The sequence below is a fragment of the Loxodonta africana genome, chromosome 24 (assembly GCF_030014295.1).
Source record: "Loxodonta africana isolate mLoxAfr1 chromosome 24, mLoxAfr1.hap2, whole genome shotgun sequence".
Taxonomy (NCBI): Eukaryota; Metazoa; Chordata; class Mammalia; order Proboscidea; family Elephantidae; genus Loxodonta; species Loxodonta africana.
The window spans coordinates 25,724,515-25,868,693 of record NC_087365.1 but is presented as its reverse complement, the minus strand read 5'-3'; the positions used below and the strand labels follow the sequence as shown (position 1 = coordinate 25,868,693).

Sequence of the window (144,179 nt, the reverse complement as noted above, 5' to 3'; positions counted from 1 at the left end):
CATCAGTTCCTGGAGCCTTGTTTTTCGCCAGTGACTTCAGTGCAGCTTGGACTTCTTCCTTCAATGCCATTGGTTCTTGATCATATGCTGCCTCCTGAAATGGATGGACATTGCCCAATTGTTTTTGGTATAGTGACTGTGTATTCCTTCCATCTTCTTTTGATGCTTCCTGCTTAGTTTGATAGCACAGCAACGCGCAAGCCCCCACAGTATGACAAACTGACAGACACATGGGGGAATGAGCATTTAGATACTAAAAATTAAATAAATGGATTTTATTTCCCACTTCCCTTCAGACTGACTTTCTTTTAAAAAATTGATTGATACTGTTATGACTCCCAAAACAAACTTGCTCATCGAGAAGTGGTGCTATTGTTATACCAGTTTTGCATGCATCTCTGAATATGAGAGTCGGACAATTCCACAAAGAAGTAAAATGTACATTTTATAAATTTCGTATACAATAACAATTACATTTTCCTTTTCATTTCAGACTGATCAGGTATAAGCTCACAGTCAGTTCTCACCCACCACATAAGAACGTCCCAGCAGCACTATACTCATGTGACTCACGAAGTATCTGGTCCTGTCCTGCAAAGTCCACCAAGACAGTGTCTGCAGATTGAGCATACCCTTGTATTTGTATCACGATCTTTGCGATCACTTTCGCCCCCATCGGGTGTCAGCAGTATTCCAATGAACTGTGAAGACACGGCATCAAGGCGCTGAAAGTGAACGTGAAAGTTTTTAAGAATTATTTCAAAATGAAAACCACTAATGGAGATCTGCGAAGGGCCTGCCAACAAACATCGTATGACAAATGAATTAAATTATTTCCAACTGTCTTGTAAATATGATTTCTTTTGACTCGTTTTCAAATATAAATTTTTGTGTTAACATCAAATTTGAACGTAAATTTTATTTTATAAATTTTACTTGTTTTATGAATTTTATTTATTTTCAATTATTCAAATTCATTTGCTACAGTAGAATCAAATTGAAAAAGCGACATCGTTTTATATCTAGGTAAAATGAAATGGCAACAACTAAGTGGAGCACAAAAATGAAAGCTTGCAGAAGATAAAAAGAAAAGGATTTGTGAATCCCTAAGGGCAACAACAAAATTAACTTTCTTTTTCAAACATAACCCATCAGAAGAGACTTCTTCAGCTGAATGCTCAAGTTTAATGGTTACGAATTGTTGTACTAGCACCACTAGTGCTGAAATTACTAACAAACCCACACCAAACCAAACTAGTTGCCACCGAGTCAGTTCTAACTCATAGCGGCCCTGTAGGACAGAGTAGAACTGGCCCACAGGGTTTCCTACAGCGGCTGGTGGATTCAAACTGCCAACCTTTTGGTTAATAGCCTAGCTCTTAACCATCGTGCCACCCAGGCTCAAAAACTACCCATAGCAATATGAATATAAAAGGATTTGTAACAAATTCTGCATCCATTCCTTGCTGTAGTAAAAGAATTAATAATGGTGTAGAAGGTAAACTATTTTAAAATCTGAAATTGTCACATCTGCAGACCCACAAATAACAGAGTTACAGATCCTGTTCTGTGGAATAATTTGTCTTCTAATGATGTAAATTATTGGATCAAAAGAGGGCCAAGTGATTGTCAACATCACAGTGGACCATTTGAAAATTCATGTTGAAAATTCCTGGATGGTAAACAAGGTTCTGTAGCCAGAATATATTTCTAGGGTGCAAAGCTAATGGTGAAAATTACAAGAGAGAGTAGCTACTGTATTCTCCCTCAGTTGGCTCCATATATTGTTTCGTTTGTTGACTATTCAGTTAGTCAGTCCTAAAACGTTTAATTCTTGATTTGCTATGGATGGGTTCAGCGATTGTTGCAACTCGAATGTGATTGGTAAGCTTGAAAACAATTCAATTCACAGAGATTGTACATTGTCATATTTACACCGAAGACATTGTTTGGGTTTAACTCATGAACTGGAAACAAATTGAAGAACCTCAGTATTGGAAAGCCGTTTTGCAGTGCGTCGTTGCTCTCGTAAGGGAAATTGCCGAACGTGGACTATCTTTTCAAGGAAGAAATGAAGTGTTTGGGCACTCACAAAATGGAAATTTTGGGGTTTACTCGAACTTGTCTCTCAGTTTGATCCATTTTTAACAGGTCACATCTAAAAATATGGTTACACGGGAAAGGGCAACCCATTGTATATGTCTAAGACAACAAGTGAAGAATTAATAAACTCATTAAGTGATAAAGTTTGATCTACTGTTTTCAGTGAAATGAGCATAGCTCGATATTTCAGTTTGTCCGCAGATTCCACTCCTGAGCTTTGTCATCCCGATCAGCTGAGCGTTGTTTTATTGTATGTATCTCCAACAGATGGAAAACCTGTCAAGCGATTTTTCACATTATTAGATTAAAACGTTATACTGGTGAAGGAATTATAAATCAAGTACTTCACTATGTGAAGTTTGCAAAATTGATTTTTCCAAATGCAGAAGCCAGTCCTAGGACAATGCTGGCAGTATGGCAGGGTGTTATAAAGGCATGCGACAGAAAAGTTTGCAACTTCATGCATATACCGTTTTTATATCATGTGCTACACAGTCACTTAGTCTATAGGAAGTAGTGCTGCAGATTGTTGTCCAGAAGCAGTTGATTTTTTTTCTACTTATTCAGTTACTCTACCCCTTTTTTTTGCCCCCTCTACTTACCAGTGAGCAGTTCTCAAAATGTATTTAAGCAATGATTGAGTATTAAAATGTCTTTCTAATACTCATTGCTGTAGCAACGAATACAATCCTGGAATCATATACTCAGATCCTAGATGTCTTAGAGACCATCACTGGAGACCAGACACAAAAAGAAGGTACTAGAAGAGAAGCTAAAAACATCGCCAACAAAATGCAAACACTTATATTTATATTGGTTATGTGGAAAAACATATTGCAGCATTTTCATTGGACGAGTCAAGCTCTCCAAGATTCAAAAGTAAATATAAACACATGCATAGATCTCTGCTGTCATTAACAGCATATTTACATAATTTAAGAGAAGATTTTGAAAAATTTGAAAACACAACAAAACAAATATTGCCAAGTATTGATTAGCAAGCAGTTCTCTACTGCTGAAGCATTAGGAAGAAACAAGTAAATGACGGAAATGCTCCAGAAGTATCATTGAGTGCCAGAAACTAATTTCCTGTAACCACATACTACACCGTCATTGACAGACTTGAATCTTGTATGAAAAGAAGGGCAAAAGTGAATGAAACTCTTTCAAAAAGGTTTTCCTTCTTAAGCAATCTGGATGTACCTGACGAGGAATGAATGAAGGCCTCTAAGAAATTAGCGCAGGCTTATCTGAATGACTTAAATATAAACCTTTATGGAGAAGTGTGACAATTTCATTCTTCCATAAGAACTAAGTTTACAGATTCAGAAAAGACAAATTTTACTCATGTAGGCACGTATGAGTCCATAAAAGAAGACAAAACACAATGCATATTTCCCGATGTTGAAGTTGCTTTATGCGTATTCTTAAGTTTAATTATCACGGACTGCACAACAGAACACTCATTTTCGTCCCTAAAGAGACTCAACAATGATTTAAGAAAGACTCAACTCACTATCCTTATTGTGTAGGGAAGTAGATATTGTTTGGCAGCTTAAGTGTGATAAAATCATCGAAGGTTCGTAGAAGCAAAGAATAGAAAGAAATGTTTTAAATTATAACATGTTAGAGATGAAAGATTTATCTAAAAATAGAATTTAGTAATTTGCTGTAATATTTGGTTTCTTATCATTAAGTTTCTTTTATAACATCTTTTCCTTTGTTCATTTGTAATTATAGCATTTATTATGAAACAAGCATCAAAATTGAAGTACGAGCCGTTGAAAGCAAAATTGGTAACAGTCAACTTTTTTGTTGTGGGGGATCGACAGAATTTTACATTGATTGTTGAAACACCTAAGTTCATGACTCATTTTCGTTGTTGTGGAATATGTGGACTATTCTTTCGGTAGAAAATATGGTACATACTAAAAATCTTAGTACACAGCACCCACTAAAAATTTTATAATCTAGTTCGTCTCATTCAGCTACAATGGCATACGCCACTTTTGAGTTCAATCACTAATATTACAGTCACATTTAAAAAGAAGTACATCATGGATAGCTAATACGCACAAACACACACACATATACGTATATATGTATAACCTATTGCTGTCCAGTCAATTCTGACTCACAGTGACCCTATAGGACAGAGTAGGACTGCCCCATAGGGTTTCTAAGGAGCAGCTGGTGGTTTTGAACTGTGGACCATTTTGGTTAGCAGCTGAGCTCCTAACCACTGTGCCAACAGGGCTCTGTAAATATGTATATACATGTATACATACAACTCACATATCCTGTCTGAAGGCGTGAGTAAGCAGAGGACGGGGCACCACAGATTATCAGTGTTTAGGGCCCTCATGTGCCTTAATCCAGCCCTGACTGGCAGGGACAAAGAGAGAAGTAGCTGTCTTTCTCGGCAGTGAAGGGGCTGGAGTAAAGTTGGATACCATGCCAAGCATACCACATACACTCACATCTTTGCTTGGATGCCTCACGGGCATCTGAAATTAAACACGTTCTGAATTAAACTCAGTCTCTGACGCTCAAATCTTCAACTTGATTTATTTAATTTTTCTGGAAATGAAACCACCATCCAAATAGTTGCTGAAGCTAGAAACCTAAACTCCACCCTCTGCTTTACTCCCCACCCCAAATCTACCAGTTGCCAAGTTGTGTTGATTATTTTTGCCTACTTGACTTTGTGAATCCATCTTCTCCTCCCCATAGTCTCTACCTGACTCCAATACTTCCTCCTCCCAGTCTGTTGCCATGTGGACCTTCCTAGATGTGTGCATCTGATCATTTCGCTCTTTTAAAAGTATTTCTTTGCTGGCTCACAAATGCTTTAAGTTCATGACACATGTGGTCTTGTGGGGCTGGACTCTTTCTTATTTTTTTTTTTTTTTTTGTGTGGAAGGGTTGGTGATCTCAGTAATTTGCTTAGGAGGTGATCCCAGGATGCATGACGAGGTGGTGTTTCTTTAAAAGGGATGTTGCTTTGTGTCTGAGTGACATGGGACCCTGAGATTTATTTGGGCTATAAATTAATGAAAGTGAGTCGGAAGTCTTTTGTACCTGAATCTTAGACATGAATAGAGCCCTGTCCAGAGTGTCATCCTCTCCCCAAATGGTTAGAACTTTCCCTAGCTGAGTCTCAGGGTCTAGGAACTCAGACCCTCCGACACATTCCTACTGCATTTCAACATAAAGTCTGGCCCCCTCTAATCATACTTAAGGGATTCCTGGAGGAAATGGATTTCAGGGAGAGTTTAAATGCCTTTTGGATCAAGAAATACCTTCCATTCTTTTTCTTGACCTGGCCTGTGGAAGTGGGGCCATCCTTCCCTATAGAAATCTTAACAGGCTTTCTGAAACTGCCATGTGTGTGACCCATCAATGCTTTCAGCTGAAGAATACTATTGGGTTTATCCCTTTAGTCAAAATATTTGTCACAGATAGTAGAAGTAGAATCGGTGGCGCCTGTGGTGGCCTCACTCATGATACGATGTGAACTTTTTCCTCCATTCCATCAACCATCCACGGGAACTGTCCCCATTGGAGCCAAGCCCCTGAATGGCACAGTGTGACTTCTAAAGACAGAGCCTTTTCTAGGGCAGCAGGGACGTCATCAGCAATTGAAGAAGGAGCACCTTACCTTGAATCGAATGCCTGGGTTCAGGTTCTACACTTCCTCACTGTGTGATTTTTGTCAAATCTCTGGACCTCAGTGTTCTCCTTTATAAAACGGGGTAAAGGAGATTGGGTTATATCAGAGAGTTTCAAATTTCTTCTTCTTCTTCTTCTTTTTAAGCAAAGGAACTCATTGTTCAAATGAAATCTTCCCCAGTAGCCCAATATATAAAAGCAAGTGTTAGTGGAGATGCTCTGGCTGGACCAGTATCAAAATCTTGAATCCAACCCTCTGGGCCTCCCTCTCTTGCTGGATTCTGGTCCCTGAGGTACCCCGGTGGCATTGTGGGCTCCATAAGCCTGGTGGTCAAATTTCTAGACCAGTGAGACCTGGAGACTTCTGCTGGCCCTTGGGTTCTTTGTTATCCAGTGAGATGGCTTCCAGCTTCAGATGGAAGACAAAGCTCCTTCTCCTTCTAATGAGACCCCTTTAGAGTCGTGGCAAGGAAATAAGAAATGTGCACTCCACAACTTAGAAGTTAATTCCTAGGCTGACAAACCCTGGACTCTGGATCCTAAAGCTGAGCCTTGGAAGGACACTGGAGAAGGTCATGAGGGGATTGAGGAGGCCTGGACCCATACCTCTCTTGTGAGGATGGTGCATTGTGGTTGGCATGGTCAGAGTCAGCGTGCTGGATAGGAGAGAGTGATGATGGAGAAGGCATTCCTGACAGTCACCCTATTTGTACGGACCAAGTGATCATCTCCTGGTCCTCTTCCACCCACCAAGCCTGGTAAACTTTTATCCATTCTTTCAACAGATGTTAACTGAGCACCAGCTAGCTCTATGCCTGGAACTGTTCTGGCCACTGGGGATATAATATTGAATAAAGCAAAGACCTGCCATTTTGGGATTCACATTCAAATGGCAGAAATTGGTACCAAGCGTTAGGAGGAGAACTTGGCTATTTCCTTGGATGAAAGTTTTCTCTGGATTTGATATGTGGAAGACCAGATGTTGTTAAGACCAGATGTTGCCTTTTAAGATGGCTATTTTCAGTGAAATCTTCAAAGAAAAACTAAATCCAAAGGAGCTCTTTTCCAATAACTTTCTGTCCTAGAGTAGCAGTGGAGAGTTGAGTATGGAAACTGAAAGGGTGAAAATTCAGGCTTACCGTTGGAAGACTTGGCTAAAGCTGCCACTTCCTGGGATCAGTCCCTATGAAGGAACATGGAAATAAATTCTGTGCTTCAGCCTCAAACTGATCTCCAGCTCTGGTCACTGCCTGATCTTTAACTTTGCCATGGCCTGACCATAACCCTGGCTACAACCTAACCCGTAAGTCTGAATGACCCACAGCCTAAGCCTGCCTGACCCCCTAATTGTGCCATTGTTCCTTGGATACATACTGTGGTCAGCAAGGACACTGGATGAAGAGGTGAGGACTCAGTACTACCCTCCCCCACCATCAGAACAGCAGAGCTTGATGCTCAAGGCTAGTCACCCCTCAGCAGCCAGGGGTTAGGGAATATTTGGGTGAAGGATGTTATCTCTGCAGGAAGGAGATACTGAGATACCCAGCCCCATCCCTATATCGCCGGAAGCTTCAGAGGACTTGAGGCCTGTTATGATTTATCTATGCTGATAAAAAAAACAGAGGACTTGAGGCCTGTTATGATTTATCTATGCTGATACTTACCTAAAATTAATGGAGTTGGAAAATAGCGGCTGTGTCTCCCATCATAGTGGAAGTGGTAGAATCCAAGGAGAGGCAGTGGAATGATGTTCCTATTCAGAGCCTGGCAAACAGCCCACTGCTCTAGGGACTCTTGGGAGTGGCTGTTTGCCTCATACCCTTGCAGCTGTATTTGCTTCTGGAATCTTTGAGACTTATTCTTTTGTTTCTTTTTTATTTATTTTTTGGAAGAGGAAATAAGCTGGGAAGCACAATATTGGACAAAGTTGGAAGACCAACTAGGGTGGAAAACTCTCAGAATGGTGCAGAGATTAGTCAGGGTGGCTAAAAGCTATAATGAACAACTCTCAAATTTCAGTGATTTAACACAATAAAATTTTATTTCTTGTTTATTCAAAGTCCAATGTGAGTGCACCTAGTTGGGCAGCTCTCCTGGGTAGATCTCCCCCATGGGGCAACTCAGGGATCCAAGCTCCTTCCCATGTGCGGCTCCACTGTTCCCTAGAGCTTTGGAATCTTCCAGGGTCCCAGAAAGTCTTCTGGATTCTTGACATCTAGTTGCCCAAAGAACAAAGGGAGTGTGTGGAGAATTACATGAATATTTTAGAAGTCAAACGCAATACCTGTGTCCAAGCCCATTAGTCTCCTGGCCCCACTTAAATGCAAGGGGGTTGGGAAATATGGCCTAGCCAAGTGCCCAGGAAGAGAGAATGGGTTTGATGACCATACAGCTTATCTCTGTTGCAAGATATCAAGAGTCCCAGGAAGACTTGATTTAGATATTAGCCAGGCAATGACTGATGGATGGTCAAAATAGCAAATAGATTGGCTGCTCTGAACTCCCAGCTAATGCTACCCAGGCCCAGTGGATGTTTTTGTGATCTTTCATCTGGCTATTCCTTTAAGATCTGGCCCAATATGTGTATTTCTAGCACAGCTTGCTAAGAAAAGATTAGGGTTGGGAATGATATTTGGGAGTGTGCTGGTGGCAGTGACAATTCCCACTCACTCAGCTCTGGAAATGCAAAGGGAGAATTAGAATGGGAAGCGGAGACTCAGTGTTGCTTTAGTCTTCATGGAGAATAAGCAATTCCTCTTTAGTAGAACTCATTTAGTGCCAATGGGAATCTCTTACCTTCCTTTATCAATGCCTCAAATTCTACCTTATAACCTGGATGTTATGGCTTGAATTGTGGCCCTCCAAAAGGTGTATCAACTAGACCAATAAACAACATCATGGAAAAAGGAGAAAAAATTGAAGTTGTCAAGGATTTCATTTTGCTTGTATCCACAATTGTAACCTGATGAAGTGGGTCCTGCCTGGTGAGACCCCTGAAGTCAACTGAGAGACACTAGGCCTTTGAGAAGGAGGAAGTAGACTTTATTACAAGCGAGCCAAGCAAGGAGTTTGGAGACTAAGTCTCAAATCAAGCTCCTCTAGGTTGAGGATTCTAGGGTAGTTATAAGATTTTAGATAGAGAAGTTATGCATAATTTATGAAGTTTCTGGAAATAGGCGGGCAACATGTATAGGGGTGCAGTGGCGGGTGTAATATGGCCACTAGGGGATGTGTTTTTTTTTTGGGGGGGTATGATGCATGAAATTCATCTAAGGACAATTTTGTGACTTATTGCCCTTGCCCAAATCGAGGTGGGGTGGTTAGTGAAGCAGCCTTGAGCAGGGGAGCAATAATGTGGCATTGGGCTGCTACACAGAATGCCTTATCAGGAACTTACAGACCCTGAGTGGATGGGAGATGGGGGCATAGTTTAACCCTATTGGTTACATTCCAGGAGGAGGAACAGTTTAACCCTGTTAGTTAAACAGTCAATGCCCATGGAATCAGCAGTCAAGAAATCAGACGATGGATTGTATGGGGCAAATCTGCTGCAAGAGATCCCTTTAAAGTGTTGAAAAGCAAAGATGTCATTTAAGGACTAAGGTGTGCCTGACTCAAGGCATGGTATTTTCAATCTCCTCATATGCATGTAAAAACTAGACAGTGAAAGAATTGATGCCTTTGAATTATGGTGTTGGCAAAGAATAGTGAATGTACGTACCATGGACTGCCAGAAGAACAGACAATTCTGTCTTAGAAGAAGTATAGCCGGAGTATCCCTTAGAAGCAAGGATGGTGGGACTTCGTCTCACATATTTGGATAGTTATTAGGAGGGACCAGTCCCTGGAGGGCATCATGCTTGGCAAAATAGAGGGTCAGTGAAAAAGAGGAAGACCTTCTGAGATGGATTGACACACTGGCTTCAATAAGGGCTCAAACAAAGCAATGATTGTGAGGATGGCACAGGGCCGGCAGTGGTTCGTTGTGTTGTACATAGCGTTGCTGTGAGTCAGAATAGACTCAACAGCACCTAACGATGACAACAACTTGTCTAGGCCAAGATTCCCAGTATTGTGTGATTGTCCACCATTTTGTCATCTGATGTGATTTTCCTATGTGTTGTAAATCCTGCCTGTATGATGCTAATGAGGCAAGATTAGAGGCAGTTATGTTAATGAGTCAGGACTCAATCCATGAGATTAGGTAGTGTCTTAAATCAACCTCTTTTGAGATATAAAAGAGGGAAATGAGCAGAGATACAGGGGAACCTCTTACTGCCAAGAAACAAAAGCCAGGAGAATAGCGAGTCCTTTGGATCTAGGATCCCTGCGCTGGGAAGCTCCTCGATCAGGGAAGATTGATGACAAGGACCTTTCCCTAGAGCTGACAGAGAGAGAAAGGCTTCCCCTGGAGCTAGCACCCTGAATTCAGATTTCTAGCCCCCTAGACGGTGAGAGAATAAATTTCTGTTTGTTAAAGCCATCCACTTGTGGTATTTCTGTTATAGCAGCCCTAGATAACTAAGACACTGGGTCTTCTAACTCTAAGAATCAGTGTGTTTTTCTTATATCACAGATTTCTCGCACCTCCTAGCAGAGGTGACAGACAAGGTTACTATCTCTTCCAGCCCCTGAGATCTGATGACCCATTGTGGGATGGGGAACTGGAAGAAGTAGAAACAATGTTCCATGGAGGATATTCTGTGATGATGAAAAGAAAGGTGGGAAGGTTCCAGGGATAAACTTTGTCAACTTGACAAATTTGCTGACCCCAAAATGGAGTGGCAAATGCTAATGAGGGAGGTTTCCTAACACAGAACTAAAATCATCCAGTCCACTCAGAGGAAGTGGCCTATAGTCAACTTGAGAGGCGAGGCAGGGTTGTGTGATTCCAATCCCAATTACGGAGGCTGAGACAACTCTTGCGGAGATGTTCTTAACCTCCCAGTTCACAAATAAAATGGCCTAAAGCCATTTTCCATTTCCTTTTTCCTGGGCCAGGATTCAATCTCTAAAGTCAGTGAACAAAAGAGGACTGACTTCCTTTGGTAACGATTCCCTGGAGAAATGGAGGAATGGAGGAAGCAAAATTCCCAACTGGCTCAGGAAAAAAATTAGGAAGTGAAGTTGGCCTTCCCCACTTCGGTGTTCTCCTTGTCATATCACTTGGGCTCCTTTCAATTCTCCCTTCCTCTCTCCTATCTGCATGTCATTAGTCAGAGTCTCTCTGATCCCCCATTTCCCTGTTTGTAAAATGATGATCAAAACCCTGCCCAATGTGAAAATTAAGTATCTGCAAAAATCCTATTTACCTCCTCCTCTGTGTCCCCATTGTCTTTGATTTATTTCTCTGTAGTGTTTTGTAATTTGTTTACCTGTCATACCTGGACACAATGAACTTTTTGGGATTCAGTGATTGTGATAGATGTGTCTTTTTGTGCACAGCAGCCCGTGCGGTGCTGGCCTTTCGCTTGTTAGCAGTGGATGAAAGTGTAAGTCTACAAATGAATAAGCGAATGAATGAACGAAAGCATGAAGAACTGTGCACTTCTGAGTGTCACTCAGGATGAGAGTACATGTCTCTGTCCCAGGAGCTAGCTCTTCTGTGAATGACTGGGGAGAATTTTCATACATTCCAGGGAGCCTGGCCTGTTCAGGGCAGGAGTGAGCACCTTTCTCCTAAGAGGAGTACTTCTGAGAGACACTAATAAGGAGTTGCACCACAGTGGTACATGCCCCTGCTTCCATTGAGGGAGCAGAAGGCCCCACAGTCAGGATGTACCCAACATGTCTTTGTAGCTCCTTGGCTTGGGCTGTTCCTCTGGGGCTTCAGGCTTTGCATAGAAAGTGGCCATTGGAACCTCGTGACTCGGTGAGTGCTCTGATCCTGAGCAGGAGACAGCTGTGGGTCTGCACATACACACAAGAGGAGAAATTGATGACTCATGAACTCACTCCCTCCCCTTTGCTCTCTCTTCCTTCGTTCCTTCCTTTCCTTTCTTTTTAACCGTTAGAATTGGCATAGAGAGATTTACAAGTATTTTTTTAACATGCAGAACGTGCACAGATCATACATGTACAGCTTAATGAATCATCGCCAACTGAACCCATCCATATAGCCACCACCTATCTCAAGAAATAGAATTAGTACTTCAGAAGCCCTTCTTGTGCCCCCTCTCAATCATTACACCATCATTCCTCCCAGAGGTAATTAAATCTTTACTTCTAATACTATAGTTTTGCCTGTTTCTGAACTTTATTTAAATAGAATCATCCAGCATGTTTTCTTTCATTTCTTCCTTATTTCATTCAACTTTATGTTTGTGAGATTCATAGATTCTGTGTGCCCCATGTAACAGTGGTTTATTATCATTGTTGTATAGTTTGTTTTTTCAAAGTGCCTGTTTTTTGTTTATTTTTTAAGAGTATTTTTACTGAGTATAGAATTTTAGGCTGACACTTTTTTCCGCCAGCTAGTTGAAGCTGTTATTTCATCTGGCTTCCATTGTATCTGGTGAGAAGTCCCTGCCAGTCTTACTGTTGTTCCTTTTAAGGTAATACGTCTTTTTTTTTCTTGTAGATTTTGAGGTTTTTCTGTCTTTTGTTTTCATCAGTTTGACTATGATGTGCCTAGGTATGGTTTTTCCCTTGCGTTCTTTTTCTTTGTATTTAGGGTTTGTAATGCTTCTTAAACATGCAGCTTGATGTTGCTTTTCAGTTTTGGAAATTTCTTGACTGTTTATCTCTCAGTATGCTGCTCTATATCATTCTATTCTTTTGGATTCATCTTCTCTGTGTTAGACCTTTTCATCATGTTTCATATGTTCTTTTAAGTGTTTCTCATCTTTTTATATCCCCTCTATGCTTCAGACTGGCTATTTTCTGATTCATCATGACCCCATGTGTGTCAGAGTAGGACTGTGTTGTACAGGGTTTTCAATGGCTGATTTTTCAGAAGTAGATCACTAGGCCTTTCTTTTGAGGTGCCTCTGAATGGACTTGAACCACCTACCTTTTGGTTAGTAGACGTGTACTAACTGTTTGCCCTATCCATGTGTCTTCTTTGGTGAAATATCAGTTCAGCTCTTTTCTCATTTTTAAAAAATTGGGTTGTTGGTTTTGTTACTATTGAGTTTTGAGGTTCTTTATATATTCTGGATACAAGTCCTTTATCAAATACATAATTTACAAATATTTCTTCCAGTCTGTGGCTTGTCTCTTCATTCTCTTAACAAAGTCTTTTGAAGAGCAGAAGTTTTTAATTGTGAAGAAGTTCAAATGATCAGTTTTTCTTTCTTGAATCATACATTTGGATTGTACCTAATAAATCTTTGTCTAACCCAAGTTCACAAAGATTTCCTCCTATGTTTTTTTCATTTAACATCTGTGTCAGTTTTGGATCAATGTTGGTTGATTGATTTTTCTTCTCATTATAGGCCATATTTTCCTACTTCTTTAATTGGATGCCAGACACTGTGGATTTTACTTTTTGGGTAACAGAAATTTTTTTTGTGTAATTATACATGTTTCTGAGCTTTGTTTTGGGATACAGTTAAGTTAGTTGGGAACAGTTTAATCCCTTTAGGTCTTATGTTTATATTTTGTTAGTTGGGACCAGAACAACAAAGTACGTCTTTCCCTATTAAATTTGCAGAGGAGGTATCACAGAGCAGGAAGGGGTGAGCAGGCTCAAGGATTACAGTTACAGGTTGAGAGGGAGGGAAAATGTGTGGGCTATTTGAAAGATTTACCACCTGTGTGGTATGTTTATTCCAAAGAAGAGGTTGGGCCAAAGGTGGCAGGGTTTATTGTAGAAAGAGTAGTACCTGCATCTACCAGGAATTTGATGAGGCGGACCATCCATCTTTATAGTTAACTTACCGTGGGTGTTTGAGTGTAAGGCAGGATATTGGACACTTTTTTCTTCCTTGGAGCACCCCAATTGATCTGAATTGAGGAACTTTTGTCTTGAGTTTTTCTTTTGTAAATGAACAACCTCTTCCCGGTGTGACTTTTGTTTACAATGTCTACAAATGTCCCTGTTATGAGATAGTCAGTTGGAAAATGTGCCTTCTAGCTGTTTAATCTGCAGGGCCATAAGTTAATTTTGTCCTAAAGCCCTTTAAAAATGTTCTGCTAGGTGTTAAATTTCACATAAAGGGGCTATTTCCCATCCTAATTCCTGTTTTGGAATACTTCTCCAGTTTCAGGTTCAACTCTATTGACAAAATGAGATGAAAGGGCCGCTGTTACATTAGCACCTTCTTTTAATACCTGAGTGTTGTTGGAAGGTATTTTCTAGTCTATCCGAAAAAATCTCTTGTTGTTAACGGGAGGTTGGAGTCAATAGATATGTGGAAGGAGAGAGATGGGAAGGATGAGAGAATTGTAGAGTATATAATTTGTTTGCAAGATTTAATTGTGGGCCAATAGATTTTTACTGAAAATGTTTCAGGTATGGCTTGTAGAAGATTTTGCCTTACTTACTGGGACTGCTTTTGACCTTTAGGTTTATTGTGGGAAGAAGGATTCGAATCAGTCCAATAGTCTTTGTCATGCAGAATTTAGCACCTGAGGTTCTGTTCTGACCAACATGTGTAAAATTGATGTAGGTCTGGTAACCCCGAGTCATATGCATCCAAAAGAATTCTAAATTCTTTTATGAATGGTTACTGGTCTTGTCTGAATTTAGAGAAATACTTAGTTATAGTTCTTTTTTTTTTTTAATTAACTTTTATTAAGCTTCAAGTGAACATTTACAATTCCAATCAGACTGTCACATGTAAGTTTACATACATCTTACTCCCTTCTCCCACTTGCTCTCCCCCTATTGAGTCAGCCCTTTCAGTCTCTCGTTTCGTGCCAATTTTTCCAGCTTCCCTCTCTCTCTATCTTCCCATCCCCCCTCCAGACAAGAGTTGCCAACACACTCTCAAGTGTCTGCCTGATACAAGTAGCTCACTCTTCATCAGCATCTCTCTCCCACCCACTGACCAGTTCCTTCCATGTCTGATGAGTAGTCTTCGGGAATGGTTCCTGTCCTGTGCCAACAGAAGGTCTGGGGAGCATTTCCGCCGAGATTCCTCTAGTCTCAGTCAGACCATTAAGTATGGTCTTTTTATGAGAATTTGGGGTCTGCATCCCACTGATCTCCTGCTCCCTCGGGAGTTCTCTGTTGTGCTCCCTGACAGGGCAGTCATCGATTGTGGCCGGGCACCAACTAGTTCTTCTGGTCTCAGGATGATGTAGGTCTCTGGTTCATGTGGCCCTTTCTGTCTCTTGGGCTCTTAGTTGTCGTGTGACCTTGGTGTTCTTCATTCTCCTTTGCTCCAGGTGGGTTGAGACCAATTGATGCATCTTAGATGGCCGCTTGTTAGCATTTAAGACCCCAGACGCCACATTTCAAAGTGGGATGCAGAATGTTTTCATAATAGAATTATTTTGCCAATTGACTTAGAAGTCCCCTCAAACCATGTTCCCCAGACCCCCGCCCCTGCTCCGCTGACCTTTGAAGCATTCATTTTATCCCGGAAACTTCTTTGCTTTTAGTCCAGTCCAATTGAGCTGACCTTCCATGTATTGAGTGTTGTCTTTCCCTTCACCCAAAGCAGTTCTTATCTACTGATTAATCAATAAAAAACCCTCTTCCTCCCTCCCTCCCTCCCCGCTTCGTAACCACAAAAGTATGTGTTCTTCTCAGTTTTTACTATTTCTCAAGATCTTATAATAGTGGTCTTATACAATATTTGTCCTTTTGCCTCTGACTCATTTCACTCAGCATATGCCTTCCAGGTTCCTCCATGTTATGAAATGTTTCACAGATTTGTCACTGTTCTTTATCGATGCGTAGTATTCCATTGTGTGAATATACCACAATTTATTTACCCATTCATCCGTTGACGGACACCTTGGTTGCTTCCAGCTTTTTGCTATTGTAAACAGAGCTGCAATAAACATGGGTGTGCATATATCTGTTTGTGTGAAGGCTCTTGTATCTCTACGGTATATTCCGAGGAGTGGGATTTCTGGGTTGTATGGTAGTTCTATTTCTAACTGTTTAAGATAACGCCAGATAGATTTCCAAAGTGGTTGTACCATTTTACATTCCCACCAGCAGTGTATAAGAGTTCCAATCTCTCTGCAGCCTCTCCAACATTTATTATTTTGTGTTTTTTGGATTAATACCAGTCTGGTTGGTGTGAGATGGAATCTCATCGTAGTTTTAATTTGCATTTCTCTAGTGGCTAATGATCGGGAGCATTTTCTCATGTATCTGTTGGCTGCCTGAATATCTTCTTTAGTGAAATGTGTGTTCATATCCTTTGCCCACTTCTTGATTGGGTTGTTTGTCTTTTTGTGGTTGAGTTTTGACAGAATCATGTAAATTTTAGAGATCAGGCACTGGTCTGAGATGTCATAGCTGAAAATTCTTTCCCAGTCTGTAGGTGGTCTTTATACTCTTTTGGTGAAGTCTTTAGATGAGCATAGGTGTTTGATTTTTAGGAGCTCCCAGTTATCTGGTTTCTCGTCATCATTTTTGGTAATGTTTTGTATTCTGTTTATGCCTTGTATTAGGGCTCCTAGGGTTGTCCCTATTTTTTCTTCCATGATCTTTATCGTTTTAGTCTTTATGTTTAGGTCTTTGATCCACTTGGAGTTAGTTTTCGTGCATGGCGTGAGGTATGGGTCTTGTTTCATTTTTTTGCAAATGGATATCCAGTTATGCCAGCACCATTTGTTAAAAAGACTATCTTTTCCCCAATTAACTGACACTGGTCCTTTGTCAAATATCAGCTGCTCATACGTGGATGGATTTATATCTGGGTTCTCAATTCTATTCCATTGGTCAATGTGCCTGTTGTTGTACCAGTACCAGGCTCTTTTGACTACTGTGGCTGTATAATAGGTTCTGAAATCAGGTAGAGTGAGGCCTCCCACTTTGTTCTTCTTTTTCAGTAATGCTTTGCTTATCCGGGGCTTCTTTCCCTTCCATATGAAATTGGTGATTTGTTTCTCTATCCCCTTAAAATATGACATTGGAATTTGGATCGGAAGTGCGTTATATGTATAGATGGCTTTTGGTAGAATAGACATTTTTACTATGTTAAGTCTTCCTATCCATGAGCAGGGTATGTTTTTCCACTTAAGTATGTCCTTTTGAATTTCTTGTAGTAGAGCTTTGTAGTTTTCTTTGTCTAGGTCTTTTACATCCTTGGTAAGATTTATTCCTAAGTATTTTATCTTCTTGGGGGCTACTGTGAATGGTATTGATTTGGTGATTTCCTCTTCGGTGTTCTTTTTGTTGATGTAGAGGAATCCAAGTGATTTTTGTATGTTTATTTTATAACCTGAGACTCTGCCAAACTCTTCTATTAGTTTCAGTAGTTTTCTGGAGGATTCCATAGGGTTTTCTGTGTATAAGATCATGTCATCTGCAAATAGTGATAGCTTTACTTCCTCCTTGCCAATCCGGATACCCTTTATTTCTTCGTCTAGCCTAATTGCCCTGGCTAGGACTTCAAGTACGATGTTGAATAAGAGCGGTGATAAAGGGCATCCTTGTCTGGTTCCCGTTCTCAAGGGAAATGCTTTCAGGTTCTCTCCATTTAGAGTGATATTGGCTGTTGGCTTTGCATAGATGCCCTTTATTATGTTGAGGAATTTTCCTTCAATTCCTATTTTGGTAAGAGTTTTTATCATAAATGGGTGTTGAACTTTGTCAAATGCCTTTTCTGCATCAATTGATAAGATCATGTGGTTTTTATCTTTTGTTTTATTTATGTGATGGATTACATTAATGGTTTTTCTGATATTACACCAGCCTTGCATACCTGGTATAAATCCCACTTGATCAGGGTGAATTATTTTTTTGATGTGTTGTTAGATTCTATTGGCTAGAATTTTGTTGAGGACTTTTGCATCTATGTTCATGAGGGATATATGTCTATAATTTTCTTTTTTTGTAATGTCTTTACCTGGTTTTGGTATCAGGGAGATGGTAGCTTCATAGAATGAGTTGGGTAGTATTCTGTCATCTTCTATGCTTTGAAATACCTTCAGTAGTAGTGGTGTTAACTCTTCTCTGAAAGTTTGGTAGAACTCTGCAGTGAAGCCGTCTGGGCCAGGGCTTTTTTTTGTTGGAAGTTTTTTGATTACCGTTTCAATCTCTTTTTTTGTTATGGGTCTATTTAGTTGTTCTACTTCTGAATGTGTTAGTTTAGGTAGGTAGTGTTTTTCCAAGAATTCATCCATTTCTTCTAGGTTTTAAAATTTGTTAGAATACAATTTTTCGTAGTAATCTGAAATGATTCTTTTAATTTCATTTGGTTCTGTTGTGATGTGGTCCTTCTCATTTCTTGTTCGGGTTATTTGTTTCCTTTCCTGTATTTCTTTAGTCAGTCTAGCCAATGGTTTATCAATTTTGTTAATTTTTTCAAAGAACCAGCTTTTGGCTTTGTTAATTCTTTCAATTGTTTTTCTGTTCTCTAATTCATTTAGCTCAGCTCTAATTTTTATTATTTGTTTTCTTCTGGTGCCTGATGGGTTCTTCTGTTGCTCACTTTCTATTTGTTCAAGTTGTTGGCACAGTTCTCTGATTTTGGCTCTTTCTTCTTTTTGTATGTGTGCATTTATCGATATAAATTGGCCTCTGAGCACTGCTTTTTCTGTGTCCCAGAGGTTTTGATAGGAAGTATTTTCATTCTCATTGCATTCTATGAATTTCCTTATTCCCTCTTTGATGTTTTCTATAACCCAGCCTTTTTTCAGGAGGGTATTGTTCATTTTCCAAGTATTTGATTTCTTTTCCCTAGTTTTTCTGTTATTGATTTCTAGTTTCATTGCCTTGTGGTCTGAGAAGATGGTTTGTAATATTTCGATGTTTTGGATTCTGCAAAGGTTTGTTTTATGACCTAATATGTGATCTATTCTAGAGAATGTTCCATGTGCACTAGAGAAAAAAGTATATTTTGCAGCAGTTGGGTGGAGAGTTCTGTATAAGTCGATGAGGTCAAGTTGGTTGATTGTTGTAAGTAGGCCTTCCGTGTCTCTATTGAGCTTCTTACTGGATGTCCTGTCCTTCTCCGAAAGTGGTGTGTTGAAGTCTCCTACTATAATTGTGGAGGTGTCTATCTCACTTTTCAATTCTGTTAAAATTTGATTTATGTATCTTGCAGCCCTGTCATTGGGTGCATAAATATTTAATATGGTTATGTCTTCCTGATCAATTGTCCCTTTTATCATTATATAGTGTCCTTCTTTATCCTTTGTGGTGGATTTAAGTCTAAAGTCTATTTTGTCAGAAATTAATATTGCTACTCCTCTTCTTTTTTGCTTATTGTTTGCTTGATATATTTTTTTCCATCCTTTGAGTTTTAGTTTGTTTGTGTCTCTAAGTCTAAGGTGTGTCTCTTGTAGGCAGCATATAGATGGATCGTGTTTCTTTATCCAGTCTGTGACTCTCTGTCTCTTTATTGGTGCATTTAGTCCATTTACATTCAGGGTAATTATAGATAAATAAGTTTTTAGTGCTGTCATTTTGATGCCTTTTCATGTGTGTTGTTGGCCATTCCATTTTTCCACATACTTTTTTGTGCTGAGACGTTTTTCTTAGTAAATTGTGAGATCCTCATTTTCATAGTGTTTGACTTTATGTTAGTTGAGTCGTTACGTTTTTCTTGGCTTTTATCTTGAGTTATGGAGTTGATATTCCTTTTTGTGGTTACATTATTATTTACCCCAATTTTTCTAAGTAAAAACCTAACTTGTATCATTCTATATCTCCTTGTATCACTCTCCATCTGGCAGTTCAGTGCCTCCTGTATTTAGTCCCTCTTTTTGATTATTGTGATCTTTTACCTATTGAGTTCCATGATTCCCTGTTATGTGTATTATTTTATTTATTTATTTAAATTAATCTTAATTTGTTTGTTTTTGTGATTTCCCTATTTGAGTTGATATCAGGACGTTCTGTTTTGTGACCTTGTATTGTGCTTGTACCTGATATTATTGGTTATCTGACCAAACAATCTCCTTTAGCATTTCTTGTAGCTTTGGTTTGGTTTTTGCAAATTCTCTAAACTTGTGTTTATCTGTAAATATCTTAATTTCGCCTTCATATTTCAGAGAGAGTTTTGCTGGATATATGATCCTTGGCTGGCAGTTTTTCTCCTTCAGTGCTCTGTATATGTCGTCCCATTCCCTTCTTGCCTGCATGGTTTCTGCTGAGTAGTCTGAACTTATTCTTATTGATTCTCCCTTGAAGGAGACCTTTCTTTTCTCCCTGGCTGCTTTTAAAATTTTCTCTTTATCTTTGGTTTTGGCAAGTTTGATGATAATATGTCTTGGTGTTTTTCTTTTTGGATCAATCTTAAATGGGGTTCGATGAGCATCTTGGATAGATATCCTTTCGTCTTTCATGATGTCAGGGAAGTTTTGTGTCAGGAGTTCTTCAACTCTTTTCTCTGTGTTTTCTGTCCCCCCTCCCTGTTCTGGGACTCCAATCACTCACAAGTTATCATTCTTGATAGAGTCGCACATGATTCTTAGGGTTTCTTCATTTTTTTAAATTCTTTTATCTGATTTTTTTTCAGCTATGTTGGTGTTGATTCCCTGGTCCTCCAGATGTCCCAGTCTGCATTCTAATTGCTCGAGTCTGCTCCTCTGACTTCCTATTGCATTGTCTAATTCTGTAATTTTATTGTTAATCTTTTGGATTTCTGCATGCTGTCTCTCTATGGATTCTTGCAACTTATTAATTTTTCCACTATGTTCTTGAATAATGTTTTTGAGTTCTTCAACAGTTTTATCAGTGTGTTCCTTGGCTTTTTCTGCAGTTTGCCTTATTTCATTTGTGATGTCTTGAAACATTCTGTAAATTAGTTTTTTATATTCTGTATCTGATAATTCCAGGATTGTATCTTCATTTGGGAAAGATTTTGATTCTTTTGTTTGGGGGTTTGGAGAAGCTGTCATGGTCTGCTTCTTAAGTGGTTTGATATGGACTGCTGTCTCCGAGCCATCACTGGGAAACTAGTTTTTCCAGAAAATCCGCTAAAAAAAATGCAGTCAGATCCCTATCAGAGTTCTCCCTCTGGCTTAGGCTATTCGGATGTTAATGGAGCTGCGTGGGGAGGGTGGGGGAGGGATCAGAGAGCTAGGAGAGTAGCACCTCAGAATATAGCCAGAGTTGCTTGTCTTACTTGGGATGACTACTATATCTGAGATTTCCACGGGGCGCATCGCCTATGTATACTGGCTGTGTGGAGATTGCCCCCGGGGGGTCTGGCCTGCTGGCGTCACGTCAGATCCTCCGCTGTCAGCCCCACCCCCAAGGTTAAGGCTCCCTTACTGGGACGGTGCACTCCCGATTCCAAAATCAGTCGCTGCCTCCCAGGGACTCCCCGTCCTGCCAGCCACATCGCGCCCCGCCTCCCCCGTCCTGGGCCCCCCCCGGGTCAGCTCAGGAGAGCGAAGCAGCTCCCCGCGCCTGCCTCGCGACTGCGCGTCCTGGCTGGGACTCCGCTCTCCCCGCTCCAAGACCAGCCACTGCTTCCCGGGGACTTCTCCCACCCTCTGCGCCGCTACGCCACCCACGTGAACCAGCTGGGACCCCCCCGGTGTCAATTCAGGGGGTGGAGCTTCTCCCCGCGCTCACGCCACCCCCGCCAAAATCCCAGCGGGACGACTCCCCGGCTGGGAAGCGGCTCTCCCCACTCCAAGCCCAGTCACTGCCTCCCGGGGACTTCTCCCACCAGCTGTGCCTCTGCGTTGCCCATGCAAACCGGCTGGACCCCCCCCCCGGGTCAATTCAGGGGGATGGAGCTTCTCCCCGCGCTCACTCCACGCCTGCCAAAATCCCGGCGGGACGACTCCCGGGCTGGTACGCTGCTCTTCCCCCTCCAAGACCAGTCACTGCCTCCCGGGGACTTCTCCCACCGGCTGCGCTGCCTTGCCGCCCACGCGAACTGACTGGGCCCCCTCCCGGAATGAGATCGGGGGCTAGGGCTGGGCCCCTTGTCTGTGCCGTCTGCCCCCCTGGGCTCTGCCCCAAATCGGGCTCTGAAGGTCACCTGACTGGTACACTGGCTCCAGGCTCTGAAAACAATCGCTGTCTCCCCGTATCTGTTCGTTCTCCATCTCTAAATCTGTGTTTGTTGTTCAGAGTTTGTAGATTGTTATGTATGTGATCGATTCACTTGTTTTTCCGAGTCTTTGTTGCAAGAGGGATCCGCGGTAGCGTCCACCTAGTCCGCCATCTTCGCCCCGCCATCCTTAGTTATAGTTCTTAATTCAGCTCTGGTCCCAGGTGTAAATTCTACAGCTGCCAGCCTACCTGGCTGGTTGAAGACAGGTATCTGCTATGGATTGAATTGTGCCCCTCCAAAACGTGTGTCAAGTGGCTAGGCCATGATTCCCAGTAATGTGTGTTTGTCCTCCATTTTGTGATCTGATGTAATTATCCTATGTGCTGTAAATCTTAACCTCTATGATGTTAATGAGGCAGGATTAGAGGCAGTTATGTTAATGAGGCAGGACATAATCTACAGGATTAAGTTGTACCTTGAGTCGATCTCTTTTGAGATATGAAAGAGAGAAGCAAACAGAGAGGAGAGGGACCCCATTACCACCAAGCAAGAAGAGCCAGGAGCAGAGCGTGTCCTTTGGACTTGGGCTTCCTGCCAGTGAGAAGCTCCTAGATCAGGGAAAGATTGATGACAAGGATCTTCTCCCAGAGCTGGCAGAGACAGAGAAAGCCTTCCCCTGGATCTGGCACCTTGAATTCATACTTCTAGCCTCTTAAACTGTTAGAGAATAAATTTCTGTTTGTTAAAGCCAGCCATTTGTGGTATTTCTGTTACAGCAGCACTAGATAACTAAGGCAGTATCTTTAGAAGCAACTGAGATTTTTAGGGTCTTAGGAGAGTTGCCAGAAAAGTGTAGGGAGCTGAACGAGGGGAAGAGGAGGGAGGAACAAGCTGATGTATGGAAGGAGAGAGATCAGAAGGGTAAGGAGAAGGGGGGGGGGCTGGATATAAAGAGGCAACTGAAGGTCAAGAAAGGGGAGGATTTACTAGGAAGATGAGTCTAGTTTGTTGTTGTTTAAGTTTTTCAAATTGCTCATTAGTTTTGGCTGAAGAACCTTTTAGTGAAGCAATTTTTAAATCAGAATTTTGCTTGGAGGCCTCTGTATACCAATGAAAAAATGCTGCCCACTGGGCCTGAGAAATCTCATTTCCTTTGTATCTCTCAAATGAACAATTTTGTTCAAGCCAAATGTTGCCCAGAGTGGCAATTGAAGGCCCAAATAATCCTTGTTGAAGTTATGCCATTTAGAGAAATAGGTACAAAAATGAGAATTCTAATCAGACTATGTATAGGCAGCAGAAGTTTTTCTTGGAGGAGAGCTGGCAATGGTCAGTGGAAATGCAATGTCTCAGACCCCTAACATGATGGTTGGCTGCCTCCAAATGCAGACCTGACAGTCTGCACTTCCCAGCAGGCAGAAAACCAGAGAGAACAAACACTCTTTCTGGACAAAGGAGTGAGCTGGAAGGAGAAACCTACCCAGTTTGGTTAGTGACCCACTGTGCAATTTGTCTGAATGGATGCTGGTCTGATGAGAAACACAAATTCACTGGTCTGTGAGGCTGGCTCATAGAGTCTATACCTGTGTTCTACTCTATGGTTCTCCTTCTTATGACAAAGAACACTGCTAACAGCATAGCATGAAATGGAAGCACAAAAGTGGGTAAATGAGAAGAAATGGCCCGATTCTACCAAGGGCGCCAGACAAATGAGAACCAATAACAAAACCTGGCTACCAAACTGATAATAAATAGGGGAGAACTCAATATAAGAAGAGCAGTTCAGACCCAGTTCAGATTTACCACAGTGGCACGGATCTGACAAGCCACGAGCAGCAAGGCATGAGAGGTCTTGTGAGTTCTGTACCTGGCTGAAAGCTGGGGTGTGCATCAACGCGCAGCGCAGGCCACATCTCAGTAGGATCTGGAAAAACTGGAAATAAATGAAGCCCACCCAAATAAGAACAAACAGAAGCTATTTATTCAGAGCTTACTATAGCAAGGGGGTCAGGCACCATCACTTGCGTTTGGCAATGGCTCACAGGCAGGCATTGAAAAGGGAAAGTTTTATAGTGAATAAAAGGGAAGCTTTCAGGTGCACTCTGATTGGAGGTTGTTGGCGTGAGGAAGCTGGAGGCAGGCTAACTAGAAGCAGGAACATCTTATGTAATTGGTTTGGGGAGCATATTGGTTGGTCCTGAATTGGAAACAGGGACAAAATACACCAAAGCTGGCAGTCATTGATCAAGTCCTGACCATTCTGGACTGATTATTGCAAGGCTGTGTTTTCACTTCCCGGATTGGTCGCTGTAGGGGTTGTGGTTCAGAGTTGTATCGTCATGTATGGTCTGGCCATTGCTGTTTGTATATCCATTCTCTCAGGAGGTATTTGGTGTCTTGCCTCCGGAGAGTTCATAGTCTGAGTAAGGAAATAAAATATATGTTTGAGGAGCAATGAAAGAATAAGACAATGGTTAAGAGCTTGGCTGCTAACCAAAAGGTTGACAGTTTGAATCCACCAGCTGCTCCTTGGAAACCCTATGGGGCAATTCTACTCTGTCCTATAGGGTTGTTATGAGTCAGAATAGACTCGACAGCAACAGGTTTGTTTTGTGTGTGTGTGTGGGTAGGATTAGGGAGTCCATCTGAGGCCAATTGAGGGGTCAGACTGTGGAAAAGGCGAGGGTTAGTCTGTGGGAAGGGTGAAGGTCAGGCTATGGACAAAGAAGCGGTCAAACTGTGAGAAGGGTGAGGGTCAGGCTGTGGACAGTGTGAGGGATCAGGCAGTGGTCAGGGTGAGGGTCAACCTGTGTCAGGGTGAGGGTTGGTCTGTGGGTAGGGTGAGGGCCCGGTTGTTGGTTGGATAAGAGTCATGTGTTAGGCAGATTGTGGGCAGGGTGAGGGCAGCCTGTGAACAGGATGAGGGTCAGGGTCAGGCAGTGGACAGAGTGAGGGTCATCCTGTCGGCTGAGTAGGGTCAGTCTGTATTCAATGTGAGAGTCACACTGCAGGCAGGATGAGGGTTGGGCTGTGGGCAGGATCAAGGTTGGGCTGTAGACAGGTATGTGGCTAGGCAGTGGGTACGTGAGAGGTCAAAACAAGGCAAGGAGGTTGGCCAGAAGCATCTTTCAGAAGGTAGGTCTCCAACATAGAGCCAATTCAATGACACTGGCCTAATTAGTCCCATTTCTGACCAGCTGATTTAAGGTCATGCTCTTTCTAGTTTCTAAAAATCTCCTTTGGCACTAAGAGGCCTCTCCAGCTGCACCTGGCACCTTTGGTGTGTGTGTGTGTGGAGGGGGTACTTTTAGGTATGTTCTAAAGCTAGGGAGGAAGTGGCATGGGTTTGAGAATAGGGGATAAGGGAGAAATTAGAGCCCGCAGTCTCTCCCTGCTGTGTGGTGGAAGCATCATCACACCTGCACACAATGACTCACCAGAAGTCATATCCTCTGACAAGCCAGCATTGCCCCTGTGCCACTGTGTTAAGAATAAAGATGCTGTGATGCCACAGATCTCCCAGCAGTTGGTAGAGGGGTGATGAGACGATAGGAGTGATAGTGGCTTTGTTCCTTTCACTGCGCTGTTTAATGCAGTTCCTTTTCCTTAAAATGTCTTCTCTGGGGGGTCACTGTAATCCATGATTTCTAGTCATCGTCTGACAACTCATTGCCGCTCAGTCGATTCCAATTCATAGCAACCCTAGAGGACAGAGTAGAACTGCCCCATAGGGTTTCCCTTTAAGGCTGTAATGTTTATGGAAGCAGACTGCCTCATCTTTCTCCCGTCAGAGCAACTGGTAGGTTCGAACAGCCAACCTTTCAGTTAGCAGCTGAGAGTTTAACCATTGCACTACCAGGACTCCTTCCAATGGAAGACAATGCTCAACCCAAAAGAGTGGAGCACTATTGTGGCCTTTCAGGCAAGACGGTAAGTGAAGTTTTGTTGACAGAATCTTGTCATTCAATCACAATCGCCAGACTAGGGTGATTCATTCCACCAACATTTGTTACAGGAGTAAACTGTGTATTAAGCGCTTTGCTGGTCACTGGGGTTAAAACATGGAGCAAGGCACAGCCTTGACCTTCATGGATCTTATAGTCTATTATGGGAGACAGACAATGAAAAGAAAAGTGTAATAACTCTACTGCAATAAATAACACACATGGCATTGTGACAGAATAAAGGAGGGGCCTGGGCAACTTCAGTGGAGTGGTGAGGGCAGGCATCCTGCGAGGGTGACATTTCAAGTGAGATTGAATTTTGAGAAAATGTCAGGTTAGTGAAGAGCAGACAAAAGCTTCTCAGGCAGAAGGAAAGCACGTGGAAAAGTCTTAGGGCAGGAAAGTCTTGGCATTTCTAGTACCAAATGAAGACTGGTGAGCTTAGAGCACACAGAATGGGGACTGAGAGCAATGAGGTGCAGCCAGAGAGGAAGCTTGGGGTCACGTAAGAATAACATTGTGTTATCTGTGTTTAATTTCAAATATAATAGGAAGCTAAAGAGGGATTTTAAGTAGGAGTCCCTGGAGAAGGACATCATGGTAGGTACAGTAGAGGGTCAGCAAAAAAGAGGAAGACCCTAAATGAAATGGATTGGTACAGTGGCTGTAACAATGGACTCGAACATAACAATGATTGTGAAGATAGGCAGGAACTGGCAGTGTTTCTTTCTGTTATACATAGGGTCGCTATGAGTCGCAGTCGACTCAATGGCACCTAACAACAACAATAACAGCAATGATTTACTAATTCAAAGAAGAAACCAGCCTATAGGACAAACTGTCTACATGAACCACTCTACTCTGAGGCCAGAAGAACTAGATGGTGCGTGGCTGCCGCTACTGACCATTCACATCAGGGCCATAATAGATGGATCCCGATAGAATGGGAGAAAAATGTGGAATTGAACCTCAAATTCCTAAAAAAACAAAACAAGGCAAACAAACAAACAAACAGCCTACAGACTTGTTGAGCCTAGAAGACTCCTCAAGACTATTGCTCTGAGATACTTTTCAAAACTTGAACCAAAACTAACCCCAGTCTGTGAGCCACCATCTAGGCTACTCCACTGTTGTCAATGCTTCGGGAGCAAGGAAGAATGAAGGAAACTAAAGATATAAGGGAAAGATCAGTCCAAAGGACTAATGGACCACATCTACCACAGCCTGCACCAGACTGACTCCAGCACAACTAGATGGTGTCCAGCTACCACCATTAAGTGCTCTGACAAGGATCACAATAATGGGTGCCAGACAGAGCTGGAGAAAAATGTAGGACAAAATTCCAACTCAAAAAGAAAGACCAGACTTACTGGCCTGACAGAGACTGAAGAAACCCTGAGAGTATGGCCCCTGTAAATCCTTTCAGCTCAGTAATGAGGCCACTCCTGAGGTTCACCCTTCAGCCAAAGATTGAACAGGCCAATGGAACAAAACAAGACTAAAGGAGCACACCAGCCCCGGAGCAGGGACTGGAAGGTAGGAGAGAACAGGACAGCTGGTAACAGGGAACACAGAGTTGAGAATGGAGAATACTGACATGTTGTGGGGTTGTTAACCAATGTCATGCAACAATGTGTGTACTGTTTGAAGAGAAACTAGTTAGTTCTGTGAGCCTTCATCCAAAGTTCAATAAAAAATAAAATGAAAAAGCACAAAGAAAAACAAAATAAAACAAAAAACTAACCCCAGAGGTCACCTCATAGCTAAATAACCAAACTGGCTAAAAAAATAATGAATATCACCCATAGATACTGTGCTCCTTTAAGAAATCACCTATACAAGACCAAATGGTCAACAATTACTTTAAAACAAAGACGAGAATGTAAGCAGGCAGGGAAACCAGATTAACGGAAATGGAACAACCAGAACGGAAATCATGAAATTGTTTACGCATTGTGAAGAATGTAAGCAGTATCACTGAGCAACTTATGTAGAAATTATTGAATGGGAACCTAAACTGTTGTAACGTATAAACCTTCACAGACAACACAACAAAAGATTATTCAAAAAAGTAATTACTATTGTTTTTATAAATATGATATGTATCCTTATAAACATTTCATGAAATGGAGAAAAATATCCAAAGAGGGGCAACAACTCACTTTGATGTCTTTTTTTAAACCACCCCTTTGGGTGCTGGGTTGAGAATGGCAAGAATAAAAGTGGGAACTTAATTAGTCATTCATTTATTCAACACATATTTGTGAAGCATTTGCTCTGTGTCACATACTCTTTTCTGCTTTATATATTCTGGATACTAATCCTTTGCCAAATACATATATTGCAGTCATCTTCTCTCACTCTCTGACTTGGCTTTTTTTACTCTATTAACAGTGTCTCTGACGAATAGAACATCTAATTTAAAGGAGTACGGTTTACGCTTAGTGTTTTTTTGGGGTGGGCCTTATTTAAGAAATTTTTGCATACCTCAAACCAAAAATAAGCCAAACTGATTGCCATTGAGTCGATTCTGACTGATAGTGACCCTATAGGACAGAGTAGAACTGCCCCGTAGAGTTTCCAAGGAGCGCCTTGGTGGATTTGAACTGCCAACCTTTTGGTTAGCAGCCGTAGCATTTAACCTCTATGCCATCAGGGTTTCCTTGCATACTCCAAGGTCATGAAAATTTTTCTATATTATTTTCTAGAAGTGTCAGCACTTTACATTTTAGGTGGAGCTGCATTCTACCTGTAATTTATTCTTGCGTATTGCAAAGTATGGTACTGGTTCTTGTTCTTTTTCTTCTTTCTAATATGGATATTGGATATTCAATCGATTCAGCACTATTTGTTGTAAAGACCATTTCCTCCATGGCACTGAAGTGGGACCTTTGACTCTTTTCTCATTTCTGAAGGGAAGCTTTAAATCTGTCAGCATTACATTTGATACTTGTCTTAGTTATCTAGTCCTCCTATAACAGAAATACCACAAATAGGTGGCTTTAACAAACAGAGGTTTATTTGCTCATAGTCTAGAAGGTGAGAGGTCCAAATTCAGAGAGCCAGCTCTAGAGGAAGGCTCTCTCTCTCTGTTGGCTCTGAGGGAAGATCTCTGTCATCAGTCTTCCTCTGGTCTAGGAACTTCTCAGTGCAAGGACCCCGGGTCCAAAATCGCACTCCCCTCCTGGCACTTCTTTCTTGGTGGTATGAGGTCCCTCTCCTCTCTGCTCAATTCTCTCTTATATATGTTGAAAGAGATTGACCCAAGATTCAGCCTAATCCTGTAGATTGAGTCCTGTCTCATTAACATAACTGCCTCTAATCCATTAACATCCTAGAGGTTAGGATTTACAACACACAGGATAATCACATCAGATCACAAAATGGTGGACAACCACACAGTACTGGAAATCATGGCCTAGCAAAGTTGACACACATTTTTTGGGGACATAATTCAATCTATAACAATGTTTTTGTTGATACCATTTTTTTTTTTAGATTAAGGAAATTACTTTGTACTGCTAGTTTGCTAAATATGTGTGTGTGTAAGTTTTAAGTCATCAACAGATGCTGAATTTTGTCATGTGTTTTTTGGGTATATACTGAGGCTCTGACTATGAGACTAAGCAGAGCCTTTGGAAGTCTGCTGACGTGGGGACAAAAATTTGGTATTCAAATCCTGCCAACAGGGAGGGACTCCAGTGAACACCCAGACTTTCAGCTGAGACCCCTGAAGGTCCACACCCTGGGAAAAAGGGTGAACTGAAATTGGTCAGATATTATCACAGAGACATAAACCCCACCTTACCAAACCAAAACCAAACCTGTTGCCATGGGGTCGATTCCGACTCATAGCGACCCTATAGAACAGAGTAGAACTGCCCCAAAAAGTTTCCAAGAAGCGGCTGGTGGATTCCAACTGCCGACATTTTGGGTATCAGCTGAGCTCTTACTTGCTGTGTTACCAGGGCTCCAAATGCCACCTTGGAGCATCTCAACCTCTGATTGGATTAAAATGAATTGCTTCTGCTGTCTGTCATAAACAAAAGAATATAACATAATCTAGAACCCCCGTATCATTTTTCCTGAACAATGGTTGATATTCAAGTCAAATATTACCAGGCACACCAAGAGGACAAAGCGGTTGACTGAAAACCAAAGGGAATGGGGGGTGGGGGTGGGAGGTAGACCTGGCGGAAATCAAAATACTGGTGTTATCAGACAGGTTTTAGAATAACCATGGTTAATATGTTTGTAAGTGTAGATGACAGGATGGAGAATTACATCAGAGAACTAGAACTGGAATCCATTAAAAAAAAAATAGAAATTATTTTCTGAGCTTATCTGGATGTTTTATTTATACCCCCTCACCTGTTCTTTTTGCCAGAGCACTTTAAAGAAAATCTTGGATATTAAATCAATTCATCTGTAAATATGTCATGATATCTTTCTAAAAGATAAAAAAAGTAAAAACATAAAACGGTATTATTACCAACCCCTCCAATATTGGCCATAAGTTTTTAATATTATCACTCAGTTTTTAAAAATTTTCTTCTATTGTCTCAAAAATATCTTTTTTTTGCACTTGATTTGTTTTAGTCAGTTATCAAGCGATATCTACCTACATATTGCGTTTAGATTGTGTATATGCCTCTTAAGCCAACTTTTGTCTGTAACAGCACCCCCTCCCCCATCTCTGTTTAATGGCATTAAGAAACTACGTGGTTGTAAGATTTCCCACATTCTGTATTTGGCTGATTGTAGCCTCATGATTTTTTAAGATTAAAACTTAAAAAATTGAGATATAATTAAAATACTGTAAATATCGCCATTTTAACGTATACTGGCACTGGGTGGGTAAAGTATACAACTTAGCGAGTTTTACTGTATACCCAAGGTTGTGTAACCATCAACACTTAGTCTAGAATATCTTCATCACCCAAACAGAAACTTTCTTCCTATTAGTGGTCACTGCCCATCCTGCCCTTCCCCTAGCCTCTGGCACCACTAGTCTACTTTCTGTCTCCGTGAATTTGCCTATTTTGGACATTTCATTGGTGTCTGGCTTATTTCGGTTAGCATAATATCTTCAAGGTTCATCCATGCTGTAGTGTCTGTCAGTACATATGCCACATTTTGTTTATCCGTTTATCAGTTGATGGACATTTGGCTTGTTTTCACTACTATAAATAATGCTACTGTGAAAGTTTGAGCACCAGGTTTTTGGTAAACGTATGTTTTCAATTCTCTTGACTATACACCTAAGAGTAGAATTAGTCGGTCATATGGTTTTAACATTTTGAGGAACTTGGAAATTATTTCCGAAGTGGCTGCACCATTTTACATTTCCACCAGCAGTGTATGAGTTTTTCCACATCTTTGTCAACATTTGTTATTTTCTGTGTTTTTTTTTTTTTTTTTTTAAATAGTCTTCCTACTGGGCATGAAGTGGTATCTCGTAGCTTTAATTTGCATTTTCTTTATGACGAATCATGTTGAGCATCTTTCTTCTGCTTATTGGTCGTTTGTCTACCTTCTTTGGAGAGATAGATATTCAAATGCCCTGTGCATTAAAAATTCTTTTTCTTTTTGCCTTTCTTTTACTGAGTTGTGAGAGTTCTTTACATATTTTTAGTACTAGGCCCTTATCTGATATATGACTTGCAAAAATTTTCTCATTCTGTTGGTTGTCTTTTCACTTTCTTGATAGTGTACTTTGAAGGACAAAGTTTAATTTTGATGAAGTCCAATTTACCTGACTTCTGGTGATGGGGTCAGGTGGAAATGAGAAACATGTTATTGGAAATGGCAGGAAAGAAGATCCTTTTTATAGAGTGGCAGAGCGTTTAGCTGAATTGTATCCTGCAGTTATGTGGAAAGCAAAAATTGTAAACGGCAAACTTAGATATTTAGCTGAGGAAATTCCAAGCAAAGTGTTGAAAAAGTGGCCTGATTTCTTCTCGCTGCTTATAGTAAATGCAAGCGGAAAGAGCTAAGTTGAGGAAAGAATTATTAAGCAAAAATAAATGAGGACATGATTTTTTTAAATTCTCAGCCTGTACAGGTTTCAGGAGACACTTAAATGAGGCGATTCACTGTCGGGACTGCATTCTTTGGAAGGAAACCCAAGTGTGTGGATGGACAACTTTTTGTTAGTGAGTATTCCCTCACACAGAGGGATTGTTGAAATCAGCCATGTGCAGAAGCTAGAAAACAAAGAGATAGATAGGATTATCCAGGAAATATCTGTGGAGAAGCCTCTTGTATAATGGAGTGAATCTCTAAGACAGACACAGAAGACCCACACTGTCATTGCTATTGGGTGCCATCCAGTCAATTACAACTCTTGCAACCCCATGTCACAGAGCAGAACTGCCTTAAAGGGTTTTCTTGGCAGTAATTCTTGTAGAAACAGATCCCTAGGTCTTTCTTCCACAGAGTGGCTGGGTGGATTGAGACCACCAGCCTTTCAGTTAGCAGCCAGGGCTTTACTATTGTGCCACCAGGGCTCCTTAAAGGGGGCAGAGAAAGAGTACAAAATGAAAGAACACTGTCAGAACCCCGGGATTCTACAGGTAAGAAGCAAACTGATAAAACCACTCAGCTGCAAACCCATGCTACCTTTCCTAGAAAATGATGACGCCAAGAGTGGAGTCACAAGCCACAGACGATTATTCTCAGGCCTGAAAACCAAATGGAGTTTGACCAGATGGATTTAGAAATTGCTTGGGACCTGCGACTCCTTTTTACCTTCTATTTTCTCCCCTTTGAGCTGAATAATATAATTGGCATTCTACACTTGTCCCAACATTGTCTTTTGGGAGCAGATAGCTTGTTTTTTGAGTTCCAGTAGGTTCACAGAGAGAAATTGTATCCCAGGATGGCTTATACCCAGAGCCTTCCTCATACCTGATTTAGAAGATTTAGATGATGAGATTTGGAACTTTAGGGCTGAAGAGACTTAGATGCAACTTGAGTTGATTTTGAACTTGAGTTGATGCTGCAGTGGGTTGAGATCTTTGGGGGCCTTGGAACTGGGTGAATGTATTTGCTTGCGGGACGGACATATTTGGGGACCAGAGGCAAGACTATGGTAGATAGAATAATGGCCCCCTAAAGATGTCCAAGAAACCCTGGTAGCGTAGTGGTTAAGAGGTACGGCTGCTAACCAAAAGATCAGCAGTTTAAATCCAGCAGGTGCTCCTTAGAAACTCTATGGGGCAGTTCTACTCTGTCATATAGGGTTGCTATGAGTCAGAATCGACTCGACGGCAGTGGATTTGTTTTTTTTTTTTTTATGTGCTAATCCCCAGAATCTATAAATATGTGGTGTTACATATCAATGGGAAATTAAAGTTGCAGATGGAATTAAACTTGGTAATCAACTGACCTAATAACAAGGAGATCATCCTCGATTTTCTGAGAGGGTTCAATGTAATCACAGAAAGTCTTTAAATGGTGAAGAGGTAGGCAAAGGAGTCAGAACCAGAGAGACAGCATAGTGAAAAAGACTAGACTGGTTATTGCTGGCTTTGAATATGTAAAGGAACTACGAGTCCAGAAAACTGGGGAGCCTCTAGGAGCTGGAAAAACAAGAAAACAGAGTCTCCCTAGAACCTTCAGAAGTGGACGGAGTCCTGCGAACACTTTGATTTTTCCCATTAAGATCCATTTTGGACTTCTCACCTCCAGAGCTGTGAGATGATAATTTATGTTTCAGGCCATTAAGTTTGTAGCAATTTGCCACAGCATCAACAGCAAACTAATGAGACAGCTTTATTACCACAATAAAACCACTGTATGCAGTTTAAGGTTTCATTGTGGTTCCTTTTGTTCTTAGGGTGCAGTTCACTATGAAAGCTAGGCCAAAAGTAGTGATCCTCTGTATGGCTGTGTCTGCCACCAACTTGATATTCAATAGGCTCACTTATTTCCGCTTATTTTTTATTTTTCTTTTTGAATTAACTTATTTCTGTAAAACATTATATGAAACATGATTTCAAAATCCCATACCCTCTCCCAAGCTCTCTCTTTCTCCTTATCAGTAACCGTTTTAAAATTTAGTTTTTGGCTTTCTTTCCTTTTGGACACACACACAAACATACTTCCATTCCTTTCTTATAGATAAGATAGCAAACTATACACGTTCTCTTGCAACTTGTTTGTTTTTTTCTCTTAAAATAGCTCTGAGATAATTTTTTAATTGTATATAGAAATCTTCCTCATTACTTTTTACAGAGGCATAGTACTCCATTAGCGGAATGACCCCTAACTAATTTAACCACTCCCGTATTGCTGAGTATCTGAGTTGTTTCTAGCCTTTCGCTATTGCAAATACTGCTGTCATGACCGTCTTAGTCATCTAGTGCTGCTGTAACAGAAATACAGCAAGTGGATGGCTTTAACAAAAGAACTTTATTCTCTCACTGTCCAGTAGGCTAAAAGTCCGAATTCAGGGCACCAGCTCCAGGGGAAGGCTTTCTCTCTCTGTTGGCTCCAGAGGAAGGTCCATGTCATCAACTTTCCCTTGGCCTGGGAGCATCTCAGCACAGGAACCTCAGGTCCAAAGGACGCGCTCTGCTCCTGGCGTTGCTTTCTTGGTGCTATGAGGTTCCCATGTCTCTCTGCTCACTTGTCTCTTTTATATGTCAAAAGAGATTGGCTTAGGACACTATCTAATCTTGGAGACCTCATCAATAAAATTGCTGCTAATCCTTCTTCTTACATCATAGTGACAGGATTTACGACATACAGGGAAATCACATCAGAAGATAAAATGATAGACAATCATACAATCCTACAAGGGAATCATGACCTAGTTGACAGATATTTTGGGGGGGACCCAATTCAATCCATGACACTAACTTTACCCATATACGTTCTTATATTTTTGCTGGTGTAGCATTGGGATAGATTTCTAGAAGTGAGATGTAAATACCAAAGGGTAAATGCATATGTGAATTTTCTAAGATATTGTCAACTGGGAGAGCTTTCTTAAAATAGGCAGTTATCTGAGGTTATTTACGTGATGCCAACCTACAGAATGTGACCTTATGGATGGTCACGGGACATAAGAGGAGAAGAAAGTGTTATGGTCAAGGTTAGGATTTCGGGTGGAGTGGTACATGTGGACATGGAAATGACAAGCATTGGAGGTGAGAGGAAGATTGTCACTAGGTTCTATAATTTGTACAAATGCAGAGGACTGACTAGGAGGTTGGCTGATGGCAGCAATGAGGAGAACTGTTAACTGATAGAATTGAAACCAGGATGTGACTTGGCTTTTCACTCGTATGCATTCCCATTTTCATCCAGAAATTTCATTTTAGAGGCAGAAGCTGCCTGATTGTTTATGAGAATGATGTGTTGGGAGGCCTGCATAAATAATACCTGTGGAAGATAGCCAAGCCTCTTCTTAAAAATGAGATTCCATTTCTCCCCCAGCAAAACACTTAGTGAAACTGCTCACATGGAACAAAATTACCTGGCTTGAGTTTCTCCTTCTCCCACTCTGAATCAACACCCTTGGAATATTTATTTCTCAAAATATCTTACCTCTGAACCTTTTCTCTTCCCAGATGCTGACCGCTCATGCCCCTGGCCCCGTCTTCCATCTGTCAGCACCTGTGGGCAGGGCCAAGACTCTTACAGCCTTTGCTGCTTTGGTTGACTGTCCAGGTATCTTCTCCTTTCTCCCTAACCCATGTGGGGACTTTCCAATGTTGCTTCTCAGCTGTAGAAGGTGACCTCCTCAAGAGGACAGAGCCCACTGTCCTAAGGCCTGCTGTGAGTGAGGGGTCCAGGAATTTTTGTCTTCCCCTCCCTCCCCTAAGCCTGGCACCTTGAAGTCTTACTAACAGCTGGGAGACAGTTGAGAGGCTTGAGCTTTTCATGGTCACTTTTATGGTTCATGGGAGGTGAAAGCCCTAGAAAAGCTCAAAACAGTGCCTAGAACAACCCACTGCAAGTTCTCAAAAAACACCAGTGATCTACTGGTGGCTTTATTTTTTGATACCACACAACAGAGCTGCCTGCATTTTTTCCCACTCCACTGAGTGACTTTTTGATGCATTTGACTGGTTGTTTTGGCATCGTGTGGGCACAAACTCGAACTGGGGCTCCACTGAGGCGGCAAAATCAGACATGAATAATAATCATAATAAACCGTCACAACAATGGAAAGTTTCCAAAGCGCTTTCTCGTATGGTTACCTCATCCCATCCTGAAGCACCCTATGATGTAGGCAGGATCCTGAATTTTGTGGCCTGGGATGGTAACCTGATGGAGGAAATAGAGGTCCAGGGATAGGTGCTGGCTTGTCCCTGGCCCAGACCAGACCTGGACTCCTTGTCTGGGGCCTTTTCCACATTGGGAGGCAAGGAGGGAGATAGAGAGAGAGAGAGAGTAAGATACTGCTTGGTGGGACATCCATGGCAAGAAGTTGGGCAGAGACTCTCAGGGTCAGAGCAGCTGGGGCTCAGGGAATCAGGTTCTGAGGAGGAAACCAAACATCGAGACACTGGAACCCAGCCTGGCACCAAGACCCTGATTCAATATGAGCTAGACATAGGACTCATGGGGACCTGAAGACCTCAAGGTGCATTTAGAAGCCTGCAGGGCACTTTGCCTGCTCACCTCCAAGGCTAGTGCCAGGTGGGCACTCTTGGTCTTTGGTATCCCTTCTAGGCTCCCTCTTCTGCCACACCAACCCTCCCAATAGCTCCCATTGCCCCAGGCACATCCGCACCTCCTTGGCCCTGGGACTCTCTTGCCCTGGCATCACCTTGCTGGCTTCTTCCTTTGGCTGGCTTATTATTTCCATCTACCTTGTCCCTCAGGGGAGTTCCTTGCCCTCCCTTCCTAGGATCCAGCTCTCTACACTCATGATGTAATCGATATTTTGCAGGACATCACTTTCCCGGCCTCTCTCTTGGGTTAGATGCATTTGTTTTTACAGGAGCCCTCTCTAGACAGGCTGTCTCTCCCCTGGGCCCAAGGTTAGCCCAGGATGGTTGCTTCCTGTTGATTTTTCCTTGGAGGACCCACTCAAATGTTGCCTTCTTTAGGAACCTTTTCTTGGTTGCTTGGATCCCTGGGCTTCTCTGACCTACTGTAAAGCTGGGTTGATTTGGGGTTGTTGTCCCCTATCTTTTTCTTGCTACTTCTTTGGAGCTTCCCTTCCTCTACCTTTTCTCCACCTACCTCCCTGCCCTCCTTCTCCCTCACCCCCGGCCCCATCATCACACACAGTTGATGCCATTGTCCTCATGATCACCTCCTACTCTTTCTACCAAAACCTTCCGGAGAACTGACACACCCTTCCCTCCAGGTTTTTCATGCCTTGGGTCAGTGATGTGGTGCTCTAAGGTGGAGCTTTAGGCATCAGGCAGGGCAGGGTTGGGTGAGGTGGTGAGCCTCTTGGGGAGCTCCTGAAATTTACCAGAGGGGAGCAGGTGTGTGGCACTGAATTGAGTGCCTTTTTGTCATTCTGAAATATCTTGTGTTCCCAGTAGGCAGAGAACCCTCTCCTGACTTGTAGGGACCTCACAACAACTATCTAAATGGAATTGGGTGGTGTGTGGTGCGAGCTGGGAGGAGGGAGCAGACAGGGGCAGAGGAGCTCTTGCAGCTCCAGCCAGTGCCGCCTGCACGGGGCTTCGGGGGCTCCTCTGTTTGGGACCCTGTGCTCCCGGACTGCAGCACCCCCACCCCAACACACATGCTCAAGAGGTAGGCAGCCAGGTGTGAGGTCAGTGCTGGCGCCCGACCAGGAAGCTGAGGCCAGATGGACTGGCCACTGTAGCTGGGCGCAGGGCACAGGCTCCGGGGACCACTGGGGATGTGCCCTTGTCCCAGGGACTCCCCCCATCCCACCGCAATTTCCTTCTGAGGGGCTTTTCTAAGGCTCCCCACTCCACTATGGCAAATGTTAATCATGTTTCGTTTATGGCATTTTCTCACCGTGAAAAACATGTAGTTCAACCAATGAAAGCCTTTTTTGGACTAAGCCCCAGACAGAATTGGAGAGGCACAGGAAAAGGACACCCTGTTCTGTAGTTTTCTCTCGATCACAGCTCAGATTCAGAGGGAAGCGGTGATGGGAATAAACTGGGTTGACTCTAGCCTCTTGGAGGCTGTGCAGTCAGGGCCCCGGAAGCCGAAGCCCTACCCCAGACGCAGAAATGTACTTGGGGAGGTCCCGGTGGGTCCGGGAGTCCATGCAGGCTGGGAGAGGAAAGGGGAAGAAGGGGCCACCAGGAGCCGGACGGTGGCCCCTGCTGGGGGTGTGAGCCGGCTCTGTGCCCACTGGCGGAGGGAGCAGTATGGTCTAGGGTACCCTTCACTGGTTCTGCCTCATGTCTGTGCATGTACCTGGTGGAGTGAGGGAGGGCCTCAGAGTATAAATTAAGGAGGATAGCAGCAGCACTTTGGGCAAGGCCACCAACCGGGTCCTCTGAGCCCTGGACACAGCAGCTTTGTGGGTCCTGAACACGGGGCTGGGGCTGGAGAGGAAAAACATGGCAGATGTGAGGCAATAAAGGAAGCCGATGGGTTAGTCTGTGAGACATCCTCTGGGAGCCCTCAGAATCACTAAGCAGACTGGGAGTGGGGAGCCCTTCATGAGCAGCGGGAGACAAATGCCAGCAACAGATGCATTCTGACTCTCAAGGGGATCCCAGCTGTACCCACAGGCTGGAAAGACTGGGGGAAATTGGGCACAGGGAAGTGATGGAAGGAGTGAAAGTGAATTTGTTGAGCATCTGTGTACCTGGCATAAAAAAAAAAAAAGAAAAAAAACCAAACCTATTGCCATCGAGTTGACTCCAACTCATAGCAAACTGCCCCACAGAGTTTCCAAGGAGCGCCCAGTGTATTCGAACTGCTGACCTTTCGGTTAGCAGATGTAGCTCTTAAACACTATAATACCAGGGTTTCCGAACCCAGCATGGTGTCTGGTAATGGTGTCTCGTAATTCACCTATGACTGTCTTTATTCCGGCAAGGACCCATTCATTCATTCATTCGTTTATGTGAACATTTAATAAATATTTACTGAGAGCCATTCGTGTACTAGGCATATTCCTAGGCACCAGGGATGTAAGTCAAATGAAATATGCGCCTCCATCCATGAGCTCACTGTCCAGAGGGGAGACAGTGATGGGAGGGGAACCTCTTCTTGGGAGGCCGGTCTCCTCTGAGACTTCTCTCGATGGGTAGTCATCGGTTACTTCCTGGAGGAGGTAACCTTTGGGCTAAATTGTAAGTATTTAACTAAAAGAGAAAATTAAAGGATGAGGGTGGGAAAATTAAAGGATGAGGGAAATGGTGACCATGTTCCATGTCAAGGAAGGAATGTGTATAAAAGGCACAGAGATTGGAAGCTATGACATTTTTGAGGAAGAACTTGATTCCATGTGGCTGAGGCAAAGGTTTTGTGATGGGTTCAGAGGTGTGAGGTGGGGATGGGAGTACCTTGCAGGGGCTCTGGGGCTGTGATGGTGTCTGAATGCAACAGTGAGCTTTTATAATACTTATTTCTTTATTTACTTCTGGGGGGTGACACGACAAGATCACCATGTTAAATATTCCATTCTGATGTCAGGGTTAATGTCTTGCTGTCAAGTCCATTCCTACTCATGATAACTCCATTTGTTTCAGAGTAGAACTGTATTTCACAGGATTTTCAATAGCTGTAATCTTGCAGAATTAGATGGCCAGGACTTTATTCTGAGGCACTTTTCTGGGTGGATTAGAACTGACAACCTTTTGGCTAGTAGCCAAGCACTTAACCATTTACCTGACAGAGGGACATCAGGGTTACCAAACCAAAAAAACCAAACCCATTGCTGTTGAGTCAATTCCAACTCGTAGTGACCATACAGGACAGAGTAAAATTGCCCCACAGGGTTTCCAAGGAGTGGCTGGTGGATTTAAATTGCTGACCTTTTGGTTAGCAACCAAGCTTTTAACCACTGTATCACCAGGGGGCTAAACTGGGCTTAGGTAGTCCAGGGGAGGGGCTATGGCTCTAATTCAGGGGAGAAATGATGAAGCTTGTATTAGGACAGTGGCTTTGGAGATGGAGAGAAGTGAATGGTTTCAGGGGCTAGTGGGGAAGTTAAATGAACGGGACATGATTGGATGGGTGGATACGTGAGAAGATGGCCACATTTTTTAGTGTGTGTAATTGGCCCATGATCCCTGCTATCAGATCCTGCTGACAACACGAAGAATTTAGCAAAGACACAAATGTGGTACCTCTTTTCGTGGGGATTCCAGGCTCATAAGGAAGACAGTGAACAAGAAAATGAGTGTGGTGTATGCCACAGAGGGGCGAGGACAGGGCCTTGGGGGTCCATAATGGGGTTTGGGCATCTGACTGAGTTCTTGGAAGATCCTGAATACTGCAGGGTCTCCAGGGAAACCAGATGGGAGATAGGAGGTTTGAGGCAGAGGGTAGAAAGCAGGATTTGGAGAAATTCCTTCTTCTCACAGAGGGCAGATCTGCTCAGTGAGTGGGCGTTGCTGTCTGAGGCTGGCCCACTTCACCCAGAACACAGTGGAGGAGCAGGACCACAGGTTTGACACGTTGAGTCTGAGTACCTATGGCCCTCCATATTGTGATGTCCAGTGAATGGCTGGGTGCATAAATGTCCAGTTCACCGGCGGGCTCATGACTAAGTATTCAGGGTTGGGTCCTTTAACATGTACGTGGCAGTTGAGGCCATGGGATGAGGTCACCCAGGGAAAAGAACGAGTCCAGAAAACCACTCACTTTCTCTCTTTTCCCTCTTTTTTTTTTCTGCAATAAAGGAGTAAGGTCTTAATGAACAAATTTTGGGGAAGATAAAATATGCACAAGGCTAATATTCAAATAATATAAGGGACTATACAGTGAATAGTGAGTACCCTATCAACCCTGATCCCCAGCCCCTTAGATCCCATCCCTAGGGGCACACTAGTTTCTTGTGTATTCTTCTGGAGCTGTTCTATGCCTGTAAATCAATTTTACATAAATGCTAGCACACTATGTTTGCCTTTCTACATTTTTCTTTTAAAACTCAACTAAATGTCTTGGAGACTTCTTATCAGTACTAAAAATCAACCTCATTTTTTATACAGCTGCATGATATTCCATCAAAAGCATGTCCCATAATTTAATTAACTAGTTTAAGTGGAAATTCGGTATGTTTCCAGGCTTTTGCTATGTAAACAATACTGCAAAAATATCCTGTATATACAAATATTATTTAGGGATTGATTTAGGCTGCACATAACAGAAAAACTGAAACAACAGGGATTTAAACAAAAGCATGGTTGTTTTTTTCACATGTAACGAGAAGTCTGGGAATAGGCAAATGTTGGCGTTGATTCAGTGGCTTAGTGAGGTTTCCATGGCCTTTTCCTTTTGGTTACAAGATGGCTGCTGCAGATCCAGCCATCAAATCCACATTCTAGACAGAAGGCAGGAGAGAAGAGAACAAAGGGAATAAAGAGTGTATGATCATCTGAGTCTGTTATTCTTTTAAGAGATTTCCTGGAAGCCTTCCAAATTATTTCTGCTTACATCTCATTGGTCTGTCAATCTACTGTGCCCGACCTGTGTCAAGTAGCCATTCCTATCTCAAGGGAGGCTGAAAATGTCCTTTAGTTCGGTTCATTGCTGCTGCCAACAAAATCAGTTTCTGCTGCAAAGAAGGAGAAAATGTGCATTGAGTAGGTGTCTAGTAGATTTTATCTCTGGTATAAATTCTTATAAGTAGAATTGCTGGATTAAATCCCCTCATGCATCTAAAATTTTGATTGTGCCAAATTGCCTTCCATCAGGGATTTTACCAATTACACTTCTACAATGAATGTGTGTTCCTTTTTCCCTACATCACTGCCCACAGACTGTGTTGCCAAACTCTTCATGATTTGCTAATCTGATGGGTAAAAAATGTTTTGTCTTTGGTTTGATTTGCATTTCAGTTATTATGAGTGCAGTTGAACGTCTTTTCATATGCTTAAAAACACTGGCGTTTAAAGCATGGTTGGAGAAGAGAATCCCATAAAAGAGGATAAGAAGTTGTGGGGAAGGAGGAGGAAAGCAGGAGAGGATGGGGTCAAAGAAGGAGAGGACAGGAGGAACTTCAGCCTGGAGAAGTGGCAGTGAGGAACACTACCAGATGTGCAAAGAGGTAAGATAAGGACAAAGGAGTGCCCATTAGGTTTGTCAGCATGGAGCCCGCTTGGAACCCCAGAAAGAGTAGTTTTAGCTGGAGTGCTGGGGTAGAAACCAGGTAAGCTTCCTCCTCCGTGAGGTATTATTATTTTTTTTGCTATCTAGATAAGGAATGGATTCAGAGGGATTAAGTAACTTGCTCAAGGCCACAGAGCTTGTAATGGGGGACCTGGCGTTTGAATTTCGGTGTGTTGGGTCCCTCTCAGTCCATTTGCATCGAATTGATTCTGGCCCATGGTGATTCCATGTGCTTCAGAGTAGAACCATGCTCCACGGGCTTTTCAATGGCTGTGATCTTTTGGAAGTAGATTGATAGGGCTTTCTTCTGAGGTGCCTCCTGATAGATTCGAACCTCTAACCTTTTGGTTAGTAGTCAAGGGCTTCTGCTGGGCCCCCAGAGTCTAAGAAAATGTATCCTACAGAGGGAGGGAGAACGTTGTTTAGAACTGCTGCCTCACAGGCCTGGAGACTTTAAAATAATGGATCTACCTGCCCCATATTTCAAATGAGACAACTGAGTTCTGTTAAGGCAAAGAGACTTACTAGAAAGTGTGATAGCCCAGCAATCACCCAGGTCCTGCCCCCATCCCAGGACATTTTGTGGAATCACATCTTTCTCCAACAGGGAGGTCCAGTCAGTGGCTTGGGCTGAGTACAAATCACCTGAGCCAGTAGGCTTACCTGGGCCCTGGGAGAGCTCCCAATCCCCTGAAGAAAGAGGAATGGCCTAACTCATGTCCTCCAAAAAGTTCAAGCTCTTGGTAAATTCTAGGTCTTAACTTGCAGCCCTTCGGGAAGGATAGTGGTCTGGGAGCTTAACAGAGCCAGGGCCCCTCTTAGAATTGCTGTTTCATCTTCTGTCTTGGTGGATCCTCTAAATTATCCCCACCTGGAGTCACTAACCTGAGCTATCGTATCCTTGGTGTTCAGTAGAGTCAACCAGATGGCCGTGTCTCCAGCCTGATGGTTTGTTCACTCACTCATTTTAAACAGTTTTACAATTAGGCTTAAAATAATTTATTGTTTTTCTTATAAAACATGGATTGTCACCCAGATAATCCCTGTTGAGGAGTTTGTTTAGAGTGGCAATGTGCCTTGCTTCGGAAGACAGATTATGGTTGCCTCAGCCAATCGTGGTAATATGTTCTTTTCGCCGGATACTCACTTTCCCTGCAACTCTTGCAGCTGGATAGTGGGGCTGGGGAGGGGGGCATTGACACAGTTTTGGCCAATGAGATGTAAGAGACAGGCCTGATAAAAACACTGGCTGACATTAAAACTTCCACCTTCTTCTTGTCTTGAATGTGGAGTGGATAGGGTGCCTAAGGCAGAGGCAGCCATCTTGAAACATGAAGTGGCAAGAGGGCAAATAGTCTGAGGATGGAAGGGCAGAAAGATCGGCCCTTGATGACGTTGTTACCAACCTTGGGTTCCCAAACCCCAGGTTTCTTCTTATGTGAGATAATTAAACGTCTTTATTGCTTTTTAATTATACGAAGATTTACTCATTCATTGTTCAGTGAATTGCATTCTTTACTTAATGTACTTGGAGATTTGTTTATGTCGTTACACAGATCTGCCCAATTCTTTTCTTATAACCCAAACCCGAAAAACAAACCCACTGCTGTTGAGTCAATTCAGACTCATAGAGACCCCACAGGGTTTCCAAGGCTGTACATCTCTACAGAGGCAGACGGCCACATCTTTCTCCCTTGGACACATTGGTGGTTTTGAACAGCTGACCTTTTTAGTTAGCAGTCAATTGCTTTAACCACGTGCCAACAGGGCTACTAATTCTTTTTGCTAGGTGCGTAGCATTCCGTTAGATAGATGTGCCACAATTTTTGCCCACTTCCTTATTGATTAGAATTCAGATTGCTTCTTGTTCTTTGCTACTACAGTATAGAGCTGTGATGAGCAACTTCAGCCACCGTATTGGCCACTTTTGTCAGTCCATCTGGAGGTTAAATTGCTAACAGTAGAACTCCTGGCCAAAAGCTGTATAAATTGTAAAATTTGGTGGTGTCACTGAATTTTTCCCCAGAAGGATTCCATCAATATTACACCTCATAGTGTACACATATGCGTTTCCCCCCAGACTCTTATTACAGTGGCTTTTGTTAAATGTGTTTATATTCTTGAATATACAGTCTATTTTCAAAAGATATCTTATTGCTTTAATTTGCATTTCCTAATTTATCGTCAAGGCTGAGCTTTTCTCCTATTCTTACCTTTTTCCTATTTTTAAAAATAGGGCCTTTCTAACTGGCTCCTAAGAACTTTTTTTGTGAATTTGAAAGTTAGCCCTTCGACATATGTGTTGCAAATTTTACTCCCAGGAGGAAGAAACTGGGGAGCGGAAGGTCTGTCTAGCTTCCTGAATCTATGACCTTCAAGGTGATGACTCTGTTTTGAAGAATCTGCACTGAGAAGCCTCCTAGAGGGACCCTGACATGAGGCCATGCTGGGCTTGCAGCTGAGGATTTCCTTCTCATCTAAGGCTGGCCAGGACTGTCAGTGAGGAAGTCAGACAACCTCCTCTTCTAAGCCCTGTCTGACAGGTTCAAACAGAGCCTTCATTCCTCAGGTGTCCAGAAATAACTCTTTTAACTGCACCCCAATCGACTCGATGGCACACAACAACAACAACAATAACCACCACTACCACCCACCCTCCTAGCTCCCTTGGTGGGTTATTTACTGTCCCAGGGCCTCCCCCTGTTTCTCATGCTGTGCCAGCCTCAACTTCTGGAGGCTTACCTCTAAATAGCCCAAGACTGGGGTTTTCCTCCTTGATTAAGAGTGGGATGGAGACAGAGGACCAGAGTTCCTGGCACAAAGGAAATTGGATTTATATGGTAAATGCTTTCCACAATTCTCAGAAGCATAGATTTTGCAGAGGGACTTGCTTTGAAACCATCTTTGAGATTCTTTGAGAGGCTAAAATAAAAAGAACTGATAACACCAGTGTTGGCAAAGGTGTGCAACAATTAGACCTCTCATATGTTGCAGGTAAAACAATACTGTGCAACCTCATTGGAAAACTGCTTGGTGGTATCTTGGTGGTAAGCTAAGCATACCTTATGATACAGCAATTCTGCTCCTGGGTATAGACCTCCCAGAAAGAAGCACATATATTCACTAATAGATGGGTAGTGGTGGTGCAGTGGTTAAGGGCTCAGCTGTTAACCAAAAGGTCAGCAGTTCAAATCCACCAGCTGCTCTTTGGAAACCCTATGGGGCAGTTTTACTCTGTCCTATAGGGTCAGTACGAGTCAGAATCAACTGGATGACAACGAGTTATTTATTTACGTATTTATTTTATTGTTGTTGTTAGTTGCCATCAAGTTGGCTCTGACTCGTGGTAACCCCATGTACAATAGAATGAAACGTTGCCTGGTCCTGCACTATCTTCATAATCATTGATATGTTTGAGTCCATTGCTGAGTGCCTTCCAACCTAGCGGGCTCATCTTCCACCACTATATTGGTCAATATTCTGTGTGATCCATAGGGTTTTCACTGGCTAATTTTCTTAAGTAGATCACCAGGCCTTTCTTCCTAGTCTGTATTAGGCTGGAAGCTCCTCTGAGACTTGTCCATCATTGATGATGCCATTGGTATATGGAATGCCAGTGGCATAGCTTCCACCCTCATAGCAACACGTGAGCCACCACAGTATAGCAAAGTGACAGAAAGATGGTGGAGACATGTACTAGAGATGCTGATATCAACAATTGTCTTAGTTGTCTAGTGCTGCTATAACAGAAATATCACAAGTGAGTGGCTTTAACAAACAGAAGCTTATTCTCTCACAGCCTGATAGGCTAGATGTTCGAACTCAGGGTGTCAGCTTCAGGGGTAGGCTTTCTCTCTCTGTTGGCTCTGGGGGAAGGTCCTTCTCATCAATCTTTCTCGGTCGAGGAGCTTCTCAGCGCAGGGACCCTGAGTCCAAAGGATGCACACTCCTGGCTCTGCTTTTTTGGTGGTATGAGGTCCCCCATCTCTCTGGTTGCTTCTCTCTTATATCTCAAAAGAGATTGGCTCAAGACACAATCTAATCTTGAAGTCTGAGTCCTGCCTCATTAACATAACTGCCATTAATCCCATCTCATTAATATCATAGAGATAGGATTTACAACACATAGGAAAAGCACAAAATGGTGGACAATTACACAATACTAAAAATCATGGCCTAGCCGAATTGATACACATATTTTTGGGGGACTCATTTCAATGTATGACAGCAATATTTGTATTAGCCCCAAACTGGAAACTATCCAAATGTCCATTGACAAATGAATGCATAAATAAATTGTGGTAGAACCACACAGTGGAATACAATTCAGCTATAAAAAAGAACAAACCATTGTTATATGCAGCAACATGGATAAATCTCATAGATATTATGATGAGTGAAAGAAGCCAAACACAAAAGCGTATGTACCGTATGATTTCATTTAAATGAAATTTCAGAACAGGCAAAACTAATCGGTTACCTCTGGGGGTGGGAGTGAGTATTGCCTAGGAAGGGCATAAGGGAACCTTCTGGGGTACTGGAAATGTCCTGTATCTTTATCTGGGAGGCAGTTACATCGGTATGTACTTGTGTAAAAATCCATGAAGCTGTGTACTTAAGACTCATACATCTTATTATATGTAAGTTATACCTGAATACAAGAATTGAAAAAAAAAAAAAAAAGATTCTTGAGAAGCAACATAAACTTTGTGTTTTCCAAACCGAGGTCGGCATCACCCTTGGGTGGCTGGTTCCATCCGCAGTCACAAACAAAGCAATGGGAATCGAGGCCACTCTCCAAGCCAGTCTTTTTGAATCTGAGACAAAAATAACCACGTCTCAAGTATGTTCTTTCCTTTTTTTCCAAATGGGAAAGGCACAGGCTTTTTTCACTTTCCCAGCCAGAGGGAATCTTTCTCAAACATTCCGTAGAGATTCTCCTTTGGGCAGACACCAAACATGGACATGTTCCACCAGGGGAAAACATGCTGGCAATTACAAATTTCTGAAAAGCGAGGGTTGGGAAGGAGATGATGGCAAGTCACCCCCTCCTCCTCCTAGTTCTCCTGGAGCCACGCAGCAGTGGCTCTGTGCTGTTACTGCCATGGCACTGATCAAAGGGGCTGCAATGAGTGGTTCTGGGGACAAGGGTGGGAGAATGGACTGAGTCAGGGTGGTGAGGCTCCAGCCCTCGAGCACCAGGCTGTCCCGCCTTGTGGAAGTGAAAGCTTTGACTCCCCATCCCCTACACAAGGGGAAGGAAGTCACGAATATTAAAAAAAGAGAGAAAGAAACGCAGCATATAAAATGTGGGGCAGCGGATGGAAGATTCCAATTCTGTCTGACTGTGTTCATCTGTCAACTCTGAGTTTTCTGGGTGCACTTTCTGTCTCCCCTATGCAGGCTCCTCACTGTCTCCTTCTCCTCTGTCAAGTGCTTGGGGGAAGGTAACAAATCTTTAGGAGCCACCTGGGTAGGACAGGCCCTATGCCAACTTTCTCAGGAAGGTGTTATTTTTTCGGATGGGAAAACCAAGTTTAGGGAAATGAAGTGATTTGCCTAAGGTCACACACTTAAGAGATGTGAGAACCAGCCTTTGAATCTGGGACCGTTGGACCCAGCATTTGGGCTCTGTCCAATGGACTCAGCTGCCTTGGTTCTCCTTTCCTTGAGCAAGATGTTGCTGAACTGTTAGCTCATTTTCTCATTTGCTTCCCTAACCCACGCATGGTCTTGCTATTCTTTTCTGCCCACCATCTTGTCTTTAGAACCCTCATATGGATAATATTGTATGCCCTCAATTTTCATCTCAGTGTGGATGGCTCCAAGTTCTACTTGTCCAGCTCTGGGCATATACTTTTCTTTTGGGTTCATGTCTTATATTTCCACTGACCTATTGGAAATTTCCCCTTGAACACTGTTGACCTCCCAAAGTCAACTTGCCTTGAACTTAACTCACCCATGTTTCCCCATCCATCCTACCCTGAGCTCCCCTTTCAAATATCCCCTCAGTGTCAGCAGCAGCCTTCTGGTCACCTGACTCCTCCCTCGTCTTTATATCTGTAGTTTGTCTGCTATCATGGTTTAAAATCAGAAAAGGTATGCTTCAGGGTTGTATCCTTTCACCATACTTATTTAATCTGTCTGCTGAGCAAATAATCCACGAAGCTGGACTATATGAAGAAGAACAGGGCATCAGGATTGGAGGAAGACTCATTAACAACCTGCATTATGCAGATGACTCAACCTTGCTTGCTGAAAGTGAAGAGGACTTGAAGCACTTACTAATGAAGATCAAAGACCACAGCCTTCAGTATGGATTACACCTCAACATAAAAAAAAAAAAAATCCTCACAACTGGACCAATATGCAACATCATTATAAATGGAGAAAATACCGAAGTTGTCAAGAAGTTCATTTTACTTTGATGCACGATCATGCTCATAGAAGCAGCAGTCAAGAAATCAAAAAACGTATCACATTGGTCAAATCTGCTGCAAAAGACTTCTAAGTGTTAAAAAGCAAAAATATTAATGACTAAGGTGTGCCTGACCCAAGCCATGGTATTTTCAGTTGCCTCATATGCATGGGAAAGCTGGACAATGAATAAGGAAGACCAGAGAAGAACTGATGCCTTTGAATTGTGGTGTTGGTGAAGAATATTGAATATACCATGGACTTCCAGAAGAATGAACAAATCTGTCTTGGAAGATGTACAGCCAGAATGCTCCTTAGAAGCAAGGGTGGTGAGATTTCATCTCATGTACTTTAGACATGTTATCAGGAGAAACCAGTCCCTGGAGAAGGACATCATGCTTGATAAAGCAGAGGGTTAGCAAAAAAGAGGAAGACCCTCAGCGAGATGGATTCACAATAGGCTCAAACATGGCAACGATTATGAGGATGGCGCAGGACTGGGCAGTGTTTCATTCTGCTGTACATAGAATCACGATGAGTCGAAATTGACTTGCCAGTACCAAACGGTAACAACAACATCTGCTATTAAGCCTTGTTGGGATTTATTCTCAAATACCTCCTACAGCTGTCCCTTCTTCTCCAATAACTTAGAAAGGCCATACCTTGAACTGGCCAAATCCTGGGGGTGCGAAGATGCAGAAGAGGAAACACAGGCAAAATGTCTTGCCTGAGGACACTGACCATAGTGGGGAATTTGGGGAGGAAGGGATAAGTTCACATAGACTTGTGTAGACAGGGCAGGTGGAAGCTGGAGGCAGAACTGATCTTCATGTTATCAGCACATCTTCTTACTCCATCTGTCATTCTGTAAGTGGGTATTGAGAAAGTACTATGTTCCACGCCCTTACTGAATGCTAGGGAGAAAAAGACTGAAAATCTGTTCAGTGCCCAAGAAGCTCACAGCCTGGTGGGAGAGACAGACCCACAAATAAACCAAGCATGCCATTTTGGAGGACTGAGGAAGGAACAACCCACTGTGCCTGAATGCATGGGCTGGGAAATTTTCCCAGAAGAGATGACATTGAGCTGGGTGGGATGAGGAAGATGACTGATGTCATTGGTGTTGATGTCATAGTGACTCACTATGGTGATGACATCACTCACAGAGGTGATGATGATGAGCAAGAGATCCCATCAGGATGGGGCTGAGGAAGGCACCTTGGTGATACTAATGGTAATAGCGATTAGGCAGTGATGTTGGCCATCTTGAGCCAACCAATAGAGCCTGATTTCAGATCCCCTTTCACCATCATGGCTTATGATTCAAGGCATAGCTTGCCTGTGTCTTCTTCTGCTTGAATGAAGAAGCAAGCATTCAGAATCCAGACATTCGCTCAGCCTGCAAGCAGAATGTGAAGATAATTAATTCATTTTTTATGGTTTAGTCGTTCAGAGGAACTTGCATGTTCTGGGGGCATAAAAAGATATTCTTGCAACTGGCTTTGACTTGATTTTAATGAATGAAAGTCACTGAGAACTGAGGAAAGGGAATTTTCACACTAATCACTAGTTTACAAGCTGGCACAGATTTGGCATCTGCCTCCTCCCCTGGCAGAATCATTGGATTCAGCATCCCTAGCCTGTTGGGCCTGGGTCCCAGGGAAGCATCTGCACTGTGTCCAGAGCCCGTGGGGAAGGTTAAAAAGGAATCTGTGCCTCTTATGTTCTTCCAGTCCTAGAAGCTCTGGCCCTGCTAACAGGTAACTCCAGAGAGACCTCCTCACCCCCAAATCCTTCTCCCATTGGCCTGTCACATGCTTGACGTTCTGTCGTTAACACACCGTCTCCTTCGTTTAGGTCTTGCATCTTCAGTCAAGGATAGAAGGAGGAATATACCAAGACATTATCACTTCCTAACATCTGAGTGCAACACTCACTGTCTCCTGGGCCACTGTGTTTTAATGGTAGGGAGAAGGGAAGAACTGTCGGGAGTCTGGGCCAATCACTAATGAGTAGGATTGGGTGAGGATGTGTGGCAGAAGTCGGAAGCTCTGAGACCGCAGAGGCCTGAAGGTGAGGGCTGAAGAGGTGATGGGAGGTGGGAGTAAAGCTCTAAAAGTAGCCCAGATCCTTGGGTTGAGCCAGGTTTGGAAGGGAAAGCAAGGGGCTCAGTTTGCTTGAAGGCACCAGTTGGGAGACCTGATGGGAGAAAAAGGAGATTAGGGACCCTGTGGACATGCTTGGCATCCCTGCCCCTCTCCTGTGCCTTGCTGCTACTCTCCACAGCAGACTTTTTAGGAAGTGGAACCTCCCAGATGCAGCCAGCCATGGCAGGTGAGTGAGGCATCTCATTCTCATTGCAGAGATTCCAACCAGTCCCAGGTATGTCCCTTCCAGTGGCCCAGCTCCCCAGCTCCCCAGCTCCCCAGCTCTCCTTCCTCTGTGAGGCCCTCAGAGTGAAGATACCAGGAGGCTTTGCACCCAAGAGACTGATGTTCTGAAAAACCTAGAGGAAGCCCAGACATTTGTTTGGTTTTAATGATTTTTAGAAAAGTTTTTATAAGACCCCCTCTTCTGCCATCACAAAGTCAGTCTCAACAATTTCTTCAATGATTAGCCACTCTCCTTAACTGCATCTCCACTTAAAACAGCTTGTTCTGTTGCCCTTTCCAGTGGTAAGAAGCCAGGCCCTGGGGACTTCACACAACTGAAAATTCAGGGGCCCGAAAGTTCTCAGGGGCACACCACCTCACCAACCCAGCTGTCCTGGTGTAGAGGGTGGCAGTTATGTTGGAATCTTATTCGCACATGTAGCCTTGTTAAATTCAGGGAATTCTGGGAACTCATTGGGTAACTCTGAGTTATCTTTTAAATGTATGAAATAGAAATTGGAAACGAGATTTCAAGCATTTTGATTCTCAGACCAAGTATTTTAAGTTTCCAGGCTTGCCAGTCATTTGTTTGCTCTCAGATCCATTGCATGCCCTTTTCCCTGCTCTGTTCTGCATTGTAAAGAACTCGATTTCCCAGGGTTCTTTGTGATGAAACCCAGAGACAGAGAGAGAGAGGGAGGTTGAGAAAGAGAGAAAGAGACGGAGAGAGAGGGAGAGAGAGAGACAGAGAGAAGGAGATCAAGGAGAGAACTTGGCAATTTATAAGTCGGAAGCGACTTGGCCGCAATGGGTCTGGTTTTGGTTTTTTGGTTTTGGGCAGCTTTAACTAATGACTGACAGGTGTGGGAGTATAAATGCCTTCCTCACCTGTTCCTGGTCAATATGACTCTGGGGTGTGGCCTCCTACAGCATTGACTCAAAGTACCCCCTTGGCATGTTGATTGGTGTCGATCACCATTTGCATCCAGGATAGGCTGTATTTATGATGACCTTCTTCCCTTCCTAGTCCCACTTCCTCACTCCCCTGCCATCCCACCCCCTGAACGTTCTAATAAACCATGTTTACAGGAAGCCAGTAAGGAAGTAGCTCTGGTTCATTCTCTTTTTCCTGGCTTCCTCCGTCTGAATCAACCAAACACCTGGCCCATACTGTCATTTGGACCATGTCTGTGAGCCTTGCCTTCCCAATGTTAGTGTAAGCCCCTGGAGGGTAAAGGACAACCTTATACTCCTTTCCCTCCCCTAATGGTGTCCAGGAAGCACTGGGACATCCCAGAATCACTCCCTATTAGACATGGAGAGCTCAAGGCCTTCATTTCTAGCAAATGAGTAAACAGAGGCCCAGAAAAGAAAAGGGGCATGTTGGCTAATTGGCACGTTCCTTTTGTCTTCTAAGATGCACAGGGAAACATTGTGTCCTCATGATAATTACTTCCTGGTTTATTGATATTTTATTTATTTTTATTGTTATTATTGCTCTTGCTATATGGTGTCCTGAAGGATTCCAGGCCTTTTACACATATGGTTAGGAACCTCCCAGAAGCCTTTCCGAGGGAGAGACCCTTCTCAAGTGTGTCAGGCAAGCTATGGTCCAGCCTTAGGGATAAAAAGTTGGGTGGGGAGGTGAGGGGGTGGCTGCTAAGTAATAAGGGAATCACAGCAGAGTTTGGGGCATATGGGTGGGACCCTGTAGGGGCCTTGAGAATTTTAGTCCAGCCTTGGGTTGGGGAAGAGGCACAGAGAATGGTTCCACGATGGACCGAAGCCTGAGCTGAGTGCGAATAGGAATTTCCTGGGTAGGAAAGTAGGAAAAGGTAACTGCCTTCAAAAGCAGGAAATTACCAACATCTAATATAAAGATGTTACTTTTTGGTTTGAAAGACAGTTTTGTGCAGGGTTGTGAGAACAGAGTTTGGGGTCAAAAGGGATTTGAATCTTGGCCCCATCACTTTCTTTCTTTGTGACCTTGATGAAGTTACTTAAACTCTCTGAGCCTCAGTATCTTCATCTGTGAATTGGGATAATAAATTCCACCTCATTGGGTGGTCGCTCAGAATGAATGAGACTAACAAATTCCTGCCTTTGGACTCCAGAAACAATTGCTATAACATTTGCATATCAGCTTCTAACTTTTCAGAACATAATATTGTCTTCATCATCATCAAATAAATATTGTTTTCTTACTTTGTACAAGTGTTGAATGCCAGGTTAAGGAATATGAACTTCCTTGTGTCTCAGGCACCCCATTTGAAAGGACAGGAGATGTTATGTCCTGTACTAGAGAGTCTGAGAGGAGAGGAGACCTGACAACTGTTAAGTTGAGTTTCCCAGGAAGCAGACACTGAGACAAGGATATGAGTGGAAGCAGTTTAACTGGGAGGTGATCCCAAGTACACTAGTTGCGGAATGGGAAGTGAGATAAGGAAAAGAAAGCAGCCAATTCAGGGTATGTTGTCAATCCAGGTACTGCTGTGGGCTACTGGGGTTCAATCCGAGTGGGGAGCTCTGGGAGAGCACTTGCCTCAGGGTTATCCCCATGTGAGGGGTGAGGGAGATGCATATTAATCCCCCAACTCTCAACAGGCATTGGTTGAGAGCTGATTCCAAGAGGCATTGATTCTTTGGCACTCACATCTCATGCTGCTGGCAGGCAAAGCAGACTCTGGTGGCCAGAGAGGAGGGTGCTGGCAGCTGAGTGTTGGGATGTTGCAGTGGTAAGAACGAGGGCTTGGGCTGGGCACTGTGAGCATTGGCTTCAATGATCTTGCAGCAGCAAGTCAGACCCTCGATGTCCTGGCTTTAGACCTTCTCTCAAAGAGCATCGTGCGCAGATTCCTGGGGAGGGATGGTGGATGTTGGTTGACTGTGAAACACAGTGGGAGTGGCTGCAGACAGAGAGTGGGGGAACAGAGCAGATTGCAGACGCAGGGGTGGGCGCCGGGGGCGGCAGGATTGGAGTCTGAGGACAGACAGAATGCGGCAGGTGTTAAATCTCTGTCTAGCAATTTATGCTGTGCCCCAATTAACACTCTGGTTTGGTGCCCAGGACAAGTTCTACTTAAAGACATTCTCCCTTAACGTGTTGATTCATGGTTGGGTTTGAGTTGCTTTTACCATCGCTACTGATGCATAAAAGAGGATAATGAAATCATTTGACCACTCCTGCTAATATTCTATGCCTTCAGTCCCCATCAACCTGCTCCTAAAATCCCTCCAGTCAACCTCCTGAGATCCAGAACAGAGGTTATGAGACACTTCTGCTACCAGGTAATTCTCACATTTGAGCTTTGCACACATATTGTCTTTGGCACTCCTAGCCCTCGTTGCAGGTAGACAAAGTAGACTCTGGGGCAGAAAACTTGACCCTGAGATAACAAGTAGTTTATTTGGGAGGTAATCCCTAGAGTCCTGTAAGGAGTGAGCAGGTGAGACAAGGAAGGGAGGACAACCTATAAAGAGTGCATTAAATGGGCAGGTTTCCACTGTGGGCAACTGGGGTTCTTTCCTGCTGGGTACCCCTATGAGAATGCATGGATCATGCCTCAGAACTGTTCTATGGAGGTGTGAGGAAGTGAGGACATTTCTACCAGTTCCTTACCCTAATTAACTGAGGGCTACTCCTGAGGAGTTAATTCCTAGGCACTTCTGGCCTGTCCTGTGCTCAGGTGAGCCCTTCCCCAGCTAAGGCACTACACTCAGGTCGAGAGGCAGGGGTGGGCTAGGGGAACCAACTGTGAATGTTCACAGGAGGAAGGAAGGAGACACCTACCAGGAAAGAAAAAGCACTGGGAGATGGGCTTTATTTCCTTCCAGTAGGGGCACAATCACAAATTTAAATAACTCTTACGTTATGCCACTCTCCAGCTCAGCAAGCTTCAGGGGATTCCTATTACTTAGTTCATGAAATCTAACTTCCCAAATTCCTGCCATTCAAGCTCTAGCTGATGAAGGAATGGATAATTTATCGAACCGACATCTGGGATTTTGGCATCATGCCTGCAATGGGAGTTCATACATGTTTGGCTGTATGAGTAAATTATTTCTGACCTGCTTTGCCAGCCTTACACACAGGTAGTCATGCGCTCACCCGCAGCCTGGTTGGAGTCCTTGCCACTCACGCAACCCTCTGGCCTCCTCTGGGCCTGCATCCTCCTTGTCTCCCACTTGTGGCTGCAATCCACTGGGATTTCTGCCTGTTCTTGATCCACTATAACGTATAACTGTAGGTGCCACTTCTTAGAACAGGGACCATTGACCATGTGATAACGTGCTGGCTCTTCCTGCACGTGAGAGCTTTGTTGATGCATTGCAGGGTCAACATGCCCAAGGCTGGGGCCCGAGGCTTCCTTCCGTCCACTGTGACACAGCCCTGCGTAGGGTTACAGGGACCAAGCCTTAGATAAGTCCTCAGTGAACACTGGGGTGATGGGTGTTAACAATATTGTTAATGGGTACTGTAGCAATGTCGATGCTGTTGGCACACTGCTCACATCCTTGAAGCATTCACCTCTATACCCTGAAATCTGCTTACAGTGGACAATTGTGACTCTTTTTTTTCCGGGGGGGGGGGGATTCTTTTATTTCTTTTTTTAATTTTGTTGTTGTGTTGAGAATATACACAGCAAAACATATACCAATTCAACAGTTTCTACATGCACAATTCAGTGACGTTGATTACATTTTTCTGGTTGTTTAACCATTCTTACCCTCCTGTTCTGAGTTGTTCCTCCCCCATTAACATAAATTCGCTGTCCCCTAAGGTTTCTGTCTAATCTTTCAAGTTGCTGTTGTCAATGTGATCCCATGTGGATAGTTCTTAAAAGAGCATAATGCTCAAGGCAGACATTCTTTACCAGTGGAGCTCAACTTTTGTTTGGTTTTAAGAAGACTTCAGGAGATACTTTGGTTTAAGTTTTAAAGATTATCTGAGCACAGTAGTTTCAGGGGTTCATCTAAACTTCATGGCTTCAGGATGTCTGAAGTTGACGAGAATTTGAAATTCTGTTCTGCATTTTCCCCCTTTGATCAGGGTTCTTCCGTAGAATCTTTGATCAAAATGTTCCGTAAGTACTTGGGCACTTACCATCTGGTTCTGGTCTCATGTCAAAGGAGGCAGTTGTTCATGGAGACAATTAACCACACTTTCCATTTCCTCCTCCTATTCCTGACTCTCTTGTTCCTCTGTTGTTCAGGTGAATAGAGAGCAATTGTTGTGCCTTGGATGGTTGTTTGCAAGCTTTTAAGACCCCAGGCACTACGCATTGAACTAGGAAGTAGAACAGAATCACTAAACATGTTGTTAGGCCAATTAGCTGGGATGCCCCATGAAACCATGACCCTGAATGTTCAAACGAAGAAACCAAATCCCATGAGGTTTGTGGTTGTACATAATACATGAGCAGCCTCAGTAGCTACTTTTTCTTTTTTTGGTTGTTGTTGTAAATATACTTGGGATATTTAAGGTTGTGTGTCAACTTGGCTGGGCCATGATTCTCAGTGGTTTGGCAGTTACGTAATGATGTAATTTGGCAGTTGTGTAATGATATAGTCATCCTCTATTTTGTGATTTGATGTAAGCACCGAATGAGTTGAAAAGGAAGTTTCCTTGGGGGTGTAGCCTGCATCCAATATATATGATGTTTTGGAAAAGCCCACTCACTTGCTGTGGATTCTGTATTTGGCTTGTCATCATCTGACTTCCGGTTCTTGGAACTTGAGCCAGTGGCCTGCCATATTGTCTGCCAATCTTGGGATTTGTCAGCCTCCACAGGCCGTGAGTCAGCAGCCTGCTGTCCGACTTGTCAATCTTGGGTTCATCATCTCCTGCAGTTACATGGGTCAGGAGACCTTCAGCCTGATGCCTGACCCACTAACCTGGGACTTGTTAGCCTTTACAACCATGTGAACCATTCCCTTGAGATAAATCTCTCTTTTTATATTTATATATACATATGTACTTATATATACATACATACGTATATATATATGTATATACTTCACTGATTTTTCTTCTCTAGAGAACCCAGCCTAAGACATCTATCACACAACTTTTGCCAGTTCAACTTTTTACAGATATACAAGTTGTTGACAGTAACCACAATAATTGTCTGTGTAGCACTACTCTTAATCAATGTGATTTTTCCATCACCATTAACCCCTCTTCCTCTCTCCCTCCTGCCCCTGGTTCCCACTAATAAACTTTGTTCTCTATACATTGTCTTTTCATAGAAGTGAGGTCATACAACACGTGTCCTTTTGTAACTGACTTATTTCACTCGGCATATTGTCCTCCAGCTCTCTCTATGCTGTAGCATGCATGTGTAAGACTTCATTTCTCTTACTCACTGAGTAGTATTCCACTGTATGTATTTACCACATTTTGTTTATCCATTCATCTGTTGATGGGCACTTATGTTGTCTCCATCTTTTGGCTATTGTGAATAGTGCTGCAGTGAATATTGGTGTACAAGTTTCTTTCGGAGTCTCTGTTTTCAAGTCCTTTGGGTATATACCTAGGAGTGGAATTGCTGGGTCATATGGTAGTTCTATTTTTAGTTTTTGGAGGAACCACCACATCGTTTTCCAAAATGGCTGCACTATTTTGCATTCCTACCAGCAATGGGTTAGCGTTCCAATTTTCCCTCCAGTATTTCAAAAGCTTCACCAACATTTGTTATTTTCATTTTTTTTTTTTATCTTAGACATCCTAGTGAAATGGTGCCTCATTGTGGTTTTGATTTGCAACTCTCTAATGGCTTTTTTTTTTAATGGCTAATGGTGCTGAGCTTCTTCTTTTGTGTGTGTGTGTGTGTGTGTGTTTGGTCGCCATTTGAATGTCCTTTTCGGTGAAATGTATATTCAAATCCATTGGCCCTATTATGATTGGGTTGTCTTTTTGTTGTTAAATTGTTGAAGTTTTATATATATTTTGGTTATTAGATTCTTATCAGATGTATGGTTTCCAAAGATATTCTCCCAAGTGGTAGCTTGACTTTTCACTTCTTTGGTAAAGTCTTTTGATGAACAAAACTTTTTAATTTTTATGAGGTCCCATTTATTTATTTTGTGTTTTGCTGCTTGTGCTTTTGTTATTATATTAGACAATCCACTGTTAAAAGCTAGGCCTGACAGCGTTGCCCCTGCTTTTTCTTCTAAGAATTTTATGGTTTTAGTTTGCTCCTTTAAGCCCTTAATCCATTTTTAATTTGTTGTTGTGTATGGTGTGAGGTATGGATCTTGTTTCATTTTTCTGCATGTGGAAATTCAACCTTTCCAGCACCATTTATTGAAGAGACTCCTTTTTCCCCATCAAATGGACTTAGCATCCTTGACAAAAAATCAGTTGTCCATAGATGTGTGGGTTTACTTCTGGACTCTCAATTCTATTCCATTGGTCTGTGTGTCTATTGTTACACCAGCACCAGGTTGTTTTGATTACTGTAGCTGTATAGTATGTTTTCAAATAAGAAAGAGTGTTCATTCTACTTTGTTCTTCTTTTTCAACATTTTTTTTTTTTTTAGGTATTCAGTCTCTTACCATTCTGCATAAAGTTGAGAATTGTTTTTTCCCTGTAAAGAAGGCTGTGGGAATTTTGATCAAGATTGCATCAAATTTATAGATCACTTAGAGTAGTACTGACTTCTTAACAATATGAAGTCTTCCAATCCATGACATGGAACATCTGTCCATTTATTTAAGCCTTCTTTAATCTCTTTCAGCAGTGCTTTATAGTTTTCATTGTATAAGTCCTTCAAGTACCTGGTTAGATTTATTCCTAGGTATTTTATTATCCTGGGTGCTATCGTAAATGGAATTGTTTCCTTGATCTCCCTTTCAGATTTCTATTTCTGGTGTATAGAAACCCAAATGATTTTCGTTTGTTGACCTTGTACCCTGCGACTTTACGAAATTCCTCTATTAGCTCTAAAAGTTTTCTTGTGGACTATTTGGGATTTTCTATAAACCAAACAAGGTAAACCCACCAGCGCTGAGTCAATTCTGACTCAAAGCGACCATATAGGACAGAGGAGACTTGCTCCATAGGATTCCCAAGCCTGTAAATCTTTATAGAAGCAGGCTATCACATCTTTCTCCCACAGAGTGACAGAAGGGTTCGTACTGTGGACCTTTAGGTTGGCAGCCAGATACCATAACCACTATGCCACCAGGGTGCCTAGAGATTTTCTATAGATAGGATCATATCGTCTGTGAATAGAGTTAATTTTACTTCTTTTCCAATCTGGATACCTTTTATTTCTTTTTCTTCCTTATTAGTCTGGCTAGGACTTCTAATACAATATTGAATAGAAGTGGTGAGAGCGGGCACCCTTGTCTTGTTCCTGATCTTAAGGGGAAAGCTCTCATTCTTCTCCATTAAGTACAATGTTAACTATTCATATATACCCTGAATCATATTGAGGAATTTCCCTTCCATTCCAATCTTCTTTAGGGTTAATTGTGACTTTCTTACTGAGAGCTTCTTTTCCTGGTCCAGGAAGCATGCGTGGTCTGTATGGAGAACAATCCAGAAGTGCCTGAGAACTCATGAGAAAGAAATGGGTCCAAACTATGGACAGTTTCTTCATCCTCAGTTGGAGATAATCGTAAAGTGTGTTCTACATACCAGTTGCCGTCAAGTTGACTCCAACTCACGGCGACCCCAAGCAGAGTAGAACTGTGCTCCATGGGGTTTTCAGTGGCTGATTTTTTAGAAGTAAAGCACTAAAATTTTCTCCTGAGGTACTTTTGGGTGGGCTTGCACTGCCAACTTTTTTTTTTTTTTTTTAATAACTTTTATTAAGCTTCAAGTGAACGTTTACAAATCCAATCAGTCTGTCACATGTAAGTTTACATACATCTCACTCCCTACTCCCACTTACTCTCCCCCTCTTGAGTCAGCCATTTCAGTCTCTCCTTTCTTGACAATTTTGCCGGCTTCCCTCTCTCTCTATCCTCCCATCCCCCCTCCAGACAAGAGTTGCCAACACAATCTCAAGTGTCCACCTGATATAATTAGCTCACTCTTCATCAGCGTCTCTCTCCCACCCGCTGACCAGTCCCTTTCATTTCTGATGAGTTGTCTTCGGGGATGGTTCCTGTCCTGGGCCAACAGAAGGTCTGGGGAGCGTGGCCGCCGGGATTCCTCCAGTCTCAGTCAGACCATTAAGTTTGGTCTTTTTATGAGAATTTGGGGTCTGCATCCCACTGATCTCCTGCTCCCTCAGGAGTTCTCTGTTGTGCTCCCTGACAGGGCAGTCATCGATTGTGGCCGGGCACCAACTAGTTCTTCTGGTCTCAGGATGATGTAGGTCTCTGGTTCATGTGGCCCTTTCTGTCTCTTGGGCTCTTAGTTGTCGTGTGACCTTGGTGTTCTTCATTTTCCTTTGCTCCAGGTGGGTTGAGACCAATTGCTGCATCTTAGATGGCCACTTGTTAGCATTTAAGACTCCAGACGCCACATTTCAAAGTGGGATGCAGAATGATTTCATAATAGAATTATTTTGCCAATTGACTTAGAAGTCCCCGCAAACCATGTTCCCCAGACCCCCGTCCCTGCTCCGCTGACCTTTGAAGCATTCATTTTATCCCGGAAACTGCTTTGCTTTTGGTCCAGTCCAATTGAGCTGACCTTCCATGTATTGAGTGTTGTCTTTCCCTTCACCTAAAGCAGTTCTTATCTACTGATTAATCAATAAAAAACCCTCTCCCACCCTCCCTCCCTCCCCACCTCGTAACCACAAAAGTATGTGTTCTTCTCAGGTTTACTATTTCTCAAGATCTTATAATAGTGGTCTTATACAATATTTGTCCTTTTGCCTCTGACTCATTTCGCTCAGCATAATGCCTTCCAGGTTCCTCCATGTTATGAAATGTTTCAGAGATTCGTCACTGTTCTTTATCGATGCGTAGTATTCCATTGTGTGAATATACCACAATTTATTTACCCATTCATCCGTTGATGGACACCTTGGTTGCTTCCAACTTTTTACTATTGTAAACAGAGCTGCAATAAACATGGGTGTGCATATATCTGTTTGTATGAAGGCTCTTGTATCTCTAGGGTATATTCCGAGGAGTGGGATTTCTGGGTTGTATGGTAGTTCTATTTCTAACTGTTTAAGATAACGCCAGATAGATTTCCAAAGTGGTTGTACCATTTTACATTCCCACCAGCAGTGTATGAGAGTTCCAATCTCTCCGCAGCCTCTCCAACATTTATTATTTTGTGTTTTTTGGATTAATGCCAGCCTTGTTGGAGTGAGATGGAATCTCATCGTGGTTTAAATTTGCATTTCTCTAATGGCTAATGATCGAGAGCATTTTCTCATGTATCTGTTGGCTGCCTGAATATCTTCTTTAGTGAAATGTGTGTTCATATCCTTTGCCCACTTCTTGATTGGGTTGTTTGTCTTTTTGTGGTTGAGTTTTGACAGAATCATGTAAATTTTAGAGATCAGGCACTGGTCTGAGATGTCATAGCTGAAAATTCTTTCCCAGTCTGTAGGTGGTCTTTATACTCTTTTGGTGAAGTCTTTAGATGAGCATAGGTGTTTGATTTTTAGGAGCTCCCAGTTATCTGGTTTCTCGTCATCATTTTTGGTAATGTTTTGTATTCTGTTTATACCTTGTACTAGGGCTCCTAGGGTTGTCCCAATTTTTTCTTCCATGATCTTTATCGTTTTAGTCTTTATGTTTAGGTCTTTGATCCACTTGGAGTTAGTTTTTGTGCATGGTGTGAGGTATGGGTCCTGTTTCCTTTTTTTGCAAATGGATATCCAGTTATGCCAGCACCATTTGTTAAAAAGGCTATCTTTTCCCCAGTTAATTGACACTGGTCCTTTGTCAAATATCAGCTGCTCATACGTGGATGGATCTATGTCTGGGTTCTCAATTCTGTTCCATTGGTCTATGTGTCTGTTGTTGTACCAATACCAGGCTGTTTTGACTACTGTGGCTACTGCCAACTTTTTGATTAGTAGCTGAGCATATTAACTGTTTGCACCACCCAGAGACCTGTGTTCTACTTAAAAAAACCAAACCAAACCAACCAAACAAAAAAACAAACCAAGCCCTTTACCATTGAGTCGATTTCGACTCATAGCAACACTATAGGACAGAGTAGGACTGCCTCATAGGGTTTCTAAAGAGCAGCTGGTGGCTTGGAACTGCTGATGTTTTGGTTAGCAGCCAAACGCTTAACCACTGCGTAGTGTTCTACTTAGTCTCCCAGAATTCCTCACCAGGGCTAAGCTCTAGTTGCACACAGTGGTAACTCGCTTGCTAACACACCCCTTCTCTTCGTTTTTCAGTTCCAAACTCACCCCCTGGTGATCACTGCGATAACTTCCCAAAAATTAAACTTGCGCTCAAATTCTTGCCTTATAGTGTGCCTCTGGTGGACCCAAGCCCAGCCAGTGACTCTGGCATGAGAACCAGTGGATTTATGATTCCAGAGGTTAGAGCATCATGAGATCGCTGGGGCCCGTTCTGCCTGTGACCAGGGGTGGGAGTCAATGAGTGTTGAGGCAAGCTGAAACTGATGGGGTGGACTATGAGGTAGGTGTGAGGCTGAGGGAAGGCACAGACTGTTCTGGGGAGCCAGGTTTCTCAGTATAAGCACTTTGACTAAAGATGGAGTGACCCTGAAGTTTGTTAGGTATTGACTATTGCAGAAAGACATGCTTTGATTTGAAAGTTTACTACGAAGTGGTTTGGATATTGGGAGAAAGTGCCACTTCCACCAGCCAAAACTCACAACTTTTTTTCACTTTGAGTCAGAGTGGCAGTAAAGTGTATTTTGCCAGGGTATCTGCATAGCTTTGACCTGATACAATACTTCATCTGCTTTTCACTGAGGGAAATTTAGGTGGGTGGTTATGAGCCAAATCTTGGCTCACATGTTGAGGCCATGGATGGACCTTAGATCCCATCTCAGACTGATCCCCCAGTCTTGGCCTCAGAGAACCCCTCGCTCTGGCTGTGAATTGATTTCCTGCCCTGGCCATTAGACTAGTCTGTAAGCCCAATGTCAAATATTGTTCCATAAGCAAGTGTCACCACCTCAAGGAGACCAGCAAAGAAGTGATGGGTCTCTGGTTGCAGAACACCCCATAGCTGGTGCTCTGAGGGTATATAACCCCATATAACTTTTGAGGCAGGGGGTCTCCTATAGCCTGAATTATAGGGGGTTTTGTAATCTGATGTTGGTGATAAGCACCAAGTGTCCTTAATAATTATGTGAATTTCCTTTCTTAAGTATTCATCTGTTCATCCTGAATCTGGAACAATTTTACCCATTGAAGGAATTAAACAGGAGTTGGAAAGAGCTCAGTAAGACTGGCCAAAGACTCAAAGACCGTTTGGCTCAAATCCCAGAAGAAAAAGACCTGGTGAAAAGGGAGGCTGAAATCCTGGCAGCCACCACTTACCCAGAGCAGGGAGAGCAGAAAGGGCTGCCACAGGAATGATCCAGGTCAGCCTGTGGGCTGCCTTCGCACACTGGTGTGGATAGAAAGACACCATGAGACTCTAATCTCTAATAGACTAAGCCACAGGAGCAATTGGCTTTGGTTGCGGCTAGTTAAAGGGGATCCTGAAAGTGTGCTGAGTAATTTGTTTGGTGGAAAACCTTCTGGTCGAGAGATAAAGGCCTTGGTTTTATTAGTTCCAGCTCTTCCATTAATGGGATGGATGATTTCTTTAATCTTTCATTAAATTTTTGTTGTTGTTGAACTATATCATAAATTCAGAAAAGTGGACGTAAGCGTACCCCTTAACGCATTTTTACAAACTGAACTCAACCATGTAATGAGCACCCAGTTAAAGAAACAATATGATTAGCACTTCAAAGTCTCCTTGACCCTCTGTATCTGCTTCCCAGCCACCACCTTCCTCTCAAGGTAACCACTATCCTGAGTTCTAACAGGAGAGATTAATTTTGTCTGGTCCTGAAGTTCATACAAATGGAATCATTCAATGCTTACTATTTTGCCTGACATCTTTTCCTTAATACTATCTGTGAGATCTATCCATATTGTGTATAGCAACAGTTCATTCTTTTTCATTGCTGTATTGCATTCCATTTCATGAACGTACCATGGTTTATTTATCCATCCTGCTTTTGATGGACATGTGAAGTGTTTCCAGGTTTTGGCTATTATGAGTAAAGCTGCTGTGGCATTTTTGTACATGTCTTGATGAATGTATGTTTGCATTTCTATTGGTCATATGCCAAGGAGTGGGATTCCTGGGTCACAGGATAGGCATCCATTTATTTTTTATAGACACTGTGAAGTAGTTTCCCAAAATGTTTTTTACCCACTTACGTTCTCACCAGCAATGCATGGAGGTTCCAATAGCCCCACATCTTTACCAACACTTGGCATTTTTTTTTTTTTTTGGTCTTGTTCATCTTAGCCATTCAGTGGTTGTGAAGTGATATCACTTTCTGGTTTTAATCTGCATTTTGCTGGTGACTGATAAGATTGGGCACCTTTTCAGATGTTTATCAGCCATTTGGATATCTTCTTTTGTGAAGTGCTTGTTCAAAATTCCTCCCTGTTTTTCTGGTAGGTTGTCTTTCTTTTAATGATTTGCTCACAAAGGCTGCGTAATTCTGAGCAGATCTCTACCCATTTCTAGTGATTGCTTAGGAGGTACCGAGTTTCTCATTGCTTAAGGGTAATGGCTGCACAGCCAATTAATGTAATTGATGCCAATAAATTGTACATCTGTAAAAAGTTGAATTGGCAGAAAAAAAAAATCTCTACCCTTTCTACACCTTTGTTTCCTCACCTTGTCTATGGTGCTATTGTGGCGTTAACTCTAACCTCCAAGGTTCTGAGGTGGGCATACAACCTAGGACTTTCAAATCAGTTTAGCTCCTCTTTATGGCCCCTATTCAAGCATGGGCAGGTAACCGAGCTGGTACAATGAGACATTTGCTAAAAGTTTTGGGAAAGCAAACCTCTTTCTTCTGGGATTACTGCCTGTGAAGACGATGTAAAGCTGAAGGTGCCCTTGTGTTGCCATCGGCCCGTGATTTGCTGCTCAGAGTGAAGCCAACACCAAGGAAAACAGAGTGGAGAGAGAGATGCAGGAGAGAGGTGTGGTGGTGGGGGGGGGGGAGGTGGGGTGGGGTGGGGAGAGAGATAGCAAAGAGAGAGAGAGAGAATATGAATTGTTGAGCCTCTGCATGCAGCCATGCCTTTTGGTTATTTTGTGAGCCAGTATTTTCTTTATCTTTTAAAAATAAAATAAAAGAGAAATGAGTTTAGCAATTGCTGTTGGTGCCCTGCCCATGTTCCCTTGGCACTCACTATTCCCTTACCCATTTAAGGCTTTCTCCTGCAAGCACCTGAGACTCTCTGAGGGCATTCTCTGGTCTTTGGAGCCTGCTTGGCACACAGGCAGGCTGGAATGCCGGGGAGTCAACCGTCCTGGGAGTGGCCCTGAATTAATGAGAGATGTGAGTTAATGGATAAATATTCCAGCTTCCTCTCCCTCATAGCAGACAACCCTGAGGTGTGTTCTTTACTATCCCAAAGGGTGACCCAGCAGAACTGAGTCCCCAGTTGTTCACAGCGGTAACCTGTTCACAAAGCCCTCTCTATTGGCTGCCTTCCCCGCCCTACCTCACTTCTCCATTTCTGTCCTGGTTCTTCCTGAGATCACCTCCCAAATAAACTACTTACATGTGAATCCTTGTCTCAGGGTCTGCCTCTGGGGGACTTCAAACTAAGATAATGTAGGAGCTGGACTAAGAGCTAAAATACCCATGAATTTTATGAAATCCAATTTATTTTAATCCAATATGATTCAGTTTGATAGTCCTTTATGGAGCATGTGTAAATCCTGAATTCTAAAAAGGTGTAATGCCATCTCTGTCTTCAAGAGCCCTCACAGGTAAAGCACTTAAATAACTATATCTTAGAACTCTAATGTTGGTGGGCAGGGGCCCTACTCTAGGGGTATCTGGCTAACTGTGGCCTGTTGTTGTATGCTCTTGAGTTGATTCTGACTCATAGCAATCTTATAGGACAGAGTAGAACTGCGCCATAGGGTTTCTTAGGCTATCATCTTTATGGGAGAAGATCACCAGGTCTCTTCTCCCGTGGAGTGGTTGGTGGGTTAGAATCAACAAACTTTTGGTTAACCACTGATCACTTTAACCATTGCCCCACCATGGCTCCTAAATGTGACTTGAATCCCCAATTTGATGGCTCCAGAGAGTCCCAAAACGTCCTACCAATCTCTTCAAATTCTCAACTACTGATTGGGCACAAAATCCATGTCCACAGAAATCCGATCACACACGTTTTGAAACGTTAGCCATTTTAGGGGAGCTTTGCAATAGCATGCAAAGAATCACATCACTCACAACTCTTCCCAGCACTGCTGAAGACACACCTCCTAGAGCTCCATCTCTTCCGTGGGCCTCTTTCATTGTGGGCCGTCCACAAGCCCTTGGCTCAGCTTCATCCTGATCGCTTTCCTTCTGGTGAAAAGCTGGCCAGGCTGGCCAACCTTCCCCAGGGCTCTTTAGAAACTAGACTGAATAACACTTTCTCCTTCTTAAAAACCGAAGTTCACCCTGACCTTGAAGTTATCCTAAACTCTCCTCTTTCTCTTATCTTTCAAATCCAATATGGCAACAAAACATATTGGCTCAACTTTCATAATACATCAGACCACCCCTCACCTTCTCCACTGCTACTATCCTGGCTCGAGCCACCATCATCTCTTGTCTTGATTAGTGCAATGGCCTCCTGACAGGTCTCATTACTTCCAACCTTGTTCCCACACAGGAGGAAAATTATCTTTCTAGCATTGTAGGCCAGGTCGGTTTATAAACTCTTTTCTCAAAACCTTCCAGAATCTCCCATCTCATTCAGAGTAAAGTGTAGAACCTTTCCATGGTATGCAAGGTTGTGGTCTAGCCCCCATTAAGACTTTGACCTTAGGATCTACTGTTCTTCCCCTAACTCATTTTGATCCAGCCCTAAGCAAGCTCATGCCTCAGGGCCTTCATATTTGCCTTTCCCTCTACCTGGAATGCTTTTCCTCAACATGGCTCATTCCTCCTGTACTTGGGATTCCTACTCAGAGAGACCTACCCTGACCACTCACTGTCACACCCTAGTGCCTTACTCTGCTTTATTCGTCCACCTGATATATTGAATATATATGTATTTTCTTTAATTGGTTCATTCTTTTTCTCACCGTACCAGCTAGTAAACTTCTTATGATCAAGGACTTTGTTTTTCTTAGTATAGTAACCCTAGTGTTGAACACATGGAAAGTGTTATATAAAATATTTGCTGAGTGAATGAATGAATTTCAACCTCGAGGAAGTGTGGGGCTCCCAGGGCTGCTCCTGGGCCTTGGCCTGCTGAGACAAGACAATAATATTACAATTGTGATGCCGATGGTAAAGTTGACACTAGTAAGACCCATTGCTTGAGCTGGGGGCACAGGTGAGATCACATCTCTTGCATATAAATCAATCCTTTTAGCCCTGACCTGCTCAGATTAATGGTAATTCGGTATATTTCTATGGACCAAATTATCTGTGACTCCCGGGGATTTACACAGTCCAGTGATGACTGTGTTGCTTCCAGAATCCTATGGAGAGAGCTGAGGAGACTGACTAGCCACTAGCCCTTGACCCTACACCTGCCACATAGATGGTGTTATTGAAAAAATTTCCTGACACTGTCCAAGGCCCCTTTGTTCAACGCTGCAGGGTCCCAGATTGTGGGGCCAGAAGCAGAGGAGGCATCTCTTGCCAGTGTTGCCCTCAGCGGTGATCACTGTGGGTCTGGTGCCCTGAAGGGCTGTCTTTGCCTTTTGTAGGTATCTCATTTAAGTGAAATCATACAATATTTGTCATTTTGTGTCTGACTTATTTCACTCAGTATAGTGTTAACAGGGTTCATCCACGTCATAGCAGATATCAGAACTCCATTTCTCTTTATGGCTGAATAATATTCTATCGTATATATATGTCATATTTTGTTTATCCATTCATCTGTTGACAGACTAGAATTTCTTTTGACCACACTGTAGTTTTCCTTCAAGGTTTGTGTTTTGGCTGGATGTTTTTATTGGCAGACATCAATGCCACATTATCCGTCACTTTTCAGTCTTCCTCGAGCTGTTGCGAGACTGTAGAAAGTATAGCATTACCTGTGCTGGATTGGGACTGCTCCTTCACCACAGGGCGGAAGTGTAGGTGCCCATGCATCTTCAGCATTCTGTCTGCTGATGGTCTATCACAGACATTTGTCCGGAAGATCAAGGGTCTCAGGCCTGACAAAGTGTCTGTTGTCACAATGGATAAAGTTTCCCCAGCATTTCCATGAGTGGTGTCCCAGGCTATTGTTGAAGCATGGATCTAGGACTATACAACACTTCTTCAGATTTCCATCTGTACCCAGAACTCTGGCAATGTGAACAAGCTGGTTGTAGTTATTCTATCCCTAGAAAAAATATTCCTTTTGAAAGACCATGTGTGCCAATGTACAGTCCTAACTCCACACGTCTGTAATCATACGCCAATGGTCCACAGGGAGCTCTAGCCATCTGAGGCTACACATCATAGTCCTGAGCAGTATGACAGAACCCTGCCAGCCCCCAGTCTACCAGTCGCAGCCTTTTCTGTTGGTGACGTTGTGCGGGTTTTCATCTCTGTGCATGACCCTCTTGCTTTGACAGGAATCTAGAGCCTCAACTGATATCAACGTCTGCCAGTGTCAATCAGCCTAATGACGTTTGTTCCACTCTGAAGGTTCTCCAGAATCTTAACTTCTCACGCTATCTTCTTTTTCTTCACTGGCTTGAGAATTTTTACAACCATTCTCTCACTGTTGGTGATGTTAAAGGCCTCAAATACTATCCTGCACTGTAACCAGGCCTTGGCAGGCCAGAGGAGGGACGCTGGGGGGCACAAAAGGAAGTGGAATTAGGCAGCAGCTCTGAGTCTGAATCCCAGCTCCATCACCTGTGAGTTGTGTGGCCTTGGGCAAGTCATTTAGCCTCTCTAGCTTCAGTTTCCTTATCTGTAAAATGAGAGTGAAATGACACTGAGTGCTCAATACATGTTTGTTGAATGGATGAGTGAATGAATGAACTAACAAACCAGCTGATGGCTTGAATTTTGCCAGTTGACTTGTGAGCATTGCAATATTAAGGTAAACACTCTCTGTCAGGACTGCCTGGTCTCTCCTCTCTGCCACTGCCAGGCAAAAGTCCCTGGTAGCCTATGATTGCTTTTCTCTTTATTGGTGGTTGGCTTCATCTCCATTTAAAATGGTGAGCTCTCTGAGGATGGCGACTAGATCATCTCCTCCTGTCTCCCCCTCAGTTTGTCAGATACTAACTAAATGGTCACTAACCAACTTGTCCTATTTAACCAAAGTGACCACTGAATGCTTATGTGGAGAGAGCAGAGGCCAGGTCTGAGAGGAGCCCTTGAGAGCTGGACTGTGGACACAGCTTCTGCCCTCCCCAGCCACCTGGGAAGTTCACTCTTGTGTCCTTGATCTGGAAGAACTTGGAGTGGCTGAAGTATTAACTTACATGTGGAGTAAAGACAGGAGAGCTGCAGGGAGTGGACTCACAGGGGCAGGAGAGAAAGGCCAACGAAAAGGAAATACGGTAGTCCCCGACTTATGACATATTTGACTTACGAAGAACCACACTTATGACCGTCCTTTTTTTTTTTTGGTACATCTTATCATCAGTGGAGCCCTGTGGCGCAGTGGTTAACAACTCCGGTGTTAACTAAAAGGTCAGCAGTTGAAACCCACCAGCCACTCTTTGGAAACCCCTATGGGGCAGTTCTTCTCTGTCCTATAGGGTTGCTATCAGTTGGAGCCAACTCGGTGATGGCACCCAACAACAACAACAACATGCTTCCAGGTGATGTCAACACTGCTGGTCCAAGAACCACACTTTGAGTAGCAAGGACTTAAGCAATACCACCCCTTCATACCTCCCAACACACGCACTTATGCGTGTGCATGCGCTCGCACACACACACACACACACACACACACACACTGTACATACATCACCAGTGAAAAAAATTTCACGTAAGAAGTTATTTGAGATCCCATGGAAAACCATTAACCGATTGGCTAAACTTGTCACTTTTCACTTAGCTCCACTATGGAGCTGAAAAACAAAACCAAACCAAAAAAGACGACTTCAAAAATCCAAATGCTTCTAATTTATTTTTGGCATGGGGATCTAGGTTATGTCAAAAATTAATAATAAAGACCTTTAGACTTTGTAAATAATGTTCTGTATTTCAGAACAAAAAAATTTAGTATTTAAAACACTGTAAGAGTTTATTTATCCTCCTGAAGTTGTACCTTAAAATGTCTCCCTGGCTAGAGGGTCCAGGACAGAGTTGGAGAAAAATGTAGAACAAAATTCCAACTCAAAAAGAAAGACCAGCCTTGCTGGCCTGACAGAGACTGGAGAAACCCTGAGAGTATGGCCCCCGGACACCCTTTTAGCTCAGTAATGAGGCCACTCCTGAGGTTCACCCTTCAGCCAAGGATTGAACAGGCCCATGGAACAAAACAAGACTAAAGGGACACATCAGCCCTGGGGCAGAGACTGGAACGCAGGACGGAACAGGAAAGCTGGTAATAGGGAACCCAGGGATGAGCAGGGAGAGTGCTGACGTGTCATGGGGTTGTTAACTGATGTCATACAACAATGTGTGTACTAATTGTTTGATGAGAAACTAGTTTGTTCAGTAAACCTTCATCTAAAGTTCAATTAAAAAAAAAAAAAGTCTCCCTGGGGAGGAATCACAATACGCTGGGGAAGAAATGGATTATTCAGTAAATGATGCTGGGACAATTGTTTAGTGACTTGAAAAAAGAAATCAATTTATAGTCTCATCTCACTGTACACCAAAATAAATTTCAAATGCATCAAAGAACCAAATATAATATAAAAAAGACTATAAAAGCAAAAAATAATCTCTAGATAGAGAATACTTGATAAGATTAAAAGAATTAGAAGGAATCATAAAAGAAAAATTATGAATTTTATAAGACAACATTTAAAATTTGTAGTTCTCCCTGCTCCCACCCTATCATAATTAAACAGAAATGAACGTTGTTATGGAAGAATATAATTATCAATGCAATCAAGATACAGAACTGTTCTATCAACTCTATGCATTTGTCAAAACTTAGAGAACTATATCCCCACATCAGCAAGTTCCCAGAGGCACCTCAGAAGAAAGGCCTGGTGATCTGCTTCTGAAAGATCACAGCCTTGAAAATCTTACAGAGTGCAGTTCTACTCTGAAACATATGGTGTCTCCATGAGTCGGAACCGACTCAACAATAACTGGCTTGGTTCAGTTTAGCCTCCGCAAGCTAGAAAGGCAAGGAAATGGTTTCCTAGAGCCTTTACAAGGAACCAGGTCTGTTGACATTTTGACAGTCAGTAAAAATAATTTCAGTTGTTGGGCCTCCAGAACCTCAAGAGAGCTCATTTGTTTTGTTTTAAGTCACCAAATTTGTGGTAATTTGTTACAGCAGCAATAGGAAACTAATACAGGCAGCAAAACAGTCTTCCTGACAAATGAGAGTATCAATAGTGCAACTTCTTTTGCAACATTTTTACAATTTGTCAAAAAGCTATAAAAACTGTACAGCTGTTGATTTAGTGATTTCATATCTAGAATTCTGTCACAAGGAGATAATTTGACAAAGGAAAAGGTTCTTGCACGAAAATGTTCATCACTATCATAGTAGCAACAAACTGGAAACAAAAATTTCAACAGAAAGAGCAAGATTGAATAAACTACAGACTATCTTAAACTAGATCATCATTAAGCTATAAAATGTTTTATTAAAATATTGAGAAACACTATATTATATAAATAGTATACTAAGAGCTAGAATCAGGATATAAAAGAATATATGCACTATGATCTCAACTGTGTAAAAATATACAGATAAAAGATTTGAAAGATAGAGGCCAAAATATTTATAGGGTGTAGATGATTATTTTTATTCACTTAACTGCTCTGTCTTTTCCAGATTTTCTATTATGAGTGGGTATTAGTTTCACAGTAAAATAATTAATAAGATCAATTAGTGGGCCCGTTGGAAATGGAGGGCAGGGACCCCTGGGTCTTGGGGCTGGTGGCCTCACATCCCTAAGGAAGTAGGAGATCTAAGGAGGCTGTTTAGGGACAAAGGCAGAGAAAATGGGAGAAGGGAGTGCAGGGGTCTCAAGGGCAGCATGGTAAAACCAGGTGGTAGCAGAAGGGTAGTGAAGGGTGACCTTCTGTCAAGGAGGGACATTTGACTTTGATTTAAGAGATATCTACGGCAACTGATTAGCAAATTTGGGAGAAAATCAGTTTAGATCTTCACATACTTCACAAAATAAATTTCATGAGGAAGAAGAGTAGAGTGGGCACCGTTGACTGCCCATCCAATATCCACTTCCCCTGCCATTTCCTGACAGAACCCTAGCATTGTACTGATATCCCCCCTGCCCCCACTCACTCCATGTATGTAAGGTAATCACATCCTAGCCCCAGCTGGAGGTGGGTTGTGGGGTGGCTCTCACTAGTCTAAGCCATTCATGAAAAACCCATTCTACTTCTATCACTTACTAATGAAGATCAAAGACCACAGTATGGATTACGCTTCAACATAAAGAAAACAAAAATCCTCACAACGGGACCAATAAGCAACATCATGATAAATGGAGAAAAGATTGAAGTTATCAAAGATTTCATTTTAATCGGATCCACAATCAATACCCACGGAAGCAGAAGTCAATAAATCAAATGATGCATTGCATTGGGCAAACCTGCTGCAAAAGACCTCTTTAAAGTGTTAAAAACCAAGAATGTCACCTTGAGGACTAGAATGCGCCTGACCCAAGCTTTTCAATCATCTCATATGCATGCAAAAGCTGGACGATGAATAAGGAAGACCAAAGAAGAATTGATGTCTTTGAATTGTTGGCAAAGAATATTGAATATACCGTGGACTGCCAAAAGAACAAACAAACCTGTTTTGGAAGAAGTACAGCCAGAATGGTCCTTAGAAGTGAGGATGGCAACACTTAACCTCCTATAATTTGGACACGTTATCAGGAAGGACCAGTCCCTGGAGAAGGACATCATGCTTGGTAAAGTAGAGGGTTAGCGCAAAAGAGGAAGACGCTCAACGAGATGGATTGACACGGTGGCTGCAACGATGGGCTTAAGCAGAACAATTGTGAGGATGGGGCAGGACTGGGCAGTGTTTCGTTCTGTTGTACATAGGGTCGCTATGAGTTGGAACCAACTGGATGGCACCTAACAACAACAACAACAACAACTCCTATCAATGTATGTTTCCAGAACTCAGATTTAACTCCTGTGATCACAGAGCCTAAAACAATGCTCTATCATAAGGAGATTATTTGACAAAAGAAAAGTTCTTACATTAAAATGTTATCATTATAGTAGCAACAGACTGGAAACAAAATTTTCAACAAAAATAAAAACATTGAATGAACTACAGATGATCTTAGGGTAGGTTATCATTAAGCTATAAAATATTTAGGAATATTTTATAAAAATATTGGGAAACACTATATTATCAATAGTGTCATTGGCAGGGTGCTGGGGGATATGGACTGCACCAGGTGACACTGTCAGAGGGAGCGACACTGAAATGACTGTCTATAAAAATATCCCTGCGGTTAGTTATAACAATAAAAACATTTTTCATGCAAGCCCAGCTTACATGTATTAATATACCCACAAGGTGAAAACTCCATGCTAATTTCCTATTTGAACCTTCTAACGCCCTCCGACAGAGCTGTCATTATTATCCAATTACAATGACCCGTCAAATCGCATGGTTTTGTCTGCACTCGGTCCAAGCACCTGCTGTTGTTTTCGTTACTGCCCGTGTTTTTACAGTCCCTGATTTTGTCAAATTTTCTGGCATTTTAGCTACAGTATTGTGGTAATTATTATTTGTGAACCTATATCAATAACTTCTTTTTGTGGATGAAGGAGTAATTAAAGGGAAAGAGGAGTGATATATGGGAATTACGACTTATGAGTAATATTAGTACAAAAAACATTACTAAGGATTCTCTATGGTCTGGTACCGGAGGAGGCCCACAGGGTGGGGGGTGACACTATGAGTTACTGCACTGGGTGACACCACCCTAGCGACATCCATGCATATTATATAAATATTATAAATAGTAAGAGCCAGGATATAAAATTCAATAAATATTGATGAATGAGGCAATCAACACTTGACATTCCCCTAGTGATTGTTATACGTCTAGGGTGGACACATGACCTAGCTTGGTCCAATCAAACAAAAAAGAGAGACTTATATGGTTAGAGGAACTTTCTCTGTGTCCTGCAGACTTTGAACAAGAAAGCATGCTGGTCTAGTTGCTGTTGGGCGCCATCTTGCCACCTTGAGAAGCCAGCATGAGAGCAAAGCCCTCACTCAGAAGAGGGCAGAGCTGAGGGAATCTTCAAGAAAAGGAACCAGAGCTTGCCCTACCTCTGTACTTCCAGTTATGTGAGTTAATAGATTTAGATTTCCTTTTTGTTTAGGACCATTTGTGTTGGAATTTCTAATGTAGAGTATAACAACAGTCCAAGCATTTTTAACGGAAAACGTCAAAATATTTGGAATATACAGAATTCCAATTATTGAGGGCTTACCCTGGGTCAGGCACTGTGGTGAGCATTTTAGTAAAATTACACAGGTGGTTCATAACTGGGTACAGATTTTTACCCAGAGAAGGGGCCAGCTGCTTGGTAAGAAAAGGCAGCCACCTTCTTGGTCCTGAAAAGGTTATACGAGTGGCTGTCTTACCTTATATGGTGAATAGAACCTATTGTCTTGGGTTAGGGTGTGCATCAATCAGGATGGGGTACTTTATGCTGCAATAACAAACAACTCCAAAAACAAAGGTTGATTTCTTGCTATGCTACATGTCCATCAAGAGGAGGCAAGAGACTATACATTGTGTCTCTCAGGGACCTACGCTGATGAAGCAGCCACAAACTCAAACTCAAATTGCTAGAGTTAAAGAAAGAGCTCTGGAGAGTGTCACATAGGCAATTAAAGCACAAACCCACAAGATAGGGGTTCATGGACTTGCAACTTGTCAATTCACAGGCCCCCATACTCAGAAAGGCCCCATGCTTGGTTTAATGCTCTTGAAATTATTCTTTTTGAGAAAAGGTCTCCATGTTTTCATTTTGTACCAGGCCCTGTTGTTCTTAGATGCCATCGAGTCAGTTCTGACTCATGGTGATCCTAAGTACAACAGAATGAAACGCTGCCTGGTCCTGCACCATCCTCACAATCAGTGTTATGCTTGAGCCCATTGTTGCAGTCACTGTGTCAATCCATCTTATTGAGGATCTTCCTCTTTTTTGCTGACCCTCTACTTTTCCAAGCATGATGTCCTTTAGGGACCGATCCCTCCTGATACCATGTCCGAAGTATGTAAGGCAAAGTCTTGCCATCCTCGCTTCTAAGGCGGTACTTCTTCCAAGACAGATTTATTTGTTCTTTTGGCAGTCCATGGTATATTCAATATTCTTTGCCAACATTGTAATTCAAAGGCATCAATTCTTCTTTGGTCTTCCTTATTCATTGTCCATCTTTCACATGCTGGGCCCTACTGGGATAATTATGTAGTCAGTCTTGGTGATATATGTTACTTCTACCCACATCTCATTGGCCAGAACTGGTCACATGGTCCCACCCAAACACGAGGGGGCATAGCAGTGCATTTCTACTTTATGCTGGACAAGAGAAAGGACCAGAAATACATGAACAGCACAATAGACAACAAGCCTCTTGTCGTAAGTCTTTTGTTTTGTGAGATGGAGGGGAAGCTCTCTTTGCTCTTGGTATGCAGAGCTGTGGTTAGCAAGGGATTTATAGACGAAGGGTTCTTTCCAGAGCCCATGAAACTTTTCCCTGGAGGTGGGCCTTGCCTAGTTGCTGTGCCGTTGCTGTCCTTCCATGCTCCTGCCAGCCAAATCCCTTGCCCTGGATTCCAAGGCAGGCTCCAAAAAGTAAATTCATTTTAGTGAAGTCTCCACTTTCCAGTATGATGCTCTGGTACTCATCCCATTTAAGAGGATGAATGTGTAGTCCCTTTGTCAAACAACGAATTCTTCAGAAAATGGAAAAATTATCCTGAATTTACTCTTTGGTTCTGTCAAACTTGTCAAATAGGTTTGCTTCAAGGAGCCTGCCCGCATTTGGCCAGGCCTAAAAACTTCTGCAAACTATCTTGGAGCCTATGATCTTTTCGTCCTCACAGAGCAGTGACGTGTAGGGTAGGGGCCCCAGGGGATGCAGAAGGACCAGAATGGTCTGTAGTCTGGATGTCCTTCATCACTCAGCCCCAGACGGGTTTTTTTTTTTTTTTTTAATAAACTCCAAAGAAATAAATGATAAGGGGTTTTAAAAAGAAAAGCCAGTGGGGCAGCCTGCAGCATCCCACTCCCTGGCACCTCATTCTCCCCACCCTTGGCTCTCAGCACATGGCAGGACCCAAGGCCTAGTCCCCAGGGACCTGATCTCCAGCCTCCTTAGCCACTTTGGACCCAAGGGTTCTGCCCCAAGGTCCAGCCAGGCCAAGAGTGGTCAGCAGAGCACAAGAGTCCAAATGACCCACATTCTCAGAGATAAGGTCCTGATTTGTTGACTCAAGGACTTGGTTTTTCTCTAAATAAACTTTCCTGCTTCAAAAAGTTTTCTTTCAACTGGAGCTGAGTGTTTCCTTGTTACTGTTTCCCGGAGAGAAGCTTGTCTTTGGCTTTTTATACATTTCTATAAACTGTTCCCACACTCGCACCCGCAACAGACCGACCTCCTCCAACTCCCCTTGGACTGGCCACTGAAGGGTGGATGCCGGGGCTACGATGGAAATGGCACGTTCTTTTGGAGTCAAATGCGGTTCAGTAGGGGTGAGAGAAAGAGGGGGTTCTTTTACAAATACAGGAAACTTGGGGAATTGAGAATGGACAATGTTCTGAGTTTATAATGAATAGGCAACTCAACTGTAAGAGGGTCAGTCACACTGACTCCATTTTAAAGATGAGGAAATGGAAGCTCAGTGGGAGGTGGGAGGAAACCCTGGTGGTGTAGTGGTTAAGAGTGTGGCTGCTAAAGCAAAAGGTTGGCAGATTGAATCTACCAGGTGCTCCTTGGAAACCCTATGGGGGCAGTTCTACTCTGTCCCAAAGGGTTGCTATGAGTCAGAATTGACTTTAAGGCAAAGGGTTTGGGCTGTTTTTTTTTGGGGGGGGGCAGGGGAGTGACCCATCTAAGACTGTGCTCTGACTGAGAGAGGAATAGAGTTCAGTACAAGGACTCAGCCCCATGCTTCTCTGACTCTCTGATTGACAGTGCAAGCTGATTGCTCTATCAGTTAGCTATCGCCACATAACAAACTACCCCACAACTTAGTGGCTTAAAACAACAGCTATTTACTTAGTTTATGATTTCTATGAGTTGATCATGTTGGCTAGGCTCAGCTGGGCAGCTCCTCTGCTGGTCTTGCCTGGCCTCCCCTATGAGTCTGGAGTCAGCTAAGATTTGATGACCTCACTCACATGATTAGCGATTGGCTGTCTGTTGGCGGGTGTGATGGGGGTAACTGAACTACGTGTCTTTTCATGCTCTGGAGGCTAGCTTGGGCTTGTGCACGGGGTGGGAGTTGTAGGTTTCCCAAGATCAGCAAGAGAGAAAAATTCAACGCACAAGCACTTTTCAAGTCCCTGCTTGCATTGTGTTTACTACTGTTTGGTTAGTCGAAGCAAGTCACATGGCCAAGCTCAGATCCAAGGGGGTGGAGAAAGATTCTACCTCTTGATGGGAGGAACTGCAAAGTCACTTGGCAAGGGTGTAGGGACAGGGAGGGGAAGAACTTTTGGTCATTTTTGAAGCTACCACAGTTACAAACAGTGCAATGGCCCACCAGACCACTTGATGGAGGGAAGAGAGCCCTAGCGTGACCTGCAGTTCAGTGTCCAGGTCTCTGTTGCTGCCCTGCACTTCAGTGTATGCAATATCTTGGTTCAATCCATTCCTGCAAGAATCTTGGGTTGTTGGGACATCGGACAGGTAAGTTTTGATGTGGGGGAAAAGGATGGGAGGAAAGAAACAGAGGCTAGAGTAATGCCCTGGGCTACCAGAGCAGCTCTGCTGCAAACAGGCTTGTGTAACGTGGTGGGAATTGGGCTGAAAACAATGCTCCATGACTTACGTTCTGCCATAGACCCTTGAACTGAACCACACTGTCCCCACCCTTCAAGGTGGGACTGCCCATCAATAACATTTCTTCAGCCCTGTCTAATTATCCTTCAACTGGTTCCCAGGACCCTCCAACTGTGGAGCAACTTGCTGACCCCCTCCTTTTTTTCACTGAGACATCACATACTGTATACACTACCCCCAGTGGTTAAGAGCTCAGCTGCTAACCAAAAGATCGGCAGTTCGAATCTACCAGCTGCTCCTCGGAAACCCTGTGGGGCAGTTCTACTCTGTCCTGTGGGGTTGCTATGAGTTGGAATGGAATCTATGGCAACTGGTTTGGGGGCTCAAAGACATTTGAAGTATAAATGAACATGGAGAGGTTAGACCTAACAAAAAGAATGACGCTCTAAGGATGGAAAATTAAATATAGTGGGTGGCCTGTGAGAACATAACATAATTTGGGACAAGTAGGTTGTGGTAGGCGATATTCCTTGAGGCCTCCTGTATTATCTGAAAGTTTTCATTGCATTTCTTGGTATATTAAATCTGAGCAATTAGGAGGTCCTAAAACAGTGCTTTCAATCCAGAAGCACATAGTACCTTGAATTCTGAACTTGACCATTGGAAGGGAGCTTGGAGAGAAAAAGTGAGATCCCTTCCCATTCATAGGGAGCTTTAGGGCAAGGGGTCTGAAAGGAAAAGGTACCAGAGGAGAACACGGCACAGCCAATATTAGGATCTTGATCTCATGACACAATGCAACCAGCATTTATTTAGTACCAACTGTATGTAGGCATTGCTGTGCTCGTGTGTATCATCTCACTTAGTTCATACAAGAACCTGTAGTGGACGCTGTTGGTGCCCAGGCTAAAAGACCCAGCCCAGTTGCTGCAGGCATTGGTTACAAACAACTCACCCCTGGTGTCTTCTCTGGAGGGCTGCCCTTGGCTGATGGGAGCTGCCTTGCAGAAGAAGCCTGGGAGATTATGGCTACCCCTGGGGGCATTAATTACTTACTAACTGGGGGTATAACAGCTCAGCTCCCTTGCTCTGGGAGAGACAACTTTGAGGTACCATTCGTGTTCTAGAGCTCCTGTGGATTAGGCTGAGGCCGGATTCCAGTTGAGAACAAATCCTTTCTTAGCTCCTCTGCCTGCCCTGCCAGGCATCCTCCGCTCCCTTTAACCTGAGAGTCCCCTCCTCCAAGCCAGTGAGCCCCGTACAACTGAATCCTTGTCTCAGGCTCTGCTTCAGGGAAACTGACCCAAGAAAAACCCTAGATAGTGTTAGCCTGAAGTCACACAGCTTGTGAAGGAGAGAGTCAGGACTGGGACCCAGATCTTCTATCTTCAAGTTTACTGCTCTTGCCAGTTCAACCCCACTCCCCCTCTCCATTTCTGGGTTTGGTATCTTATGGACACTCTAGTAATATTCCCAGTAGTTTTTTGCTCCTGGGCTCAGCATTTGGGAAACATTAAATATCCATATTCCATATGGCTACCCTCCCTGCCTCTATGAAGACTCACAGGAACCCCTGGGCAATGACTCTGGGTTGGGGTCTCCCCACACAGCTGTTGAACAGGCCCTGAGGCTGCAGGGATCCCAGAGACTGGTAGGGGCTGAGGAGTCACCAGAGCTCAGGTTTGCAGGAGAAAGGCATGTGGTGGACGTCTGGCCTATCGATGTCTGCTTCCCTATCTGGTGTCTCTCCTGTTATCCTGGGTGCAAACATGGGGTGGGAAGCCCTGTTTTGAGTTGACTGCCTCCTAAGGCCTTTGCAAGTATTATCTTGTTTAATCCTTACGCCATTTTACAGATGGGGAAACGGGGGCTCAGAGAGGGACGGTGTCTTGGTCAAGGTCACCCAGTTGGAAAGTGGCTCAGCAGATACGCAAGTCCATAGAAATGCACTGTGTAAACTAGTGGACGCCATCTTCCGAAGTGTTCTTCCTGTCCCCCTGTGAGAGCTTTTGCCCCTAGGTGGTTCTTTCCGGAGGGCCCAGGACACACCCCTCAGTGCCCTGCTGCGCTTGCCCCGAAGGACTGGCTGGTCCAGTGGTGAGCCTCCGAATATCCAGAGGTGTGGCCTGGGCCTCATGTTTCCCAGACACACCCCTGCCAAGTGTTGCCCTGAGGCCTGGGCAGTTGGGGGCTGTGACTCATGTCCAGTGTTTTAGAGCAGAGCTCTCAAACTATCTGTGCTGAAGGACCAGTTTCTTTTTTTAATTTCCAGTCTGTCATGGACTGATGCCTTTGTGAAATACAATAAAATATGAATTACTAGGAAAATGAAATGTTAAAAAAAGACACAAAATAAAGCCCAAATATATATATATATTTTCAATTGGATTCAAAGACATAAAATTATGCTATCAAATTGCTATTGAATTTCCTAAACAGTTGCTCTCAGTTTCTGTTCTAATCTTGTCATGGACCCACAACACTCAGCTTCTGCAATGGTACTGCTGGGTGACCGCATTTGTGTCGCCTGCATTAGAGGACACCTCTTCCACCACACTGTGCTGAGAAGACCAGCCCACGGAGTTCACACCATGCCCCTCCGCCCAGCCCCACGCCACGCTCAGCTTGAGCGTAAGTAGGTCCTTGGAATACCTCTTTTAAGTGGTCACTGCCCACTTCTATAGCCTGTGTGTGCATCGTCTCTGTTCTGTCCTCCCAAGGATAACCAGACCAGGACTGAGCATCCCTATAGGAGAGGAGGGAAGGCTGTGTGCTTGGACTTGAAGACTTTATCATCCACTTATGTGTGTGTGTGTGCGCACAAGGCCCCTCATGGTGCAGGGCAGAGCCATGGGTGATGCAAGAGGGTGTTGGACTGCAAGCCACGGCCTCCCTTTGTCCTCTCGTCTTACCACCCCACAAATACCAGGGGCTGAGCTGCCCCTAGGCTTGTGGTTTTTTCTGCTAGGCTGGAACTGATGGGAAGCAGAGGTGGGAGCTGACAACTGGCTCAGGCAGGTGGTGCTGCCCACCGGAAGCAGATCTCCGTGCCCTGGTGCCTACTTCTGGTGGAGACTGGGCCCATGGACAGCTGCCTGCCAGCCCTTTCAGCCAGCCCTCTCCCTGCCCCTCCAGCCCTTGTGGTACCTCATTCCCTCCCCCAAGGAGCACTTGGTTTGGTCCCATTTGGTACTCCTGATTACTGTCCTGTTTGCTCCCTCATCAGCTCAGGCATGGGCAGACCCAGCAGTAGCCTGAAGTCCCTGGCAAGCATGACAACTTCTCCCACATCCCTCCAGCCTGGCAGGGGCCTGAGGTCACAAGGACAATCTTGCTTTTGAAAGTTCTGCCATTGCTCTGACTCTGGCTCTGAACTAGAAAGAACAGTCCCTACAACCTCCAGGATTGAGTTACTTGGTGTGTACCCACTCACTTCACAGGGCAATGCTCTCTGAGGGCAAGGACCATGCTGGCTTACCCTGGCATGACCCAGTGCCTCACCAAGGGCCTGGCCCACTCCCTTAAAGGTGGGAGGGACCATCCTCTGGTTTCTTTATAAGTGATACCAACTGGGTTTTCAAGTCTCAGGTGTGCTTTGCATTGGCCTTCTGGGGCCTTTACAAGTACACACACATGCACATACACACACACACATGCAACTCACAAATACTTATACACATACACTCACATACAAACTTGCACACATCCACCCACTCATGACACTCACAAATATATACACATTTGTGTGCACACACTCATGTATATACACACACACACACAACCACAGCTATGCCTGTGCTACCCCCACTGTCCGTTTGACTCTGGTGGGGCTCAGCAGATGGTGGTCTCAGGGTACCCAGATGTTGTCTTGCTGGCTGAGAGGCTGAGCTGCTGCCATATTTTCCTAAGTCCATTTCATTGTTTCTTGATAACTGCGGGAGCTGTGTTCTCAAAGCTGTAGACCATATCAACCAGCATGGCCTTTCTAGGCAAAAACTGCAGAATGGGGGCTGGGGCATTGCTGGCTCTTGACCACCAAGTCTGGGCTGGCAGGCTGGGGATATCTTTGATGTTGGAGATTGGGAGCTGCAGGGAGACTCCAAGGTTGCAGCCTCCAAGCCTAACCATGCTTTCCTGCCAGCTCGAGCAAGCACAGTTGCGGTGGAGGGAGGCAGTCGGTTGGCCAGCCAGCAAGGGAGATCTGGAAAATTCTACCCTTGGCTGCCATAGGCAGCAATAGAGACCAGAAGAAATACTTTTCTCACACCCTTTGGGAAGGATCACATTGATAATGAACGTGAAACTGCTTTGCAAACTGTAAAGTGCTGAGTGTACGTGAGAGGGGGTGTTCATTTCTTTTCAATCATTTCATATGCATGTGAAAGCTGGACGGTGGAAAAGGAAGATAGAAGAATTGATGCATTCAAAATGTGGTATTAGTGAAGAATATTGAATATACTTTGGACTGCCAGAAGAATGAACAAATCAGTCTTAGAAGAAATACAACCAGAATACTCCTTAGAAGTGAGGATGGTGAGATTTTGTCTTGATTACTCTGGATACATGTCATCAAGAAAGACCAATCGCTAGAAAAGGACATCATGGTTGGTAAAGTAAAGGGTCAGTGAAAACTAGGGAAAATCTCAGTGAGACGGATTGACACACTAGCTGCAACAATGGACTCAAACATACCAATGAGCATGAAGGTGGCACAGGACCAAACAACATTTTGATCTGTTATACTTAAGGTCACCATGAATCTGAGCCAACTCAACAGTAACTAATAACTGCAACGACAATGGAAGATTCGCTGTCCTCTCAAGGAGAAGTAGTTGTACCTTCTGCTGGGACCCTTCATATGACCAGGCAGGGAAGGGGCACCTTGTGAACATCAGCAAGATCCTGTGCGCCCATCCCCAAATTTGGCTCTGTGAGGTCTGCTAGAAAAAAAAGAGCCATGGACTTAACCCATGGGGCTTCCCTCTAGGAAAAGGAAATTCTCTCCACAAAGTTGCAGGCTGGGCTGTAGATACCAGCGGTCAGGTGGGGAAGAAATGACCTCTTCTTTGGCTGCTGTGCCTCCCACAGTCCCTTGCAGCAGCTCAGAACTTAGAGGATCAGTGCTGATTGATTACACTTACCGTGGTGGTCGCAAGTTCAAATTGGCAATCAAACTCATGAGACACAACTGACTTAGATCTATGTTTAATTAGCTTTGTAAAAGGATACAGTAAATGAATTCCCACCATCTTCTTTTCAGGGAGGCCAGCAGTGCTCCACAGCTTTTTTGGTCTCCTCAACCACATGGTGCATGTATAGCTACAGCGGGGAGTCACTGTGCTTGTGGCTCACCCCAACACAGAGAAACCAGCCTTTGCTTCCCACCAATTTTTATACCATTTTAGTTATGTAGGCCTAAGGCCTGCATGCTGATTCACGTTTCGTGCTTACTTTGTAGTTCCCAGGAAACAAAGAAGTGAGAATATCAATGTCACTTCCAGGCAGGCCTACATCAACCCAGATCTGATGTTAACCCTTCATACACATGCATGTGATCCTTGTTGCTGGTAATTCTTATTCCACTCACCATGAGTGATGAATGAAGGTAGAACCCAGAGTAAGACAAAGGAGTTGGAGCTTAGCTTTTGATGCTCAATAGGAAGTTCAAGGAAGTCCTTTTAAGAGCAATGTTTGCCAGAGCCAGGCTTTGTTGAGACACAAAAGGGCTTTCTAAATTCTCCAAAACTTCTCTTTACATGTTGGGCAGGCTCAATGGCATCCCATTTTAAGTCATGGGATAGAGACAAGCAGACTGTATGTCACATGGTAGGGGTGGGGCACAGGGAAAGGAGCTATGGGGGAGGTATGGAAACTGAAGAGTTGAGACCAGCTTCCTGGCCTCCCTCTAGGTCAAAGTCCAGGATGTGAGGGATGGATGTGGCTGATCTAGACAGGTTTGGAAACTCCAGAGCAGAGGGGTGTACCCTGCTTCCCACCTGGTAGAGGAGGTAGAGCTTTCCTCATAGAGTGGTCTGTACTAATAGGGAAAGGTCACCTCAGAGGAGAAATAGTGGTGAGCTTGGTTACGTTAAGAGGTCCTGAGATAGCTCTGCTCACCCTCAAGACCCCTGCAAGGCTCAGAGGAGATTCAGCAAAATGCCTGTAGTCCCTAGAAAGGGGCAGGTAAGGGACTGAGAAGTAGCTTGTCTGTCAAGGGTTACTGAGGTGCTAGGCGAGGGGACTCCCTGACATCAGCCCTGACAGAAGCTGAGGAATGGGCAGACCAATGTCAGGGGCCAGGCAGCATGAACGGTTGAGCCTCTGAGGGCCTGTAGCCCCACAACGGCTAAGACAGCTAGGTGATAGCAGCCCCAGTTGCAGGGCCTGGCTCAGCCCAGGAGTGGCTGATATTGGGCTTAGCAGCAGCCACGTCCCAGTGGTCTGGCATCTCTTATTTGGGTCCAGACTAACCTCTTATTACCTTACTAATTTCCCATAAGCCAGCAGAGTCTGAGCCAATTCCCCGTGACAGCTGATTTGGAGAGAAGCCTAATAGCCCATGTGTTTTTTTTCTCAACAATAAATTAAAGAGCAAACTGTGGCCGTTCATCTCCATGCTGCTGCCTTCTTGCCATTTGGGTGGTGGGAGGCCATGGTGCTGTCACGAATGACAACTAATGTCTCGGCTCTTGTTTTCCTCTCTGATCAAAACAATATGCTCATCCCTCTCCATCTTAGCACTGGGAAGGGAGGACCACCACTGCTGTGGGGAATAGACCACCCTTAAAGTCCTCAAAGGCTCAAGTTTGATGAAGAGAAATGAATCAATCTTGGCGTCATGACAAGTTAATAAGAGAATTCCATCTGTTCTTCCAGTAGAAGCCCCTCAATGCCCAAGTGTATGTGGTCTTCTCTGAGGCACGGTAGGAGGAACTCTAGATCCCCTCATTTTTCCCAGTTTTGAGTGTGGCAATGCACCTGCCTCTGGCAAGCCCCCAGAACTGGCCCCTCTCCTGGCTGGGTTAACCAGACCAAGAAGAACATAAGTAAAGGACTGGAGGGAATAAGGAGACTCCAGGGGCCCAGTGTTGAACATCTCCAGTAGATAGACAATGGCTCTGGCTACACATTGAGGGGGAAGCCAAAAGGCTCTGGAAGATGCTTGGGGGGTGGGGTGGAGGGTGTAGGATGACTATGTCTCCAACCAAGCCTTCCCTTGGGTTGGGTTCCCCCTAAAACGGACCAGACACAACAATTTGGGTATAAGCAGCGTATCTGAGACATGAAGGAAACTCCAGTAGACAAAGAAAGGAAGGCAGCCAATAAAGAATGTGCTATCCAACCAGCCACCACTGTGGGCAACTGGGAGTCAATCCTGGTGAAGAAATTCGGGAGAGAGCGTAAGGAAAGTGCCTCAGAGTTTTCCCACCTAAGTGGTGAAGGAGCTGGAGTATTTATCCACCATGTCTGTCCATTATGGGTTGAGGGCTGCTGGGGTCATTAACTCTTTAGGCTTGTCCTATGTGTGAACTGAGTTCCCAGGTAGCAAGTTGCAGATGTTCCTAGAGAGGAGCTTTCAATGTGTGAGCTGAGTGTTGAGGAGAGGTGGATGGTATTAAGAAATGTCTACTCTACCACCCAAGCTAATTCTTCAGCCAGATGTCCCTTTCTGGGACTTGTTCCCCATTCTCTCAGTCTCTCTCTGTGTCTCACCTTAACGACCTTCCTCCTTCCCCATGCCCAGTCAGTAACCATCTTCTCTGGATTGGCCTTTTGTTGGGTTTCACCCACCAGCTCCCTGGGTTCCTCCTCTCCTGCTGTAACCCCAGAGGCTAGACCCAGGGGAACTCAAATTCAGACCACAGAAATCTTCTATATAAACAAGCTCTTCCTCACCCGGACTGATTTAAACTGATCTTACACCTTCCATGTGTTCCATTTTCTTCAGGACGACATTTAACTCTCTTTTTCTGGCACCCTTATTCAGTTGCTACCTTCCCTCTTCAAATTTATGTTTCAGGCTCTCTTGTGCCCCATTCCAGAGAATGGGTCCTGAGCACTAAATTTGTAGTTAGCTGTCTTGATGTGCTAACTCATGCTGCCCCCTTCCAAGGATGTCTTTCTTCTCTGCTATCAGAGACTAGGAATCAGAGACTAGGAATCAGGAACCACACGAGTCCATGCTGAGCACTCAGGTTCTGTTCTGTTTCAGAGAGAAAAGTGGAGCATTGGGGGTGGAGGGGTGGAGAGAGAGAGAGGTCAAAGACAAATGAATATCACTCTGAAATTCACAGATTTCCTGGGGGCCAGCTGGTCAACCCTGCCTGGCTGGACACAACAAAAGATAGTAGAGAAGATGCTAAAAAATAAGATTGGAAATTACAGGGGTGTAACAAAGCAGACAGTTGTTGGAAGTTGGGCACAAAATATTCCAAATAGAACATGGAACAGCATAACTTTTGGAGAGTGGGTAGTTGAGGGGACAAAACTGCTGGGTGATGTTGATAAATTTTCTTTACAGTTTTTCAAGACCCAGACTCTGGCACAAATTCATAACCTGGATCAGGACAGAAGGCAGTTTCTGGAAGAGAGAAATTAAGCATCTGGACAAGTTTTATAAACACCCCCGCTGGGACCAGGCTGGTGTGCTTGCTTCTCATGTGTTTTGGCCAGGCCACGAGCAGTCTACAGAGAAGCTGGGTATGAGGACAAGGCTTGCCAGGGGTCCTGACTCAGTAGGGAAGGAGGGAAAATGTTTTTTTTTTTTTTTTGCTTCCTACCAAATTCTGAAGCAAAAGAATTATCAGTTTGTTTAAGTGAGAAAAGGAGCCCGGGTGGTTCAGTGGTTAAAGCGCCTGGCCGCTAATCAAAAGGTCGGTGGTTCAAACCCACCAGCTGCTCTGCAGGAGAGAGATGTGGCATTCTGCTCCTGTAAAGATTTACAGCTTTGGAAACCCTACGGGGCAGTTCTACGCTGTCCTACAGGGTCGCTATGTGTTGGAATTGACTTGACGGTAGCAAGTTTTCGATTTTGGTTTGAGTGAGAAAACTCAGAGGCGGTATAAAAGTTGTAAAGATTGTCCAACCTTCTCTCAGTGGAGAAAACAAGTTCCAACTTTGGGTTCTTTCAGTTGAAAATAAATGCAATCCTCCCCAGTATGGCATCCTGTTAATGGCTAGAGGTCCTGGCCCATTAGACAAGAGTTTGACAACAAACATGGCAACTGCTTTCAGGGAGTCTGAGGTCAGATGAGGCAGAGCTCTCACTGTTCTCTGGGACTTCTGGGAATTGGAAATGTGGTTGGAATTATGATTTGGGGAAAAGAGTTTTGGGGGGAAGCCAGAAATTGCCTGCTTTCTGAAAACAAACCCAAGTTAAGCCTATGTCTTCCAGGCCATGGTAGGGACCTATCCCATCTCCAGCAATTTGGGGAAGTAAGACATTTAACCCATTGGTTGGCTAAGGTATCCTTGGCCCTATTGATAAAAATAAGCTTGACTCTAACTCCAGTTTTATGGCCTCTGATGGGCCAAATCATACCCTAAGCGATCCCTGTAGTTTCTTGAAGGCTCCCTTTCTCATGTTCCTCTTGGTTCCAATCTCTGCATCCAAACATCAAATCTCTACTTTGTCTTTATGTTGAAACCTGGGCACACTTAGACTTTTCACTTGTTCCCCACTCCCCACCCTACAACTGCCCTCACACCATGCAGCCCATTGGTGTATCAACCTTATGGAAAGTTTGAGCATCATGCACCATCTTCAACTGACCTTGAAAGTTCTTACCTCTTCTCCTCCTCTTCCTTTCTACCTTCCTCTTCTCTCTCCCCACCCCTCTCGGGAGCCAACAACTCCTTTCCTTGCTTGGCAGAATGGTTTCCCTCCTTCTCTCAACTCTCAGGACCTGCTGACAGCCCAGCCCATGGGACTCTGTTCTATCCCAGCAGGCTTCTCCAGGCAAACATCATGTCTCCCCAAGAGGACTTCTGATAAATTCAACTTTTCCATCTCCTTAATTAGAAACAATTTATTGACCTGAGAAAGAGACTCTTTTTTTTTCATGAGTTAGTCATTAATATAGGTCACCACTTGTCTGTCGGTTTGTCATGCTGTAGTGGCTTGTGTATTGTTATAAGGCTGGAAGGTATGCCATTGGTATTTCAAACACCAACAGGGTCTCCCATGGTGGACAGGTTTCAGTGGAGTTTCCAGACTAAGACAGACTAGGAAGAAAGATCCAGTGATCTACTTCTGAAAATGGGCCAATGAAAACCTTATGGCTAACAACAGAACATTTTCTGATATATTGCTGGAAGAGAAGTCCCTCAGATTGGAGGATTCAAAATATGATGGGGTAAAAGCTGCCTCTTCAAAGTAGAGTCAACTTTAATGACACAGTAAAGCTTACGAGACCTTCATTTGCTAATGCGGCATGACTCAAAAAAAGAAGTAACAGCTGCAAACATGCGTAAGTATGGACTGACACAATAGGCCACAACCATGGACTCAGACACACCAATGAGCACGAATGTGGCACAGGACCGGGCAGTATTTCATTGTCATACATGGGGTTGCCGTGAGTCAGAGCCAACTCCATGGCGACCAGCAACAACGACAACCACTGATGGAAGATAAAAAAGAGCAGAAGTGATTAACCACGCAGATATTGGAGATGCAGAAGCCTGAAATAAGCAAATCATAGTTAAAAACAAATAGAAAAACCAGTATAAAAAGGTTAAAATGAAAAACATCAAAGTAGATTGCAAACCCGCTCTCCACAAATTATGACGTGCGTACAAATCACCTGAGGGTCTTGTTCAATGCAGATTCTGGTTCCGTGTGTCTGGAATGGGGTCCGAGGTTCCACATTTCTCACAAGCTCCCAGGTCATGCCGATGCTTCTGGTCCGTGGGTCTCTCTTGGAACAGCAAAGTTATAGACCAATGGTTTCCAAAGTTGACAGCTATTAGAATTAACTGGAGGGCTTAAAAATACTAATGTCTGGGCCCCATCCCCCAGATTCGGATGTAACTGGTCTGGGATATGGCCTGGAAATTGTTATTTTTTAAAAAGTTTCTAGGTGATTATGATGAGTAGGTAATGTTGAGAAACACTGCAACAGAGTACAGCGTAAAGTGAATGGATGGAGATTTGATCTTTTCTTAATTGCAGCGCCTGAGACTGCAGGTCAGCAAGAGACAGAGATCAGCAAGAGGAAAGAAAAACTACTTCCTAAAAGGAGACGAGTTGCCACATTCCAGGCAGTCCTCCAGGGTTCTGGGGAGAACAGCAGAGGAGCTCAGCTCTTTGTCTCGGTGGCACTAAATGCTCTGTTATCGAAGGCAAACTTAAGAGGATATGTTCATCAATAAAATGACAAATTGAACTAGAATAAAAAGAATAAAGGATAAAGTGGTAAAATGGTGTAAATTAATATAATAAAAGAGCAAATGTTAGGATAAATTATATACAATAAGAGTATATTTTTATTATTAAAAATTAAGCTAAGATGATACTACTTCTTGTTAGGTGCTGTTGAGTTGTTTCTGACTCACAGTTCCCCATGTGCAACAAAACAAAACACAGCCCTGTCCTGTGCCATCCTCACAATCATTATGCTTGAGCCCATGTGGGAAACACTGTGTCACTCCATCTTGTTGAGAGTCTTCCTCTTTTTCTCTGACTCTCTACATTACCAAGCATGATGTCCTTCTCTAGGAACTGATCCCTCCTCATAACATGTCCAAAGTATATGAGACTAAGTCCTCACTTCTAAGGAGCAATCTGGCTGTACTTCTTCCAAGAAGGATTTGTTCATTCTTCTGACAGTCCATGGTCTATTTGATATTCTTCACCAACACCAATAAAAATGGCCACTTCATATGACTCAACCTAGTCAAATAACAAAATGATTTAAAACTAGAAGATTTAATGATATAGCAAAATAAGATGAAAAGTTAAAAATCAGCTTTAGGTGTCTGGGGTCTTAAATGCCAGTAAGCGGCCATCTAAAATGCATCAATTGATCACAACCCACCTGAAGCAAAGGAGGATGAAGAACACCAAAGACACAAGGTAAATATGACCCCAAGTGACAGAAAGGGCCACATAAACCAGAGACTATATCAGCCTGAGACTGAAAGAACTGGATGGTTCCTGGCTACAACCGATGACTGCCCTGACAGGAAACAAAATGGAGAATCCCTGAAGGAGCAGGAGAACAGTGGAATGCGGGCCTCAAATTCTCATAAAAAGGCCACACTTAATGGTCTGACTGAGACTAGAGGGACCCTGGAGTTCCCCTGACATTCTGTCAACCCAAGACTGGAACCATTCCCTAAGCCAATTCATCAGACAGGGCTTGGACTGGACTATAAGACAGAAAATGATACTGGTGGAGAGTGAGCTTCCTGGCTCAAGTAGACACATGAGACTATGTGGGCAGCTCCTGTCTGGAAGCAAGATGAGAAGGCAGAGGGGGACAGGAGCTGGTTGAATGGACCTGGGGAATACAGGGTGGAGAGGAGCATGCTGTGTTATTAGGGGGAGAGCAGCTAGGAGTACATAGCAAGGTACATAAGTTTCTGTATGAGAGGCTGACTTAATTTGTAAACTTTCACTTAAAGCACAATTAAAAAAAAAAATCAGCCTTAGGGAGAGGGTAGTCCCTTGGGCTGCATTTCTGTAAGTACAGGGCTACAGTGCCTTGGGTTGGGGGCCCACTTGTTTATTCTTCTAAGTGGGGTCTCACTGAGGCCTGGAATCTGGGATGGCAGGGACCCCAGGGCAGAAAGCTCTTGGCATTGGCCATCCAGTCCTTGGCTATGTGTCCTGTGGTACCTGCCAGGACCTTTAACTGCTCTCAGCGAACATCTACAGGTGGCTGTTCCCCAGCAGGTAGCCAGATGTTCTGTTCGACCCACTGGCAAACAGCCCACAGGCTGCCAGGATTCTTATTAGAGACCCAGAGGAGAACACTGTTGGCAGGCTGGCCAAATTTGCAGATTAAATTCAATTTGTTGAACATTTATTAAATTTCTACTCTGTGCCAGGCCCTGTAGTAGGTGTTGGAGATTTCAACAGTAAAGAGGAGATGAGAGACTGGTGTATTTAAGGTCTGGTGAGGTGAGGGTCCTGGGATGGGACGAGGGAGTGTTGCAGGTAGGGTTCCTGAGAAGCCCACTCTGAGATGAAATTCCGAGTGCGGATTTATCGGAGAGTTTGGAATTAATCTCTGAGGAAGGGCAGGAAGCAGAATTGGGCAGCTGGACTGCAGTGCAGTCTTAACAAAGACCTCAGGTGCCGCCTGGGAAGTGTAAAGCTGGGTGGCCCTTCAGAGTTGTCTTGTGTTGCACGGAGAGTGCTGGGCCTTTATAATCCCCAATCGATGTGGATTGCTGTCTTGGGTGAGGAAGCTGCCATCAGCCAAGGGAGGATGACAACTGAGGGCCATCAGCCAACAGCACTGCCAGCCTCTGGGATGATAACGTCTGATGGGGAATCTGTGTTGAATCACAGCACCTGTTACAGGGAGTGATGAAAACTGTAGCTGCCCAGGGTCAATCTGTGAGTGATCCTGAATATGAGTGACCAGGTAAATGGTTAGCGGATTGGATGATCCCCACTGGTCATTGATGAAGCGCCTGCACAGCTAACGCATCTTCACCTGCCTAAACGGTCACGACAAATGCACGGAGAAGAAACGTCCTGATGCAGGTGGCGCTGGGAAGATGCTCAATGCCTCAATGCATCAGGCAGGCCTGGCCATGGGTGAGAAGTCAGTGGCTGTTTGGTGTAGAGGAGAAAAGACCGTGGAGGGACATGGAAACCATCTTTAAATGGGCTTGGGGGATGGAGGATAATGGAGGAGAAAATAAACTCAACCTCAGTGGGGGAAGATTTCTTCTCAGTATCAGGCAATTGTTTCCAAAATTACTAATAGTTGCTAGACAAGGGAGTGGGGTGAAATTCCCATTTGTGGCAATGGTTTAAGAGAGGTAACATAATCAGAGGAAAATCTAAAAGTTCAACAATTACCAAAATATCAGAAAAACAAATTTGTGATGTAGTACTTCTTATGCTTCTTTATAACCCATTAAAGAACTAGAACTAGCAATGGATCTAATAACATCTTCATTTTTGAAGTAGTGATGAGCACAACGATATTTCATGACATCTACAGGAGTTAGGTGTTGTGAAAATAGCTATGATTTCTATTGGTGACAAGGCCACAGATCCTCTTAACACCACTGTGGATAAGTGAAGGACGTGCTAAACATTTGTAAACTTTCATTACACTAAATGTTAGCTTAGTTAAATGGCAGTTAACTTTTTTCTTCTCAAGTTCATGGATCCCCTAAATTCTATCTTCGATCCGTTTGAGGGTCCCTTAAGTTTTTTTTTTTTTTTTTTAAGTGACCAGGGAACGGAGCCAGCAGCCAATACAGCCAAGGAACCACTTGGGTAAGTCAGATGTCTGGGCACTTATACTCTGGGTGGGGATCTGGTTCTCACCTCTAATACTTCCCAACGCTCCACGACTCTATAATCCTCCCTTCTGACATTCAAGACACCTTTTATTCTGGCCTGGAACCATCTTCCCAGCCAGAATGAAGATAGTAAATAAAATTTTTTGAGTTAACATCTTTTTGTGCAATTTACTTACTGTTATTAACCTGGAGGATCGTTCTACTGAGAGGGTCTCCCAATGGACAGAGGTGAAAATTTGGGAAAGGATGGAGTTAGGCCTGAGATCTGGAACATGTTAGGTAGGGAGCGGGTGTGAACTAAAGGCAAGTCTTCACCACCTTTCCCCAGCATGTGTTGTTCATTCAGAAACCAGAGGAATGTTTTTCAGACTTCAGGGCTCTTAAGTTCAGGAGACTTCATATTCCACCTCCCTTTCCCCTGAAAATATACAATACTTAATAGAGTAAGATACCAGAAAACGTTCCACTGCTATTCATAAGGTTTTCTCTGGCTAATTTTTTTCAGAAGTAGGCTGCTGAGTCCTTCTTCCTAGTCTGTCTTAGTCTGGAAGCTCAGCTGAAACCTGTCCTCCCTGGGTGACCCTGCTGCTATCTGAATGCCAGTGGCATAGATTCTGGCATCACAACAACACACAAGTCCCCACAGTATGACAAACTGACAGACACGTGGGGGATATACTTTGGACATGTTGTCAGGAGGGATCAGTCCCTGGAGAAGGACATCATGCTTGGCAAAGTACAGGGTCAGTGGAAAACAGGAAGACCCTCAACAAGGTGGATTGACACAGTGGCTGCAACAATGAGCTCAAGCATAACCACGATTGTAAGGATGGTGCAGGACCAGGCCATGTTTCGTTCTGTTGTGCGTACGGTCGCTTTGAGTCGGAACTGACTTGATGGTACCTAACAACAGCAACAACAACCAGAAAACGACCCAATTTTACATCTGATATTTTTCAACCTGGTGTGGTACATGGAAACACTGGTTTCAATTCTTTCCTCCCTTGTTTTATACACCCACCCCATTGTTGTGTCATCATGGTGAGTGTACTCCCTGATCTTTGACTTTTGGCATGACCATGTGATGAGCTTTGGCCAATGGGATGTTAGCAGACTGGAAGCAAGCAGAGGCTTGAAAGGTACTTGCATAGTTGGACTTGCCTTCTTGTGATCCTGCCTTTTGCCGTGAGAAGAACATTCCCTGGGTAACCACTGACCCAAGGAAGATATAGAGACATGTAGAGCAGACCTGGACTCAACCTTGTACTTTGGAACCAAGCCAAGATGAACCTGGCTTAGATTAGCCAAACTGGCTAACCTGTACATGAATGAACTTGACAATAAATACTTATTGTTATATACCACTCGTGGTGGTTAAGGTTGTGTGTCAACTTGGCAGGGCCATGATTCTCAGTAGTTTGGCAGTTATGATGCAGTTTGGCAGTGGTATGATGTTGTGATCACGCCCATGATGAGACTGGATATAATGTGATCACCTCCATGATGGGATCTGCTGTGAGTAGCCATCCGTTGAACAAGGAAGTTTCCTTGGATGTGTGGCCTGCATCAAATATAAATGGACATTCTGGCAAGGCTTGTGGGCTGTTGCTCACTCTGGGTCCTGCAGCGGGCTCCTGTCTGTCTGACCTCTGGTTCTTGGGACTTGAGTTAGCAGCTTACCTGCAGCCTTGCCTGCCAATCTAGGGATTTATCAATCTTCGTAGTCTGTGAGCAAGAGCCCTGCTCTCTGACCTGCCAACCTTGGGCTAGCCAGCCATAGTGGCTACAAGAATCAGGAGAGGCCTCTATCCGGACCCACAGCTTGGGATGTTCCAACCTTTACAACCATGCGAGCCATTTTCTTGATAACCCTGGCAGCGTAGTGGTTAAGTGCTACAGCTGCTAGCCAAGAGGTTGGCAATTCATATCTGCCAGGTGCTTCTTGGAAACACTATGGGACAGTTCTACTCTGTCCTATAGTGTTGCTATGAGTCAGAATCGACTCAATGGCAGTGGGTTTGGTTTTGTTTTGGTCTATATGTTTATGTTGCCCTGGTGGCACAGTAGTTAAGAGCTATGCCAGTTAACTAAAAGGTCAGCAGTTCAAATCCACCAGCCACTCCTTAGAAACCCTATGGGGCAGTTCTACTCTGTTCTATAGGTTTGCTATGAGTTAGAATCGACTCAGCAGCAACAGGTTTGGTTGTTTTGTCCTTTTTATACACATTTACATGCTTTACTGGCTTTTCTTCTCTAGTAAACCCAGCCTAAGGCACCACTGAATTTAGGAGCATAGTTTTTATTACAACACGATTATAGATATAGCTGACTATATATATGTATAGACTATACACCGGGTTTTTTGGTTTTTGTTTATACACCTAGAAATATCATATTTTCAAGGTTTTTGTGGTTTATAATAAACTGATATTTTAGTCATTGCTTAATTTACTTACAAAGATATGCTTATTTATTTAAGATTAGTAAAATTTTTTTTATGGGCGGGTGACACAGGATATTACTGTACATTGAACACAAGCAAGCTAATATAACTCAGGGGTAAATGGTGGGGGTGGCAGTGAGCTTAAATAGGGAAGGCTACTGGATTTTCAATTTAATTCAGTTGAATGAATATTTATAGAGATCCTACTATGCCCAAAATCAGAGGATCTAACACAATGGAAGAAAAGGTAGATATAGCGGATGAATCGGTCAGAGTAGATTAGGCTATGCTGTGGTAGAAATAAACCCTGATATCTTGGACTCTCTGGATGGAAGAGAGAGCATGGGGGTAGAACATCAATTTCTAAATGTCTCAGCCCACAAATGACATGCGTCATTTCTGCTCTCAGCCCGTTGGCCAGAACTAGTCACATGGCCCCCACCTAAATGCAAGGGCAGCTGGGAAATGTGGAGGAGCATTTGGTTATTATTATAAATAAGTAAATAAATAAATATCTCGGCCACATTGGTTAAAACAATTGAATTCAGTTAAAAATTTTTATGTGTGCGTGTGCGTACGCGTATGCAACAATTACTAGCCAACAACAAGTTGAAGTTTTAACATTCCTTTCTTCCTCATACTGGAGTCCCTGGGTGGTGGCAAAGGATTAACACAGCTTGGCTACTAACTGAAAGGTTGGAGGTTTGAGTTCACCCAGAAGTGCCTCAGAAGAAAGGCCTGGCAATCTACTTCTGAAAAATCAGCCCTACGAAGCCCAAATCTATTCTGACACACAAGGGGTCACCATGAGTCAGAACTGACTCAATGGCGACTGGTTTTCTGCCACAAACTGGCCTGTGTGTGGCTTGGGACCTCAGTTTCCTTCTAGGCCTGACTGTCCTTGTGCACATTTCAGTCTCAAAGACACGCGTCCTAGAAAAAGCTGAGACTAGATTTTCCCATCTGACATGGAGGGGGCCTCCCTTCAAACAGCGATAGAAACAGCCTCCATTTTGGTCCACGTTTCTTCCCCTTCGTCTCTCCTACTGAAGGAGCCAATTAAACAGCGCATGCTTTTGGCGCCTGTTCTGGGCTCTCTTTAAGATCTACTCAGCCCCCCGAACCTGCAGCCTAACTGCCTCATGATGTCACGTTAATATATTGAGAGCTCAAACCCACGGTTCCCAAGGGTGGTTTTGTCTAAAGGAGAGTTGTGATTGAATTTCTAAACAACCGCCAAGCTTTCAAGGTACAAAAACAAACCTTATCCCAACAGAAACTTACCCCCGAGTCTTTGATTAACTTACACATGCTTTAAAAAAATAGAGGTTTTTAGTTTAGCTTTGTTTTGTTTTCTCAAGTGAGATAAACTCTTTGATGTCCCTTTACAAATGAGTGACCATCATCCCCCATCGCTCAGGTCATTCCCCTCGTGGTCTATTATGAGGTAGGGGAAAGGGTCCACCTTAATTCTTTTATATGTGAGTATCCAGTTGTCTCAGCATAATTTGTTGAAGACACTATGCTTTCTCCATTGAATGGCCCTGGCAACCTCGTTGAAAATCAACTGGCCATAGATGTATGGACTTAGTTTTGGACTTTCAGTTTTGTTCCATTGACTCTTGCTATTCCAACTGAGGTACAGTAGATTTTCTTGAATGAATGTTTCTCCATTTACTCTATACCCTTAGATTAATTTCCAAAGTCTTTAAATGATATATTTCGCCAATTACATCGTTGTTTCACTGGGGAAAGAATCTACCAACCTCCTCACTCTGTCATTCTAGAAGTCCCCAAAATCAGGTTTTTTTTTAATGTTAGAATACAGTCTAATTGCAAGAATGACCATGGAATCCTTGACTCTCTTCCTTCTTCCAACCTACCAAGAAACGCTGTTGGTGCGCCCTTAAAAATTTATCCATGATTCAACCTCTTCTGACCTCTGACCTTCTGACCTCTTCTGACCACTGCTATCGCCCTGGTCCTAACAGTCCATCCTGTTTTGCCTGCAAAAGCCTCTCTCTTGGTGTCTCCCTTTCCACTCTCGCTTCCTTGTTTTCTATTCTCAACCCAGCAGCCAGACTGACCCTTGAATAGAATAAATCAGATCCTGATAATCTTCTAGACGGGCAGCTGATTACCCAGCCCTGCATTACCTCTCTGACCTCGCCTCCTCTTTGTTGTCTCTACTCCAGCCAATCTGTTCCTTGCACAGGCCAAGTTCACTCCCACCTCAGGGCATTTGCAATGATTATGTCCTTTACAGGAGACACATTTCTCCAATCATCTGAATTGCTAACATCTCACTTCAAGTCATCGCTCAAATGTAACCTTCACAAGCGACCTACACTGACTACCCTTTTGTAATCTCAACATGCTGCTACCTCCCACCAGCACTTCTGACCCCACATCCCTGTTCTACTTTTTCTTTTTTCCATGATGTTGCTCACCTTCAAACATGTAATATCACGTACCTGTTTATTATGGGTTTTGTTCCTTGCCTGGCTCCCCTCATTGGAACATGAACCGTATCAGGGCAGGAATGTTCACCTGTCTTCTTTGTTCATTGACGGCATCTTCAGGACTTACAACACTGCCTGGCACATAGTGGATGCTCAGTGAATATTTGTTGAATGAGTGTATGAGTAAATAATTTATTCACAACTTCTGACGAGTCATGTGGCAACATGGCTGGATATAATTTGGGAAAGAAACAGACTAGGGCATGACTTCTTGGCCTTGGTTATACAATAACTTTGGAGTTCAATTAATATACTCTTCTGACGCCTTTCAGACCTTTGTGGAGGACAAATGGAAACTGCCCACTGGCGTTTCCAGGAAAATAAAAAAGGCAAAAAAAAAAAAAAAAAGGTTGTTGCAGGCTCTCATAGTCATCTAGTGCTGCCATAACAGAAATACCACAAGTGGGTGGCTTTAACAAAGAGAAATTTGTTTTCTCACAGTCTAGTAGATTACAAGTCCAAATTCAGGGCATCGATTCCAAGGGAAAGCTTTCTCTCTCTGTCGGCTCTGAGGAAGGTCCTTGTCCTCAATCTTCCCATGGTCAAGGAGCTTCTCAGGCACAGGGACCCCGGGCCCAAAGGATGTGCTCTGCTCCTGGTGCTGCTTTCTTGGTGGTATGAGGTCCCCAACTCTCTGTTTGCTTCCCTTTCGTTTTATCTCTCGAGAGATTCATCTCTCGAGAGATAAATCCCCTTTACCTTGGATCAGGGAGTTGACTTGAGTAAGGGTGGTGTTACAATCCCACCCTGATCCTCTCAACATAAAATTACAATCACAGAATGGAGGACAACCACACAATACTGGGAATTATGGCCTAACGAAGTTGATGTACACATTTTTGGGGGGACATAATTCAGTCCATGACACAGGCTTATAAAGGTGGGTGTGAGGTTGCCCTTATATACTATGTACCTCCCCTTCTTGGGAGGATCCCTGCACCCCTATTTGACCACAGGCTTAATAGTTACATCCAATGTGTTAAGAGAACAAAAAGCTGGAGATGGTTGCAGAAGGGAAGTTACATCTGTCCTACTTCTAATGATTTCCTTCCTTGTTATGGGTACATTCTTCCAGATTCTCTCTGCCTCTTTACTTACCCTACACCAGGGGAGGTGGAATGATGTAGCTGGTTGCTAAATTCAGGAAGAGAAACTGGGCTTGCTCAGCTCAGCGACTCTCATTTTCCTCTAGGGAGAGAGCCTGCCTACAGGATTCCAGTTCTCTGCACCTGCAGGCCGTCAGCCTGACCCCCATCTCTTTACCCAGATGAGGAGACCTTCCCAGTGAAACTAGAGTGCATAAATCTGCCTTCTTTTGCTATATTCAGTGACTAGGCTCGTTTTACTCTCACATGGTGTTCCCCAATAACTCAGCCTTTATCTGTAATAAAGGCGTTATTTTAGACCTCTCGATGCCACTCCTTTGTCTTAATTCTCAAATTGTTGAGAACTCAGGAAGGAGAGAAGTGTGCAATTCGTGGGCCTCTTGGGAGGCCCCCAGGATTTTGCTTCATTGCATTGGCCAGAGCTGTGTCATAAGGCCACCCTGGCTGCAAGGGAAGATGAGAAAGGGCTTATTTTGCTTTTCCAGCCTTTATATCGAAAGGCAGCATAACAACCACTGATCTGTTAGTGGAAGTTTGCATGTTGCTATGATGCTGAACAGGTCGCAGCAGAGTTTCCAGACTAAGATGGACTAGGAAGAAAGGCCTGGTGATCTATTTCTGAAAATCAGCCAGTAAAAACCCTGCAGATCACAGTGGCCTGATTTGCAACTGATCATGGAGATGGCACAGGATCGAGCAGTGTTTCGTTCTGTTGTGCATGGGGTCACCATGGCGAGGGCCAACTCAACGGCAGGTAACAATAACAACAACAAAGGAAAAGAGGTTTAGAATGGCGGTCGAGTTAGCTGTGTCTGTCATGGAAGTCATCCAGCTCCTTGCTCTTAAGATCAGGAGCTTTGGCGTTACCTGGGAGCTTGTTAGAAATGCAGACTATTGGGCCTACTCCAGGCTACTGAATCAGAGTCTGTATTTCACAAGCTCCCAGGTAATTCTGGTGCACATGAATGTTTAAGAGGCACTGTGGATCAGGGGTTCGCAAACTACAACCTATAGGCCAAATCCAGACTGTGTCCGGAAATAGAGTTTTGTTGGAACACAGTCACTCCCATGTGTTTACATATTGCTTTTTATGGCCTCTTTTGCACTACGGTGACAGAGCTGAGTAGTTGTGACAGAGACCATATGGCCTGCATGACCAAAAGCCAAACCAAACCCATTGCTGTTGAGTGGATTCCAACTCGTGGCAACCTCATGTGTTACAGAGTAAAACTGCTCCACAGGACTTTCTTGGCTGTAATCTGTACAGAAGCAGATTGCCAGAACTTTTTTCTGCAGTGCACACTGGGTGGGTTCAAACCACCAACCTTTTGATAAGTAGCCTATAATACCCACTATCTGACCCTTTACAGAAAACCATTTGCCAGCTCCTTGTCTGTATTTTACAGGAACCCTGGCAGTGCAGTGGTTAAGAGCTCGGCTTGGCTGCTAAACAAAAGATCAGCAGTTCAAATCCACCAGCTGCTACTTGGAAACCCTATGGGACAGTTCTATTCTGTCTTAGAAAGTCGCTATAAGTCGGAATCGACTCCATGGCAATGGGTGGTTTTTTGGTCTAGATCAAGTTAAGAGTTGAAAGCATGGCTTGGATAAGAGAGGTTTGAAAGAGAAGATAAGTTGATCTTTTCTGAAGAGTGAAAAAAATATGAGACTACTTCAGGGTAACAGGTAAGAGCCAGTACAGTGGGGGACATGGGTAGGAAGAAAGACAGGATGAGATCTCGCAGGAGGGGTGGGGTGGACTCCAGGATGTGGGTTATAGGAAAGGACAGGCATATGGAGGTGGGTTGAGGATCTAGGTAATTGTTCAGGTGGAAAGAGGGGCGGTGACTGACTCCCGGTTGGGTAGCCTTGGCATTTTGAATATCCCACAATTCCTAGCATACGACCTCATACAGGGTGGGGACTAATGAGTGTTTTTGGACTTGAACATGGCTCCCACACAGTATAGATGCTGAAGTTCCCCACTGAGCACTTTGCTTTCAAAACTCCAAGACAGTGTGTCTTTCCACAGCCCTGAGGGATACGGAGGGGGCCGGAGAGTCTTATTCTCACAACACATCTGGGGAATTGTGGTCAAGAGAGGGCCGGTGACTACCCAAGACCACCAAGCCAGAAGGCAGTCCTCCGCTGGGCTAGAACGGAAGACTCTCCACCAAGACTTTTCTTGCATGGACACTGCATGAGAACTGCAGGCCTCGGGTGAGGAGAGGCCGGGAGCAGGGGTTTCCACCCAGGAGGGGTTTCTGTTCGTTTATGTTGGCTGCCAAGGGACTCCAGTTATCTTTGTCAACAAATCAAAACAAGATTTGAGGTTTTTCGAGGAGGCCTCTGATTTAGAGATACCTGTGCCCAAAAGCGAGGATTGCATTTCTACACTGCATTGAGCTCTGGCTGGAATGCAGGCCGGATGGGAGCCAGAGGAGAGCGGGGTGAGAGTTTCTGCCAAACGCTGGGGCCTCAGGGGGCCCAGACTGGACAGGAGTGGAGGACGCCAGCAGCAGTCTTTATGGGCCTCTCGTTTCTGGAGGCTCATCCTTCTCCCCCTTCCTTTCTCCGCAATATCCTTCGACTTCAACAGCTTCCCCAGCTGCCTGAGGTCTGTTCCCAAGGGCCTAGGCTCCTGTGCAAGCTCTGGAGGCCTCAATTCCTGTTCCCAGGCCCTTTGAAACTTTCCTAGGCTGTATCCCAGCCCCCAGCAGCATTTCCTAAAACACCCATCCATGTTGCCTTTGCCTGCCTGGGTTCCCCGAAAGCAGAGGCTGAACAAGCTTGGATGCATGTGGTTTAATTTTGGAGGTGATCCTAGAAGCAGAACTTGGGAGGTGGGGGGTGCATTAAGGAAGAAGGAAAAAGCAATATACAGTTGTGTTGTTAAGGTTGTTTTTGTGGGCAGTGGGGCTTGATTCCACCAAAGCCAAACCTGTTGTCTTTGAGTCAATGCTGACTCACGGCAGCCCCATGTGTGACAGAGTAGAACTGCTCCATAGGAGTTTCTTGGCTGTAGTCTTTATGGAAGCAGATTGCCAGGCCTTTTTTCTGTGGTGTCACTGGGTGGGTTCGAACTTCCAACCTTTAGGTTTAAATTAAACCTAAATCAAAGATGTGGTGAAACCCATGTGAAGTTGTTTACTATGGATTAGTAAGTAAACACAATCAAGCCCATGCATACTTGCTTACTGTAAGCCTTTGTGTACCTTGCTTACTCGTTAACCCGTGCCTGGGTTTAATAGTCGAGCACAAACTGTTTTCGCCACCCAGGGACCTTGACCCTGAGAAGGATGAGATAATTTGTTACAGTGGCTGGGTGTGCTTCCATAATTAACTTCCCTTTTAGCCCCACTCAAGATTTGCGTTCTAAAATACTCTTACAAGAAGTGAGAGAACTTATTCCTGCTTCTTATTCATTACCCCTCCTCGTCTTCTTCACTTTTCTCATCTTCTTTCAAGCCCTGCTGACAGATGTTTGGGTGACCCCAGAGCAAAGCTGCACTGTCTGAGGAGGTAACTGTCTGCTGGGTTGGGCTTGGGGCCATCAAACCTTCCATTGACTTGAAGAGCCCTCGAGTGATGGAAGAGGATGAGTTTGGAAGTCAGACTCCTCAAGGTTCAAATCCTGGCTCTGCTGTTTACTTGCTTGGTGGACTTGTACAAGTTGACTAATGTCTTTGAGCCTCAGTTTCTTCTTCCGTATAATGGGGATAAGCATTCCTATATGTAGACTTGTTATGAAGAGTAAGCAACATAACAGCTGCAAAGCACATAAGGCAGTGTGTTTATTTATGCATTTACTTATTCACTCATTCATCCATTCAGAATATGTTTATGGAAAATCTGCTATGTGTTAGGTTCTGGGAATCCAAAGATAAATAACATATGATTTTTGCTCATGACATTCTCAAAATCCAGTGGCAGAGACACACAAATGCGCCCCAATTCCAAGGGTCATGTGTCAAGGGCTCAGGCAAAGGAGTGTGCAAAGTGCTTGTCCACATGGGGAAAGGGGTGCTCATGGGGTGCTTCGCTTGAGAGATCTATCTGGAAAGCTGACATCTGAAAGACAAAGGTGGTGTTTTTAGGTGGTTGACAGGGAGAAGCAGCCACCAAAGCCAGAGGTAGAGTTTTTCCTTCGCTGAGTTGCAGTGTTGTCTCGTGGGAAATGTTAATTTCTGCTTTGCCTCGTTTCTGGGGGCTTGGAATTTGAACCATCCCTGAAGGATCTAAGGAATGGTGTTATCTGCAGAACAAGATAAAGCGACAGCACGTTGGCAGTTGACAGAACCCATCCTCCTTCACCCCTGAGCCCTGGGGACTGGTCCCCAGAGGCTATCTCTGAGGACAGAGAAGGCAGGGGGCCCAGGGACACAGCTCCATCCAGGGAAGAAGGAGAAACACGGCCAGGGCCTCCCTGAAGAAGCCTGCTGGTGCCCGTTTATATTTAGCCAATAAAATGAAATGTGCCTGTGAGGGTGAGTGTAAATTTTCATTTATTACTTTGTGAGAAAACTCCCACACAGGCTTCTCTAGCAAAGGAAGATTTGCAAAGAATTTCTGGCAGAAGTAAGGTATGGGTTTTATTTCCAGTGGGCTAAATGGGACGCTTTGTCGCCAGTGTTTGTCAACGTGTCACCATTCAGAAGGAAAACAAAATTGGAGGATCCATTTCTGGCTGAACATGTTCACTAGTTAACATATATTCACTGAACAGCCACTTGGTGCTAGGTGCTAGGGGTATAGTTGTAGCCAAGTCAGATGTAGGATCCCCTTTATGGAAGAGGTAAGACAGATAATAAACAGTTAACATGGTTCCATGATGATGGAGGATCATGAAACAAATGAAGACCAAAGTATCAGCCTTATCAATGGCTATGAAAGACCCGGTAGTCCACTAAATTCAGAACTCTTTGGTATCAGGGAGACTGAGGAAGCTGGATGAGATTTGAGGGCAACTTAGAGCCTTTTCTGTCTCCCCAAGTCTAGACCTTGGGACCCATCTGTGCAGAAAAAGCCCTGGCTCTCTTACCCAGCCAGCCTCAGTCATATTGCCAACTAGAGAGAGACTGAGAGAGAGGTCAGTGTAGAAAATGGGATGTGTTGGAAATACATTGGGTAGTGTATCAGTCAGGGTTTGATCAGCACAGAGAGGCAAAGTGATCATGATGGCATAGGGTGAGATAATAGGGATTAGAACTCACACAGTTGTAGGAGGAGCTGGGAAAGCAAGGTCCAGTGAGAGGAATGAGAGATTCAGAGAAAAGTCATTGACCAGCCGTCTTAAAGGCCTAACATGGGTGGACAATGTGGAGCTTTTAGGGAAATCGGGGAAGCCAGGCACGCCCAGGGCTGGAGAGAGAGACCATGAAGGGGAGCTGGCAGAGAAGTCTAAGGAGGGCCACTGCTGCTGTGTCTAGTGGTAAGCTTGGATTTGCTGTTGGTCAGCAGGGCTGATAGCTGAGGAAAAACCTAGTTAGGGTAGAGTGACGACCAGCTGGGAGCAGGGACACCAGTGTGGTGTGTTGCTTGCTGTATCTAACCATGAGGACCTGCTACCAGTACTAACTTCAATTCTGCTTTTCATATCTTGTGCAAATTCTTCTTGTCATCAATTCTAACTTGAAAACATACAGAGAATGAGATTCTGTCATAGTTCCAGCTTAGCCAAATTTACATGGAAACTTGCAGAAACAGAGGAAAAAGCATATGATCCAGCCCTGGAGAGAAGAGTCCCCGGTGCAGCTGGGTCTCAGCCTTGGGAACTTGGGATTAGCTTAAGGCATGATTCAGCTCCAGATACCTTCTGTCAAGAGTGTGTTCACTCAAAATCCAGGTTCCTGGGATAGTGGCTGCAGTTGACCTAGTCTGAGCAGAACCAATTCTTTTGGCTTGTAATTTGCAACCCACTACTTTTTTTTTTTTTTTTTTTTACTACTTAGGAAACCCTGGTGGCATAGTGGTTAACAGCTACGGCTGCCAACCAAAAGGCTGGCAGTTCGAAACCACCAGGTGCCCCTTGGAAACTCAATGGGGCAGTTCTACTCTGTCCCATAGGGTCGCTATGAGATGGAATTGACTCAATTGCAACGGGTTTGTTTGTTTGTTTTTAGAACTACTTAAGAAAATAAAAATCCTCACAACTGGGCCCATAAATCACATCACGATAAACAGTGAAGGAGATGAAGTTGTCAAGGATTTCATTCTACTTCAATCAAAAATTAACTCCCATGGAAGTCAATTCTGATCCATAGCAACCCTCCAGGGCAGAGTAGAACCTCCCCATAGGGTTTCCAAGGCTGTAACCTTTACGGAAGCAGACTGCCACATCTTTCTTCTGCAGAACGTCTGATAAGTTCAGAAGCTGACCTTTCAATTAGCAGCCGAGTGCCCTGCACTACCAGGGCTCTTTCCCATAGATGCAACAGTCAAGAAACCAAAGGACACACTTCACTGGGCAAATCTGCGGTAAAAGACCTCTTTGAAATCTTTAAAAGCAAAGATGTCACTTTGATGACTAAGGTGCACCTGACCCAAGCCATGGTGTTTTCAACAGCTTCATATGCAAGTGAGATGAAAAACGAAGACTGAAGAAGAATTGATGCATTTGAATTGTGGTGCTGGCAAAGAATATTGAACACACCATGGACTGCTAGAAGGATGCACAAATCAGTCTTAGAGGAAGTACAGAGAGAATGATCCTTAGAAGCAAGGATGGAGAGACTTCATCTCATTTACTTTGGACATGTTATGAGGAGGGACCAGTTGATGGAGGAAGACATCATGCTGGGTAAAGTAGAGGGTCAGTGGAAATGAGAGAGATTTTTAAAAAAATAATAATTTTTATTGTGCTTTTTTTTTTAAGTGAAAGTTTACAAATCAAGTCAGTCTCTCACACAAAAACTCATATACACCTTGCTACACACTCCCAGTTACTCTCCCCCTAATGAGACAGCCTGCTGTCTCCCTCCACTCTCTCTTTTCGTGTCCTTTTCGCCAGCTTCTAACCCCCTCTACCCTCTCATCTCCCCTCCAGGCAGGAGATGCCAACATAGTCTCAAGTGTCCACCTGATCCAAGAAGCTCACTCCTCACCAGCATCCCTCTCCAACCCATTTTCCAGTCCAATCCAAGTCTGAAGAGTTGGCTTCAGGAATGGTTCCTGTCCTGTGGCAACAGACAGTCTGGGGGCCATGACCACCGGGGTCCTTCTAGTCTCAGTCAGACCATTAAGTCTGGTCTTATGAGAATTTGGGGTCTGCATCCCACTGCTCTCCTGCTCCCTCAGGGGTTCTCTGTTGTGTTCCCTGTCAGGGCAGTCATCGGTTGTAGCCAGGCACCATCTAGTTCTTCTGGTCTCTGGATGATGTAGTCGCTGGTTCATGTGGCCCTTTCTGTGAGAGAGATTCTTAATGAGATGGATTGCCACAGTGGCTGCAACGTGGGCTCAAACACAGCAAGGATCGTGAGGATGACGCAGGACTGGGCAATGTTTCTTTCTGTTATACATAAGGTCGCTATGAGTTGGAGCCCACTGGACAGCACCTAACAACAACAACAGACGTACTTGGGGTTGATAGAGGGGGTGTCCTCAGGGAAGCTGTGCTGGGCCGACCAAAAGAAAAGGAGTCAATCCCAGCTTTGTGGATTTTTCCACCATTGTTTCTAGAGAAAGCTCATTCAAATTTCAAGTTTTCTTAGAATACAGCTCCTGCAGCAAGACCACTTAAGAGTTCTCCTCTCCTTCTTCAGAAACCACAGCCAAGGAGTACCACTGGATGACAGAGTTAGGATTTAAAATGGTTTTGACAGGCTGGACAATTTGAATGGAGAGAAAATAAACACAGGCTACAGAAATCAACTGTGCAAAACCCAGTTTGTGTGGATAATATCCTAGGAGCTTTGGTTTCCGGAGCTCCACTGAGTCAACAGGAGGATGCGGCTCTAGAAGTTTGACATCATCCAAAGTCCTCTTACCAAAAGCTGGACTCCAGGACCAGACTGTGGGCAGCCACCTTGCACTGCACAGGTCAGACCACATGCAGAGGAGGAGGTGATGTGGGGCAAACTGGACCTGGAGCTGGAAGCCAGCCCTGCCTTAGGCCTGGGACCATGCGCAGGGCATCCCAGCACCCTTGTCTGGCTCTTGTCTGTAAAGCAAGTGGTTGACATGTCTCGCTCTGATGTTCTGTGATTCTGTGAGCCCCTTGGCCTTCACCTCTGGTACCACAAGGGAGGCATCAAAAGAGGGAAACTAGCAAGGAGAGAGGACTAGAAAATGTATCCTAGATTTAGGAATTGGGGCAGGAAAGGCTTGGGGAGGACAAACACCTCACTCAAAAGGTTTCTGCATTGACTCAAGAGAACACTGATTCTAATTCTTGCACAGATGGACTCAGGGTTTCAGCTCAACATAGCAAAGAATATTCTAATTGAATGGGCCCCCTGTGAAGTGGTAAGAGCTTCCCCTCTGGGGGTGTTCAAACAAAGGCTTACCCCTGCCCCTAGGAATGCCCATGTAGGGGATTACACCAGGTGGTCTTCTTAGATGAACCATTTTCTCAGGAGGTACCTTCAGCACTGAATATGCCAGCTCACAGCAAATCGGCCAACATTGATGAACTCCTACCGTGTGCCTAGGAGTCCCTAGGTGGTGTGAATGGTTAACACGCTAGGCTGCTAACCGAAAGATCGATGGTTTGAGTTCACCTTGAGGTACCTCGGAAGAAAGGCCTGGTGATCTGCTGAAAAATCAGCTATTGTAAGCTCCGTGGAGCACAGCTGTACTCTGACACACGTGGGTTCGCCATGAGTCAGAATCGACTAGATGGCAACTGTACTGGTGGTGTGGCATTGCTGATATTTCTGAAACTATTGCAAATGAAATGCCTGTGGCTTGGGAAGGAACACACCAACCTGGGAGAATATAAAACACACACATACGTACATGCATGTGTGTGCACACACACAAATTTCACATCTCCTTTTGCAGATTACGTTTCCAGGGAAATAGACTCTGAGATGGAGATTTATGTGCTGAAAGTTGATTGGGGAGTGTTCTGGGGCTCAGCACCTGGAGGGAGTGAGGGGAGCAGGTCTGGTGGGAGGGAGGAGTTGGATTGTGATGCGGTTGCAACAAAGGGGTGCCCCAACTCCATGGTGAGCTCTGGGGTCAGAATGACCCTTCAGAAAATTTCCAAATTGAGGCAAGGGGCCAGCCCTAGAGCTCCTGCCTTGGCCCATCCTTGGACTCGGCTATCCCCAGGGAAGGGTGTAACCTTTGAGGCAGCTCCCTTCCCGGGGGACCACCACAGAGGACGATTCCCAGGGAGGGACTCAGCTGTGAGATCTCTTCAGCAATGCTCTTGGCAGCTGCGGGATTGAGTGCCTTGGTCTTGAAGGGGGATCTGGAACACATACCCCAACACCCACTAAAACCAGCTGCTATCAGGTCAACTCTGATTCGTGGTGACCCCATGTGTGTCAGAGCAGAGCTGTGCTCCGTAGGGTTTTCAATGGCTGAGTTTTCGGAAGTAGCTAGCCAGGGCTTTCTTCTGGGTAGACCTGAACTACCAATATTTGGCTAGCAGCCCAGTGTGTTAACCATTTACACCACCCAGGGACTACCCAACACTCACCACACTTCCTTAAGGCTTAATCCAGTCCCTTCCCCCTTGAGGTCATCTACTCTGCCTTTGGCAGGAGCTCTGCCTCCTGATGGTATCCGTTCCGTGTCTCTGCCACAGCATTCAACCAGGCCGGGACACTATGGTCTCCACTCAATTCATTTGTAGCTTTTTGCAGGAATTTCCTAGAAGCATATTTCCTCTTTCCCAGCTCTCTAGTCAATATGAGAACGTGACTACTTCTCAAAAAGAGGAGGACATTCTGTCTTATCTCTGGCCTGCCAACGGTTTTGCTTTTTTCAAAAGAAGACTTAAAGTATTTTTGACTATGGAGAGTTTAATCTTTCTGAAAGAACCACTGTTAGTAACAAACTTCCCATAAAGAAGTGATCCCTGACCTCAGCTGTTTTGTTGACAGGCCTCAGCTGGGTCCTCTCCTCCCCACGGTGGAAGTTGCTAAAGAACTGCAGAATTCCAGAAAGGGATGTGGTAGTGTCTCCTTCCTCCGTCCCTCCCCCTCCCACTTCTTCCTTCCTTCCCTTTTCCTCAACTGTCTGAAATCAAACAAGTGAGTTTCTAGCCAAGGGAGGGCAGAAAAAGGAGGAGAGAGAGAGCACACAAGAGTCCGCTAAAGAGGTAGCCAAAACTATCTAGTTGTAAGCAATTTCCTAAGTCCCTATTCTAGCTCTGCTCACTGTGGTTCCCAGACCAGCAGCTCAGTGAAGCTGAGGTTTTGAAGTGCAGATCTAAGCCTCATCCTCTCTGTGGTTGGGGTCCGGGAACCCCAGTCTTCACACGCCTTCAAGTGTTTTTTGAGAAGCACTGTAAACCTATTTCATCCCAGCCAGAGTTTAGAATTAGCTTGGGCAGAATGGGCGACTGGTGGTCCTGCAGAGACTTTGAGGGAGCAGCAAACTATGCCCCCCCACCCCCATCCCCCCCTGCAGAAATCCTCTATCTACCCCTCCCACCTGCCACCTGTGCCTAAAAAACTGGCAGTTGTCATTCTGTCTTTGTTTAAATGAAAACTCTAAAATAGGCAAGTGTATTGTCTTAGTTACCTAGTGCTGCTGTAACAGAAATACCATAAGTGGGTGACTGTTACAAATAGAAATTTATTTTCTCACAGTTTAGGGGGCTAGAAGTCTGAATTCAGGATGCCAGCTCAAGGAGAAGGCTTGCTCTCTTGTTATCAGCTCTGGAGGAAGGTCCTTGTCTCTTTTGAGCTTCTGTCACTGGGCGATCTTCATGTGGTTTGGCATCTTTCTTCCCTCATCTCTGCTTTTCTTGCTTGCTTGTTTAATTTTTTTATATCTCAAAAGAGATTGACTCAAGATATAAAAAACCCTACACTAATTCTGTCTCATTAATATAACAAACATAACCCATTCCCAGATGGGATTATAACCACAGTCATAGAGGTTAGGATTGAGAATAAAAATTTTCGGGGGACACAATTCAATCCATAACATGTATGAAGACCATAGTTTGTTGGTGGTTACCAGAAGCAGGTGGGAGTGAGGGGGAAAGGAAAACACAAGGCTTGGGGGACACTAAGCTTCTGTTAATGTTGATGGAAAAATGGTCAATGGTCATGGTTATATAACATGATGAATGTAATTAATGTCATTGAACCGGACAAGTGACGATTGTAGAAATCGCGAATGTTCCGTTACCTGTATACTTACCACAATTAAAAAAAAATGCAACCATTCCAACACTTCTCAGCACACCATCTATCTCCACTCTTTGCTTCCCCTTTCCCTCCCCAAGGAAAGGTTTTTGAAGAGAGTGTTTAAAGATATAATGAAAACACCTGGGACTCCAGGAACTGGGGTGGGTAGTAACCAACGTGGTGGTGGGAGCTATTTTAGGGCTCAGGAGACTCTGCTCCCAAGGTACTGGTTGTAGGTGACAAATGGCCTTAGTTTATTGATCATAAACCAAGGGCCAAAGGACCAACTCATTGTTTTACACCTGGCTCTGCTACCTACTTCTAGCACCTGTCTAAACCCAGAAGACACTGGAGCCTATGACCCTGCATTAATGACAGTAGTCTATTGCTTAACAGTAATGTAATTAGCTGAAAAACTCATTGTATCTCTTTTAAGGGGAAAACCGCTGATATATGCTTAGGTCTCCATAAGCATTTTAAGAGCACGCTGGGAACACACAGAGTCTTGTATGCCTAAGGATTTTTTTTTTTTAATTAACTTTTATTGAGCTTCAAGTGAACATTTACAAATCAAGTCAGACTGTCACATATAAGTTTATATACATCTTACTCCGTACACCCACTTGCTCTCCCCCTAATGAGTCAGCCCGCTCCCTCCTTCCAGTCTCTCCTTTCTTGACATTTTTGCCAGCTTCCAACGCTCTCTGTCCTCCCATCCCCCCTCCAGACAGGAGATGCCAACACAGTCTCAAGTGTCCGCCTGATATAATTAGCTTGCTCTTCATCAGCATCTCTCTCCTACCCACTGTCCAGTGCCTTTCATGTCTGATGAGTTGTCTTCGGGGATGGTTCCTGTCCTGGGCCAAGAGAAGGTTTGGGGACCATGACCGCCGGGATTCCTCTAGTCTCAGTCAGACCATTAAGTATGGTCTTTTTATGAGAATTTGGGGTCTGCATCCCACTGATCTCCTGCTCCCTCAGGGGTTCTCTGTTGTGCTCCCTGTCAGGGCAGTCATCGGTTGTGGCCGGGCACCAACTAGTTCTTCTGGTCTCAGGATGATGTAGGTCTCTGGTTCATGTGGCCCTTTCTGTCTCTTGGGCTCTTAGTTGTCGTGTGACCTTGGTGTTCTTCATTCTCCTTTGCTCCAGGTGGGTTGAGACCAATTGATGCATCTTAGATGGCCGCTTGTTAGCATTTAAGACCCCAGACGCCACATTTCAAAGTGGGATGCAGAATGTTTTCATAATAGAATTATTTTGCCAATTGACTTAGAAGTCCCCTTAAACCATGGTCCCCAAACCCAAAAAGAAAATGACCTGGAGATTGAGAACTCCTTCCCCAGAGCCTCCTGGTGCCAGCCTCCTTAGAGCTGCCCTTTCCGGGAGGGCGGGGCTGTGAGCAGGACTGTGAGAGCCACCCCCCTTGCCTCTGCCATTGCCCAGGTGTAGCCATTGTCCACCGGGCCTCAATGAATACGCAGCATGACTTTGGCACTCAAGCCTGGCAATTTCTAGGATTGTCATTATTTCCCCTATACAGCACAAACTGAATAGGAAAACTACTGCCCACCAAGGGAGAACAGAGAAGCTTTGTGTTTCCAGAGTTCCCTCTGCAGTTCACTGGAGTTGGTAAACCAAGGGATGCACAAACCATTCAATAAAGCTAGGAACCGAGCTTGTCCGGAATAATGCATCCAGGTCAGGTGCTTCAAATTCGGAACTGGGAGCTGGGAATTAGGCCTTGAAGATTCTCTTCTTGCCGCCCACTCTATGTATTCCTGGAAAATGTCCCTCTGGTTTCCCTTTGATCAAAATGACAATTATTAGGTAGTTTGGGAGGATAATTCTGTAATGTTGCTATGAAACTTCTTTAAAGCTCTGTTCAAAAATAGTCGAAATGGTGCTTTATACTGTTATGGGGAAAGATGATTCAGACTCTTTGAGAAAATAGTTTCTGGGAAGATAGTACAGGAGAAACAAACAAACAAATACCCAAAGCAAACCAAACAGTTGCCATTGCAGCTCCTTGTGTGTCAGAGAACTGTGTTCCATGGGGACTTTCGATAGGCGATCTTTTGGAAGTAGATCTCCAGGCCTTTCTTCCGAGGTGCTCTGGGTGGACTTGAACCTCGATCTTTTGGGTTAGTAGCTGAGTGTGTCAACTGTCTGCATCATTCAGGGACTTCAAAGGCCTGATTACTGCCACCTTAAACTGATACCTGCTGCTTGATCAGCCTTCACCACAAACACAGGACTCTGAATCAGGTTCCTGGGTCTGAGACAGCCTAAGCTGGAAAACCGGTGGTCATCTATGACAACAGAGGAGACTCATGCCAATTACCTGGAAACGAATTCATTTTCTCATCTTTCTTCTGAAGGTGAAAACCAAAACTAAACCAGTAACCATTGAGTCAATTCTGACTCATGCATAGTCATATATGTGCAGAGTAAAACTGTACACCATTGGGTTTTCGAGGCTGTGACCTTTCAGAAAGGAGCCCTGATGGTGCAGTGACTAAAGCATGTGGCTGCTAACCAGAAGGTCGGCTGTTCCAACCCACCAGCTACTCTGCAGGAGAAAGATGTGGCAGTCTGTTTCAGTCTGCTTATAGCCTTGGAAATCCTATGGGGCAGTTCTACTCTGTCCTATAGGGTAGCTATGAGTTGGAATTGACTTGATGACGTGTTTGATTTTTTGTTTTTAACCCTTTAGAAGCAGATTGCCCGGCCTTTCTTCTGAGGTACCTTGGGTAAGTTTGTACCTCCAACCTTTTGGTTGGTAGTCAAGTTCTTGATTATTTGCACCACCCAGGGACTCCTTATATGAAGGTACAGCTGAACAGATTGTAGTAGACACTGTTAGTGCCTTTAAACTCCTCCTTCAGTGCCTATCAACAGACTCCCAATGGCCAGTGCTTGCATTTCTTTGCCTGAGGACTTTCTCTGGCCAAGAAGGCTTTCTCTGGCCCATTGTCTTGGCTGCCTGTTTGGCAGGCTGGAACATCAGGAAATTAATGCCCTGCCCCGCCCCCCCACCCCAACTCTGAGCAGCCCTCAGTAATGACTGGCAGGAGTTGGTGTAACAACACCCCAGCTTCTGGCCTCTTCAGGTGAGATATGTGGTCTGAGGTGTGTGTTCTATGTTAGCTACCAGAGCTCCTCAGTGGGAGTGAGCCTCAGTTACCCACAGTGGTAAGGGGTTCTTCAACACACTGTTTAGGCTGCTTTCCCCAGCCTGTCTGACTTCCCACTCCCCTACCTATCACCTCCCAAATGAACTGCAAGTAGTCACTGACTTACGAAGTATTCGAGTTACAACAAAATGCCCTAAGACCATCTTTTTTTTTTTTTTTTTTTAATACATTTTACCTCTAATAACAGGTACCACATACAAGTTGCAGTACATAATTCGTTGGTGTTATTCTCAGATGTTCACTCTCAGGTGTTCGATTTTATGATTTACTGTTTGTTATAGATTGAATTGTGTCCCCCCAAAATGTGTTGTAAATCCTAACCTCTATGCCAGTGGTTATAATTCCGTCTGGGAATGGGTTGACTTTGTTGTTAATGAGGCAGGATTAGTGTAGGGTGTATTTTGGGTCAATATCTTTTGATATATAAAGGAGATTAAACACATGAGAAACAGAGATGGCAGAAGAGAGATGCCAAGCCCCATGAAGACCAGCCAGCAGCTCAAAGAGACAAGGGCTTCCTCCAGAACTGACAGAGAGAAAGCCTTCCCTTAGGGCCAGCACCGTGAATTCTGACTTCTAGCCTCCTCAACTGTGAGAAAATAAATTTCAATTTGTTAAAGCTGCCCAATTGTGGTATTTCTGTTACAGCAGCACTAGATAACTAAGACACTGTTCAAAAGACTGCCCTATATCATGCTACGGCCTGGTCTACAATGAAGTTGGTGTCAGTGTTGGGAGTTGTAATGGGCAGAAAATTCCAATCATTTGATCAGGATAATACAATGGAAGAGATCGGTGGAAAAATCATCCGTATGGCAAAAACGCTGAATTTAGAACTTGAAATCGCTGATGTGGAACAACTCATAGATCACGAAGAAGGGGAATTGACAGATCAGGTCTTAATGGATTTTGAAGAGGAAAGAAATACTGAAGAAGAAAGGAATAATGAGGAAGAGGAAGGAGAGAAGTTGTCAAAAAATTTAACAGTGAAAGGATTAGCTGGAATTTTTTCTAAACTAAATCAGGGTCTTCAGGTGCTTGAAAACATGAAGCCAAATGCTGATAACTTTGCTAAAGATGATAAGCAGATTTGGGAGGTAGTGAGATGTTACAGCAAAATACAACAAAAAAAGAAAAGGGCTATACAGATAATTCTCACTAATTTTCTGACTAGAAGTGCCATCCCCAATCCCAGGGATACTCCAAATGATCCAGAACCTTCCACAAGGGGAGTCAGAACCACAAACGACAAAATGCCAGCGTTGTCCAACTCTCCTTCCTCACTGGAGTAAATTTTTATGATTTGTGCATTTTTTATGTGTGCATTTGTCCAGGCATGGAACAGTAACATGAAATTTGCCTCCAAGAATTGGAGGGTACTGAGAGACTGAAGAAAGAGGAGGGCAACTCCAGGGTAGCAGCAAAGAAGTTTATCAGGGAGACTTACATATGAGGCAGGTCCTGGGCAGCAGCAGGACCAAAGCAGATCTCTGTGTCCCACAGCGGGAGGGCAGAGGTTCAATAGTGGTGGTGGACAATAGTGGCTTCATGCCAATGGCTTACATTAAGAATGCAAACTAGATCCGGGGCCAAGATGGCGGACTAGGTGGACGCTACCGCGGATCCCTCTTGCAACAAAGACTCGGAAAAACAAGGGAATCGATCACATACATAACAATCTACGAACTCTGAACAACAAGCACAGACTTAAAGACGGAAAACGAACAAATACAGGCAGACAGCGACTGTTTTCAGAACTAGGAGCCAGCGCACCAGACAGGTGACCTTCAGAGCTCGATCTGGGGCAGAGCCCAAGGGGGCAGACGGCACAGAAAGGGGGCCCATCCCTTCCCCCCGAACCCATCCCGGGAGGAAGTCTAGCAGGTTGGCGCGGGCAGCGTAGGGGCCCAGCCGGAGGGAGAAGCACCCGGGAGGCAGTAACTGATCTGGGAGGGGGGAGAACAGCGTCCCAGCTGGGGTGCCGTCCCGCCGGGAGTTAGGCGAGAAGCTGACGGGGCGCAAGCGGGGGGGGGTCAACTATATTTCCCTAAAGTGACCCCAGGGCGGGGCCCACACGTTCGTGCGGGAAGACGCACACCCAGTCTGCGCGTGCGGCGCGGCACACCAGAGGGAGAAATCCCTGGAAGTGTCTGGTCTCAAAGCAGGGAAAGCAGCATCCCAGACGGGGAGCCATTCCGCTGGGATCTGGGCGCGCGCGCGCGCGGGCGGGGCATGAGCACGGGGTCCATTTTTATTACCCTGAATTGACCCAGGGGGCGGGACCACCTGGTAGTGCGAGTGACGCCCTCCCAGTTTGAGCGAGAGGTGTGGCACACCGGAAGGAGAAGTCCCCGGGAGGAAGTGATTGGTCCCGAAGCGCAGAAAGTAGCGTCCCAGACGGGGTGACGTCCTGCCAGGACTTGGGCGCGCGCACGAGCGGGGCGTGAGCGCGGAGTCCATTTTTATTGCCCTGAATTGACCCAGGGGGCGGGCCCACCTGGCCGTGCAGGTGACGCCAACCCAGTTTGCGCGACAGGTGTGGCGCTCCGGAAGGAGAAGTCCCCGGGAGGAAGTGACTGGTTCCGGAACGGGGAAAGCAGCGTCTCAACCCGGAAGTCATCCCGCTGGGATTTGGGCGCGCGCACAGGCGGGGCGTGACCGCGGGACCCAATTATAATTGCCTGAATAGACCCTGGGGGCGGGCCCACCCGTTTGTGCGGGAAACGCCCACCCAGTGCCCACGAGCGGTGCCGCGCACCGGAGGAAGTCCCCAGGAGGAAGTGACTGGTTTCCGAGCAAGGAAAGCAGTGTCCTAGCCAGGGACCCGTCCAGCCCAGATTTTGGCGAACGGGGGCGGAGCGTGAACGTGGTGTTCAGCTCTATATTCTGTGGTGCTACACTCCTAGCTCTCAGATCCTCCCCCACCCTCCTCAGGCGACCCCATTAACATCCGAATACCCGGAGCCAGAGAGAGAATTCAGATAGGGATCTGACTGCATTTTTTTTTAGCTAACTACTTGGAAAATCTAGTTTCACAGTGATGGCTCGGAGACAGCAGTCCATATCAAACCACATAAAGAAACAGACCATGACAGCTTCTCCAACCCCCCAAACAAAAGAATCAAAATCTTTCCCAACTGAAGATACAATCCTGGAATTATCAGATACAGAATATAAAAAACTAATTTACAGAATGCTTAAAGATATCACAAATGAAATTAGGATAAATGCAGAAAAAGCCAAGGAACACACTGATAAAACTGTTGAAGAACTCAAAAAGATTATTCAAGAACATAGTGGAAAAATTAACAAGTTGCAAGAATCCATAGAGAGACAGCATGTAGAAATCCAAAAGATTAACAATAAAATTACAGAATTTGACAACGCAATAGAAAGTCAGAGGAGCAGACTCGAGCAGTTAGAATGTAGACTGGGACTTCTGGAGGACCAGGGAAACAACACCAACATAGCTGAAAAAAAATCAGATAAAAGAATTAAAAAAAATGAAGAAACCCTAAGAATCATGTGGGACTCTATCAAGAAGGATAACTTGCGAGTGATTGGAGTCCCAGAACAGGGAGGGAGGACAGAAAACACAGAGAAAATAGTTGAAGAACTCCTGACACAAAACTTCCCTGACATCATGAAAGACGAAAGGATATCTATCCAAGATGCTCATCGAACCCCATTTAAGATTGATCCAAAAAGAAAAACACCAAGACATATCATCATCAAACTTGCCAAAACCAAAGACAAACAGAAAATTTTAAAAGCAGCCAGGGAGAAAAGAAAGGTTTCCTTCAGGGGAGAATCAATAAGAATAAGTTCAGACTACTCAGCAGAAACCATGCAGGCAAGAAGGGAATGGGACGACATATACAGAGCACTGAACGAGAAAAACTGCCAACCAAGGATCATATATCCAGCAAAACTCTCTCTGAAATATGAAGGAGAAATTAAGATATTTACAGATAAACACAAGTTTAGAGAATTTGCAAAAACTAAACCAAGACTGCAAGAAATGCTAAAGGAGATTGTTTGGCCGGATGACCAATAATATCAGGTACCAGCACAACACAAGGTCACAAAACAGAACGTCCTGATATCAACGCAACTCAAACAGGGAAAGCACAAAAACAAACAAATTAAGACTAATTCTAATAAATAAATAAATAAACAAAATAATACACACAACAGGAAATCATGGAAATCAATAGATAAACGATCAAAATAATCAAAAAGAGGGACTAAATATAGGAGGCATTGAACTGCCAGATGGAGAGTGATACAAGGCGAAATAGAAGGATACAAGTTAGGTTTTTACTTAGAAAAATAGGGGTAAATAAAAAGGTAACCACAAAAAGGAATATCAATTCCATAACTCAAGAAAAAAGCCAAGAAAAACGTAACGACTCAATAAACACAAAGTTAAACATTATGAAAATGAGGATCTCACAAGCTACTAAGAAAAACGTCTCAGCACAAAAAAGCATGTGGAAAAATGAAATGGCCAACAATACACATGAAAAGGCATCAAAATGACAGCACTAAAAACTTACTTATCTATAATTACGCTGAATGTAAATGGACTAAATGCACCAATAAAGAGACAGAGAGTCATGGACTGGATAAAAAAACACGATCCATCTATATGCTGCCTACAAGAGACACACCTTAGACTTAGAGACACAAACAAACTAAAACTCAAAGGATGGAAAAAAATATATCAAGCAAACAATAAGCAAAAAAGAAGAGGAGTAGCAATATTAATTTCTGACAAAATAGACTTTAGACTTAAATCCACCACAAAGGATAAAGAAGGACACTATATAATGATAAAAGGGACAATTGATCAGGAAGACATAACCATATTAAATATTTATGCACCTAATGACAGGGCTGCAAGATACATAAATCAAATTTTAACAGAATTGAAAAGTGAGATAGACACCTCCACATATATAGTAGGAGACTTCAACACACCACTTTCGGAGAAGGACAGGACATCCAGTAAGAAGCTCAATAGAGACACGGAAGATCTACTTACAACAATCAACCAACTTGACCTCATTGACTTATACAGAACTCTCCACCCAACTGCTGCAAAATATACTTTTTTTTCTAGCGCACATGGAACATTCTCTAGAATAGACCACATATTAGGGCATAAAACAAATCTTTCCAGAAACCAAAACATCGAAATATTACAAAGCATCTTCTCAGACCACAAGGCAATGAAGCTAGAAATCAATAACAGAAAAACTAGGGAAAAGAAATCAAATACTTGGAAACTGAACAATACCCTCCTGAAAAAAGACTGGGTTATAGAAGACATCAAGGAGGGAATAAGGAAATTCTTAGAAAGCAACGAGAATGAAAATACTTCCTATCAAAACCTCTGGGACACAGCAAAAGCAGTGCTCAGAGGCCAATTTATAGCAATAAATGCACACATACAAAAAGAAGAAAGAGCCAAAATCAGAGAACTGTCCCTACAACTTGAACAAATAGAAAGTGTGCAACAAAGGAATCCATCAGGCACCAGAAGAAAACAAATAATAAAAATTAGAGCTGAACTAAATGAATTAGAGAACAGAAAAACAATTGAAAGAATTAACAAAGCCAAAAGCTGGTTCTTTGAAAAAATTAACAAAATTGATAAACCATTGGCTAGATTGACTAAAGAAAAACAGGAAAGGAAACTAATAACCCGAATAAGAAACGAGAAGGACCACATCACAACAGAACCAAATGAAATCAAAAGAATCATATCAGATTACTACATAAAATTGTACTCTAACAAATTTGAAAACCTAGAAGAAATGGATAAATTCTTAGAACAATACTACTTACCTAAACTAACACATTCAGAAGTAGAACAACTAAATAGACCCATAACAAAAAAAGAGATTGAAACGGTAATCAAAAAACTCCCAACAAAAAAAAGTCCTGGCCCAGATGGCTTCACTGCAGAGTTCTACCAAACCTTCAGAGAAGACTTAACACCATTACTATTGAAGGTATTTCAAAGTATAGAAAAAGACGGAATACTACCCAACTCATTCTATGAAGCTACCATCTCCCTGATACCAAAACCAGGTAAAGACATTACAAAAAAAGAAAATTTTAGACCTATATCCCTCATGAACATAGATGCAAAAATCCTTAACAAAATTCTAGCCAATAGAATCCAACAACACATCAAAAAAATAATACACCCTGATCAAGTGGGATTTATACCAGGTATGCAAGGCTGGTTTAATATCAGAAAAACCATTGATGTAATCCATCACATAAATAAAACAAAAGATAAAAACCACATGATCTTATCAATAGATGCAGAAAAGGCATTTGACAAAGTTCAACACCCATTTATGATAAAAACTCTAACCAAAATAGGAATTAAAGGAAAATTCCTCAACATAATAAAGGGCATATATGCAAAGCCAACGGCCAATATCACTCTAAATGGAGAGAACCTGAAAGCATTTCCCTTGAGAACGCGAACCAGACAAGGATGCCCTTTATCACCGCTCTTATTCAACATCGTACTTGAAGTCCTAGCCAGGGCAATTAGGCTAGACAAAGAAATAAAGGGTATCCAGATTGGCAAGGAGGAAGTAAAGCTATCACTATTTGCAGATGACATGATCGTATACATGGAAAACCCTAAGAAATCCTCCAGAAAACTACTGAAACTAATAGAAGAGTTTGGAAGAGTCTCAGGATATAAAATAAACATACAAAAATCACTTGGATTCCTCTACATCAACAAAAAGAACACCGAAGAGGAAATAACCAAATCAATACCATTCACAGTAGCCCCCAAGAAGATAAAATACTTAGGAATAAATCTTACCAAGGACGTAAAAGACCTATACAAAGAAAACTATAAAACTCTGCTACAAGAAATTCAAAAGGACACACTTAAATGGAAAAACATACCCTGCTCATGGATAGGAAGACTTAACATAGTAAAAATGTCTATTCTACCAAAAGCCATTTATACATACAACGCATTTCCAATCCAAATACCAATGTCATACTTTAAGGGAATAGAGAAACAAATCACTAATTTCATATGGAAAGGAAAGAACCCCCGGATAAGCAAAACATTACTGAAAAAGAAGAAGAAAGTGGGAGGCCTCACCCTACCTGATTTCAGAACCTTTTTTTTATATAGCTACAGTAGTCAAAACAGCCTGGTACTGGTACAACAACAGGCACATAGACCAATGGAACAGAATTGAGAATCCAGATATAAATCCATCCGTTTATGAGCAGCTGATATTTGACAAAGGACCAGTGTCAGTCAATTGGGGAAATAATTGTCTTTTTAACAAATGGTGCTGGCATACCTGGATATCCATTTGCAAAAGAATGAAACAGGACCCATACCTCACACCATGCACAAAAACTAACTCCAAGTGGATCAAAGACCTAAACATAAAGACTAAAACAATAAAGATCATAGAAGAAAAAATTGGGACAACCCTAGGAGCCCTAATACAGGGCATAAACAGAATACAAAACATTACCAAAAATGATGAAGAGAAACCAGATAACTGGGAGCTCCTAAAAATCAAACACCTATGCTCATCTAAAGACTTCACCAAAAGAGTAAAAAGACCACCTACAGACTGGGAAAGAATATTCAGCTATGACATCTCAGACCAGCGCCTGATCTCTAAAATCTACATGACTCTGTCAAAACTCAACCACAAAAAGACAAACAACCCAATCAAGAAGTGGGCAAAGGATATGAACACACATTTCACTAAGGAAGATATTCAGGCAGCCAACAGATACATGAGAAAATGCTCTCGATCATTAGCCATTAGAGAAATGCAAATTAAAACTACGATGAGATTCCATCTGACACCAACTAGACTGGCATTAATTCAAAAAACACAAAATAATAAATGTTGGAGAGGCTGCGGAGAGACTGGAACTCTCATACACTGCTGGTGGGATTGTAAAATGGTACAACCACTTTGGAAATCCATTTGGCGTTATCTTAAACAGTTAGAAATAGAACTACCATACAACCCAGAAATCCCACTCCTCGGAATATACCCTAAAGATACAAGAGCCTTCACACAAACAGATATATGCACACCCATGTTTATTGCAGCTCTGTTTACAATAGCAAAAAGCTGGAAGCAACCAAGATGTCCGTCAACGGACGAATGGGTAAATAAATTGTGGTATATTCACACAATGGAATACTATGCATCGATAAAGAACAGTGATGAATCTCTGAAACATTTCATAACATGGAGGAATCTGGAAGGCATTATGCTGAGCGAAATGAGTCAGTTGCAAAAGGACAAATATTGTATAAGACCACTATTATAAGATCTTGAGAAATAGAAAAAACGGAAAAGAACACATACTTTTGTGGTTACAAAGGGGGGAGGGAGGGAGGGAGGGAGGGAGAAGGCTTTTTATTGATCAATCTGTAGATGGGAACTGCTTTGGGTGAAGGGAAAGACAACACTCAAAACAAGGAAGGTCAGCCTAATTGGACTGGATTAAAAGTAAAGAGGTTTCCGAGATAAAATGAAAGCTTCAAAGGTCAGCGAAGCAGGGGCTGGGGTCTGGGGAACTTGGTTTGAGGGGACTTCTAAGTCAATGGGCAAAACAATTCTATTATGAAAACACTCTGCATCCCACTTTGAATTGTGGCACCTGGGGTCCTAAATGCCAACAAGCAGCCATCTAAAATACATTAATTGGTCTCAACCCACCGGGAGCAAAGGCAAAGGAAGAACACCAAGGTCACACGACAACTAAGAACCCAAGAGACAGAAAGGGCCACTTGAACCAGAGACCTACATTATCCTGAGACCAGAAGAACTAGTTGGTGCCCAGCCACAATCGATGTCTGCCCTGTCAGGGAACACAACAGACAACTCCTGAGGGAGCAGGAGACCAATGGGATGCAGACCCCAAATTCTCATTAAAAGACCACACCTAATGGTATGATTGCGACTAGAGGAATCCCAGAGATAATGCTCCCCAGAACTTCTGATGGCACAGGACAGGAACCATCCCCGAAGACAAATCATCAGGCATGAAAAGGACTGGTCAGTGGGGGGGAGAGAGATGCTGATGAAGAGTGAGCTAATTAAATCAGGTGGACACGGGAGAGTGTGTTGGCAACTCTTGACTGGAGGGGGGATGGGAAGATAGAGAGAGAGGGAAGATGGCAAAATTGGCACGAAATGAGAGACTGTAAGGGCTGACTCAATAGGGGAAGAGCAAGTGGGAGAAGGGAGTAAGATGTATGTAAACCTACATGTGACAGACGGATTGGAATGGTAAATGTTCACTTAAAGCTTAATAAAAATTAAAAAAAAAAAAAAAGAATGCAAACTATAGTAAAGTAGTGGACTGCATGAAGGCACTCGTTTGGCCTCACAAACCTTTTCTCCTTCAGCCCATCCCTCGAGGCCAGCTCCTATAATGTGGTGTGCCCCCTCTTGTGCCGTGGAATGAGAGATCCTGTTCCCTCCCCACTGGGAACAGATACAGGAGTGGGGTTGGCCAGGTGCTGTGTGGTGCCCGCATATGTGCGAGACACAGTGAAAGTTACCATATTCCCAGAACAAGGGGAAGGCTTCCAACTCCCAAAGACAAATAAAGATTGGATTTATAAAGAAACTGGTAATAAAAGGCAATAATAATGAAAACTAAAAAAAAATGTGGCATTTGATTTACTTCAGAACCAACTTATGACAGAGTTGTTGGAACAGAACCCTGTCATAAGTCAGAGGCTGCCAGCAATTGACAGGATAAAAAATCCAATAGATGATCTAGAAGTTAATGTCAAGATAATTTCCCAAAATGGAGAGGAAAAAGACATCTCCTTCTACCCTTTGGTGAAGAGGACAGGTAATCATAACAGAGAATCAGTCAAGGAGTTCCAACTCTTCAATTACTACTTTTACTGAATCTCACAAGGTTTGCTTTATTTCATTGTCATTCACTCGTAATTATTTCATCATTTTTCGTGGTGAATTTTTCTTTAGTCAATGAGTCATTTAGAACTGTGTCTTTTAGTGTAAAACATAAAGACTTTCTTTGTTTTTGTGTACTGCCAGGGATATGAGAATCCCAAATTTATGCCCACCCTTGGCACAAATTCATGTCCTAATCACTCATTTAAAAAACAAAAAACCCTCTGCCGTTGAGTTGATTCTGATGCATAGTGACCCTATAAGACAGAGTAGAACTGCCCCATGGGGTTTTCAAGGAGCACCTGGTGGATTTGAACTGCCAACCTTTTGGTTAGCAGCTGTAGCTCTTAACCCGTACTCCGCTAGGGTTTCCAAATCACCCATAACTGACTCTATTTCCACATATGGATTGAGAAGAATGAGCAGGCAGACATTTTTTTGTCATCATTCATGGAAAGAACATTATTTTCTTGACTCCCTGTGATGCACAGCACTTGAAGCCTCAACTCTCAAAGCTGTATGATCATAAATCCCCGTCTCCTTCCTTGTATATTCAGTCTCTGTTTCCCCCTACACACCTTCAATTCGTACAGGCACTGTGTGGTTCAAATTCCACTCTTTGCTTTGACCATAGCATCCCTCTTCATTTTTGGCACGTGTGGGGTTTCCTTTTTTTACCTTTGAACTGAGCGGTGCTTGTTTAAACATCACACTTCATTGATAGCATGTCTGCACGTTGGAGTAGTTTAGGTGATTCTTGCATGGAGCCTGTGTGACATCTTTACCAGAAGGTCTGTTGGCTCTTGCTCCCAGTTCACTAATGTGCTATGTAACTGTGTTCATTCTATTATCTGATTTATTGAATTTTTTATTTCATCACATTTTTCATTTCCAGGACCCCTAATTGGCTCTTTTTTTGGAGAGCATGTTCTTGTTTGATAAATGTTTGTTATCCCTCTCTATTTCTTCAGGTGCTGGTTTTTCTTCTTTGTTGAATTGGGTGCCTTTTGAGAATGGTGCTAAGTTTTCCCCAAGTGTTTTGTTATTTTTGCTTGTGTACTTATTTTTGTTTTCCCCTTTTGCCTGCAAAGGCTGCATTTGTTATCTCCCCTGGCTTGCCTCCAGTGGGGGCATGGATGGATATGCTGCCAGCTGTAGTGAACTACCAGATCTCACCTGGGCTTGGTGGCTCCCTGCTCCTTTGAGGAATCACCAGACTCTCAGACAAAAAATACCGGTGCTCAGGGCTGCAGTGCCCTGGAAAGGGAGAGGAAGAAGGAAGAAGATGGAGATGATCCCCAACCAGTTTCCCTACGTGTGTTTCTCAGATGCCACTGACTTCACATATTCATTGACTCTTAGCTCAGAGCATCTCTGAATTCACTCCCACCTTTTGCAGCAAGTTTCTCCTGCGTGTGTTCTGGGCTGTGGTTTCCTCCTTCACTCCAATTTAAACTATCTTTCATAACTCAGATATTTCTCATAATTTCTGGCCCACCAAGGGCACTCCTTGTTCCCTGGCACTTCCACGAATTTACCTTTCAAAAATACCTTTTTTGGGGTCATGTCTAATGCTCTTGCAAAGGAAGATGAGGCTAGCATAAGTTCTTAACCTGCCATTTTCTGAGTATCTTTGCTATTATTTGAACTTTAAAAAAAACATGTACTATTTTTTGGGAAAAATACTAGTAAAATATTATTCTGGAAGAAAATAATGATATCTACTATATGAGAATGTCAAGACAATTTTAAAAGAAGAAGAAAATTGTCCTGCCAGATATTAAGAGATATTTTAAAGCCAAATGACTGATAATGCTGTGGTGTTGGCATAGGACAAAATGGACAGATCAGGGGGGTAAATTAGGAAATCCAGCCATAGAATTACGGTATAATAATGCTGGTCTTTCAAATCACTAGACAAAATACCATGTTCACACAAATGGCTGGCCATTTCTACCTTGGAGTAGAAAAGATCTTTTATAAGAAGATATCAAGTCCAGAAACCCCCCCCCCAAAAAAAAACTGATAAGATTTTATGAATTAAAAATAAAAATTTCGGTACAGGAACAGAAATCATAAGCTTAAAAGATAGCAAACTAGAAATGTTCTTGCAATATGGATGATAAACAATGAGTTAGCAACATTAATTATGAATACCTTGATGAGCATTCCAAAAGAAAAATGGATAAACGCCATAAACAGCCAATTCAAAAAAGAAGAAACACAAAAAATCAATACATGTGAAAAATGTCATCCTTTATATGGAAAATCATATCTATATGCCATTTTTAAATGCTTTGGTGGCAACCATTAAAAAGAATCATAAGGGTGACCAAAGGTGATGTGGGTGTGGTGTCTTTATACCTGTAGATATAGCCTATAAAGAGAGCAATTGGTACAATATATCAAAATTCTTTAAAATTTGTCCAGCATATTTGTTCAATTTTTAGGAATATAGTCTGTTTTAGTTACCTAGTAACTAAGACAATAATCGTAAAAAAAAAAGGTTATCTAGTAGCTATTTTTCATCTCGTAGGAGCCCTGGTATCGAAGTGGTTAAGTGCTATGACTGCTAACCAAAGGGTTGGCAGTTCAAATCCACCAGCCACTCCTAGGAAACCCTATGGGGCAGTTCTACTCTGTCCTATGGTGTATAGGGTTGCTGTGAGTCAGAATCAACTTGACAGCAATGGGTAGTTAGCTAGTGCAGCTATAACAGAAATACTACAAGTGGATGGCTTTAACAAACTGAAGTTTATTCTCTCACAGTTTAGGAGTCTACAAGTCCAAATTCATGGTGTCAGCTCCAGCGGAAGGCTCTCTCTCTCTCTTTCAGCTCTGGTCCTTTTCATCAATCTTCCGCTGGTCTAGGAGCTTCTCAGTGCAGGGACCCTGGGTCCAAAGGACGTGCTCTGCTCCCAGCTCTTATATTTTGGTGGTAGGAGGTCCCCTTGTCTCTCTGCTTGCTTCTCTTTTTTGTATCTCAAAAGAAATTGACTCAAGATACAGCCTAATCTTGCAGGTAGAGTCTTACCTTACTAATATAACTGGCTCTAATCCTGCCTTATTAACATCATAGAGGTAGAATTTACAAGACGTAGGAAAATCACATCAGATGACAAAATGGTAGACAATCACACAATACTGGGAATCATGGCTTAGCCAAGTTGACACGTATTTTGGGGGGATACAATTCAATCCATATACATAGTCTAAGAAAATAATCAGACAAATGGACAAAGGTGTATAGATACAAAGTTGGCTTATCATCACATTGTTTGTTAGAGGGAAAAGCACAACAAGCTGTAAATCCACCTTTAGGGACATAGTTAAAGCAGTAGTTCTCAATGTGTGGGGCGAAGGAAGAGAGGTGATTTTTCTTGCCAGGGACATTTGATAACGTCTGGAGACTTTTTTTTTTTTTTCACCCAGCTCAGGGGAGGAGTGCGCTACTGGCATCTAGTGGGTAGAGGCCAGGGACACTACTGAACTTCCTTCCCTCTGTGGCCCTTCCCCCTTCCCCTGCCCGCCGTGGCACACACAACAAATAAATATCTGGTCCCAAATGCCAATAGTTTTGAGGTTTATAAACCCTAAAATAAATAATGGTACATTCATAGAACGGGAAAGTTTTTGTCTATTAAAAATGAGGCCATATATCTCCATTTATTGAAATATAAAGGTGGTCACAAAATATGAAGGGAAACGTTGCTGGTTATAATTCAGAGACAGAGGCCAAAGTTAGGCTGAGCAGTGGTTAATAACAGTTACAGTATCTGGTTGTATCCAAACATTTATATGTCTCCAGAATTGCTCTAAATGGTGTATTGTGTTTTTCTAAGTAATTAGTAACCACCAAACATTTACACATAGTTGTTTAATGGCATCTATTTCTGGAGTGCCTATTACATACCAGGTTGCTATGAGTCGGAATCGACTTGATGGCAGTAGGTTTGGTTTTTTTGGTTTATTATTCTGGACAGTTAATTTCTCTCTCTCTCTTTTAAAATAGTCTTTCCTTCGTACCAAAGTAGTACATGTAAATTGTACAAAGTTAGAAAATATAAACAAGCAAAAATCGAAAAACAAATGCATTCCCATCGCTTAGAATCTAAGACCCCAGTGCAGCACGTTGGTGCAGCTCCTTCTGCTCCTTCCCTGTGTGTGTTGTACTTATAGTTAATAAATGAGATCATGGTGTTTTGTAATGTGTTTTCTTGTTGTTCACAATCTGCAGCTTTCCATTGCAGTACATTTTGTCTCGTCAATATGCAGACGATATTCAAATTTCCCCAAATGACCCAATAATGTCCTCTACAGCTGGTTTGTCTTCAAGACAGAGAGACAGAGAGAGAGAGAGAACAGGCAAAACCAAACCTCACTCATCACCATTTGAAACAGTTATTTAAACAATTCCTGTTTTGAAAATGGGTAATTAAAGGGGAAGAATCAAGCAGTTATGCTGCCTTTCCATTAGGAACTGAATTTTAGGGTAACTCCAGTTAATGAAAGAAAGCCCTACTTCGCCTGTGCACCCTTAGAGTCTTATTCCAATCTGAATCTCTAGCACACAGTAGGCGCTCAAAACATGTGTATTGATTAGGAACAAATGCTGACCACTTGGTAGCAATAGCCAGGAATAACTTACTTCCTGAGTGGTGGCCTTGGAAAAGCAAACCTGTTATGGCAAATTCATTCTGTAAAGAAGCAAACTGTCCACTTCCCATCTGGCCTACAACTAAGAAGAATTCATGTTTAAGTATTAGGTTTTCTGCGTCTTCAGACTACAGCATTTGAGGTAGTCTATAGTTGGTAAAGTAGAGGGTCAACAAAAACTAGCAAAACCTTCAATGAGATAGATTGACACGTTAGCCTCAACAATGGACTCAAACATAGCAATGATCATAAATATGAAGGGGTGGATTGCCCGGTAAGCAAGGTAAGCATGGGCTTACTTGTACTTACTTATTAATCTGTTGTGACCAATTTCATATGGGTTTCACCACATCTTTCATACGTGGGTCACTATAGATTAATAAGTAAGCACAAGTAAACCTGTGCTTACCTTGCTTACTGGGTAACCTGTCCCTGTCAAGGATTGTAAATTTGAAAACAGGCTTTGATTCTGTAGGAAGGTGCTGTGGGGTTGGGAGAGAGACAGATGCCAGCCATACCTAGAAGTGGAATCTTTGATGTGGTGAAAAAACGTGACATTGTTCACTACAGATGAACTGGTAAGCAAGGTAGGTAAGCACCGCGCTTCCCTTGCCTATTGGATGATCTGTTCCTGTGAAGATGGCACATGACTGGACAACATTTTCTTTTGTTTTACGTGAGGTCACCATGAGTCAGAGCTGGCTGGACAGCAACAAACAACAACAGCAACAACAACGAGTCAGAACTGCTGGCTGTAAGGAACAGGGGCAGCCTTCTGATTAAGTCTACATGAAATTTATCAGAAGGGTTTTGGGCAGCTCACAGAAAGATTGGAAACCAGAAGCCAACAGAAGGGACAGTCTGCTCATTAGGCCCCAGTCGCTGGACACCCTGCCCTCAGCCATGGCTAACCACTCCCATGACACATGCCAGGGGGCCTTGGTACTGCCATGTCCCCTTTGATGTCAGGAAGTCCTGCTTCTCCAGACACAACTGTAAGCTCATGAACTCAAACGCAAGCTTGTCTCCACCTTCTCGATGCTCTGCCTGGGGTCAGACAGCAAAGCTTGGCACAGGGAGAGCGCCATCTCCTTTGTTGACTTGAAACTGGATGTCAGGCTGGATATAAAAGGTAATTTATAGCAGTAAACACACCTTCAGGTCGTCTTTCACAGTTCCTCTTGAACCATTTAAGTAGACGGCCTTACCTGTAAGCTGCACGAGATCAGAGGGATGCCAGTGACAGAGAAGAAAGCAGGGTGTATTATTCCACTGACCTGGGTTTGCATCGCAGTGCACATGTAAACTGTGTGGGTGACCCTGGGCAAACTGTTTCCCTTCCCCAAGTCTCAGCTTCCTCACCAGTAAAAGGAGGATCGGCACATAGCTGTCCCCATGGGTTTGCGTGAGCACCAGTGCCTGGCATTTGTGACCGAGTGCTTAGTAAAACAAACGTGTCTGTATTTAACAGAGAGAAGGAAAGAGTGATTTAAAATCAACACTGACTTAGCAACTGCTGCCTTTTAAGGGAAGGGGCACAGGATGGCAGCGATAGCCTCATCTGTAGACACATAAATCTCTATAGTGCTTCCTTCTACTCACTTCCAGGGCTAGAGGTGGGGGAGGAACAACTGGAATGTCAGAGCCTCTGCCTGTTCTTCTGAGCTGCTCAAGACCCACAGTGGGTGGTTCTTGGTTTTGTTTAGAGGACCCCTCATGTGTCTCTACTTGCATATGTGCCCGGGGCCAAGAAGAGGTTAGAGAGTTGTGTTACTGCCCCTGATAAAGAGTGAGTAGGAAGAAAGTTGTTCTGGCAATCTTCTTCCAAAAATTAGCCAATGAACCCCTATGGCTCACACCGGAACACTGTCTGATATGGCTGGAAGATGAGCCTCCCTTCCTCCCAGGTTGGAAGGCACTACGCAATAGGCGCAACAGTGGATGCTAACACACCAATGTTCATGAAGCTGCTGCAGGACCAGGCAACATTTCGTTGTTGTGAGTTAGAGCCGATTTGATGGCAGCTAACAACAACAGAAGTTGGCGAGAGAGGGGATACGCAATGGTGAGGGGTTTTTCACCTGCAGTAGAAATTCCTCGTCTAAGCCAGGTAGCCAAAAGCCTCAGGAGAACAGGAAAATCTGAAGTCGTATGTGCTGCTGTGATGTAAACCTCCCCATCCAAACCTCCAGTGAGGTCTGCTCCTCACATAGGTGCTTTGTGTGAGTAAATCAAGGGAAATCAAGGGAAAAGGTGCTACGTTTTGTGTCAGAACAGAGCAGGGAACAGAAAAACACCATTGGAAGTGGTATACAGGCAAGGACCAAATTTGCTGGAGGTGAGCCTGGAGGTGACCCCAGGGATTTGCAGAATGCCAGTGGGAGGGCATTGGCTTCCCACAGGATGAGAGGGGAGGATTCAAGCCAGTTGTATTTAAATCTCAAAGACGGGGTGACCTCAGACAGTAGTATCTAGGTTACACGTACTTGATTGTGAAGCCACAACATAAAAGAAGTCGAAGAAGGGATAGAATTGATGATTGCATCTGGAAAAAGGGAATATTTCATATTTTTTAACATTTAAAAGAAATCAAACTGCATAGGAGAACATAGCGGTCATCAGGGCTGTTTGCGAATGTTCTGATTCCCCTCCTTCCAGGCACACGGTAAGATTGCACCTCCCTGCCCGTGAAAAGTGAGTGGAAATGTGTCCCAGGCCACAACTGTGAGAGTCAGTGCACACTTTCCTGCCTGCTCCCCCCCCACCCCCCCACCCCCCGCCCTTTTCCCTCTGCCTTGGTGGCTGGCAATGATTCAGCAAGTCACCCTGGGTCTTCGGTGAGGACAGCAATGTTGTTTCCGTGTGCCATCGAGTTGATTCTGACTCATAGCAACCCCATGTGACAGTAGGTCTGCCCATAATCTGTAATCTTTATAGAAGCCAATTGCCAAGTCTTTATCCTGCAGGGGCGCTGGAGGAATTTGAACCTTCAGCCTTTCGGTTAGCAGCCAAGTGCTTAACAGTGAGGACAATAATGATAAATTTTAAATAAACTGTTTTTTTTTTTTTTCTCATTTTAAGCTACTGAAATTCGGAGGGTTTTTTTACTTCACATAACCTAGCCACACTGAACGATATGGGAAATTTTACCACACTCTAATTTATTAATGAGGAGACTGAGTCTCAGAGAGGAGTAGTGACTGGTCTTGGTCACCCAGAGAGCTCACAGAAAATCAGTAGTTAGAACCCCGTTGCTCAGGGAGCCCTGGTGGCGCAGTGGTGAAAGTGATCAGCTGCTAACTGAAAGGTCGGCAGCCTGAAACCACCAGCAGCTCCAAGGGAGAAAGATGTGGCAGTCTTCTGTTGAGATTCATGGCCTTGGAAACCCTATGGGGTCACTATGCGTCGGAATCAACCTGATGGCGGTGGGTTTATTTTATTTATTTATTTATTTATTTCTCCTGTTCCCCAGCAAGCGTCCACCCTGACCTTGAATATTACACGTGGTGGACGTGAGGGGGTGATGCCCATACTTCTACATGCCGATCAGAACAAGCCCCTGATGGATATCCCAGAGCCATTCGTGGGAAAACTCCTTGGCCTTCTGCCCCTTCCCCTGCTGGCTCCTGCCTGGAAGTGTGTTCCCCTCACTCAACGCCTTCTCATCCGGCTTCCTGGCCTGAAAAGTACACGCTGCTTCTCTGATGATGATACTTTGGGATCCTCTCTGATACAATCCTGCCTTTGCTTTTTGTCTCCTTTGTGTTTCTGGTTGAATCTAGGTAATGACCTATCATTGTATCAGTCAGAACCACAATGATGCTACATAACAAAAGAACCGAAAACTTCAGTGGAACACAACAAGAAGTGTTTATTGCTCGTGTATCTCTCTCATCCTCCTCCTGGGACCTAGCCTAGGAAATTCATTCTTCCGGTGATGGCAAAGGTACACCAGAGAGCAAACAGAAATAGATCAGGAGGCCTAGGCTCAGAACCGGCCCATCTGTCACTTGTCCCTCATCGTTCTGACCAAAGCAAGTCACACTGCCAAAGACAAAGTCAAGATGTGGGAAAATACACTCTGCCACCAAAGCGCATGGTAAACGCCATGGATACACTGGGCGGTAAGTATTGGGCCAGTTAGTGCTGTCTACCACATCCACCCTCTCCATCTACTCCCTGAGCCCAGACTCACCCCGTGTGGCACCCCCTCTCCCCTGGAAGGAGCTCCAGAGCGGGACATGTCCTCTCTAGCCTCAAGCTGAGGAGTCCCTTCTGTGCGGGCTTGTTTGTAGGGCTCTTGGAGTCCCAGGTGGTGTCACCCAGTGCATTTAAACAGCCAAAGACAAACTGAGCAGTTTTACTGGATGACAAGGCCTTCATACAAGATTTATTGGCTCCTGTAGAAATGGCCTCTAAATCGCCCAAGACCTGTAATGGCATTGAGCACGGGGAAGTCAAAGCTTACCTTTTGCTTCCTCTCAGGGGCAGCAGCGTCCATCCCCCCTTTTACTGGCCAGTTCATAGGGGCCGCACAGTATGCCAGGGACTACGAAGAGGCAAAGCAACGTCTTCCCCTGGAAGATCTATGAGGCATATGGACACATAAGAAAGCACAGTGTGGGGAGAAGGGAGTAAGATGTATGTAAACCTACATGAGACAGACTGATTGGAATGGTAAATGTTCACTTGAAGCTTAATAAAAATTAATTAAAAAAAAAAAAAAAGCACAGTGTGGTCAGAAGTGAAAATAACTTCTTCTGGTGCTGGGGTGGGCAGGATGGGAGGGCTTGATAATTTAAACTGGGCTTCGAAGAGAATGTAGGGTGGGTGTGGTGGAGAAGGAATGAGCACTCAGACAAAGGGAATTTCATGGGGAAAAGCATGGAGGCTGGAGCAGCGGTGACATAGCGTAAAGTAAAAACCCCATGGGTGTCTTAGGGCCTAAGGTGGGTGAGCAGTGAAAGGGCGGTGCATTGTGCCAGGAGGATAGGTTTGGGTCTGGTTTTCTAGGACCGTAAATGCCAACGGAAGGACTTTGGATTTAATCCTGTGAACATTTGGAGCCACTGAAGAACTTAAATGGGAGGAGGGAGAACATTCAATATTTGTTTCTGAAGATTAAAAAAAAAAATGTTGTCGTTGAGTTGACTCTCACTTATGGCGGCCCCATGTACATCAGCATAGAACTGTTCTCCATAGGGTTTTCAATGGCTGGTTATTCAGAACTAGATCTCCAGGCCTTTCTTCTGAGGTGCCTCCTAGTGGACTCCAACTGTCAGCCTTTCAGTCAGGATGAGCTCATAAACCGTTTGCACCACCCAGGGACTCTAAAGCTCCCTAAACCAAAAACCAAACCCATTGCCACTGAGTCGATTCTGAGTCATGGTGACCCTATGTATTATAAAGTCAAACTGCTCCATAGGGTTTTCTTGGCTGTAATCTTTACGGAAGCAGATTGCAGGTCTTTGTTTCTTGATGCTGCTGGGTAGGTTTGAACCACTAACCTTTAGGTTAGTAGTTAAGCACAAAATGTTTGTGCCATCCAGAGACACCCATGTTCCCATAACCCAAAAAACCCAGTGCCATCTCGTCGATTCCGACTCATAGCAACCCTATAGGGTAGAGTAGAACCGCCCCATAGAGTTTCCAAGGAGTGCCTGGTGGATTCGAACTGCTAGAGGAAGACAATTTCCACTCTTCTCCCTCAGGGGACAGGGGACAGGTATTTGAAGAATGCTTTTGGCTCCCCCGCCTTCCATTCCCACGGAGGAGGAGGAGGAGCGGCTTGTGGGGTTGATAGGTTTGTGAGCAGGAACAGAGCATATGAGGCCCAGCCTCTCTCTTTGGGATCCCCAAAGTATTTACATATACACTTGGTGTACAACTGTCTGTTTGCATTCCTGCTTGCAATTCTTTTGAGTCTCAAGTGAAATACCACTTCCTCAGAGAACATTTCCTTGTACCCCCAATCTTAGTTACATTTTTCCTCTGTACTAAGGTGGCGCAGTGGCTAAGAGCTACGGCTGCTAACCAAAAGGTCGGCAGTTCCAGTCCACCAGCCACTCCTTGGAAACCCTATGGGGCAGTTCTACTCCGTCTTATAAGGCTGCTACGAATCAGAATTGACTCGATGGAACAGGTTTGGTTTTTTTGTTTGTTTGTTTAAGCTTTCTTATAGCATACTATATTTTCTCCCCTTATTATACATAATGTAATTTGTAATTTAACTTTATTTTCACAATTACTTGTTAAAAATACATCTCCTAGTGTAAACTGTTGCTCCGTGAGGGCAAATCCTTGTTTTTTCATTACTGCATATGCCAGCACCAAACATAATACCTGGCATATAGTAGGTGCTCAATAAATGTATTATCATTTATTGAACAAGTATACATTCTGTTAAAGGAAAATTATTCAACTATTAAAATTTTTGTGTTTGAAGGATTTTCAACGGCATGACCAGATGCTCACCCTATACCTGTAGCTGTACGATTATAATCTAAATCGTATGAGTGAATGTGAATGTATTCATGCAAAAACCCTCAGAGGAAACACGCCCAAGTGTTAACAATGTTTTTTTTTTTATCTCTATGTGGAGGCATTAACATTTATTGTTATTTTTTTTCCTATATTTTACATATTTCTTCCAATGATCACATATTACTTTTATAATCAGAAAAAAACAAAGTTTTTAAAAAGAGAGAGATTAGTGCTTAATTGTGCTTCTCTTCATGACGTAATGAGAAGATTCTAAAGAACATCAGAGATCAGAACAAAGCCTGGGCAGCTGCCCAGAGCATTCTATGTTGGAAATAGCTTCTCCTGGGTTCCTCTGTTCTCAGGGCTCCCTAGGGTCTGTTCCCTGCCCGCAGGGAGGGTGTCTGACAAATACAACGGAGGCCGGGGTCAAGGGGAAGGAGCAGTCCCTGGAGGTTGGGCTGCTGGGAGGATCCACAGCACAGTGAGAACAGATGTTAGGTGGATAGTTCAGGCCAAGGCCCTCTTGATGGGTGGACCAGGTGAGCAGCTTGAACAAACGCTTAAGGTGGGACTGCACTTGAGGATTTGTCTCTCTGGAGAAGAGACCAGTGGGCACCTTGATTGGCTATTTGGATTTCACAGGCCCGAAGTTTTCCACCTGAACTCCTTGGAGCCCAGGGTTCAATAGAGTTGCCTCTTGGGAGGGCAAGAAGGACAAGGGGGAAGCTAGAAGGAACTCCCTAACCTCCATGTCCCATACTCGGACTTTTACCAAAGCAGATCCTCTATTACGGGAGCAGTGGTGGTTCAGTGTTAAAATTCTTGCCTTCCACGTGGGAGGCCTCAGTTCGATTCCTGAGCTATGCTCCTCAAGTACAGCCACTACCCTTCTGTCAGTAGGGGCTTGGGTGCTGCTATGAACAGGTTTCAGTGGAGCTTCCAGACTAAGACAGACTAGGAAGAAAAGGTTGGTGATCTATTTCTGAAAATCAGCCAATGAGAACTTTATGGGTCACAATGAGCCCATCTGCGAATGATCAAGGGGATGGCCCGGGCAGCATTTCCTTCCATTGTGCATGGGGTCACCATGAGTAGGAGCTGACTTGCTGGCAGCTAACAACAACAACAACAGACCCTGTATTATCTATGAGAGTCCATTAGAAGCAACGGGTTCTATTGCTTAAAAAAAAAAGTTTTAAAACCAAAGATGATAATGGGAAAGGAGAACCACTGAAAACGTTTGAGGAGGGGAACAAACTGTTGAGCATGAAGGTGCTATGGTCACAATGTCCAGTGGGCCAAGTTGCAAGATGGGCAGTTCAGTGAAGAGAGACTGGCGGGCAGGAGACTGTTGCAAAAGGTGGAATAATGTAATACTGTTACTAGTACTTCCTGTTGTTATGTGGTGCCTTCGAGTTGGTTCCAACTCCTAGCTATCCTATAGGGTTTCCAAGGAGTGGCTGGTAGATTCGAACTGCTGACCTTTGTTTAGCCGCCGAGCTCTCAACCATTGCGCCACCAGGGATCTGATAATAATACCAGTACTAATAACAATATTTGTTGTCTTAAGTGCTTTGCTTGTATTAATTCATTCTTCCCCACAACACTACGAGGTAAGTGCCATTATTAGCCCCATTTATAGCTGAGGGAACTGTAGCACAGAGGTGTTAAGTAACTTACCCAAAGTCACACAGCTAGAAAGAAAAGCCAGGCTGTGAGCCTTGCCCTGAGGGAGGCTGAGGAATCAAAGGTCCATATGGCTGAAGACACTGACACACTCTTCATTCCCTCTATCCACTGTCACCTAATTTCTTGACTTTTTTTTTTTTTTTTTGCCTTACTCCTGTTTATTTACTTGTTTGTTTATTTTTATTGTGGTAAAAAATACATAAGAAAACAGTCCATCTCAACAACTTCTACACGTTCACTTCTGGAACTTTCATCCATGTCTAATGTGTCCAGGCTATTAGTCAGACTAACAAGCTCCCAGGGCCTGAGGACAGATGGGATGTGTGTGTGGTGGGGGAGGAAAGTCAAAAGTTATGCTGAAACATGGAGTTGAAAATCCTGGGAGGCTCGCACATAGATGGAGTCAGGTAAATCAGGAGGAGGGGTGCTGGGTGGAGTGGGGAAAATGCTGCGTCCACTTTGGAACGATGAAGGTGCCCAGGCCAGGGTACATATACTATCTACTACTACCCATTGCTGTCGAGTCGATTCCGACTCAGAACGACCCTCTAGGCACATATAGCTGGAATCAATGACTGCAACAACATAGGCTAGGATTTCAGAGTAGGGCTTCTGGAAGCTTTAGCACAAGTTAGCATCACCTGGTTGCATGCTAAAACACAGGTACCTGGGCCTCATACCTAGAGCGTCTCAGAATTTGTGTTAATAATAAGTTCCTGAATAATTTGCATTTCTAACTAGCTCCCAGATGATGTCGATGCTGCTGGTCCACAGGCCACACTTTGAATAGCACTGTTTTAGAGCATCTCTCAGCCTGCAAAGCACTTCCACACGTACAATATCATGTTTTCTTCTAAAACGCTGCTATACTTTTGTGACATTAGCGTTCTGAGAGATACACATGAAAAGCTCATTTCCTGTTGTTTCTATCTCATTCCCTTCGCTTCAGTCATCAAAACTGCTGGTTTGCTCTTGTACACAAGTGTTTCGGCACAAGTTGCTCCTACTCTTTGCAGGAGAAAGATGTGGCAGTCTGGTTCCCTTAAAGATTTACAGCATTGCAAACCCTATGGGACTGTTCTGCTCTGTCCTATCGGGTCACTGTAAGCTGGAAGCGACTGGACGGCAGTGGGATTTGTGGCTCCGACTGTTGCCGCGGTTCTGTGCTCCCTGGCACTTCCCACCTCCCTGTGCTATGTACTCAGCACACAGTGTCAGTTGCCACTGAGTTGATTCCTACTCATGGTGACCCCATGTGTGTCAAAGTAGAACTGTGCTACGTAGGATTTTCAATGGCTGATTTTCGGAAGTAGATTGCCAGGGCTTTCTTCTGATGTATCTCTGGGTGGACTTGAACCTCCAGTCTTTCAGTTAGTAGCAGAATGTGTTAACGGCTAGCTCTACCCAGGGACTCCCAGCACAGAGTACTACATCATTAATTATTTATCTTTGTATCACATGGTGCCTGGCATAGAACCCAAAACCAAACCCACTGCTGTCGAGTTGGTTCTGACTCATAGAAACCCTTCAGGACAGAATAGAACTGACCCATGGGGTTTCTGAGGGGTGGCTGGTGAATTCAAACTGCCAACCTTTAGATTAGCAGCTGAACACTTAACCACTGTGCCACCAGGGCTCCCTGGCATATAAAACCCAGAATCCAGTGCCATCGAGTAGGTGCTTAATAAATAGCCGATGTATTTAATGAATGAATAAAGTAATTTCTCCCTCCTTAGAACTACCATAACCAGTATCTGTTTCATTCTTAATCCCACACTCCAATCTCTAGAACAGGCATGGACATGTGTCTCATCCTAGATGCCAACTTTTATCAGTTACTGTGCAGAAGGATTTTGAGGCCACATCTGGGCTCAGCAGAAAAGAGCAAGTGATTGATATTGTCTGTCACAGACAAGGGTGTGGGGAGTGGAGGTAATAGAGCCGTATACATGTGACTCCTGCTGTAGAGTGAGTTTACTCTCCTTCCCACTTGTTCTCACCAGGAGTGGCATCTTTGGAGGAAAGAGCAAACCAAAATACCAAACTCGTTGCCATCAAGTCAATTTTGACTCATAGCGACCATATAGGACAAAGTGCCCCATACAGTTTCTGAAGAGCACCTGGTGGATTTGAACTGCCGACCTTTTGGTTAGCAGCCATAGCTCTTAACCACTCTACCACCAGGGTTTCCTTTGTTTCTCCTCTTTGGAAAACCTTTTTGGGGTGCTACTGTTCCTTGGAACTCCAGATAGATAGTGTAGTGAGGTGACTTGGCCTCATCCTACCTTGTGGACAGCATTCTATTCTCTCTTGCTCTGTTTGTTAGGATCAGGGAGGCCAGGAGAAAGTGGATAGTGGTCATTGCTCACACATAGAACAGCCGTATTCACTGAGGTGAGACTTGAAGAGGCTAAGAGTATTGGTGAGGATGTGGGAAACTGGAATCCTTATCCATTGGTGGTGGGAATGTGTCTTAGGCTGGGTTCTCTAGAGAAGCAAAACCAGTAAAGGGTATAAATATGTATATATAGAGAGAGATTTACATCAAGGAAATGGCTCACGTGATTATAGAGGCTGGAATGTCCCAAGTCTGTGAATCAGGATAGAGGCTTCTTTTGATTCACGTAGCTGCAGGGGCTGGTGAACCCAAGCCCAGCAAGTCAGAGAGCAGGGCTCTTGCTCACAGGCTGTGAAAATAGATGAATCCCCAAATCAGCAGATAAGCTGATAGCTCAAATCCCAAGAACCAGAGGCCAGATGAACAGGAGACAGCCACAGGATCCAGAAAGAACAAAAAAAGTCTGCTTATATTAGGATGCAGGCCATACCCTTAGGGAAACTCCCTTTCAACTGATTGGCTACTCACAGCAGATTCAATCATGGCAGTGATCACATATAAACACTGAGGATCATGGCCCAGCCAAGGTGACATACAATCTTAACCATCACGAAATGCAAAATGGTACAGCTGTTCTGAAAAACAGTGTGGCGGTTCCTCAAAAAGTTAAATATAGGACTACCATATGACCCAACAATTCTACTCCTAGGTATATACCCAAGAGACTTATAAGCAGTAGTGCAAACAGGCTCAAGTACACCAATGTTCACTGCATCACTATTCACAATAGCGAAAAGGTGGAAGCAACGAAAATGTCCGCCATCAATGAAAGAGTGGGTAAACAAAACGTCATGCACACATACAATGGAATACTACTCGGCCATAAAGAGAAATGAAGTCCTGATACATGCCACAGCATGGATGAACCCTGAAAACATGCTGAGGAACATAAATCGATCACAGAAGGACAAATATTGTATGCTCTCACTTATCTGACAAAAAAGGGACTTATATGACAAAAAAGGGGGGCAGGGGCTAAGAGTAAGGGTCCCAGCTATTAATAAAGTGAGCACTTCCTGCAGGGAAACTACCCCCGGGGAATCTGTTGCAGTGATAGACAATAAGACGGGTTTGAAGGACCTGGGAATCCTGAGCCTGATCTTAGCTTACCTCAGTTAACATGTGTCACTTACAGGTTGGATGAATGTCAGTGAAGAAATATGTTTCTTAAAAGAAGTAAGCCAATTGTAAGCTGACTATGCCCCAAAGTTTCTACATAGAAACACAGAAACCCCAAAGTAACAACAGCAAATCAGTGTAGGAACCTCCTACATGCTCCTAGCAAACACTTATGCCCTCGTGAAGAATGGTGGTGCCCAGTGCCTTCTGAGGGGCTTTGAGAAGGGACTAGTGTGGAGCTGGGATAATCACGGAGGGCTCTCTGGAGAGAATGCTCTCAGCAAAGGAAGATCTTGGCCTTTGGGAGAGATATTAAGGCACCAAAACTGATTCTCCTCAGATGGAAATCAGGTTGGCTGAAGGAATTTAGGATGTATGGCTTCAGTGCGATGTGACTAGTGTATAACCCAAGCTTCTTTCTGTTGCTTGAACTTCCCAGGTTAGAGAGGCCCAAATTGGATATGCTGGCCCTATGGAGAGTTAACAGCTCTTGGCACATTTTTGGACCAGGGGCAGTTTCCAAATAAAGATCTGCATATCCTGACTGGATGTCAAATGGAATTAGAGACTTTGAGTTCAGCCTGTTCCCCACCAGAGTTACCACATATAGAGAATGCTCTGGGACCAGAGGGAATACCAGTGGGTCAGGGAAGGACCAGGGGAGCAGAGTGGTGAACAGTACAAACATGGCTGCTGGGTTGGACTGGTGGGGGCTCCAGGGAATTCAACTTCCTCTGAGGGTGTTTTTAACTAAATAAGTTTGCTTTTCCTTTGTAGGCCTCAGTTAAGTTTTTAAGTTGATTGGTTATTTTTCTAGATAACAGATTTCCTACATGTTGCCCAAGTGGATACTTTCTTAAAATCCAGTGGTAGGGACAGCTGAGGTACCCAGAAGAAATTTAAGAAAGGAACTTTCCTTCTAGCCTCTAGACTATGTAATATGGGAAATGTCTTCTTGGGCTCAGACTTGAGGTCTCTACAACCTTGCTCTCACTTTACAAATGCCCCACCCAACTCTCCAAACATGCTGCCTGCATGGGTCCTTTGGCAAGGACTTCTCCCATTCTTCCTGATCCTGCTTCTTCTCCAGCCTAGATTAGTTCTGGGTCATATGTAAGGCAACATCTGGGAGACTCTCGTTATATCTTTGTTGTTAACTCTTCAAATACATGTTTGATGTTAAGGGACACAGGCCAGTAAGACAATCTCATTCCAATCCATACCATCTTAAGGGTCATTGTGGACCTTTAGGGTTGCACCTGGGTGGAGGTGATGTGTGAGTTGTCCTCAGGCAAAGTGTTAATAAAGAACATTTCACAAATATAAAAAAGAGTGTTCAGTCTAGGGAATTTGTCAAAGGGAATAGCGATTTGTCACTTAGGCTCCTGAAAGGGAGTGATACAGACAGTAGCATTCTATGACATCAGTCCTGTGGTCAAATAAAGTAGCCCTGGTGGCACAATGGTTAAGCACTCAGCTGCCACTGAAAGGCCGGCTGTTGGAACTTACCCAGCAGTTCTGAGGGAGAAAGACCCAGTGATTTGCTCCCATAAAGATTACAGCCTCGAAAACCCTATAGGGCAGTCCTACTCTGTCACACGGTATCACTATGAGTCAGCATCAACTTGATGGCACCTAACAACAATGACAACAATGGTCAAGTAAGTTTGGGAAATTCGACACACCATGCCCCCTCTTGGGAACCACAGAATAGATCTATCAAAGGCTCCAAGATTTCCTATAGTAGGGGACATGTCTCCATTTGACAATTTGACTGGCTTTGTTGTTTTTGTCTTAATTACTTAAGTAGACTGAAAGCTTCTTGAGAGAAAGAGTTTTGAATTAGAACAAATGCATATCAACATTAAGCCCACACTCGGAAAATTCTGAGAGCTCAATCCCCACAGTCTATAACCTCCTTGAAGTGTCCAAGATGCCCTCCTTTCCCACACAGGTCCCCTGGTGGGTTGAATCCCAAGACAGAGCCCTAATTCTAGCCTGCCCTGGCCTCCTCCAGTTGATGTAAGAATGGGCAGCCTGGCCCTCCTTTTCAGGTCTGCAGAAGTTTGAAAGAAAAGCTATTTCAAGAAAGAGGCCAGTCAGGGTGCCAAAAGAAGATGTGTTACCATGGTGACAAGATAAGTCTCTGTCACTTTGAAAACTAATGGCATTTTTTTTTCCCTATAAGAAAACCACTCAGTGGATAGAGAATTTGGCTGTGACTGAGACTTTTGTTATCTACATTCCTTTATCCCCGTGGTTGTTGGTCCACGTGTTAGATAATGCTGAATGTTTCTTTGGGAGGGTGCTTCACCAAGTAAACAGGGCTGGGAGATGGGAGACCTGGAACTACCACGGCCCTGATTTAACTCTGTGGCCTCAGGCAAGCTGCAAGGTTTTCTCTAGGCCTCAGTTTCACCATTCACTAAATGCATAGCTAAAAATTTGGAGCAGGAATTTTGACACACTCACTAAAAATATTGTGTCAGTCAGCCGGTTTTTCTGGGCAGAAATTATCAAACAGATTCCAAGATGTATATGGAAATACAAAGGGCCTAGAATACCCAAAGCAATATTGAAAGAGTACAAAGTGGAAGACTCAAGATGAATTATTACACAACCATAACGTTTAATGCACTTAACTGCTAACTGAAAGGTTGGAGGTTTGAGACCACCCAGGGGTGCCTCAGAAGAAAGGGCCGGCATACTTATGTTCACTGCAGCATTATTCACAATAGCAAAAGGATGGAAACAATTTACGTGCCCAACAACAGACTAAAGGATAAACAAAATGAGGTGCACACACACAATGGAATACTACACAGCCGTAAAGAAGAATGGTGAGTCCTCAAAACATAACATGGATGCATCTGGAGGATGTTCTGCTGAATGAAATAAGTCAATCATGAAAGGACAAATGTTGTATGATTGGACTTTTATAAGAAAACAAGAATAGATATACATACAGAGACCAGTGCTCATTGGTGGTTGCCAGGAATGGGGGGTGGTAAAGGGAGAGCATTGTTGAGATAGTAGACACTCGTTATTTTTGGTGATGGGAAAGGTAGCTTCAAATGTGGGTCTTTGCACACAGCTTGACCACAATAAATGATGTCACTAAGAAGTGCACAAGAGAAAAAACCTTTTCGGTAAAGGATATGACAAATATAGTTTTGCAACAACACCAGCAACAACCAAGAACAACCAAAAAATATGTGTGTGGGTACACAAATATGTATATAGGCGTATATGTGCATGGGATGCCAGAGATCACATGCTAGAATTTTGTAAGACCAATGACTTATTCACTGGAAATGCCTTTTTCAACAACATAAATAGTGACAATACATATGGACCTCATTGGATGGAATACAAAGGAATCAAACTGATCTGTGGAAAGAGACAGTGGAGAAACTAAATTTCGTCAGTCAGAACAAGGCCAGGGGCTGACTGTGGGACAGACTATTAGTTGCTCATATGCAAGTCCAAGGTGAAGCTGAAGAAAATTAAAACAAGTCCATGAGAGCCAAAGCACAACCTGGAATATATCCTACCTGAATTTAGAGACCATCTCAGGAATAGATTTGATGCATTGAACACTATTGACGGAAGACCAGATGAGTGTGGGGTGACACAAGGATACACTACATGAAGAAAGTCATTAAAAAGACAGGAAAGAAAAAAGAGACCAAAATGGATGTCAGAAGAAACTCTGAAACTTGTTTTTGTACATAGAGTAGCTAAACCACATGGAAGCAATGATGAAGTAAAAGAGCTGAACAGAAGATTTCAAAGGGCAATTGGAGAAGACAAAATGAAGTAATATAATAAAATGTGCAAAGACCTGGAGTTAGAAAACTAAAAGGGAAACTGTCAGCATTTCTCAAGCTGAAAGAACCGATGAAAAATTCAAGACCCGAGTTGCAAAATTGAAGGATTCAATGGGCAAAATGCTGAAGAACACAGGAAGCATCAAAAGATGGAAGGAATATGCAGAGTCACCGTACCAAAAACAATTGGCTGATGATGTTCAATCATTTCAGGAGGTAGCACATGATCAAGAACTCAGGATAATGAAAGAAGAAGTCCAAGCTGCACTGAAGGCACTGGCGAAAAACAAGTCTCCAGGAACTGACAGAATACCAACTGAGATGTTTCAACAAATGAATGCATGCTGGAAGTGCTCACTTTTCTGCGCCAAGAAATTTAGAAGACAGCTACCTGGCCAACTGACTGGAAGAGATTGATATTTGTGCCCATTCCAAACAAAGGTGATCCAACAGAATGTGGAAATTATTGCACAATATCATTAATATCACACACAAGTAAAATTCTTCTGAAGATCATTAAAAAATGGTTGCATCTTTACATTGACAGAGAGCTGCTGGAAATTCAAGCCAGATTCAGAAGAGGACAAGGAATGAAGGATATCATTGCTGATGTCAGACGGATCTTGGCTGAAAGCAGAGGATACCAGAAAGATGTTTGCCTGTGTTTCATTGACTATGCAAAGACATTCGACCATGTGGGTCATAATAAATTATAGGTAACACTGTGAAGAGAAGGAATTCCGGAGCACTTAATTGTGCTCGTAAGGAAACTGTACATAGGCCAAGAGGCAGTTGTTTGAACAGAACAAGGGGATACTGCGTGGTTTAAAGTCAGAAAAGGCGTGCATCAGAGTTGTATCCTTCCAC

At 43.7% G+C, this 144,179-nt stretch overlaps 1 pseudogene; it reads right to left on the bottom strand.

Moving 5' to 3' along the window:
* Positions 1 to 67,997: 67,997 nt before the first annotated feature.
* Positions 67,998 to 132,294, bottom strand: LOC111751097 (casein kinase II subunit alpha'-like; annotated as a pseudogene).
* Between the last annotated feature and the right edge of the window lie 11,885 nt (positions 132,295 to 144,179).